Genomic DNA, 143,173 nt, shown 5'->3' on the forward strand with positions numbered 1-143,173 from the left:
TATTTAGTCATAATCACAGCGCCACCTACTGACAACAGGAAATCAGTCTTATGTAACAAACATCATCTGATTTACATGAAATTTACATGGTGTGGTCTACACATGATATACAGTAAAATGACGCATAATTAGTGGGTGTTCTCTAGTGCCACATAGTGGACACAGGAAGTGATGGTTATCTCCTACATGCAATGTCCAATATTCATGAGAATGTATATCTATGTCAGTTGCCCCCTGGTAAATGTATTGCTGTATTAATATTTCACTTATGTAGTATTGCCCACATGCAACAGGGATTAAGGCCTAAATGACACATAGTTCATCAAATGTATACACATTTTCTAATAATTCATATCCTGCACCATGTACTGCACACTAGAAATAATATTTTACCCATTCAAACAGTTTCCGATCATCCTGAAAATTAGGAGCTGTGTAAATAGTTCTACAGTAGCGATAACACAGCTGAGACGCACATGAGGTGCAAGGGCTCGTTCATCGCTGCTTGCAGATATAATTACCATTATTATTCCTCCACGCCATTGCTTTTTTGAAGGACTTAGGATGCTCGAAAACTCATGAAAATTGGCACACATGTCAGAACTGGTGAAAATTGCAAACTTCTGTGGTGATTGGGCTCGGGCGTTGCCAGTGTGCTCTATAGCACAGGGCCATTTTGGGACAAAGTTTCTTTGATGTGCATGAAATTCGGTGGGTTCATTGCTCTCATCATTATCAACATAATACATATTTTTTCAAATTTTTTCGCCCAACAGGATTTCATTTGTCAATTTTCATTTGACAAACACATGTTTGAGGCCTTTAGGATGCACAAAAACTCACAAAACTTTGCACCTATGTTCAAACTAGGATGTTTTTAGTAATGGAGTGAAATTGAGTTGGAATAATTCTGACAGTCTTGGGGATATTTTTATACCGAGATGTGTGTCTATAGTTATTTTAAAGGGTACCAACAAGTGTTGAGATGTAGATGTCCAGATGTAATGGCAACAGCTCACTTTTATGCAGATTTAATGTATAACCCAAGATCTCCCCAAACTGTTGCAACAGATTAAGGATTATGGGGATTGCTGTTTCAGTGTTAGATTATGTTTTGAGCTTGGAGAACAGAGCTGACCTGTGGTCGGACAGTATCTTGACTCAATCAGATTTGCTAACACAACGTCAGCTTCTGCTTTCAAACTCAATTTAGCAAGTTTGGGAGCCATTGACAATAATAAAAAGTATGGCAAAATATTATAAAAGTAATAAAGAGAGTCACCAATGGTTGTCCAGTTGTTGAATACAGGTGGGTTTATTTAAAGATGAATAAAGTGCCAAGTAAGCCAAGTTTAGTGGACGTGGACGAAGTATGTATCCCTTCTAAGACAGAGTCCCGAAGTGTTCAGTAGAGTATAGGCTAATGTTATTAACAAGTTCATAAATGTGGGATATCAATCCTTTGTGGTCTGATTTCAGTTAGAGGATATGACCCACATGTAAATCTGTGGGCTTATCTGGAAATGAATTAAAGTTTTGTGTAAAGCTCCCGATCTGCAAATAATGGAAAAAGCGGGTCCTAGGTAAGTTGTAGATTTAGGATAACTGGGAGAAAGATGCAAATGTATCTCTTATATATACGTTATGAATTGCTCTAACCCCTTCATTAAATCACAGCGTAAATGCAGGGTCTGTGCAGGAGGGAGTGAACATGTGGTTTGACTTAATGGGGGAGAGGATAGAGGTTCTCTGCAGCCCAAAATGTCTTTTAAACTGGGCCCATATTCTCATTGAGTGGTTGACTATAATATCTGAACTCAAAGATATACTCTTTATTTGACTAACTCAGACAACTGAATTCCATATTATCTTCAGATAAACTTTTAAATACATTTTTGCTCAAAACAAGGATTGTTGATTTTGGCCTCCATCACTTACATTCAAAACACATTTGGAAGGGATCCTCTAATGGTCAGTATGAACAGGAGGAATAATTACAGCAAGCAAAACCTGTTTCAGTGCTCATATGGACACCTGACAGTTATTTTAAAACAGATTTCAAAAATTGTGAACCTATCCTTTAATGACTTATCACACACAGGCAGTGAAACAGTGACTCACTGAGTCCATATTGTGTTTCAACAGGATTGTCGTGTACGGGAAAACGTTTGCCAGTGCAGTTGTGCCTTCTTCAGCCAAATCATTTAACTTCCAAGTGGAATACCGACTCACAGAGGAGCAGGTAACAAGCTGCGTGTATCTATGTATGAGTGCGTGTTGGTGTAAACATGCAAATGCAATGTGCAAAAAACACAAATTCTGTTCTATAGATGTGTGTTGAGGTTTGTTAAACTGTTCCATGGTGTTTCTGCTCAGGCGCTGGAAGTCAGTGACCATTACCCAGTGGAAGTCCTTCTGAGGGACACTGCATCCAAAGTCTCCTTCAGCCTTCTCCTCATCCTCCTCCCCTTTACATTCACCTGCAGCTGAGACAACATGCAGTGTGTGTATGTGTGTGTGGTGGTACATCCTTAACATTATCTGAAATTACCTTTTCTTTGTTTGTCCTCAGCCGTCTTGTCTTCCAAAGAGTAACACTGTAGCTTCATAATAAATGTGGATTTTTGTCATCTCACTCAGAGGACAATCTTAGGACAGCTTACCTCATGAACTGATGAGTTCAACTCACATGTTGGCGAGTTGGACGCCAACATGTGGCGTCCAAATATCACTGATAACACACCACAAACATGACTCTTCATGTTGGGTTCAGGGTCAGCAAAATAACAGAAAATGACGCACTTTATTCACCACACTGCACATTTATCTTCCTGCATATCTGTGTTGGTATCATGGAAATGCAGAGACTTGGCAGGCACAAGGAACTAAAGAATGTATTTATTCACTAAAACAGGAACAGGACACAGAAGTGCAGGCAGGCAACCAAACCAAACAATAATCCAACAACTGCGGAAGAGAAAACCAGGACTTAAAAACCAACTGAACTATCAAGGAGATGAGGTGCAGGTGGGGAGATGGGTGGAGAAACTCAGGAGAGGGGAGTGAGGTGACAAAACAGGAGAACAGACAGGGAGCCAATTGGCTGGAGGAAACACAGAGTGCAGGGCAGGGCTAACCCAGAAAATACAATACCACTTAATCACAACCCAGCATAAATCACACTGTCTCAAAATTACATAAACTAAAGTACTGAAAACAAGCTAACTAATAATGCAATACCAGACCCAAATGATTCATCAGGCTTAAACCAAAAACTATTCCAGAACAAGGAGGGGGACACGGGCTCTCTTTTATCTATTTTGATAGGTAGATTTCTCTCATGATTGCCATTGACATGTACAACATTCCCTCTGTCCGTTTGTTGACCTGTAAGTGTAATGCACACACGTTCTTTTCTTTCCTGCCATCTCCCTGTCTCATGCCCCTCCTCTGGAGTTCAGTCTGTTGTTGGGTGTTTGCAACACAGCCAAAAGGGTGACGCAGGGGGATCAGCAACACTATGCAGTATCATGATTGGTTAGCCACGGGCCACTGCAGCTCCAAGCACTCTTAGTATGGCAGCTATATGGAGACACGGACATGCCAAATAACAGAAATTAGACAGGAACATTTGAAAGTGTGATACAAACACATGAAATATATTACCATAAGATAGATGAAGTATTCCAATGTAATATTATGTTTAAAGGAAGATTTCTGTTGGAATATTGTATATATATATTATTCATGTTACAGCACACAAATTTTATCTATCTCTCAACTTTACCTCTGCTACACCTGCTAATTTAGCCAGCCAGGTGTTCAAGCTAAATGCTATCCTCAGTGTAAGTGATGTTGCATAAATTCTCTTTATTCATGATGCATAATTGATTCATATTATCCATAATTTCATACAATAAATAAATAATTTATTTGATATGAAGTTAAACTTTAAATCTGATGTGATTAAGTGTATAATCATTTGTCTCGTACAGTACAGGAATATACTGATGTATAACAGGTAGAAAATGAACACGGGTGACTGAAAGGGTTGTAATCACTACTGCATTAGTCCACTGTTTGTATTTCCACTATGCACTGTATTGTTGATGTTTTTTGTACTATGTTTGTTCTCAGTTCTCATGGCGTGACTAAGATGTGCATGCATCAGAGAAACAAAACCTGCCTGAGCAATAAACTCCCATTTCAAAGAACCGACCTGTGTGTGTGTCGTCATGAAGAGAGCTACACTCAGCATACTAACATGCTCACAATGACAATGAATGCTAACATGCTGATGTTTAGAAGGTACGATGCATTGGTTCCCAAAGTGGGTGCTGCAAAAAAATGTGTGTCATTCTACATTTATTTTGCATTTTTAACATTTTGCCATGTTCAATTGAGGTGACATTTAATTATGTTATGTTTATATGTAATCAAATATATATTAATGTTTTCAAATATATTATTATTATTTATTATGTATTTTCAGAAGTAAAAAAATTAAAATCACTGTATTTAAAAATGTAAAAAAAAAAATAAAAAAAATGCAGTAACACCTCAACTAATGACAACTCAGGGTTGCAGGTTGTCATAGTCAGTGGTGGAAAGTAGCTACTCAAGTATTGTACTTCAGTACAATTTTGAGCTACTTTATACTTCCACTCCACTACATTTCAGAGGGAAATATTGAACTTTCTACTCCACGACATTTATTTGACAGCTTTAGTTACTTTTCAGATGAGGATTTGACACAATGGATAATATAACAAGCTTTTAAAATAAAACACATTGTTAAAGATGAAACCAGTGGTTTCCAACCTTTTTGGCTTTTGACATCTTACAAAAAGCAGTGTGTAGTCGGGGTCACATTTCACATGTCTATGAGTTGTTAACAGCTCCACCAAATAGTGATTTTTTCCTCTAAACTTCTCACATGGTTTTATTTCAATAAATGTTCAAATAATCGAATATTTCATCAAAAATCAAATATTAGAGAAAAAGTCTAAAAACTGAAAACAGATTTGTGTATCAGAACTTTGTTTTTTCTTCTTTCCTCTCCCATTAATCATCTCATGACCTCTCAGATTTATCTGGTGACCCTTTGGAGGGGCCCGACCCCACAGGACTATCAGCTAACTGTATATAAAGTAGTTGAAACTAGCTCCACTTCCAGCAGCTACAACAGTAACATGCTGCTCTAACACTGATGCTTCACTATTAATAATCTAACAAGGTCATATATAATAATATATCAGTCAGAGAGACAAAACGAATACTTATACTTTAATACTTAAACTTCATTTGGCTTGTAGTACTTTTACAATTCAGGAATTTTGCTTGTAATGAAGTATTTTTATATTTCTGTACTAATACTTTTACTTGAGTAAAGGATCTGATTACGTCTTCCACCACAAGTCATAACACAACATGTTTTGTGGCTTGCAAGTTTTTCAGGTGCTCAGTAGAAAGAAGGAATTCCATAAGGAAACATGTCTTATGAAGAGGTTCTGTGGTTTATAAAAGTTTGAGAACCACTGGTGTAATGTATACGGTATAATTGGTTTAGCATATTAGCATGATAACATTTGATAATTAGCACTAAACACAAAGCGTTTCAGTAAATGTCATTAAGTTTGCAGGTATTTGGTCTCTCAAAGTACTGAACAAATGACAATTTTGACTGGATGGTGACGCTAGATGAGAAATCATGGAGTCACCAATGTTATTACAATTCATGCAGCTGAGTGACCATAACACATCATGTCTATTTTGTAAATGAAAGTACTGTAGTAAGTTTTCCTCAGGATGTACTGTGGACACTAAAGTCTGTTGTCAATAATTAGATCGATGGCAAAGAACTAACAGCAAGAACGCCAAAAGTAGTTACAAAAAATGACCAGCAGGTGTCGCACTGTGTGAATCTCCTCATCAATATGTTTTTACACTCAATGTCTCAACAAATAAATATTAATGTGGAGATGTTGACAGTTAGACAAAAACAAAACAAAACGCGTTTGTGCAGTGAATGATCTACAGAGACAGTGAACATCATATGAAGCCTCAACTACTGTGCAGTAAATCTGTCAAGTACAAAACGCAGCTAGAGTGGAGTTATTAGCGTCTCCAGATAGTGTTAAATGCGCGCACACAATCACTTCTCACTCACACTCTCTCTCTGTCTCTCTCTCTTCAAGCTTGTGAGGCTTGAATGATATTGATATTGAATGATATTAACGACGATATATACAGTCAGACATGGGGGGATATCAAGTGGGGTTGTGAGCTTATCTCAGATTTAAAAATAAAAATAACAGCGCTGATGGAGCTCAGGATTCATCCATCAGGGCTTCTTTATTACAGACATTCCCACCGTATGAACCTGGAATACATTCAGTGACACCTGAACGACATTATTGTAAGATTCAGACATCAATCTAACACGTCTTAGACCTGCCTGAGTCACATTAAGTTATATTTTGACATTTGAGTAGATTATATTATGCGAAATAATAGAGAAGTAGAAGATGCAAAATACATGAAAGCTGGTTTGTGATTGTGGAGAGCTCCGTGTGTGCGCACCTCTGCCTATTAAAGACATGCAGAGGTTTTTGAGCCCTCTGCAGTTTTTGTCATTATGAACCAATCTGTGTGCTGAAATGTGGAGAAAAGCCTGAAACATTGGAAACTGTGCTCACTCAATCAGACGCAAAACAAGGGCATATTGCACTCAGTGGCATCTTTTGTGAATAGGACCTTAAAACGGGGCAGATTGCAGGTGGAAATGTTGCGCAATTCACGATGCTATTAGCGGGAGCAATCCATTCTTTGTGGATTTGGCCCAAAATGTGTTATGGTCACTCAGCTGCACATGAACCTGCAGTACAATAAAACGCTGTTGCATTACTTTATGCACAAACTGAATATTTGAAAATGAAAGACAGCGTGTTCATTTGATATGAAAAACATTTTATTGTCATTGTGGGACATAATAAATTATTATTCAACTATAACCAATTATTAAAGGCTAAAGGTCTGTCTGTCTGTCTATATACAGTGCTGCTTGAAAGTTTCTGCATAAATATGACCTAAAACGTGACCAGATATTTACACAAGTCCCAAAACTAGATACTCTCACATACTTTTGCCATGCACAAATATGTAATATTGGATCATTTTCCTCAATAAATAAATGAAAAAAATGTTTTTTTGTGTCTCATTTGTTTAATTGGGTTCTCTTTATCTACTCGGAGGACTTGTGTAAATATCTGATCACGTTTTGGGTCATATTTATACAGATATACAGAACATTCTAAAGAGTTCACAAACTCTCAAGCAGCACTGTGTTTCGTGTTGACATTGCATTTTCTAAAGGCAAAGAAGTGGAACCTTTCTTTTGAAGAGTAGAGTGCAAACATAACTGATAGAGCACACTGGCCAATCAGAAACAAAGGGGCCCTGGAGGCCCACCCACCAATCAATACGAAACATTGAGTGGTAAATTAGTTCTGTCTGTAAGAACAGAAAAACAAGAAATCGAGCTGAATTTGTGTTTTTTGCTTTTTGATCAATATTAAAAAAACGAAAAAACGACCGTATTCTGGTTTCTGCCTGTGTCAACTGTACCGAAAAAAACAAACGGTTCAAACGTACCTTGGTCGCAGACAAATGAAGAGACAGAGTGCAAAGGTGAAAATACCTAAAAAAAATAAAAATAAAAATAAAAATAAAAAATACAGTGACCGAGAAAAGCAGTCCATGCTTTGAAAATGTTAAAGACACATCACAACAGATATAATTTTATTTAATAAAGAAAGGCTCAGCGTTCGTGGGAGATGGAAGCAAAATGTTTATGATTAATCTTTTTTATTATTAAGTTACATTTTACATATATGAAGGTAAATTTAGTAAATCTAGATTTCTGTTAATATATATTTATTTATGTTGCTCCTTTTGCTCTGTGTATGTTATGTTTTTTGCTTTAATGTTATTCTTGTCTGTGCCTCCTGTATAAGTTGTAAAAATTATGTTGTTTAGTAAAGTTGCAGAAAAAACCCCCACAACGAATAAACTGAACTTGACATGTAAAATTGCCGGAGTGACTCCCTTTAAACTTACAAATCACTTCATACATGCAATTTTTGGATGACAATACATTGTCACAAAACATGCAGATTGCAGAAGTCATGATGCAAAGTAGTTTTCTCATGTGTGAAATTTTCTATGACAACCACAGTAGCCCCATTACAGGCTAAAGTAGAAGCTGTAGATGAATGAATGAATGGCTCCCTGTTTTTATTCACAAATATACAACACACTGGCCTGAAGGTCTATTAAATATGCAAGGTGTATTGCATTTGTTTTATAACTCTGGGATTTTTCCTAAATTAATCAACCTTTTCTATCGCAAATCAATAAACGAATCTCATCCACATGCACATAGAGCTCACCTGAGCAATGCTTTCCAGGCTAACAGCCAACATCCACATCAGTATTTGGTTTGAAAAAGGTCAGTTCATCTATTTTAACATTGCCCTCTGCTATTCCTGCCCACTGTGTTCCTCAAAGATATCTGCTGCTTCTTTTAGAAATTAATGGAAGCCAGCAGTTCCCCCATCTCTCTGTGTCTGGTTTATTTCTACCTTTAAAGTAAGGTCACATCACACTTTCATCCTGGCAATACGTGCTCTGATTGCTCTGCTCAATATTTATTTATTATACACATCAGAGGAGTGACATCCCAACCTTCTATCGGGGTTGAGTGTAGGGCATTTTCATTGGATGGAAAGCTAATGTGATCATTCCTTTAGCGTGGAAACATACAGAATCCCCCATGCAGCCACCTGTGGGCAGATGTGTGCAGTTATGTTGATCCAAATGTCGGATGTAATTGGTTACTGTGCCACAATTTCCCAACCAGATAGGGAAAATGTTGTACTTGTTGAATAATTGCTGAAGTGACTCCACAGGCTCCAGTTGATGCTTACTTGAATATATGAAGTTTATTGAGAACAAATATCTGACATCAGAGAAGTCTTTGGTACAGTGTACACATGGATACAGTCATACCAAAAACTTAGCACAAACAGGAAAACAATCACTTCTTACAGAGTTGCTCAGGTCAGGTCACGCCACCAACAGGGGCACTTGGTGTCAGAATAAATTCTAATTGGAAAACAATGCGGGCAGCACCTTATCTCCCAGCCTGGCGCCATGAACCTAAAATATCTTTTGTATGAGACCTTGGAGGCCAGAGTCAGGCCCTGCAGGCCAAAGTGAGGCCCTGTAGATGAAAAGACTTAGCTCATAAGTTGAACATTTCCATAAATTGAACATTGAACATCTCTCCTTCACAAATGTGCATTTTTCTCTCACACACACCCTCCAGGTTATAGTTCTTTATTTGAACTTTGCCCTCCACACCCTCTGCCCATTTCTCACTGCTGGCTAACCAGTCATGCTTCTCATGAGGGATTTGTGACTTATACATATAAATAAATGGGTATTAATGGTTTTTGACCTAATGTTTGAAAAGGTGGAAGGAATAGAGCTTTTAAAATCATGTTGAAAAAGCTTGCCTGTGGCTCTCAAGTGAGGAGAGGGACGCTGGACAATACATTTATATATAAACAAACAAAAACAAAAATTATAAAGACTTTTGAACTTTCTCCATTTCCCAGCACTGAGGCACTACATCAACAGTCTATTTGATGCCTGCCACCATGTGAATCCACCAGTTGGCCTGTACAGTCCAGCCCAGCTGCTCACACGCAGAGATTTGCTGGAGGAAATGCTCCCTGGCCTCGTCCTCATTCTGTTCCTCCTGGAGCGCCTCTCGCAGGTAGCGCATGTCCTCTGCAGCACTCAGCTCGGGGATGCCCGTGAGCAGCATGAGGGAGAAAAGGGTGACCAGCAGGCGAGAGTGGGAACGCAGGGAGAGGTATGCTTGGGTGCAAGTGTCCTGAAAGAAAGCAAAGCAAGACGAGAGTATATACACTTGTTTTCCTGTACAACAAGTTATACAGTGGCCTTGGATTTTCTGGATACCTTATGACTATTACACAAGGTATACATGATTGATTAGTCTGTGAACTGGAGAAGAATTTCATTAACAGCAAGACACAGCAAGCAAGACACATGGCCTTCATTGGCACCAAAGAAAAATCACTCCAATACTCCGATATTGTCAGACTGTGTATTTACTGACATTTCAAAAAAGTTACAGTGGAGACACCTGGTGATTTTCTGTATTTTTCGTATTTAACAACAAATTCCACAAAGAGACCGAAACTAACAATGAATTCATCTACTAACAAGTATTGTGTGTGCATTCAAATCCTGATATATCTTATTCCTCTGTGCCATGGAGCTCCATTGTTGTTCAAAAACTTAAAAATACATCAATGAGCCCTACTGTTGCACTGGGTGATGTGTTTCTTCATTGCCATGAACACACACACTGCAGTTTATTTTGACTCAATCCAACACACACTGTCCTGCAGCTATAGTATAGTTTATAAATAGTTTCATAGTTTAACATATACTCAATTTTCTCCTGCTTGAGAAACATTTGCCAGCAGCTACTGAACCAATCTGTTTAAGGAAATGACTGATACCTTTGAAAAAACAAAAAAAACTACATATTTGTGAGCCCTTTTCAAAGATTTACATCTTGAGTAGGAACAAGCGGGCTTGGGCTGAGAGCGACAAACAGAAATGGACACACAACACATTGTTGCTTTTGGTCTTTTCATATGATTTGTTGACAATAAGAAAAATATAGAATGAGTCTGCATTATTTTTCAAAGGAAAGCACTGATATAGTTACAAACTATGACTACATCAACACAGTTACAGCTATGCAGATCTTCTCACCCTGAACCGTTGAAAGTAGAGGCTATTGCGGCCTTTGACTCTTCCCATGACATACAGGAAGTCAGGTGTGAGGACGAATGGTACGCGCTCCCTGCTCACACCAAGGAAGTGCTTCCTGTTACCCAGGATGTGACCAAAGTCAATGTGTAACAAGTTCCCTAAAACACCCAGGAAATACAAGAGCATCAGTTTCTATTATTCAGTCATTCTCTCCAGATTGAAGTTACAGTACTAGATTCCATTACATGACACATGATGACTGACAGATTGATGGTTTCATTTGTACAAATACAAGAACAAATGCAGTGTCTAAACAAGGATTTATGGTGCATACCTTGGTCTGTGATCATGATGTTGTCATTGTGACGGTCCCCTATACCCAGTACATAAGTGGCAACACAGTACCCGGCACAAGACTTCACAAACCGCTCCACACTATTGTAGTGCTGGAGAGCAAATGACAACATTTTAAATAAATAATAGAAAATAAAAAGGAATAAAGACTTTTCAAATGGTCTACACTATTTTCAGACAAAATATTTTTATAGGTGGGTGAAGGTTGAATTGTTTTTTGCTAACAAAAAAGTTTCACTGCCATCTGTGTATGAGGGAAGTCAAAAATATAAATGTTTCCAGTATTTGAAGGAATGACCATCTCTGCATGGCCCCCTGTGATCCAGTGTGTGATTCAGCCTTTTCATACATTTCTTAAATAAGAAGAGTTTTTATTACTTGTAATATAATATTAGACACCATTTACAGTCAATTGAAAAGAGTTTGGGTAAATCTTTTCCGTGTATTCCATATTACTTACAATTTCCTGGAGTGGACACTTGGATTTGAGCCATTCAAACAGAGCATCATTTGTGAAGGCTCCAGTTGTTCCTCCGTGGCTCCTCTGGACTGCAGCGATGGTCACTGCATTCCTCACAATCTCAATCATACCTGTTGAACAGAAATTTGATTAAATTCACATGGAATGTGAGATTAATTACAGATCTAAGATCCTGGGTTACTGGGGTATTCACAAAGTATTTCACAGTGCTTGTACATCAAGCATTGTCCACTTACTCCCTCTTAATCTCTTATGTTCCAACATCCCTTGCCATCCTGCATTTGACTCAGTTTAATTGGAATTGCAGCAGAAAGCTTGTGTTTCAAAAAGTTGTGAAGTTTGATAGATGTTGACTTTTATTAGGCAGGTGAAAGATGCTATCAAGTTGCATTATGGGAAGTTTAAGATCCATTGTTTTGGAGGTGTGACACAACCAAAAGACTAAGAGCCAGGTTATGTTTAGTAAGAAGTAGTTTGTACGACATGTTGTCTGACTTCAACCCGACGCGTCAGATGGCTTGTTACACAGAACCATCGGAGAAGTCGTCCTTGGAAACTGTTTGGAAATGGGTAGGCACTTTCAAAAAAACTACCTGGCAGGTGATTATCATCATGGAGAAGTGGAAGCCTATATTATTTCAGGTGAGATGATATCATTTAAATACAGGAATAATGGATACAGGAGCATTTTCAGACTGTTTCTCCTGGAAGGCATTCACAGTGTTGCACTTGGTTGTTTATGTGAAAAGTGACAGAAAAAGTTGTGTAAAGAATGAAAAAAAAAAAAGAATCCCTAGCTCCTTTCTCACCTCTGCACACTTAGCCAATTGTGGCATGAAGTTGGTGTGAATGATGGATTGATGGTTCCAGATAAACTTACAGAAATTGTCAGATGCAGCCCCCAGTCCAACATTGGGAAGGTGTGGGGGGGAGGGGGACAAGCAGTTCTGACTGAGTATACACCAGCTATAAATGTCTGGATAGCTCAGCCTCTGCTACTTTACTTTTGACCTTTCTGTTTTTTAAACTTTCATCTCAAACAAGCCCTCTCAACTTCATTGAAGTGTAATATTAAATGGCTGGAGTACCCCTTTAACTTCACAACATATTTCACTGAAATTTGCCAACGAGATTTTGAGATTTCCTCCAAACTGAAAACAAACAAAAAGGACGGGAAGCACTTCCTTATTGGCATAGGTGCAATATGTGCAAAGCCTACAATATGATGAAGGAATATAAATGGTTTAAATAAAACAAATAGCCTAAATCATTATAAACTATTTGTAGCCCACAAGACCCAAAATTGTTGGTTTCAAAAAGAAAAAAGAAAAAAAGTTTGTACCAGGGCCATAGCTACCATTACAGACACTTAGGTCGTGTCCACTGTATTTTTTCTGGGAATGTGGGGATTTGGGGGGTTCTGAGTCCCTTATTTTAGTTGGTTAGTTGTGTTGACTTTATAAGCTGTTACTCTTGTTCTTAACTCTTGGCTATAACCCTGGCTTGAACCACTTTACTGTTGATACCTATGTTGTGTCCTGTGGAGATGCAGCCATATGGAATAAGGTTAAGGTCCAGAGATTTCTCCTGCCAGATAGAGTCCATCAACACCAGTGTCTGAACAGAAAGAGACATAGACTCAGGTGTCACTTAACTCAAACATGAAATACATTCACCACTACAAATTTAGTAATTAAAGCAATAATTAAATAAATAAAAAAAATTCCCTCACTTGAATGACCAGCATGTCCTGTCTGAGATCGTCCCCTTCTTTGAAGATTATTCCAATAGGTGTAGCCGAGGTGGGTGACGGCATGGGAGAGAACTCCAGCCACAGAGGTTTCTTCTTTGAGGCCATCACCTTGCATTTGTCCAGCTTGGCGAGAGTGATATAAGGAGAACAGATTTGTTTGTGTTACTGAATTTTAAAAGGCCCTGAGAACGTTTTATCAATCAGCTTCTTACAACAAGTGATGAGGTAATACAGTAACACACCATGTTTTCTGCCAGAGTTTGAACACTGTTTTTTCTCGTGAGAGACTTCTGAGTTTTTGAGTGTTAAACTCTTATACCTAAAGATGTTTTTCCCCAACTTTAACATTAATTATTGCTTATATAGTCATGAATATTTATTTTAATAGAGGGCACATAACACAACAGGGATTGACTGGACTCATACAAAGAACATAGACTCTTTGTGCATCAAAAACACATACAAGATGTGTCTCTGTCCTCCTCAAAAGGGAGATCAAAATATAAAAAAGAATATTTGGTTGAAATAAACCATTACCAAATCTCAGTATTATTTATAAAACATTTTTTCTCTCTTTGGAAAAAATCTATTATTGAAATTCTGATTAAAATGCTTCAACAGCGACACCTGCAGGCAGGAGGAGAAAAGGCAGTGTGTGTGAAGTGGTGGTGGGAATAATAGATAAGAGTGTGTAAGTCATGTATTTGATACATGCATTAATACTTTCTGATGTGAACCTTCACTTTTAGATCTGTGAATGTTTTTAGTGTTCAATCTTTCAAGTATTCAGCACTGATCTGAACCTGTATCAGATTTAAGTTTTGTGGTACTTTCTATATTTCTGTATACTAAGAAAATACATAAGAAACACATGTAAATCATGTGATATCTTGTCTGTTTTTGATGAGAACATAAATCTGTTGTCACAATAGAACAATACTATAAATTTGAATTTAACTTTATTGGTAAAATGACACATTCTGAACCACTCCACGGCTAAAACGCGCACTTCTTCCTCTTATGTATATGCTAAATGTCTTTACACCACTCAAGGGTTTTTGTTTTTGAAAGCAAATTGTTTTATTGGCATATAAAATTGCCCCCCACCCCTCCGAATTCATCAGCAGCTGATGAATTTATGGTGGATATTTATTTCCTGTGCATTCCATGTAATAATGGATCATTTTAAGCTAGTAAAGGCTTATGAAATGCCAGTAATTAACTCAGTCATCATGAGCTTCAGGGGCATTTATATCAACATACAAAAAAGGGGGTGTTTTTAAAATAAGATGTGAAAAAGTCGACAAAAGAAAATAAAAATAACCTTTTCCCAAGTGCAGCCATTGAAAACATCCTCACCCTGCCCTCCCACACCTGAAGAGGGTGACACATGTGGAACACCTTAATATATTTATGAGAACAGTTTGGTTTTTTCCATCATGAGGCATTAGAGCACATACAATCCGTACGTGTTTCATATCCACTCTATATGCTATGTAGGGCCTAACATTGTTGACAATATAATCAGTATGGCTGATATAATTACATGATTAAATAGTTTTCACTGTTGATTTTTTCTAGTGGCATGGCTCTAGGGATGGCAACGTTGGTCTTTGAGTCCACTACTTTGAACCAGACTGAAACACAGTACTGTGCAAAAGTTTTAAGCACTTTAGATGTTTAGATTCTTATCCATTATCAATGCCATCAATGTGGCATCTGATTGGTCCCAAATTAATTCTGCAGCATGACAACGACCCAAACATATAGCCAGAGTCATAAAGACCTTTATTCAGTGTCAAGAACAACAAGGAGTCCTGCAACAGATGGTTTGGCCCCCACAGAGCCCTGATCTCAGTCTAGGGTTACATGAAGAGACAGACACAACTGAGAGGCCTAAATCCACAGAAGAAATGTGGCAACTTTTCCAAGATGCAGGAACAACTGACCTGCCTTTTCAGTACCTGAAAAACTGTGTACAGGTGTACCAAGAAGAACTGCTGCTGTTTTAAAGGCAAAGCGTGCTCACACCAAATATTGATTTCATTTCAATTTCTTTTGTTTACTGAACTTTCTATGTAAATTGTCTAATAAAACTATCCATGGCATTATTTTTGAAACCATCCTCGCTTTACTTTTAGTGCCTAAAACTTTTGCACAGTAATGTACCTCAATAACTATTAGACAATTTGCCATGGAATTGTGTGCAGACGTTAATCAACAAATATTAGCATGCTAACATGCTAAACTTATACGGTGAATATTGTAACAGCCTGGTCGCGGTGGCATTGTACGTTTCTGCAAACCACAGAAACATTGAATACATTTCAACACGTGTAATATGTAGAATATTAACATTTCAACAAAACGTATCATCTCAGCATTTCCAAAATATGTATCATCTCAACATTTCTAAAGTGACGTAGTTCACATGCGATCTATACGAGCTGACTTTCCTATTAGGAGGAGGAAGGGCAGGTAGTTGGTTAATAAGTTTCTTGGCAGCAAGTTGGAAATTGGTTCAAAACCACCTCGAAACCAATGCCTGCTTCCTGTTTCAACCGACAAAAGCAGGTGTTTTTAGTAAGACATCGGCCATTTTTATTTTATTTTAACCCAAACCATGATCTTTCCCTAACCAAATGGTCTTTGTGCTTAAACCTAACCAGACCTTAACCACAGCGTTGTCACACCATAAAACATTATTCAACAGGCAGAAATGTCAATATGCTACATCTGTAGAAATGTTGATATGATACATATTACACATGTTGAAACGTATATATTCAACGTTTCTGCGGTTTGAAGAAACGTTCAATGCCAACGTTTTGTTCTGGTGATTGTGAACATTATTATTATTATTTCTTCCTAGCCTCAGCATGGTAATATTGTCATTGGGAGCATGTTAGCATGCTTACATTAACATTTAGCTCAAAGCACCACTGCACCTATAAAGTACAACCTCACAGAGCTGCTAGCATAGCTGTAGATTATTTCTACTGCTTCTTTTTTTACATTCAAGTTGCGTAACTCCATTATGTATTATTTCTGCTGAGCTTAACAGTTCACTGTCATTTTTTGTTGTATTGCATGTGCACTTGTGAAACACTTAAACTGTGTTGTTTTTCCAAGCGCTGTACAGATAAAATTGATTTTACATAGTGGTACTTTTACTGCAGTATGAGCTGTTGTATCTTTAGTTCAATGATACAATAATTCATATAGTTAAAAATGCACAGTTAAAAGGGTTAAATATTACAAATGTGGAGGCATTTATGTTATTTGGAGTTAAAAATTGTAAACAGTGATAAATACAGACCACTAGGTGGCAGTAATGTTTATGATCAGAGTTACAAGCAGAAAAAAGGAAGTAAGCTTGAGAAACTTTTTGTTAGCACAAGATGTGTGTAAGTAGTGCAATGCCATGCGATATTTTGATGTAATAATGCGCACTTGTTCAGTAAAATGTTGAACACAGAAATGTGAGGTTCTGGTCATTTTTGTAGAAGTATCAGAAGCAGCACCAGTTGAGGACTTCAGTGCTGCCGCTGGGCCCAACAATCCTGACTTTACCAGCAATTCATTCCAGCTAGAACCCATTGCAAACCATTTACTTTGGTTTGTTTCTCCGTTTGTGTTGGGGTTAATCATTAACAGCTCTAAGTAAATGATTGTCAAAATTGTTTGGCTTTGATTATGTTCAGACATATTTGGGATGTGTTTAATATTTGACTCACACTCATTGCTGCTTCACACCATATTCAGATAGACTGCACTAAAGATCAGCGTAGACGTGTCCTTAAACCTCTCTGAAACAATGTCTGCAGTAAGTTAAACCTCACTTACAGTGACCTCCAATGGTTGTAGTGATTTTTACAGGACATTGCAGCTGGATTTAGACTAAGCTACAGTTGCAGTTTAAATCTCAGTCTCTGAGGGCACAGTAAGGGGAGACCATGTGATTTTGTTCCACACAACACAGGTTTAAATGCGTCAGAAACTTTAAACTGCAGCTAAGTGAATGACAGAGCAACAATTCCATACACTGTTTAAGCTTATAACTACACCGTCCCCAACTAGCCAAAAACAAACACTGTGTGGTCCAAAATGTTCTGAATGGGGCATCAGGACCACACACAAAAGACTAAACATGCCACACATCGATAACATAACGAAACAAGAATTGCATTTTTAATTCAACACACTTTCATTGAACGCTAACACACTCCCAGTCTGCACACACACACACACACAAATGGCAAGGCCTACCAAGATCCTTCCGACTTTGATGCGGGGGTCAAAGGGCAGCAAGAATTCATCTGGCAGATTACTGTTTCGAAGAAGCTCTTGAAGTTTGAGGGGAGCTGAAACAGTGGCAACACAGGAACACAAAGACACAATGAAGTGTTAATTAGTTTAGTGAACTTTTCAAGGATAGGTGTACCTGCCAAGGAACAAAAAATTTTTAAATATGAAGAAGCTCATGAAAAGGGAAAAGAAGCAACTCCCTGGAACAACTTACTTGCAAAAGTACTCAAAGAAGATGCATTTAAACATGATAACCCATTCTTCTATCGTTCACTGGCTGATGAGCAGCAGGTGTGCAGCACCACTTCATATACATGAAGAAACAAAAACCACATGTAGGACAGGTTGAAGTGGTGTTGTACACCTGCTGCTCAACAGCCAATTATTGATGGCTAGAGGAGTGCGTGTTTGTCTAACTAGTTTTTTTTTAATAACAAAACATAATTTTCTTTGCTTAAGATCATTATTTCAGCAGTATTATGTATTATTCAATTAACATTCACATACACACACACACACACACACACACTAATAATAAGTGCTTGAATAGACACATGGTCCATGGAAACAGGGTCAGATTACAATTACTAAACATTTTTAAAACAAATACACGTTTTTATGTCACCTGGGGAAAATAGAGAACTATCACCCCCTCTCTCCTCTTTTGTCTGTCTCTCTTTTATGTATGTGTGTGTGTGTGTGTGTGTGTGTGTGTAAGGTAATTACAACAATTAAGTTGTGTAAGGTAATGCAGGATACTGCTCCGTCCATGGATAACAGTGTTTCTGTTGCCAGTGTGGATCTTTGTTTTCTAAGTAAGAGACTTTCACCGTGACTGTGGGTCAGCCAGCCTGACCTCCTTTGAATATGTTCATGCTAACTAACTAACCAGCTATTTTGTGTAAAACAGTTTTTGGGAGATATGTGATATTGTCCAGACTTCATTTATTACCAGTGTAGAACAGATAAATGTTCATATTAAACATATCTGCAGTAGAGACTGTCTTTACCAGAAAAACAACAGCATTTGTTTAAATACTTTAAATACTCTGCTCATGTGCCCCTGACAAGCAAACTGTTGTTGTCTTGCAATCAATGACTAGCTGAACTCCAAGGACCAATTAACCTACTGTCTTTCTTTCTCTATTGATAAAGGCCTAATAGACAAACAATTTTAAATAATAGGCCTATATATTTTCTTCTCACATTATTATTGCATCCTAAAAGGGATGGCACAGCAGAGGAAACTTCATTAATGATTTAAATCTTCCAACATGGCGACAGGATCAGTCAGGATCTACGGTAATTCATGTTCTGCATTTTCTAAACATCAGACTGGAAAGCTGTTACTCACAGATTACAAGTTCAACAAGAAAATGATTTGAAGTAACGCGGCTGTCCTGCATCCTGAGCTCCATCAAGTCTGTCCAGACATTTTAAAAGTTCGAACTCAGGTTAGAGAATCGAAATATTTTTTTCAGTCATGTCATAAGAATCATCACAGTGAGTTTTCAGCTATGCCCCTTATAGTCAAATCTCAAAATATGTGCAGTAGTCAGTTCTGCGTGTAGACATGTATCCATATAATCAGCGTCTGACAACCGGATGTCCTACATGCCGTGAACAAATAAAACATGTTCGTGAAAACATTTAAAACAGGTTTAAACACAGCCATGCTCAGCACAACATGGATACCTTCATTCATCATTTAAATATTTCAACGAAACAGTGAGAACTTGCACTTTTCAAACACTAACCAGGACATTTCCAAACCTGATTTTGTAGGCTATCTATTTATTTAAGGATATTGAATGTACTTAAAAGCATAAAGGAGGACTTTCAAATATGCAGAGGAGGAGTAGAACTGCAGAATAAATGCATTAATCATCCTATATAATACAACAGGTAGTTCTGACCAAGCAATCTGATTGGTCAATTAGACATTTAGCACGTGTTCAAATCAGCATGACAGCACACGTAGCCGTGCTCAAATGAAAACCGCCTCATCACTAAAAATATCACTCTGCCATTCATTAGAACTATAGACGCTGAATATATATAGTTAAACATGGTGGATATTAATATTTGGGGTGTCCTGAATGTATATTTTGGAACTTCGGGGGCTTCACAGAGGTGAACTCATTTCTCTCTCTCACTCAGCCTCTCTCTCCCTTTTCACCTGTTGCTGCGTTTAAAGAAGATGAGAGGAGCTCATGTGATTAGTCATTATTGAAGCCCGCCCCGACTCCACTTGCGCATAATGCATTCCTCCGACTAATAATGTAATCAGTCTTTTCTCCACGTCGCGCCTGGCTGATGATCAGAAAAATTGCAAAAATGTGTTGACCACACCAACACATGCCATATGCCAGGAATTAAGACTTGGATCTGCACCAACACCCTATTTCAGGAAAATAGGACCCTCAATATCATAATGTACCCTTATTTTATTTAATAGAATTAATACAGGGTTATTTGTATTATTATATGTTATTTTAAAGCATGTTTTGGTTGCGTTTTCTGTATGTGCAGCACATTTTGTGTCCTTTTTGTGTCCTCACTTTGCAGCATTTGTCAAACTGATGATGTTTTTTTGCTTGTGTTTTGTCTTTTTGCGTGTGTGTGTGTGCGTTTCATTATGGGAAATCTAGAGTTTAGTGTTTTTGGAGCTTCACATGTATTAGCAGCTAAAAATCAGGATGTCTCAGCCTCTGATGCATCAATTTTAAATCTTTTAACCAACTGCAACACTAAATCGATGGAGCAGCCCTTTAATTATATTTTTTTGACTCCAGTTAAGTCCCTGGATGTGTCCCACCTGTAGTAGGGAGGTCGGTCTTGTCAGGGTAGAGTTTCTTAATGATTGTAACGACCTCCTGTAGAGCCTCCACAGCCTGGACCTGCTGGTTGAAGCTGTCGAGCATGGCCTGACCACAGCCCAGCAGGTAGGCCTCCAGAATCACAGCCATGCGTTGGCGGAAATACGGACACCCGGCCACCTCGCTGCGGACATACCAGAAGAAGAAGTGGCCAATTCTCTTGCTCTGCAGTGAAAGAGGATACAGTCAGCATGGACTGCATAAACAGAAGTGCCACAGTACACCCATAGAGTCACACAGCATTGGAGAAATTAAATTATAATGACAGGACTGTTGATATTTTTGTTTATCATATCATGAGGTTTAAGAGAAATAAATGGCAGTTTACGGCCCCCAAATTAGCAAATTTTAGGATCACTGTTGAATAACTGTGTTTATGTTTTAACTTCAAGTCCCCCTCCAGTCAAAAATTTGTTTTGCTTATTACTCCTTAAGTTGGATGTTTTAACGTCACCGTGCAGAATGATGTATGTGCAGAGTTTGACACTAGAAGGCTGTTTTCACATTTGTCTACTGAAAGTGGAAAGTTTTTCTGTGCTCAGCTTAAATCTGAGTTTAAGGGGCGTACCTACAAGCACCACAACAGGGCTAGTATACAATTTACACAAGTGTGATGTGGAAACTTGAAGCTTCCAGAGCAGAAACACTGAGAATGGACATTTCAGTGAAGTAAGAGACAGCTTGTGTCCAGTAGTTTTAACTTAGGAAATGGAAAATATTTGCATATTCATAGATTCTGGACTTTTCAATGAGGGAGAGGGAGTAGTTGTCATTTTAAGGATTTTTAAGGTAACTTAACATTTTTTGTGGCAAAACATGTCAGACAGAATTTATTATTCTATGCAGAGGATTTTTATATGTCCTAAAACATGTCTCCCTAAATTCCCTATCCATAAGAAAGAACCTTAGCATATATTATTTAAGTATTTTTCTCTTATTATGTCTTCAGTTACTGTAATTATTCTGTACACTTGCACACAGTGTGTGTATTAACCTGCAGAGTTAATACTGAAATTACATTTTTAGGAGGTATTTTAATACACTTGCAGAGCCTGCAGAGTTTTTGTTGTTGTTGTTTGTTTGTTTGCTTGCTTGATTGTTTTTTAATGATAAATGAAATTTTCCAGTAGTGCTCAATCTGTATTTGTAACCTACTTAGCTGTGCAAAACAGACAGTATCATCTTTAAACACAACACACTAGGCTGTGTGTAGAGGTTAGTTACATGCTTGTACACAGTGGACAAAACTCATTACTGAAACATGTCAATTGCCATTCACTTTAATGACAATAAATTATTAATGTACGCAATTTTAATCTTTCAGTAAAAATAAAATGTACTCAAAGCTTTTCAAAGACACAATGCATTAATTATCAGTTATTTTCAAAACAACAAAGCAACAGTGCACAACTGTAATGGGGGGAAATGTCAACAAAATCAGCAAAATGATATACTACTTACATCCTTGTATACTAATCCTAATATAGTATGATATGTGTTGCGAACACTGAGTATTAGGACTCACCTGCAGAGCTCTTTGGATGAGGTACCGAGCGAGGAAACTGTCATGATAAGGTTCCACTTTGAGGGTCTATGAATAAACAGGACAAGTCTGTAAGTAATGTCACCGGTCTGCAGTCTCAACCTCATAGAACATCTCCACAGAAACATGAGTCCTCTAGTAAATATAAATTTAAATATTCTTAGATGCCCTCTCATACAATATGCACAGTATTTGCTTTTAAAGTCAAATGGTAGAATGTATTCCCATACTATTGGATGTATTCACACCCACATAGAGAGAGAATGTATAAAGAGACTTCCTTCTTGCTCACAATGGACAAGAGTCATAATTCGTGTGACTGCTAGAAGGCTTTGTCACGTGAACATAAAGAAATGTCATTTTCAGGCATTTGCTGAGGTGACTGACACTGTCGTTTTTCTCGACAGTCTTGGAGTACTACATGGCACCAAGTTTTCCACATATCAAATGAGATCATTTGACTGCGTGAACCTTTTAAACACAATACAAAGTAAAATAATATAGGTCTTAAAACACAACTATATTTTAGCCCAGTTTGGGACCCACATTTATGCCAGCATTCATTGATTTTTTTTGGTCCATATAGGGGCAATGCAACAAGCTACAAACACAACATTGACATATTGGGCATTCTGGCTAGTTTGTAATCCAGCCTTACAATAAATATCTAAAATACCTAACAATCAAACCAAAAACATAACCTCAACAAAGTAAGGTAGCAGTAATAAGGTGGGTATTGGTGACAGCACAACCATGTCATTAAAATAATTATGAAATAAACAGCAAAGAGACAAGATTATATCAGGCCTATTCTGGCTTCTCTTCACTGGTTAACCATCAGTTTTAGTGTAGATTTAAAGATTTTGTTGATTACATTTAAAGCACTTCATCGGCTGGCTCCTAGTTATATTGCTGAACTGCTGCTCTCCTACGAGCCAGAAGGCAGCCTCAAATCATTAGGCAAGGGCTCTTCTGGCTGTTCAGGCCCAGGTCAAGACTGAGGGAGACAGTCAGGGCCCCTCAGCTCTGCCTGAAAGTCTCGGACTTGCATAATCTGTAGCATCTTTTAAATCACTTAGTAAATCTTGTCTTTAGTATATGTATTTTACTTTCATTTGCTGGATTTCATCATATTTTGGTGCTGAATTTTGTTTTTCCTTTGTAAAGCACTTTTGTAACAGGTGTAAAAGGTGCTATATACAGTAAATAAAGTTTATGATTTATATATTTTCTGCACACACAAACACACACACACACACCTTTACCGAGTCTCCCACTCCTATTTTGACAAATCATTCTGGCCAGATACAAACACATACCTGCACTAGCTGCAGCAAATACTTCAATACATCATCATTTGACAGACTCTCCAGTCTCTGGACCGCTAATCTCCTGACTGTCACATCTGCAAAGTCCATGCTCAACAGCTCCAGGGCCACTGTTAAGTCCAGATCACCAGGATCCCAGTTTCCCAGTAGCCAGTGGACATCTTCAACCACTCCGCGGTTCATCCAATCTACATTGCGCAGAAAGTGTGGCAGGCTGGAGGCATAGCGGACGCTCTCCTCCCGGAATCTTCTGAGGCAAGCCTTGTTTGTGTTGAACACTGGAGATGGGGATCTGAGGGTTACACTGTCCTTCGATTGGCCCTGGAAAGGTTTCACATGCAGGGAGGAAGGATCTGGGCTAGGAAAGGTAGATGGGGATGAGGAGGGTGAGGAGGAGGGTTCAGGACAAGATGCAGTAGATTTGGTTGGGGAAAGTTTGGAGGTGGGACTATCAGAACATTCAGAGGGGCTAAAGCTGTTTGGGAGAACTACAGGGAAGCTGTAGCGGTCCAGAAGGAAGCTGATAGCCATTGACTCAGATATGTCTGGGTTAGTAGCAGAGGACAGCTTGTCTGCCTGGTAGGTAATGGCCTCTTCCTCCAGGTCAAGGTAGGACCACATGTGCAGGGTGTAGGGGCCCTGGCTGAGGACGGACCTGCAGGGATGAACAAGATTGAATGTCATCCCTGAGATGACAATTATTCACAATGTAAAAATATTTGTTCTTAATTATTGATAGACCATGATTAACCCCACACAGCTTAATGATGCTTTGTCTGATATGGATCTTTCTGTATCAGTACCATTACAGTGACTGGGGATGTTACAAGAACATTACCTTTCTGTATCATTACCTTTGTTATTAATAACTCTATGCTAGTTTTTGGGTGATGGGGGGTGCATGAAATGTATTGTTAATAGTTTTGTGCTATTAACATGGAGAAAAAGGGTCTTCATCTCCGCCAGCTGGCAGAGCATTTAGAATAGAACAAAAAATATTATTTATATTTTTAAGAAGTAACTGACCTGTGATCTATGAGGAGAAGATTGACAAAGTAGAGCACCTTTCCCTTCCCTTTCTGCTGGTCTGGTGCTTTATTGACTGAAGACAATGGCGACTTTGGGTCTTTGGCTACAGGGGAGCTGTCATTACCACTAGCATTAATAGTGAAACCCAGCTTGGCTCCACGTGGCAGATCCCTGAGGAGAACGTCAAAGTCAAGCCACTCATTCCACAGTACTTCGTCTGCAAAGGCCTTGGAAATGGAAGACACTGAAGAGAGAACCTTGTTACCATAAAGAATAGAGGCTTCTACATAAACAGACTGAGGGCATTTGTTTGGAAGTTTTGGGATGTCAAAGCCAAGCAGTTTGACTCGGAATTTTCTGTTGCAGTCCCACAAGGATATCATGAAGATGTCCTCCACATCCTTCCCTTCAAGGCGGAGATCTTCGTGGGAGCTGAACTGGCCACTGAAACTGTCAACAAGCGGCCAGTCCACGAACCTGACAGTTTCCTCGACAAGCTGTGACACAGGGACCACAGACAGGTGGAGGTCCTGATTGGTTCTCAAGCACTGTCGAACCCAATGGAAATCACTGAGGGGGTAGTTTCCAGATAAATACTCCTCCCTCCCTGAGACTTTCAACGCCAGACTATCAGAAATGACATAATCACACCTCTGGTCTGCCATCACTCTTCTAAAAACCTTAAGAAGGACATTAGGTGTTGCATTAAAATCAACTTGAATGCTGAAGCTGATCTGGCTCATGTAATGGAGGGTGACAGGGAGCTTTCTGTTTAGCTTGTCTTGTAAGTCGTTTGGGACAGGGGTGCATGTTATCCAAGGCTCTGTGGCATATAACTTGTCATCCCGATTCCTTAGCTCTTGTCTTCTCGGAGATGCCAGTTTCCTGCGGGTGAATGTGAGCTCACCAAGTCTGTCAGATGCTTCTTTCTCTAGGTCATGTCCAATCAGGTAAGCCAGAAACTGCTGCTGTTTCTGCTTCTCCTCTGAATCAACTGCCACCAACGGTTTTACCACTATGTGTGCTGATAGACAGCCAGAGTCGTCACATGACCATGGAATGTCTAATGTCCTGATAACCTGACAGTCATCATAGGCCTCATACCAGTCTTCTCCCCTGGCATATAGAAGAGTGTATTTCTCTGGGTCCAATATTGCAAGTGGGTCTGGATGGCAATTCTGCTCCTGTGCCTGAAGGCATAGAAACAAATGTTTGAGAAATGTTGATCGTGGCAGCTTAATCATATGTTTAAACAAGACTAAGAGTCAACAGTCAAATTAGCAGGTCTGTGAGGCTCTACTAAATACTAAAATCAGCATGCCAACAGGTTCACAGTGACAATGCTTAAATGCAGAGTAAAAAATACATAATGGAACCACACAACTAGAATATAAAAAAGCAGTGGAAAAAGTTTACACAAGTTTGAGAGTCTGAATTAAATTAAAAAAGGCTCCAGGATCTACTGCTCGCATTGGTTCCAAGGCAAGAAGAAAACAGAGGGTAGAAAGTAGGTACCCTTGTCTTACATATTTTAAACATACCATAACAAACCCTTCAACACATTTAATTTACTGTTTAGCTGTAATTTGAGAAAGTTTGTGACACAGCTGCCACGTTGGAAATGGACATGGAGGGTTTCACACGCACTAACATGCACATGCAGCTATCAAAACACAGAACAGAGACACTCGGATAACAACACACACAGAGTGTGGCGCTAGATGAAAGGTCAGAGGATCACACATATCATTAGGAATCATCCTCTGGGGAATTGTTGTAATATTTCACTCTGGACAAAAGTAGTGGACTGAAGGATGATGTGCATATTGAAAAAAAAAAGATTCATAAAACCATCAGAAAGAGAGCAAAAAAAACCCCAATAAAATTATAAACACACTTTTGAACAACAGGCCACCCAATTTTCCCAGTGGTTTACCTACCTGCATGCAGATGCGTAGTCGTAGCTGGTGGACACTGCACTGTGCAGGGAGGATCACTGACACAGACCCAAAATCCATATTGACGATGTAATCCTCATCACCAGGCTTAAACTCACAGATAAACTTCAGGTTGTTCTCAGAACAGCTTTGAGTCAACGTCCTTGATAGACGGTTTCCAGCATGTGGTCTGACAGGCTGATTCAGGAGCAAATCAGGATCCATCGATACTTTTAAGAGAGCAAAACCTGAATTTAAATAAGTTTTTTAAAAACTCTATGCTTATGAATGTAACCCTGGAGAATGATTTACAGGATGGTAATATGACATTGCCGATATAGTATGGCAAAGCTCTAAAACTCTAAACAAATCTTACGATAGGTGCTGCTCTCTTAAGATCCTACGGTGGAGACTGCGTGGGTCTGTACCTGTTTGATTGTATGAGAATGTGTGTTCCCTTTTTGTGACTTCCTCATTCTTTTATACCAGTGTAGTGAATTATGAGCACAAAGATAAATACTAAGACAGCATTTACTGACATTGTAAATGATTTGACTTCCTTGTTCCCTTTTTGCACTTCAATAACAAATTATAGTAGCCTTTTCTGACATTTTTCCAGTTTCACACTTCACAAGAGGCCTGGGTAAAGAGTAATTAGACACTAGTTTACTTAACAATTAATGCAATACTCATTGAAATGTGGTTCTTCTGGTTCACTGGTCAACATTTGTATTTTTGTAAAAAACGGGGTGTCAAAAAAGAGGAAACTAGTGACTTTTGCATTGCAATTCATTATCAAACAGATCAAGCGGGAGCAGTGCCAACTGTCTTACTGTAATGTGCCAAACCTGTTTGAGTTGTTTGGCTTGTGATCAAATCAGAGAGCCAGCCTGTGAAGGCATTGTGAATGTGAATGCAACTTAAATTCTAAAAGCAGCAAAAACACCAGATTAAAAGTAAGAAAGGCAACTCCACCATATAACCTATTTAAAGTGGATTACCCCTATTACATGCCACTGTGATTAGGAACACCAGTGTCCAACATATAGTACAGTTTACTTTGTATGAATAAAACCCTAACCTTAACCACACGTGAGTGCCTAAACATAACTATAAAAATGTTTAATTATGCTTTAGTTGCTACGAGCAGATTCTGTATTACAAGAGCAATGATTGAAGGGAAAACAAGTAAAATATGTTCTTTGTGAACATTTAGCAGATACATTCAGTATCAACATTTTTTGACTTGGCGGGTCATTATGTTGACTAAAAGAACAGTCTGGTGCTTTAAATTTGTTCCACACTTTCAAGATCTTAGATTCAACACTGATCAGTGAATGGGTCAATGCTGCATTCACAATTACCTTTTTTGTGTGACAGGGAAGTGCAATGTTACTGAAGGCTTTGTAGTGTACAGTATATCTCATTGAAGTATTACTTAGAAGAGGAAGTACTATAGTTCTTCTTTGAATTCTTAACAATCTACAGGACTTAGTACATTATTTCCCCTTCAATAAGTCAGTTCCTTTCCATAATTCGACAGTTTTAGAAATTCCCGTGCGACTATACACCTGAACAATACAATTTAAAATAAAGTGACAACAAATACATGTTTGTTACTAGACCCTCACTTTCATTTAGACTAATGGCATGGACAAATTAATTAACAGTTAATCATGACATGCAGTCTTGAAGAAGTTAAACAAAATGAATTATGACTTTCTAGAGTTATAAGAATTTATTTGGTTCAAGAATAAATATATACAGAAGGTTGGATTACAAGTCATAGATTAACAGCTATCTGGAGGACAATTTAACATGGCAAACATGTAGCTTGATGTAGTGGGGTGACTGTGGATACTTCACAGGTGGTCTTCATCTGATGCAGGGACAAACCTCTGTCTGTGGCCTCTGGAAAAAATAGAATTAAAAATCTCAAGGAATCCACATATTTAATCCTTACATACCAAAAGAAAAAAAGGGAAAAGCAGTGGAGTCTGATGTGCATCTACAATGGCTCCTGAGTGGTGGAGGCTGGTGCAGCAGCCTCGACCTGCCTCAATCCTGATGTGGATCATCTGGTGACAAAAAATTTGAAGTGACTGTAAACCAAGTTGATGTAGATTATCTGGCCTTCTGGATCAAAGTTGTGGAATGCACGGCCCCGATAACACTCATTTTATTACCAGCTGTAGTCTTTGGCCTCCTTCAGTATCTGAAATATGAGAATGACAACTTATGTCTACTAGCAAATGGGTGTTATTATCAGGTCATACAAGTGATATGTCCGCTTTTACAGTGCTGCTTATCACGGATGCATTTAGCAACTACACACAAAGTGAATTATATACTTATTGGCACAAGGGAAAACTGGATATTACTCTTATTAGAAAGATGTTAGAAATAATGTTCAGCATCATCAATGGCAACACATAACAGTCATACAATAACATCAACTGCTGATCCATCTGGGGATACAACTTGCTCAGGGCAATTTTTCTCAGTGACATGTTTTAATGGTTAGCCTACCAATACTTACATTATTTAATCAAACATGCTAAAGCAGAGCAACAATATGTAACACGGCCAAGTGATTGGTTTTCCTTCAGCTTGAAAAGTTCCTTGCCAGCATTGATGTTGCTACTAACATCCTAAAGCTACATTACTATTTTATTCTGGGTACATAAAGCAGCTTTCCTGTACTTGATGTAGGAGTATTAATACTTTATTATTGAATTACCTCATTATTGGGGCACCACCTCCCTTCTGGTTAGGTTTTGTTCGTGCCAGGAGGGAGCACTAACCCTTGTTCAGTTTAATCAATGAATCAGTCTCATAATCATAAGTTCTTGTCCCAAACAGTTTCCTCAGTTTAATGCAGCTCAAAGAAATAACCAAACACTTTTAGGATAAATGAAGACATTTATTAATAGCTAAACATCTTGAGGATACATGATAAAGCATAAGATAATATACAGAAAATAATAAATAAAAGAAAGTAAAATAAATAAATAAGGTCTGTAAATGATAATACAAATAATAGAGAATTTGAAGTGTGTGACTCAAGGCTTAACGTATTGCACCGGGAAATGCTAAGGGAAAGCTAATTCAACATCTATAAATAAATAATTTTAATTTTCACATTATTCGACATCAACCCTTGATCACAAAGCCATGTTATGCCTTTCTGTTGAGGTGTTTTGTCGTGGTGGAGTTGGAGTCGTCATCTCCAGCAGTGTTTGTCATTAAGAGTCCAGATCAGGCCTCGGGCTGTGGCACGTCTTCGTAGGTGCAGAGGTGTTGATTGCCAGTAAAGAATCAAGCTGTTTCAGGCTGCTCTGAAAGAGTCTGTAGGCCGGATTCACTTCTAGTTTGTAGTGTTGCTCTCAGAGAGCAGGTAGAGGTTCAGCTTCGAGTGTTGTTTTCTTTTTTCTTCTTCAGGAGTTTAAGTTGAGGATTCAGGCTGTGGTTGGCTTATAGTGACTTGAGTTGAGTACTGAATAAAGTTTAGTCTGACTATGCTCAAATCTTCATCTTCATCATATCTTTACATTCCTGTTACTTCAGAAACTTCATTCTTTCAACACAACTACTCATCTAATATACCTACTAAAATATGATTGTCTCTGAGGTTAATAGATCAATAGATCAGAAAGTTAAACACTTGGATGATTTTAAAATACAAATACATGGCTATCAAACATTCACGAACTCTTTGCATAAGGGAATTTAATTCTTGTCAATAGAGGGCAGTATTGTTACCTGTAGTATAAAGTTAATAAAATCTAAGTCTTATATCTCTTTAGTAGATGGTCATAAAACTATGAAAGTTATACCATTCTTCTTGTATTTACATGACAAATAACATGATATAAGTTGCATAATGATTAGACATTTACATGAATTTCAGGTTTGCCTCAGATTTGCAAGGAGGCTTCACAAAGTCCTCAGGAATGTGGGTTAGTTTATGGCTTTGGTGATAAGAGGCTGTGTTCCAACTAAGGTGGGAGTTATTTTTCTCGGGTCCAAGTGGCCTTTAGGGTCAGTTCATGCCTTTAGCTCAGGCCGTAATTCAAATTGTTGGTCAGAAATCGTTACCTAGGAGGTCTTTCTGAGTCCATTGAGCGTCACTCATCAACCCCCACTTAGAGGGATGCAAAGGTCAGTTCTGCAGGCTGAGGGTCTGTTCTTACCAACTTTGGAATCCAGGCGAGTCTGTCTCTTTCTTATTAGGGAATCAAAGATTAGTTAACACAATTAATGAACAAGCGGTTGTCCTCCTACATTGAAAATATGCATTTGGACAACTGTGTTGCCTTACAATAACAGCAAACTAACTGCTTTGTCTACCATTATTATCTAAAGCATCCTCAAGTACAATTAAACCCACCTGGGTCGCGGGAGAGACCATACTGTCGTCCATCTTAAAAATCAGGACCTGCAGGGGGATGAATGCGATGGAACCATCTGCCCTCTGATTGGACAGATTAACTATGTGTTGACCAATTAGATTCAACTGTAAAAACAGGGTCAATATTCATATCTGTAACTTGTAGTTTGTAGCTTCAGTGTTGTATACACAGGTAGGAAATTTGTGTGTCTGTCTCTTAGAGACCTCACTGTTGAAAAAATTCCTGCACAAATTTTAATTACACATACACAATTTTTTTTTTGCCAGAGTGTGTAATTACTGCTGTGGGAAGGGTCATTGGAAGGACAAGTGTCCGCTGTTGAAGTTGATAGCTAAGCAACATTCACCTTCACTTCTGCATCATTCACCTTCTCCTTTGTATCGTTCAATGTTGCATGTTCCAGTTATGCTATGCTCTACAGTTTTGGAGCAGAGGCTGTTATGTGCTGATATAAATACTGACTCTGGTCTGATTCCCAAAACTGGTTCAGGTTTTGAGCAGTTCATCAATGACATTTTTATGTCCTAAGACAGAAACGGGGGTTTTTGTACTGATGAAGGGTATGGAGCTGGGCTCAATTCCTGTGCCACGCCATTATATTGTGCTGGATTGTGAGCTGGTGCAGGGCATCAATAGTACTAATACAGTAAGGACTTCAAGTTTGCAGCAATGTATATCTCTATTCATATTTAAAGTATAAAAAAGTAACCTTGGTGTGCTTTGATTAATCTGGCTGTTGCTCAAAGCAGATAAGCAAGGACAAATAAGAAGTGACAGGTCTTGCATAAGTCCTGAACAGGTGCAACATCAACAATTCATGCAGTTGCTGCCCCTCAGCAAACACACTTTCTCATCAGGCCTCCATCAGGAACTGGAGATGGGCTCTTACATGACAAATAAGAAGAAGAGCAACAGAATAAGACATCAGGCAAAGCTTGCGCAATACACGTCCAGTTTTTGAGCACATACCCCAAGCGAAACATAATTGTTTCAATGTTGAATTCCAATTCTAGCTGTCACTTTGGTTGAGGATCTGAATATCAAGCAGCTTACAACGGTGACTGAAAAATGTTGACAATGATCCATGAATGGCTTCCAGACTGGCAAGAGGATAAACTGTTGTTTTTGTAGGTATTCAACAAATGAGACACAGCATGGTAACTGGGGAGCTTTGGGGGTGTTTATAAGTGTCTTTTTGGCTTTTGGGCAGAACCAGGCGTGTCCTCCTGCTTCCAATCTTTATGCTAAGCTAAGCTAATCATCTTCCTGCTCTTGCTTTGTAGTTAACGCATGGACATCAGAGTAATATCAATTTATCTCATTCATCAATGAGATAATTCATCAATTTACTCATCTAACTCTCTTCAAGAAAGTGAATAATAATAAAATATAAAAACCATATTCCTTCAAATGTATCTTTAGATATCAGTTTGATTGAACAATGTCAGCGGTCATTCTTGGACTTCCATACACCTGTCTGTCTGTTTGTTGCTGAGTGCTGAGGAGATTTAAATGTCTGTGTTTCAAGGCACCAAGAAGATTGCAGGGTTGAGTTGGGAGAAGAAATAACAATCAGAAGAATTCATAATGGGTTCCCCTGCTTACAGCCTATTCTTAATGATACTTGTCTGATTTTAAACCATTATACTGTACATTGCACATTTAAGTCATAGAAGGTAAAATAATCAAAATACACAAATCTAACATGATAAAACAGTTCGATGTAAGACTTTTTGAATCAAAAATAAAAAAGGTTCAAGTTTAGCATATAATCCATTTAGAATCCCTTCAATGCTTTTAAAATAGAATCCAAAAGTACAGTGTTCTGACTCACATGCCAGTTTGAAGACCTATATATGCAGCATTACTGAGCCACACAAAAGGAGTCGTCTAGTGTTTAGAACAGAGCGTGGCACCCCTAATCTCAATACGTGTTTCTCCTGCGATTGGTCACAAAAATCAGAATTTGCTGCTCTTACTAGCTGACTGCTGACTGATCCCACCAGAGGCCAAGGCAAAGTGGCAAAGTGGAGGCACTCTGGCTAAACGTTTAAAATATTAATAAAATATAAATTTAGTATCTCCTGTTGCCCCTGCAGCATGTTGGTCCTGCTCAACGCAAGTCATCTTTAGTTTGAAATATAAATACATATATAATTAAATGACAAACTCAGGAAAGCACAAATAGCAACTTAAACATACGAAGAAGCCAATACAATTACAGCAGCATCGAGGATTTTCCACAGCATTCTTTTAAAATATTGCAGCAGTAGGCAACTTGACTGTCAAAACTGTAAACAGACATAATATGTAAACTGGCTTCCTCTTCTCCAGTTTCGCTGATTGCATCTTCTCTTGCGTTAGTGGATGATAAACGTAAATAGTATCAAAATAGAAAGAGTGCCAAGGAAAAAAAGTCTTCATTTTATGGTATGCAAATTCCAAAGTTTTGTACAATAGTAGTTTTTGTTGTGGATGTTCATTTTGTGTCTGGATCATAAAATCAGTTTGTCCCAGACGACTTGCATCACTGTAAATCTTCACATTAGCCAGCGCTCTCAGCCTACCCCGCCTGAGCGCGGTTTTGACGCACAATGTTTCCAACTCTTATCCACTCCACTCGGCGCACACCCTCGTCCCTCCTCTGCGTCCACCCCCGGAACAGGCTGAGTAGCGCCTGTCTCATCTCCACGTTCCTCAGCCCGTACACTAGCGGGTTGATACACGGTGGCACTATAAGCATTACCATCAGGGACATGTGGAGCACGGCCGCCTTGACCGAGGGGATCTGCTTCGCCTTGCGGACGCCTTGAGATTGAGAGGGTAGCGCCATCATAGCCACGGTCCCCTCGACCTCCCACAGCGCGTCTGTGGTTGCTTTGAGTAGCAGCGGCAGCAGCTGCAGGAACAGCATGCCACAGTAGAAAACCACAGTCTTGCGCGCTGTGGTGTTGACCGCGTTGAACGGTATCACTGCGTTGCGCGCGTCCTGGTACATCCTCGTGTAGGAGAACGCATAGACCAGCAGACACATTAGTAAAGTAAAGGAGCCCACAAGTTTCCGAAAGACAGCAGAGGCACGCGGGAAACCCATGTGCTGCTCCACTGTGTCTGGTTCGCACAGTAGCCCCCCGGTGACATACTCATTCTGGTCTCCTCTTCCCATGTGCAGCAACACCATGTTGACGATGCTGATGGAGATGGAGTAAACCCAAATGAGGCTCAAGACTAGCCGTAAGCGCACTTGAGTGAGGATGACCAAGTAGTGGATGGCGTGGCACACGTACAAGTAGCGCTCCAGCGCCATGCAGGTGATGGTGACAAGGCTGGAGAAAATACTGGCGGTCCCCACAAAGTACTGGACGTAACACCAAGTGCTGAACGTCATCGTCCGGCGTTGGACCAGTGAGTGGATGACAGCTGGACCGAAGGTGACGGACTGCATAAGGTCGCTCAACATTAGATTCTTAAGAAAAGCGAAGCGCGGCTCCCAGGAGAGATCCTCGGAACGTCCGAGCCCGAATAGGGTAAGTCCGTTAATCAGAAACGAAAAGAGAGTCAGCAACACAAAAACACATATTAGCGCTGGAGCTGCTTGTCCATAGGGCAGTATAGATAGAAAGAGGCAGCCGGCAGCGTCCAGACCCTCGCTTACGCGCGGCTCAGTTCGGGTCTCCTCACTGACCCAGTCGCACTGTCCGGTGAGGTTGTACGTTGTCATCACAGCTGCTGTTGGCATGTTGATCAGAACAGCCTGTGCTGTTGTAATCATCCTCTTCCTTGGCAGATATATATGTGCATGTCGCTGGTCTGGTCAACACACACATACACACACACACACACACACACACACACACACACACACACACACACACACACACGCACACACACACACACACACACACACATTCATCTAGATTGTCCTGCAGGTGTTTCATTGAGTGCAGATTTGGAAACAGGATAATGCATCTGGAGCGCTCCAAAATGCGCTTTTACGCACCTGCTGAACAACATCATAAGTTACTGTGGAGAATAAAATCATTACATAATATGAGGAGGGAAATGAGTTTATGAGAGACAGACAGATTCTCTGTAAAGTCAGATTAAAAATATTTCATCTGAATGCATAATTGATTTTAATTCATATTTCTTTTGACCAAAAAAAGTTTCATCATTAATCAGAAATGTTGTGGACAAGTTTAGGTCCAGATTTGAGAATTCTCATCAGCGTCTTGTAGACTTTCGTCATGATGGGCACCAGCTGTAGCTAATCAATAACATCAATAATGTCACACTTCAACCCATCGCCAGAACAAAACATTTCTGCAAACCACGGATACGTTGAATGTTTTCGTTCATACCTTGAATCTCTACGTTTCGATGTTGGCAATTATCAGTTGAAATAGGATGTTTTATGATGTGACAATGCTGTGGTTAAGGTCTGGTTCGGTTTAGGAACAAAAATCACTTGGTTAGGGTGAGGGAAAGATCATGGTTTGGGTTAAAATAAAAAATAAGAATAAAATGAAACCACTGCAAATGTCCCGACGTCTCGTTAAAAACGCCCGGTTTTGTCGGCTCGGTCTCGACAGTGCTCTCTGCTGATTTGGTGCTTTTCCAACTTTCTTCCATGTAAGTTTCTAGCCAACCACCCGACTCATGCGACTCCTGATTAGACAGTCATATAGATGTCATCTGAACTACGTCACTTTAGAAATGCTTATATGCTACGTATTAAACGTATTCAAACGTATTGGTGAAATATCTCCACACTTGAGGGTTCCCCACCTTGTATTAACCTCTTATGTGGTTTATGCCAAAATTTAAGTTTTCTGACTGAAACCAAAACCACCGAGTCAACTATAAGCAAGAGTTCAACTCTCACAACAGAAAAAATGTAGTTAAAAAAACAAACAAACAAAAACAACAACAAAAAGCTTCTTACTTGTCAAAGCAAATCATCCTTTGACAAGTGACCAAAAGGGGCAGACTGACCCCTGGTGTTAGAGACTGATAACTGCAGAGCAGAAGACAATTACTTCATAGATCTGAGGCAGGATTTATGTTTCTCCATTTTAAATAGGGGATGAATATATGATTTAATTTATTGTATTGACCTCCTGCAGAATATATATATTTTTTGTTCTCAACGATTCAACTAAAGATCTTTGACTTCTAGCGAGATATAATGTGATGTAGGGAATCCATACTTCAATGAAGGACATACAAATATGTTGTTAATCTTGATTTAGATAAGATAAGATACATTCAAAATATTTTGATTCAATTTTGAATAAAAGCTTAATTTTAATGGAGTTAACACTACAGCACAAATTCTTCCTGTACATGTACATCATACAAACCTCTGAAAAGCTATTTTTCTGTTGTACTTACCCTGGTTGGTAACCAGCACATCTCTGAACTTTCTGAAAACATTATACAGCCCTATTTTGTATAGAGTCTAGTTCAACATTTAACAATGTTTGAATGTATGAATGAGCCTCATTCACCATGTTTTTTACACTTTTTATGACAACATATCTAAAAGATAGCAAGTTTATTTGAGGAAGCTTAGCAAGAGCGTCAAGGAAGGCTTGTTGAATGACCAAAAAAAACAGTGATTTATTCCAACCAGTGTAACCAAAAAAACAGTACCTCCAATAAATGAAAACAAACAAATCAAACTTATCTTAACTGGCTTAACTCAGGAAAACTCTACACATCCTCCTTCTGTTCTGCTTTCCCCCAAACTAACAACTCTCCCTGTAAATAGACCCTCCAATCTATCAAAGAAGAACCGTATTTCTTGCAAGGGTGTTTAAGTCTTCCCCACCTATAACAGGTAAACAACAGTGTTATTTGTGGTGGTTAATATTGTTTATTTATTCCCCCTATACTTTGTCTAACCCATGACATCACTGGTGATGTCATCGAGAGCAGGAAGTGGTTGAGTAGCTCCCCATTTTGAAAAGTATAGTGGGTATGGTAAGTAACACAACAAGCTAATGTAATAATAAGAAGAAGAAGAGGAAGAATTATAATAGTAATAATTAATAATTATTATTATTATAATCTTTATTTATAGAACACTTTTCCTAATCCCACGTTACAAAGTGCTTCATGCAATTTCAAAACAAGTGCATCATAAAAACAATTTCTGACTCATTTTGATTAATGAGTAAATTTAAAAAAATTAGACCAATTGCAGTGTCGCCAGCAAAAGTGCAGTCAATAAAAACAAAAAAATCAGGAAAAACTTTCTGATAAAAGTATGTTTTAGGAAGAGATTTAAAAGTGTTGTAAATGTATAACTCAAGAAACTCAGACGAGTATTTAAGTTCACTTATTGAATTTAAGTCCTGTCTTGATTAAACCAGAAATGCAGATGTAGCTATAACAAAACAATGCTAAATACAAACAAACCTGGTATGTGAAAGCAATGCTACAGATTGATGTATTTCTTTCCATATTTGTCATTTGTTTGTTTTTGTGTAATGGGAATAAATGATGTGGTTTCACCCACAGTAGTCTCACAGTTTGTTTCAGGACAAATACAGATGTAGAAAAGGCCAACGCAGAGTAAAACGAATATTGATCAAGTGTTCAATAAACTGTCTCTTTTGATCCAAGTTTTATTGTATTCAGTTTAAAGGCTTATCCAGGATATGTTTTTCTCTAAGGCCTTATTCTCACACTTTTTTCCTTCATGACAATTTAAAATGCCATTGCTGATGTCACTGTAGAGCTTTAGTTTCAAGTATTTGGGAGCAAAGCCTTCTTAACACACTTGACTGCCTCCAAACGCAGCTTAAAAAACATCAAACATCAAGACGTCATGTGGGCAACACTTCAGAGATCTTTTAGCAAGAGAAGCACGAGGCCCAGGGGCTTGTGTCTGATTAAATGCTGTATAATAAATGCTAATTTGCTTAATTTGGATGAATGGGATGTTGTTGCATGCTATGATTGATATTTTTGCATGCAATGATTCTTTCCCATATGTCTTATTGCATCACGTGTTGGGGGCAGACTGGAGAAACAGCCATAAAACCTCTTGAGTCCTTATACAAACAAACTCTAAAATCTCTTGACAAAAAGCCAAGTAGGGTATTGGAGAAATACAATTTACTGAGCTTTGAGAATTTTAGATTATTCTCAAATTTGTGCCTAGTTTATAAAATGTTAAATGGTTTGGCCCCTCCTCCATTATGTGACTTTGTGTACACTCGCTCAGTAAGTAAAAAGCTAATATGTTTTAATTGTAAGGGACTGCAGATGAAAATTAGTTTTAAGCTAACTCTGGTGCAATACATCAAATGTTAACATTTATGTTTAAAACTGTGCATTGTGCCAATAAATATAGTACAACAACTTTGGCCATACAAAATTACATTATAATTCTGATGTCCATTATGATGCACTGTATATCTTGAATAGAGGTTTATCTTCATAATATAAGCTGAAGACTAGCCATATACATGCATCAATTTGATTGATAATTTGGTTTATAATCAGCCATAATGGGAGAAATAATAGTAAAAGTAAAAGTATTTAGATTGATCGTCATTTTGATTCTGCATATTCCTCCTTCTTGTCAAAACCTGGTACCCACATTACCCACAATGTAACTCAATCACTGACAGTTTGGTCAGTGATTTGGGTGTTATTTTAGTAGTGGCCCCACAACCCCACTCTCTGGTGCCCCCCTGTGGTGGCAGGGGTGCCTCACAGTCCAAAAGCTTCTGCCCTTGACTGTCAAACCAATGCCTGTTGTCACAAATATCAATATAAAAGGTGAAAATTAAATAAAACAAAATATGGAAATGCAGTTGTCTTTTTGTTCTGTCCACCGTTATTTGGACAAAATAACAGAGTCAAATAACAATATGATGCATTTTACTAACAATACTACACACAACAGCCTCAAAATTGATCATGGGTCTGACATAGTCTCAACACAAATTAAGAACTGCAGGCCTGATTAATTTTTTATTTTTTTATTTTTGTTTGTAAAAGTGTTCATATTTTTGTGTTTACCCCTATACATCACTGCATTAGGGAAGCAGGTCACTGAGGAGTATAATGGGTGTTGAAGATGCATAGAAGAGAGGGGGCAACCAAAAGGAACAGTGAGGAAAGGGACAGAAGAAGGGCAGATAAGAGAATATGAGAGATATAAGAGAAGCAAATGAGGGATCAAGAGGGTTCCAGAATGGAGGGATAGAGCGCTGGTGGGGGAGGAGTGATGGCATACCTCCAGCCTTATATAGGGTGTGTTTGTCTACAGGTTTCAGCTGCTCCCCCGGGGGAATGTCCAAGAATAGAAGGAGGAGAAGTGGAGGGAGAAGAAGGTGCACAGAGAAGGTAACAGGAAGAATGAGAAAAAGAAAAAAAATATTTTAAAAAGAAGACAAGTGATTTCCTCCCTCTGTCTTTTTTTCCATCTCTGCAAACCAACCTCGTCTCACCTTTCCACATCTTTGTCTTCCACCTGCTGAATGAAGGAGCACTGTGTGGAAAATCTTCTCCTGTGTATAGCATCAGCTGGTGCTGTCAGTCAGGCACCCAGTGAAGGCGGTGACATCATTTGGAAGCTGAACTCGCCCTGTGGCCCTTGGGGAAGGCAGGGGCGACGCCTGAGAAGGGTGAGAGGAGGTTATGATGGAAAGAGGAGACGGTGAAGATCAAAACATGGAGATCAGAGGGAGGGGGATAAAGAAGGAGTGTTGTCTATAGGAAAGAAGTGTAGAGTGTGATGGGTATAATGGGACAAAAGAAAGAGAAGGGAGCAGGGGGAAATGGACAGGTTGACTGGGAGACCACATATTGTAAGAAGGGGAATTGATCTAAACCTGCTAATACCTGAGAGCAGTGAAGCACACTGCTCACATTCTCACACTGACTGGAGTTTAATTTAATCCTAAAGTGGTTTTGGGTTTTGTGAGAGCAGGTGGCCAAACTGAAATTAATGGAGAAAGGGTATTCCTGCTCAAATGATTGTTCCACAGTACTGTTAATAAATGCATGTAATCTCTTGAATTACACAACAGCCCTCTGCTCTAGATATAGTCAAAGACATTCAAGATGATGATGTATGGATGATGTATTACTCCATCAAGACAAAAACACCTGAGCCAAAAAGCACAAAAAAAGAAAACTTAGGTCATTTCTTGCGTATTTAACCACCAAAAGACTAAAAGTCTTCAGCCACACTAGCAGCTCTGTGACATTGTACTTAGTCAAATGCTAAGATTACTATATGCAAACATGCTCAAAATGACAATGCTAATATGCTGATGCTAAGCAGGTATAAAGTTAACCGTGTTCACCATCTTATCTTAGCTTGTTAGCTTCTTAATATTTGCTAATTAGAACTAAACACAAAGTGCGACTGAGGCTGATGTTATTAACTTAGCAAGTATTTGCTCATGAACCAATTGCACAAATTGAAATTTAGCCTTGATGATGGTACTATATGCAAAGATAAGGGATCACAATCATAATTTCCATTCACCCTGAAGGGAACATGAATGTGTGTATCAAATTTCAATAGTTGTTGATATATTTCACTCAAAACTACAAACTAGTTTGACCTGCTGGTTGTGCAAGAGGAAAATTCAGATGATCACCAAAGTCATCAGGGTTCTTCCACCATGTCTGTACTACATTTGATGGAAATCCATCCAATAGCTGTTGGTATATTTCAGTCTGGACCAAAGCAGTGGACTGACCAATCAACCGACATAGCCATGCTTGTAGCATGGCTAAAAATACAGTATATGTACCACGTGTTACATATAAAGATGTACATACCTAATACACAAAACCATGCAACTCGTATAGATACATGCAAACACACACACACATACATACTACTCACAGTATACTACACATTCAGAATAACTGTAACTCCAAGTGCCCTAACTCCTAAATACTATTTATATTCTAATGAATAAATCACAGTCACATAAAATCCACTGACATGGTCACATGGTTTTTGGACCCTTTGTGTTATTGTTCTATTTGTTTCCTTTATTACACTTCTGTTGGCCAGTCCTTTTGATCATATGGTTTTGCTCGTTCATATGATTTGGGTTGTATCTTTAAAGGACTGTCTTGCATGATTATTTAGCTTACACTGTTGTGTGCTTAAGTTTATTGCTCAAGTGTTTGCTCAATATGACTTGTGCACTTTAAGGTTATGTAATCCTGAGACAGTTTGATTTATGTTTTTTTTATTATTTATATATTAAGAGGTTTGTGCATGATTATATTGTTTTTTCTGGGTTTTTGGTCTTCTGTTTGTGTTTTCCTTCTGTGTTCCTGCACTCCTCCCCAGCCTGTTTTTCCCTCCTCACCTGCCCTGCATCAAGCTCATTAGCCCTGCCCTGCTCTCAGTGTCTTTGCCCAGCCTGCCCTTCCCTTCACACCTGCCCCGTATCAGTCTCATCAGCCCTGCCCTGCTCCCTGTGTCTTCCCCAGCTAATCAGCTCCCAGCCTGCTCTTGTGTCTTTCCACCTGTTCCTTGTTGTTTGATTAGTTCAGTTTCTATTTTAGTCGTGGTTTTCAGTTCAGTTTTTTTGGATCCTCTGTTCTGTTCAGTTTGTTCTGCTCAGTTCAGTATTTTTCACTTTAACTCTGCCTGCACTGCCTGAATAAAGAAGTTAATCTTCAGCCTTGCCTGTAGTGGCCTGCATTTGGATTAATTCCTGCTACTCTCCATGACATCCACAATGAATCCATGGGTCAGAAGAGGAGAAACCAAAAATAAAATACATGTAGAAATGACTGAATTAAGTCATGATCACATATCACAACCCCAATCCAGCTCCAGCAAATCACTCCAATCCCCTGCAGACCCCAATGCATTATATCACCAGTGAGTTCCCATTCATCACAAAGTGTTGGTGCCAGCTGAATACATCTCAATGTTCTCTATTACTTGTGAACAGCAGGTTGTGATATGTATGTTTGCATGATTTACTCTGGCAGGAGATCTCAACAGATGAGCAGTAATTAACCATTCTTTCACCACAAGAGTTTATGGCAGCCTCCAACGGGCAAGGAATCATCCAAAAGTAAGATAATTCTCTAAACAAGCTGCTGTGCAGGCAAATGTTTGCCCCATACAAGCCCCATCCCAGCAAGAGAGGAGGAAAATTAGTGTAGTCAACACAAGAGGAGCGAGCAATATATACCTAAGTTGGTGAGCATTTTCTCACCAGTTCTGCCCTGATCTTGATGCTGACACATCGTGTGTGCATTTGAAGAAAACTTCTTATGATGTTGCTCAAAAGTAATTTTGGCCAGTCAAATGTTGTTACTTTATTTTACTTTTATAGTCCAGTCAAAAGTTTGGACACACCTACCCATTCCCTTGAATGAGAAAGTGTGTCCAAACTTTTCACTGGTACTGTATATATATGAGTGAAGCCATGGACACAGTATCAAGGCGTAATCACATTTTTTGAGCCCAGGTTTTGAGATATTCTTCTAAGAGAATCCTGCCACCAACCCAATACAAAGAAAGTGCCCACAGTGATGAAAAATGACATTTGAAGCTTTATCATGTCCCTAGGAATATCAATGTAGTGTGTCTAGATTGAAATACCTCAACAATTATTGATGGATTGCCCTGAAATTAAGTTCAGACATTCATGTTTCCAGCAGCATCCTTTAACTGGTAACACTTTACAATATGGTACAAAAAACTGTGCATAGTTATTAAGGAAGGAATGAGGAACGACCTAATATTTGATAATAATATTTAATAAATACTTCCAGAATAGCCCATAATTGAGGACTAAATAAAGAGAGAACAGACTGGGAGATACCATATTATTGAATCATTATGTAGCGCTTTTTCCAGCATTAACTACTGTGAGATACAGTGCCCTGGGTTCTTTAACCTAAACCACACCCTAATACCATAGAGTGAAGCCTAATACTAATCACTTGTATCACCCTTTCAATGGTTCTGTTGAACAGTTGAAATTTAAGTATGATAGTGTGACTGTGTAATTGTAATTATTTTCACTGTAAAACCTCAGCTTCTAAATGTTCCTATTTATTGAACTGACAAAGAGGAAATTTATAGGTAACTAAATTATTTTCTATCCAGGTAATGGAAATGAAATGACAGGCAAAATACCCTTTAAACCTGACTGATTGTAAACTTATAACATCTCTGCACCACAATATTTATGGTATTTAGCAGTTTTAACTGTGCAGAAAATAACCTGTAATTTTAAGCTAATATGAAATATCCAACAGCTATTACCACTGTTGACTCTAAATAAAACAGACTGGATGAAAAAAAACAACTGCAAGTTACTGTTGTGAGCCCACAAAAAAAAAACCCCACAACAGCCGGCAATAACATAAATAAAATAACCCCCATTGCAGGCCTGAGCATAGCTTGGGTGCAGTGTGTGTGTGTGTGTGTGTGTGTGTGTGTGTGTGTGTGTGTGTGTGTCAACTTAAAGCAGTACTAATGTACTGTTCCTGAGAACGGGCTTCAGAGTCCATACATCACATTAGCGTGCATGCTAACTAATAGCTAAGCAGAAGGAGCAGCCTATGGGGTTAAGATTAGACACAGTACCATCGGCAAAAACTCTTAGCCATATAATAAACTCCTTACAAATGAGTTAGGCTACTACTACTACTTAACTAACTTTTGTAGCTAGTCGCTACTTAGTAGAACACACACACTGACTGCTGTGTCGGAGGAGCGTACACTCCCATTTTCTTTTTCACCCCCGACCTGCTCTGCGTTACACCCTCCCCCTTCAAAATGTCTGGATGTCCCTATCAGGCAGTACTCTATCATCATGAGACATGATGGGCTGACCTGTCAGGTTCTTACTGCTAGTCCCCCTTTCACTGCACCTGGAACACTGTACCGCCAAGTTATAGGAAGATCTCCTGCATCACTGGTGAGGTACATTTTCATCCCTCAGCACACAGCGACAAGTAGCGTGTCAGTGGGTTCTCCTGGTTCATCATAACTCAAACAAATGACTGGCTTGACTGCTCATTTAGCAGCAGAGACACTGTTAGGGTCCACCCCATCATTGGGCTCACTAGTCGTTGGGACATCTCCCACTTCCAGTCTTGTGTCCACTACAGGGTCCTCTGATGGTACTATAACACCATTAGCTTCCCCTTCTGCAGAATGAGCAGGGTCAAGACTTCTGTCTTCACTGGGAGAAGTATCAGGGGCACTATTTCCATCCCCACAGACTACATCGGGCCTTTCATCAGCATGGTTCACTGACTGAAAGGGATGGGGCAAAATTGACCAGTCACCATTTGCGATACCTCCAGAAGAATAGTGAGGATCTTCCTCCTCAGTCTGAGAGACACTGTGCTCTAGTTCACCAGCTGTCTGTTCCTCATTCCATTGTGCTCTTTTCTGAGCAGAAGCACTTGAGGCTCTGGTGGATGGTCACTGAAATAAATATCCCTCCTCTCGAACTTCTGGCATCCTCACTAAGAACCCCATGGGGAGAAGATGGTTTCGGTCAAGCGTTTTTACTATTCCTCTTCCCCCTTCAGGCCTTACTCGATAAACAGGTAGTTTAGGAAGGTTTCCAATGACCACATTTATTTTAACTTGTGTTTTCCTGGAACTTCCAAGGCTCAAACGAGTACCCTGTCTCCTTCTTGCAGCTTGTGGACTCTGATTCGATTTTCGTAGCCTTGCTTGTTCTTCTGATGGTTCTTGTGGGAGGCCTCAGAAGCCATGATGTATGTTTCGGCATTTCCATCCGCGGAAATGCCGAAACATACATCAATAGGCAGACAAGCCTCTCTGCCAAACATTAGGTAATATGGCAAATATCCAGTCACCTCATTATGGGTGCAGTTATAAGCATGCACCATAAAGGACACATGCTGACTCCATCTCTGTTTGCGTTTTGGACTGAGAGTGCCCAGCATGGATAGAAGAGTACAATTGAACCACTCTGGCTGAGGGTCTCCCTGCAGATGATAAGTAGTGGTTCTTGATTTTCTGATCCCCAGCATGCTCAAGAGCTCTTTTATCAAGAGACACTCAAAGTCCTGCCTCTGGTTGGAATGGATGCAAGCTGGCGGACCATAACAGACAAAGAATTTCTCCAACAGTACTTTGGCTACTGTTGAAACTCTTTGATTGTTCATGGGGAATGCCTGGGCATAGAGAGTCCAGCGGACCACAACTTGTGATCTGATGCAATGGAATAGCCTTGTGAGGCAAGGTATTCTGAGCCACACACCTCCCACACATTGTGATATACTGGTCAATGTCAGCAGCCATTTTAGGCCAGTAGAATCTATCCCATACCAACTGGAGATGGAGGTATCCACCCCTCTCCTGTGCTCACATTCCTGGACAGGAGGTCTGCATCCATCCTCTGCCTGGCCTGTATTGTATGCCAAAGTCATATGTGGATAGGGCTGCCAGCCACCTATGGCCAGTGGCATTGAGTTTGGCTGTCATGAGAACATGAGAACAGGTCAGAGGATTGTTGACTCTCACAGTGAACTTTGCCCCATAGAGACCAAGAAACTCAAGTTGATGGACAGGGTGATTTCTTTCAGGGTTTCTCAACCTCCAACTGGCAAAGCCTACAGGACGCAATCCTTCCGGATATTCCTGGTTGAGCACCGCGCCCAAACCATCGAAGCTGACATGCAGTATATAGGGCTTTGTCGGGTTGGCAAAAGCCAAGACAGGAGCATGAGTGAGACAGTAAATTATCTCCAGAAAGGCAGCAGTGCAGGCTGGGGTCCACTGATCTCCAAAAGACCCTGATTTCTTAAAGTAGGTGGCCCCATGTGTCGTGGCTTTCTTTTCTCACTATGCTGGCAGGTGGCCTTTTGTTAGGTCTGTCAGGAGTCTCTTAAACAAACTATGAATAGGTTATCATCCTAAAATGACAGGGCCTAATATTGTAGCAACTATAAGGTTTCTACTGCTATGCCCATTTTACTCACGGAATTTACCCAGGGGTTACAATTAGATAATGTTTAGTTCATAAATATCTGTGAATTGATCATACTCACCACTTTCTTCATGAGTTGTTCCTGATTAACTTGGAACTGGCTAGCTCAAGCAGAGAACCCACAAGCAGCCAGTCCAAACGGTGTTTGTCAAAGACGTTCTTGTTCAGGTTTTGTTGTTTGTGTTTGGTCCAAAAAGAAAAAAAAATCTGGAGGCAGTCAGCTTGACTTTTCTTAGCAAACAACAAGCAGACAAAAGTTGACACTCCAGTGCTGCTACACATGAACACTTCATACACCTGCGCCTTTGAGTTAATTTATAAGCCCCAAACACCACCAGCCAGACAAAAAGAAAGAAGAAAAGTTGAATGTGAGCTTAATAATATGAGCCTACTACTCAACCTAACACTGTGCAATCTTGTAAGGTAAAACCCCTCTGCCTCAGCCATCTTTTGGAAGATAGGTGGAGTGTGGCCTTAGGTCAACTATTTTTGATAAATGTTTAATTGTTAAGACAGCTAAACATTACTTATTGTTATCTTAAAATGTGCTATTTTAAGATAACATTAAGTCATGGTCATGAGAACATTTGATACACTGAGATGGCAATACAATTCAATCACTGTTGTGTTAACAGTAAGACACTTTCTTCTTATCTATAAAGCACTGAATGACTGAATGGCCTAATTTCTCCACAAGACAGTGAGCCACCCAGACTCAGGGCATCTGGCACAAGTCCTCTTACTGTCTCTCTTCATTTTTTTCCCCCTAGCGCTGGAAAAGCCTCAATCTGTAATGTCTTCTGAAAGCAGCTCCAAGTGTTTTCTTTTTTCTGTTGCCTTTCAATAATGAGTATTGCTTCTTACTAATTGCGTAACTTGTGTTCAAGTTATGCAATTTTTGATCTGAAGATAAGAAGACAGAAATGATGAGCAACGACAGTTGCTCTTGTTTCAAAGCCAATGAGACAGGCATAAATAGATTTCCAGTGAAAGAACTGACACACTGCAGAGCTTTGCTTCTTAAAATTCCAGAGTGTAGACCAAGATCAGCAGAGACTCATCTGTTTCCATCAGCTGACCTGGTGGTCTGAAGTGGAAACTAACCCTTGAAGTACATTTGATAGTTTCTATGTTGATATGTGACTGCACCTATCTGACAAATAAAACTCTTCATTCTTTGTTCATGTTGATATTGTCTGTATGTTCACCACTTTGGTCCAGACTGAAATATTTCAACAACTAAACATAGCATAAAAAGTAAGGAAATTTGTGTTTGGTAGATTATTTCTTTGTTGTAACAATGCTTCTTGGCAATAAATCTTTCACCGTTGGAAAGCCTGTTTATTTCCCTTTTAAATGGTGCCACATTTGTAAGGACCATGCATTTGTGGGATGAGCAGCAGAGCTGAGTATGTGGGTTGCACCCATGAAAAATATGCCAAATCTTCTCTGCCAATGCCAAACAGCTTATTCTGCCATTGACTCTTGTTTGGTGTTTGGTGGATTAGATGAGAAGAAACAGGACTTATTGGCAACTTAACAATTTATTCATTTAACAAACAGGAGCCTCAGTAGCATGCGGAAGAACCATACACAGCCACAACAGCCTGCCACCTCCTCCTCATGCTGGTCACCAGCCTGGTCACACACTGCTGTGGGATGGAATCAGCATTTGTCATAAGTCAGCCACCGTGGTTGTGTTGGTCACTCTGGCACGAACAGCATGCCCAAGCTGATCCTACAAGTGTTCAATGGGGTTGAGGTCAGGACTGCTGGCAGGCCATTCCATTCTCTCCACTCCCAAATTCTTGAGGTAGTCTCTGATAAACCCCACAAACCAAGTGTGTGACCAGGCTGGTGACCAGCACGAGGAGGAGGTGCCAGGCTGTTGTGGCTGTGTATGGTTCTCCCACACACTACTGAGGCTCCTGTTTGTTAAACATATAAATTGTTAAATTGCCAATATGTCTTGTTTCTTCAAACTTCAATCATCCAATCCACCAAACACCAAACAAGAGTCAATGGCAGAATAAGCTGTTTGGCATTGGCAGAGAAGATTTGGCATATTTTTCATGGGTGCAACCCACACCATTTAAAAGGGAAATAAACAGGCTTTCCAACGGTATAAGTACAAGAAGCATTGTTACAACAAAGAAATAATCTACCAAACACAAATTTCCTTACTTTTTGTGCTATGTTTATTTGATGGATGACATTTTGTACATTCATGGTCCCCAGAGGATGAATCCCAATGGCTTTGGTGATCCTTTAACTTTTCATCAAGCACCATCTCATGTCAAAATTTCTGTTTGTCCAATACTTTGGTTTATGACCAAATACTTGCTAAACTAATGACTATCCCATCAGACTCAGCTGTACTTTCTGTGTCATGCTAATTAGCAAATTAACATAATTCCCAAACTAAATGAAGATGGTGATCATTAACAAATATCTGTTAAATATCAGCATATTAGCATTGTCATTTGTGACCATCTTAGCATGCTAATGTTAGCATTTAGCTAAGTACAGACTCACAGAGCTGCTACCATGGCTGAAGACTCATCTTCCCCTCCATGTTAGACAACTTAAGATTGGCAGTGGTGAGAGTTTTGCTGCAGTATATCAAGAGTTTTTAATTTGCCATTAAAAACATGCACTTTGTGCAATATGATTAAGCCTTGTGATTGATTGATGTACTAATTATGGGTTGCATAATCATGCTTGTGGCTATGTAATATGGTTTGTTTACTTGGTGAGGCAGTGAGAAACCAATAGCTAAGATGGTTAAAGATGAGGTACAGCTGTGTGAGATCAAAAGTCCATTTGCACGCCTCTTAAATTACAGATGTCACAAGTGCAAGGCCAAGTCAGAGGCTGTGAGGACAGGGAGACAGGCGGATAGATGGGTTAATGGACATTGCGAAAGGGGTAGAGAATTTGTGCATGCACGGACGTGTTAATCTTTGTGTGCGTGTTTGTCCATGTGATGTGTGTTAGTGTGCATGCATCCTGGTTCTTATAGTGTATGTGAAATCAAGTGTCCACTGAGATGCCCAGTTGATCCTCTGCCAAAATAACCTCCAGCTGCCCGATGCCTGCACTGTGTTTTCTTTTTTTTAAAATAAATGTCACTGGGCTTGTCTGTTATCTAAATATGGCGGATTTGAGAGTGCGCCACACAAGGGGATGTCCATCAGGAGTTTGTCAGAGGGCACAAACTAAAGTTGGATTTGATTGGCTGCCTCTTGTCTGAGGAGGGGGCCTCTTGCCCTATCCTGATCATTTTCAGTAAAAGTGTAGTGGGATGAGAGGGTACTTATGGAGGGGGGTGAAGCCACAGTGCTACCTGAACTGTGTAGAAGAGAGAGTTTCTTTCTCAGCCGTGTGTCGTTTTTACTGGTGTTCGTTGTGCAGCACAGCCGGCCACCATGGTAAGAAACCGAAAATTGAGATGGAGGTTAAAGGGAAACCACAAGGAGAAGGAAATTTAGTTTAAGTGAATCTTTAAGGATTTGGGTGTTTTTTTTTCACTTTCTGCTTTGAACTGGGAAAGCATGATGACAGAGGATGGAGATTATTATCTGAAGCGAAAAGAAACTTCTTCTGCTCATCCACAGTGACCCAGCAAGTCTTCACCTGCAGCACAGCTGGATTATCAGCTGGATGTCTACAAGTGGTGTTCTATCTCTTGGAATTCCTGAAAATAGAATTGAATTTGGGGCACATACAGTGCTTTGATTGTTTATACTTTTTTATGACGTTTGCTTTAGACAGGAAAATTAACTCTCCTGACTGATAACCTGCTGTTGAAAACTTCTGTTTACATGTTCAACTTCTGCAACTCCTCTTTGCTGTTTGTTGACAGACGGATGTGATTTTACTCTGCTTTTGTGTTCCATCATATTGTCATTTAACTCAATACGATTGATATTTGGATTGTAGGGAGCGATGCTAAAGATAGAAAGAACACAGCTGAGTAAAGTGAGAGGACATGCCATTTTTTCTGAGTGTCCTAACTTAGTACATTCACCTTGACAAAATCTCTCTCAAATCCTCTGTCAACTCTCACCTTAAAAATAGCTTTACAGTGAACGGATGACTAACCCCTGTGGGTTTGTGTGACCTTCCATATGTCAAGATTAATACGTACTTGTCAAGCAAACAGGGAGAGAGGGGAAGTGAAAATAATTTGCTGTCCTACTGAACTACTGAGGAACAGGGATCTATAGAACATCAATTTAAGTATTCTTTGTTATTTTTGCTGTGCTGTGATATTTCTCAACAAACCTGTTAGAAAACTGAAACAATGTTTGGGACAAGCACTAGTGGTGTTTGTTTATTTGTTCATTTGTTGTCTCTTTCCTTTTTTTTTGAAAACTGAACTTGAAGGCATTGTAAAGAAAATGAAAAAGGAGCCAGCATTTTCAAGATGGTTTGCTATTGGATGCATGACTTTCAGTCATCAGGCTTAAAGTCCGGACACAAGAACAAACTGAAAAGATGGCAGGACTGGGAGAACAAATTTGAGCGGGTGTCAGGGAATAAACTTTGTTGCTTCAGACTGGAACAACAGAGACTAAAACCAAGCAAATACTCACCGCTATCTCACACTGTTGCAGTCCAAAAATATTGACTTAACAGTCCTAAATCTGTGAATAATATGTCTCACATTGAGTGGTGTTCCCCTTTAAGAACCATCATTAACAGCTGCAGCCAGCTGACAGGGGATTAAACATGACGTCTTACCTGACATAAGACTATTTCCAGTTCTTGGCTGTCATTTTGTCAATGATAATTCTATCTCTGGCTTTAGGTTTCTGTTTTGGTTTCATCTGGCTCAACAGAGCAACAGGGCTTAACTATAAGGAGGTAGAGTGACCAGAGCGTACCACTGATGGATCATACCAATATGTGTCAACTAAAATGCACAAAAACACATTTTAGTGTGTTTTTACTGCAATTCAGACATACTTAGCATTAAAACTAACAATTTTCCGGAATCTGCTGTAAGATTTTAGATTTCACGTTTTTTTCTTACCTTTTAGGCAAGTGTTGATTTCCATTCATTTTACGCAGTATGAAAATAAATTTGTTAAAACTAGAAACTTCCTTGAAATAGGCAATCCATGCACAATAATACAATGATAAAATAATGTTACGAACTGTGTAATGCAACTTAAAAACAGATATGATGTTTAACTGTAATGGATTACCAGTGGCTGCTTGCAAGGCAGTAAAACACATTTAAAATCTAGGACGCCACTGTATGTCTTGAATAGTGCTCACCAGTAATCTGTGGTGTATGATTTGCAGTGAAATGTTGCATTTCTGCTGGAAACCACCAGCTTGTTGTGACACTTTTATAAAGCTGAGCAGAAAGACAGGTTGTCAGACTACAGGGGGCTGATAGACTTCAATACATAAAAAAGACAAATGTTTTGACAGCTTAGTGGTTCTGTAGAGAGTTGCTAAAGATACTGTTAACCTTGTTGACTCTACTATAATCACTCCTTATATCCTGTTCTGGTTCTGAACATGTTCAGTGTCCTCATCATGCAGCAGCGAATGGTGAATATGGCAGACATGAATGATAACTCATGTCCCTCTGTCTCCCTCTCCTTTCATTCATCCACCACTGCCCCTTCCTCCCTTTATTTTATCCACTTCTCTTAAGCCCACTGACGCCCAAAGTGATGCCCGCTCCTTCCTGACTGAGGAGATGATTGCAGGTCAGTCTGTGCTGTATGCGTCATTCAGTGCATTACACTTGATGAGGTTCCTCCACTGATTTTCTGCTGAATATCTTGTTGTTTGTAATGATTCTGATGATAAATGAATGGTTCTAAAAATGAGCTGGAAATGGTTTGGAAACTGATTTTTGTTCCCTGGGGCCTCTGGTATTGTCTAAGTCACGAATCACATATTACCACTCTTTTCAGAATGCATTAAATAAGTCATTCAGCTTTGTTGTAACCTTCCAAAATGTTAAATTCAAGCACAAAGTCTATAAATCATTTTCACCTTGTCCGAATTTTCAAACAATGTCCTTCTCTCGTCCAGAATTCAAGGCCGCCTTCGACATGTTCGACACCGACGGTGGCGGTGACATCAGCACCAAGGAGTTGGGCACCGTGATGAGGATGCTGGGACAAAACCCGTCAAGAGAGGAGTTGGATGCCATCATTGAGGAGGTTGATGAGGATGGTGAGATCACTGTGTGATCAAACAAATAGAAAAGGGACAAAGGATCTTACATCTAAATGCATAGACCACACGGGTGATTGATGAGATCGAGCTTTATGAAAAAACATTGTGTTCCCTGTCCCTGTTCTCAGTGCACAAGAGGCAAAATTATACATTATTATGAAATTATAAATTATGTATACTCAAAGTAGACAGTGGGCTATACTGTCTGGTTTGAGTGCTATTTTTGAATGTCCTGTTGATGCACACACTAATACAATGCACTAAGGAAATGGAGGATGTTCTCACAGCTGGAACATTGAAATACATTGTGTGTGGTGGTGAAACAACTCCAGTAAAATCTTGGAAAATAAAAAAAAATAAGTATTTAATGTCAGGAAAAAAACATTGTGCTGTCTATTTGTGAAGTTTAATTGGCAGTGACTAACTGCTAATGTAGTACACCATCACGTTTAGCTTGTGATGTATAGTATGTAGTATGGATTCGGGTCAAGAGGAGTTTGTGTTCTGTTGTGACTCTCATATATTAATAATTGGTTTTTAGAACCCTGCACTCATTTATTCCCCTCTCCTCTACTCAGGCAGCGGTACCATTGACTTCGAGGAGTTCTTGGTCATGATGGTGCAACAGTTAAAGGAGGACCAGGCCGGAAAGAGTGAAGAAGAGCTTTCAGAATGCTTCCGTATTTTTGACAAGTATGACACCCAATACTAACACAAAGCCAAATACAACTGTTTCAGCACTCTCAGCATTCTCTCCTCCAGCAGCAACAGGCTAACTGTTCACTTCCTGTCAAGCACAAAAGGGCACACAGACAAATTCACCAACTAGTTGATGAACATTTAGCAGCTAAAGAGCCAGATATTTCCCTCAGGAATTGGCAAAAACCAATATTGCCATGTACACTGGCTTATAATTAACAAAAAATCGAGATACAGAAAAGCCAAATATATGATTGAGGTCATTTAGAAACTGTGTTGCCGTTTTCTGAGAAGTTAATTTTTAACTGTAAAATCCATATCCATATGTAAATATATATGTATATGGATCCATAGTAAAACATTTCACCAAAAGAATACATTATATCCTCGGGTTGCCATAGATATCTGTATTAAATTTCATAGCAGTCCATCCAATAGTATTTCAGTCTGTCCTAAGTGGCGGACCAATCGACATTGCTATCCTTATATCTATGCCACTAGTATGGCTAAAATGTATACCTGCCAATATAATGTTACTGGATTTTTCAACCCTTAGTATTGCTTTCAGTATTGGCCTCATAATCCAGTATTGGTCTGCCTTTAATTATGACTCAAGCCACAGTTTGGTGGCTAGAATAAGTATTGATGATGAAAATTGGCCTGAACTTTAAAAATAAAGCTGACTTTTTAATGAACAGCAATGAGTGTCAGTGTGGTGATGTAAGACAGCAGTGATTAGTTTCCACTCTGTGACTTTGATGATGCTTTTTATTCACAGGAATGGAGATGGTTTCATCGACAGAGAGGAGTTCGGAGACATACTCCATCTCACTGGAGAACCAGTCGTAGAAGAAGATATTGATGAGATGTTTGGGGAATCTGACACAAACAAAGATGGAAAGATTGATTTTGATGGTAAAATTAAGCCACATGAGCCTCATTCCTGTGGTCCATGCAGCATTTTTCAAAGTTTATTATATTTGTCAGAGGGAGAGAAGAACATACATTTTCACTTGTACAGCCCAATTACAGCCGAAGGAATATAATATTTTTGAACACTTTTTAAAAATGACACTGTAAATTGGGAATAATTATGCTGTACAATCAGCAATGTAATGGTTGTAATCTAAGGCGTTATGTGTGTGTATATATATATATATATATATATATATATATATATATATATATATATATATATATATATATATATATATATATATATATGTATGTATGTATGTATGTATGTATGTATGTATATGTATATATACACACACACATATATATATATATATAAATATATATATAAAACTATTTTTTATGAGGAAAGGTGGTGTCAGCTTTATATTGAGCAGAAGTGTAAAATGCATCTCTAATTTGATCCTTAGATGCACGGTCCGCATTGATTTTAAACACATACAGTGTTTAAAATACACTTATTAGTTTTCTCGCCGACAGTTAGATGAGAAAATGAATACCACTCTGATATCTGAGAGTGGTATCAATCTTCTCATCGAACTCTCTGCAAGAAAGCAAATAAGCTTATATAAATAACTCCTTTCATTTACAGGCTCTTTTGTCCCTGTGAATGAAAATGATTTTTGGTTAATGTAAATACAACATGCCTGTAGTTTCAATAAGGCATGGAGTGGCGGGTAAACTCATCTAATCTCAATCTCCACACCATTCAAGCGCGACCTAAATCTTGTGTTATTAAAAGGTTGAATGATTGTGTCCTCGCTAAACTAGTTTATACTGTCACAAATCTGTACACATGGGTAAGGTCTTTATGTATATAAAAACATATGAGGCATTGAAACCTGTGGATGAATCTATGAGCACATACAGAGAGCAGACAACGATGTATTTAAAATTTTAGTTGAAATAAGTTGATGATTCTAGTGACTGGAATAAAAACTTGAGAGATGCATTGCAGTCACATCTTGTCAAGTGTCTTGACGTGACTTGAACTCAGTAATCTCACATAAAGAGTTTCTATACACTGACTGACTAATTCATTGATCTGTTGAATCATTCATCAGTCACTCTAATGGATCGGTGGTGGGTTGGTTGATCGGCTGTTGCTCTCTCTTTCTCGTTCCAGAGTTTCTGAAGATGATGGAGAACGTCCAGTAATGAGACCAGCTCTACATTCCTTGGTGACCCTTCCTCTGACTTCCTCACGGAGTTCAGAGAGAGAAAAAATATATATAAGGGTGATGGAAATCTGCTATAAATCCCTTACAATTATGAATATGATGTACTTTTTGAGATGGTAAAATGGATAGAAGTTGAAGAATGCCTTTACCCTTACCCCCCTTCCCCTTCTCATATGGTGAGGATATCTATAAATATCCGTTCAAACCTTTTAAGACGAAGGCACTTTCCCCCAGCCACCTCCTTACGTCGGCCACCCAGCTGTCCCTTGGCAGCTGCTGGTTCTCAAGAAACGTTACACCACCTACTAGCTTTACCCCCACCCTCCTCCTCCTCCTACTCCTCCTCCTCCTCCAAACTGGATCTCTACTCCACCCTGTTCTGTGATTTCTAAATAAATCAACTTTCTTCTTCCGCTCACTGTTCATCTTTGCAAATTATTCTGCGTTGCGTGCCTGACATGTCTTATCTACTCTGATTCCTGTCTCTTTTGCTCTTCTGTTTTTATCTGTCGATGGCCTTTGCGGGACTTCTAGATGACCAATATCTGCCTGGCATTACAATTTTTTTTTAGAAACACACACACACATAAACACACATGCACAGCCACACATTGAGTCATCACACACAACGACACGCAATCACATGCATGTATACTGAAGAGCTGCTGTGTGTAACCACCTTTTACACACACACACACACATTTGTTTAACTACAATTGGTCTTATCTCACTATTCCAGATCTCAACTTCAAATTGCCTCATCACTGGACTTCAGAAACACCTCTACTTGCATTCGTACAGTACCAGTCAAAAGTTTGGAGACACTTTCCCATTCCCTTGAATGAAACAGTGTGTCTAAACTTTTGACTAGTACTGTACATGATGCCTAATACCAAAATCTCTTTCATGTTCAACAATAGAAACCTCTCATATCTGAAGAAGAAATGTTCAATTATCTGGTTTAAATTGATCTTTTCCAATTTCTTCTCTACCTAAGTCTGTCATAACTCTGTCACTGATCTTCAGGCAGCGGTCTCCCAGCACAGAAATCAATGCCCCCCAGTGGCTCAGCTCCAGTGTAAGAAGTGAAGCCGAGCAAATTGTCGCCAGGCCCGAGATGTGCAGTCGGAGCAGATGAGCTAACTCTCCCTCTCTCGTTGGAAAACGCAGGTTTCCCTCTGAGTATAGCCTGCAGCCCCCTACCACTTTTAAAGAAAACAACATCCTTCCCATTTCTTCATGGCTGTTCTCTCCTCGGCATCACGCCCCTCCTGTCCCTTTCTCTCACCTCTCAGGCCCTCCCTCCAGGAACCGCCTGCCATATAAGGAGCACCAGGTTGTGTTTATCAGGCGACGTGGCACCGGCGTCGTGCCTGTGCCACTCAGCCTGAAATCTGCCTGCTATTCAGGGCACAGCTAAAGGGGAGGAGACAGAGGGTGGGGGTCTAATGGTTGGGTGAGATGGGGGCCAGTCCTGCAGCATTTTTCTCCTGGTTTTGAGTTTCACACTCAGATTGAAACACCATCATCACAAAACCCGTAACCTACTTTAAAATCTGTGGCTACCCCTCCTTATGTTTACAAGGTCTAAATAGTGTGCAGTGATGAGCCGCAAGATCTATAGTTTCAGTTTGTTTCTTTTTAGGAATTATTTTAGGAGATCACATCTGAGGGCTGAGTGGTCTGATGTGTTCTTTTGACTTAAGTGTATTCTGTTTTTCAGTATGAATTATTTTATAGTATGTCACAGTTCTTGTTCACATCCTACCTATGATAATCTCAGTTTTAACACACCAGGTGACAGACACATTAAAATACTCTCTGCATCTTTGCATTATTCCTTTTCTATCTCCACTCTTTTCATGTAGATGAATGATGTTTGTACCTTGACCTACATCACAAAAGTGCCCAAAACCCCAGCTTTACGTCTTTTACATTCTCAGCTCTGCAACTTCAAGAAACAAGAGCTTTACCCTCCAAAGTGTGATTGGCTTGCCTTGGCCCCAGAACCCTAAAAGTTCAGGATACTAAATCTGGAGGCCTGTGAGAGCCAGGGGGCGGGACCTGGCTGTCCCGTTTAAAGTGTGTCTCAACCTTCACTTGACGTCTAGTCTCTCTGTTGGGGTGCACACGGATTGACCACTCCTTTGGGCTTTTTTTTTCCTTGGATATTTAGGGGGGAAAAGCTAATCCACAAGCATGGTAAGACCAATCAATTGTACAAAATGACCCGTTGAAATATTCCAAGTTGATCAGTCTACCAGCCATTAGTTATTAAGCCATGCAGAGAAGTACAGTTTTAGTGATTTTTAAGTAATAAAAGCATGTGAAAGTCTGAATTGTTGAGAAGCATGTTTCCGTCTGTAGATGAGGTTTATATGTGTATCTGCTGGCTTCTCTTTAAATAGTTAAACTCCTTTTTTCTTTTTTAGTATATTTTTAGGTCAAATACTGACCGAATTTTAGTTGCATTTTATTGGAATTCTTACAAAATATATAAAAATGTATATCTTAACCATATATTGTATATCTTAACCGGATATAATTCATTCTTGTAGTTAGAATTTGGTCCTGATGGGGGAGCAGGGTGGGTCGCAGCTGGTAAGGTGCGAATTCTGCTTAGGCGACAAATTCCCAGGGATTGGATGTCTGCGGGCCATATACAGCAAGCCTTAATGTGTTGAGCCTGAAATAGTCGGGCTAATTTTCACCAAGCTCAACAATCCTTTTGAGACGCATCCACTATATATATAGCACAACTCACAGTAATTGAAAATATACAATATAATAGGTCTTTGTCTAGTGTATCCCCGTGCTGTTAGAAAAAAGCATCCTACTGTATTGTGCGTAAAGGCATTTTTTACTCTCCCGTTGTATCATTTTTTTTTTTTTTTTTTTGGTTTTTTTGTAATTTTTGTAAAATGAATCACAGGAGCAACCTGTGTATCTTGGAACTTGATGCCGTCTATCATGGCACAATTTGGCCCGAATACCATAGCCAATTAAACAAGCTGGCGAGGCTCAACCTACAGGGTTTTAATGTGAATAGTCAACAATGAGGCCTGCAGTGACTGATGAAGTGACAAAGTGGCCCCTGTTTTCTTCCAGACTGACGCGCAACAAGAGGCCCGCTCCTACCTGAGCGAGGATATGCTGGCTGGTGAGTACAGACTACAGTAACGCGTTACTATGTCGTTACTGTATCCAGGAACTAGTAATGTACAGTAGCTGGTTATAGTTACTAATCAGATCTTAGGGGATTTTGTTATTTGCAACCATCCCTCATCTAAATATAAATATAAAATGAGCATCCAATTCCACCTATATTTTCCTGTCAGAATGAACTGATTCGAAAAAACGCAGACTATTTGAGATTCTCTGGATGGAATCAGTCCCACTAATAGGCTTTTAAGGAGCAGAGGGATGATAAGCATACTACCGCAATGTGTTTCTTAAAATGATCCACACGAAGGCTTTTTCCCTGTTTTGTAACCTTTATATGACAGAATTTTTGGATGCAGCATAAAAGCCCTACTACAATGAATTACTATTCCTACAAAGACATACAAAGGCCAGCTTTCGAGTGACAGATCATGTTCTCTCTCTAGAGTTCAAGGCCGCCTTCGACATGTTCGACACCGACGGTGGCGGTGATATCAGCACCAAGGAGTTGGGTACCGTGATGAGGATGCTGGGTCAAAACCCGACAAGAGAGGAGTTGGATGAGATCATCGAGGAGGTCGATGAGGACGGTGAGCAATAGATAATACAATGTATTTCTGACATAAGCACAGCGTATTTTATAAGTATCATATCATAATCATCATCATCATCATCATATGGCACAAAGATCCTCTGTGAGGGACTATCAGGCATTGGTTAGGGGAGGTTTAGGCGCATAGATGCGCACAGAGATCATTGATCTTAAATGCCCCACCAGCATGAACCTGTTTCCCAAACAAGACATTATTGTCTTTATGGACAATTTTGCTTTAAATGTCAGAGGTCATTACATTTTATAGACCATTTCTAAACTGGGCCCAATTAACTCCAGTGTTTCATCTCAGTGCGGTTCATGCATAAAACTGTGCGCAAGCACGAGCCTCAATGTCATGTCCCACAAGGAGCGCAGGACTTTGGGCCTTTGGGAGGGCTGGTCATTGTTAATCAATAACATGGCTTCTTATCACTCTCAGGTAGCGGTACCATCGACTTCGAGGAGTTCTTGGTCATGATGGTGAGGCTGCTAAAGGAGGACCAGGCCGGCAAGAGCGAGGAAGAGTTGGCAGAGTGCTTCCGTGTTTTCGACAAGTATGTTCACACTGTTACTGCACACAGCGTGGGTCACTTACTGTGCCAAACTGATTACTACTGTTAGTTTTTCCATCTATACGCATGCGTTTATTATGAAATACCATATACTTCTCTATTTTGCGCAGGAACGGCGACGGCTACATCGACAGAGAGGAGTTCGCCCTCATCATCCGCAGCACCGGGGAGGCCATCTCAGAGGAAGAGATTGATGAGCTGTTGAAGGATGGAGACAAAAACGCCGACGGCATGCTGGACTTTGACGGTACGTGATGATAATGATGATGAACATCAGGATAACATAAAAATATAAATTAATATAAAAACATTGTTTTTCCAGTCAATAAATAACCCAATAAGGAACTTGGGGCCTAGAGAATTTGCAGTAACAATGAAAAAAAAACTTAAATAATAACACATTTCAAATCTTATAACAGCCATAGAATATTCCTGCATATCTCTAGTGTCTATATCATAAGTTGACTACTAATAGGTTTTGTTTTTATTTATTTTATAAGCGATTTAATTGATTTTAGCTTCTATGCTTCATCTTACTATCAAATGACACCTGATTTCTTTTTCAGGTGTCATTTGCATGCTTCAGTTGAACTACTCCTGTCAAAAACGCAGCTTCTAGGGTACAGATCATATTAGCTGCTGCTGCAGATGGTCACTGACATGTTGCATCTCAATGACACAGCCCCATCTTCCTTTTCTCTTCCAGAATTCCTCAAGATGATGGAGAATGTGCAGTAAAACCAGAAAGACTCATGGACATTCCTCCTCTCCCCTGTGAACCCCCATTCTGAATACATCTGATTCCCCCATTGACCCACTCAAATTCCCCCTCCTCCCTCCTGTCCACCTGCCTCTCTACTCCATCCTTATAGACATCCTCAACAGACAGCTAGGGCACCTGGTGATGGGGGGGGTCGCTGGCTGGGCTACACTCTTCCCAAGCTCGCTTGTGATTGCAGACAGCCCATGGATGCTGCGCTGAAACTGTACCCAGTGACAGGATGGCAAGGCTGCCATGGGGAATTTCACTGCACACATCTTTCGCGGTATACATGGCATAACATGTCATCAGCGACCCTCCTGCTGGTAAAAATCAGATCTAGACGTAGTCTAGACAGAACGGCAGCCTGTTACCTGCTGCTTAGACCAATTCATTCAACCACTCACTGTACAAAGAAGTAATTTGCTTGAACAGAATAAATGAACTAACACATGCTCACTTGTAGTCGGTCTGTCATATTTATGGTTGTGTAAAATTTTGTTTTGAGGAATATCAATAAAATGTTTGTTTCTTCTTTTTGTCCATTTTGTTTGAACCACAGCCATTTTTGTCTTTATCGCCAGCTCTTGTGCTGAGCATTCAGACTCTTCCACTATCTTAAAAACATGACAGAGGTCTACAGTTGAAGAGGCCTCACAATAATAATAATAATACCAGCAGAATTACATCCTTGTTACATCAGTGAACATTTTCAGGGGTCATGTATAATTTTAAGGGCTATGGTTTGACAAAGCGACTGAAAAGTGTGTTGGCTGTTCTGAAAACATTTTTAAAAAAGCAATATGATGGTGCCATTTTGATATGATGTCTCCTTTGGGAATTCTGGTGCTCCATTTAAATAATAAACCAGTATATTGGTAAAACAATTAGCAAATTACTTTATTTAAACGGTCTGAGACAGCAAGATATCAGGTCACTGTGTTGCGTCACTGCTCGTGGTAAAATAATGTGAATGACAAGTCTGCACAAACGTTTACAGAGTTTACACAGGTCAATGAACAATGGAATGCAGCAAATTAAAAGAAATAAACCGCCGAATTGGATGAGGACGTCTATATATTAGGTCAAAAAAGTGTTCCAGTGTGAGTTTATGAGCCGTAATTTGCCTCATCGAAAGCTTTCCGGGCTCTTTTCAGCTCCTCGTTCATGGTTAGCAGGTCTTTGACCCTGGCGAACTTCCTGGGGTCCTTGCGAATGAGGAAAACGATGTCCTCCACCTGGACACGGCCCTGGCGTCCGATGGACATCGCTTTGTGGGTCATTTCCGTGATAAACTCGATCACCAGGTCCTCCAGGATGTCCACAGACTCCGTATACGGGTTCTGGTCGTCTCCAAATCCGTACATCATACAGCGGAGCTCCTTGGAGAAAAGCCTCTTTCTTCTCCCGTGGCAGACATCAGTCCCGCCGGTGCCATCCTCCAGCTCCTGCTCGTCCAGCTCCTCGTCCTCATCCGCCATTCTGCGGGAAAACGTACGGACACGGCTTTAATTTACAAGGGGTGTTTCAACCAGCTTACCACTGTGCAGTAACACATGTGTTAACAGTACAATAGCTGTTTTACATTGTGTAGTTAAAGCATGTGAAACAAATAACATTACCTTGAAATTCAGCGTTGAATCACAACAAAACAGTCTTTCGTGTCTGTCAACCTCACCGGCGCTATTTCCTTTGACTGCGGAAGTGATATGCTTAGAACAAAACTACCGTATTTAAAAATACTGCCCCTGGTGGTTATTTTCCCCTCACTGGTCCCCGTTACACTACAAAGTTTGCAGTTGTTACTCATCCATTGTCAATATGCCAGACGGTAGGTTTCAATTCTCTTATTTGTTTCTGTTTTGTGAGCTGCTGGCAATTTTTGGAGACACAGTGAGGCCAAAATTCATTCAGAAACATAACAATATTGAAAATAATAGCGTCTGTGAGTTACTACCTAACTAGCTAAACTGTCATTTACGTTAACGGAGCTACGTCCGCGTGTGTGTAAACTAGTTAACCCATGTTTCCATTTGATTTTTTGGCGCTTTGTGCGTACTAATTAAGTGAAATAATCTATGAAGTTTGGTAGCGAGCAATGACAACCAGACAGAAAAGCCAAACATTTATGATATCATACTACTTCTCGGTGGTTTATGTGAATGCCGAATTAAAGAATGGTTCCCACTGACTCGACCGAGGTCTTCAATAATAATTCATTTGACTTGTAACAAACACTGCTACTGTTAATGGACGACAGACTGATAAATGGAGTTTAGTATATTGGTGTCGCCGTATGAAAATGACACGTCGCGGGTGGACATGTGTAGTCCGTCACCAGTTGCAGAGTGATGGTGTTTAAAGTTCAAGGAATGAGCTGTTGGTTTATTATCGCATATTATAGCTAATACGATAATTACGTCAACAATAATGTCAACTAGTTAATGGGGTTAGCCAAGATTGGATATATAACGTAGTTAGCCAAGATTGGAACTTACCCACACAACCATCTGGTGAGTGTCACCGTTTCCTCAGCTACCGTACTGGTGAGTTACTGATGTTAGCCCAGGCTTTCTACATAAATATATAAACAGTGAACTAACGGTTATTCAGTTCCTGTTTAATAATGTGTTGGCTAAGTATGGCTAACATAACATTAGGTTACGTCATCTTAACACTGGCTTAACCGCTAGCTGATAGTAGCAGTCATTCTTATTTTCAACTCTGATAACCAACTGTGTGCGTCATTTGTAGCATGATTAAACACAAATGCACCCAAATTCTAACCTGGTGTATCTCTCCCCACCTTCCCCCTTTTTTTCCATTTCCTCCTCTTTTTAAAGAAATCAGTTATGGGTGTTAGGAAGGAGTGCAGATTGAGTTTGGAGATGACCTTTCTACAGTAGCTGTCTGCACTGGACAGCTGATCCTGGCAGCCCTGTATGGCGTGCCCAGTCCAGTTCATCTGCAGGGCGTTTCGCACTGTTGGATTAGTTCTCCTCTACTATGTCTTCTCAATAGGCATCACCTTCTATAACAAATGGCTAATGAAGGTAATGGGTTTCAAGCAACAATACTGTTACCCTACACAGGAAATGTCTGCTTTTATTTTGGATCATTAATGAAAATCATCAAAGCTGCATTTCCGCTTTTGCTGTCTTGGGACACAGGTTACACCGTATATTTGTATCTCAGGGTCCTGGTCTCTGAGACACTGGGTGACGACCCACTTCCACTAGGATCTAGATGACAATGTCTGTTTCTTTCTCTCAGGGCTTCCACTATCCCCTCTTCATGACGTTAGTTCACCTCGCCCTCATATTTTGCCTGTCGGCCCTGACTCGATGGGCCATGCAGTGCTGGACAGGGAAACCCCGCATCATTCTGAGCTGGACAGATTGCTTCAGAAAAGTGGCTCCCACAGGTGAGATCTTGACTATTGAGAGTTTTAACTAACTGTTCGCATGGAAGCTCAAAGTATTCACAGCAGGACTGATAGTCAGCACTTATCACGTTCACTGATTGATTGAGCCGTCAGGGAAGAAAACATTGACTAAAGTCCACCTTGATAATTACATACATTACATCATACCTAAGTGGGAAGTTAAAGACTGTCCCATTTAGATGGGATAGTAATAAACAAATACACCAGTTAACTATCATGGATGAGCAAATTTTCCTTTTACATCACATCACATTTTTTAAATTGTGCAGACACTTTGGATTGGATTATTGTCTTGCTTCTTATTCACAATTAAAGTTACCACATAGTGTTACACAAACATTATTTATTACAAGGTGTTTGCCTCTAAAAGTCCTGCCTCTCTCACTCAGCCTTGGCAACAGCACTGGATATCGGTCTTTCCAACTGGAGTTTCCTCTTCATCACCATTAGCTTGTAAGTCTTTGTATATTTGGGTCCTGTTTAGTTTTGATTTCAAGTTGTTAGTATTGCATTTACTCATTATTGGCTTTTTCCGTCCTAATGTGTGGGTTTTGTATTGTGTCATCCAAGGTACACCATGACCAAATCTTCAGCAGTTCTCTTCATCCTCTTTTTCTCTCTGGTCTTTAAACTAGAGGAGCCGGTGAGTGACCATTTTTTCCAACTTTAGTGGGAATCATGTCAATCAAAAGACAATAAAGTGTTAGTTAATGCTATGTGCACTCAGGAGGAGATGTTTTTGCTGTGTTTACTGGATGTCACAGTCATGCAAAAGGGAGAGACAGGAAGTCCAGAAACCTTGAGGAAATAACAGGAAGTGAAAGTTTTAATCATTTTCGTTTGTTCACTTCACTTCACTTATCTCACTCACGATCTCACTAACCTTCATGTTATCACAAATTGCTACAGGAATCTCCTGGTGTGTATAAAATATATTTAATGCAGGGAAATATTTTCTCCATGCAGAAGTGATGTCATAGTGAGCGTATATCAGAAACTACAATCAGTGTTTTCAACTTAGTTTGTTGTCTTGCTTTGTTTCTATTGATCAGCCTTGCTCTTCTATTTATTTCTATTTTTCTCCCATCCCATGTCTTTCCCATTTCTTTTTCTCATTTTTCTAATGTTCCACTCTTTTTCTGCTGCTGTTTCTCAATCTCTCTCTCTCTCCTTCTTTCTCTCTCTCTCTCTCTCTCTCTCACTCTGACCAGAACCCATTCCTGATCCTGGTGGTCCTGCTGATCTCCTGCGGTCTCTTCATGTTTACATTCAAGTCGACTCAGTTCAACCTGGAGGGCTTCACCATGGTGCTCATGGCGTCATTTATAGGGGGGATCCGCTGGACCCTCACTCAGGTCCTCATGCAGAAAGCAGAGCTGGGTCAGTGTCGCTTAGAGCCCAACACACATGACCGTAGCGATGTGCGTAAAACGCAGGAAAATAAACTTGAAGAGTAAATGAACACTTCAGGTTGCGATGAAATGCTCATGAGATGTGAGCCTGCGTGGAGCCGGTGCAGACAGCTGCATAGATTAAAATGACAGCGTATATGTTGCGTGTGACATGCACATGAAAAATACATCTGACACACTTGCTGTGTAGACAAAGGGATAGCCTCCACACATTTTGCAACACACCATTTGAAAGAGGAAGTGTTGAATAGAAATGAACATCCCTGCATGCTTGAAGGAATTAGTAGACGAGTAGATGAGCTTTGAAAGAAGCCTCGCAGAGTACAAATGAAAAATTATGAATATGTTGTTTAATATGAAAACGGTGAAATCAACACACAGCTAAGAAACAATATAAAGTGATTATTCAGTACAAATTTGTATTTGTTTTTCCATATCTCTAAGAAATTGATTTTTAAAATGTCTTTCCCCAATTTTCCTCCTTCTGAAACTTGTTTTTCATGTTGCAACTTCCTCCAGGTCTTCAGAACCCAATAGATGCCATGTACCACCTACAACCTATCATGTTCCTTGGCCTCTTTCCCCTCTTCCTCTATAATGAAGGTGAGATGTAATGCTAGTAGTAGTTGTTGTTGTTGTCATCTTTGACTGTGGTTAGTTATCCTCATTCTGTTGTTTCTCATCCATTGTCAATGCAGTAAACGAAACCATATAGCTTTAATTAAGGCATTTCAGGGTTTTTCACTGAAAGATGTCATAGACCCCTCTTAACAGACTCAGCCCACCACCACAAGGACACCCTGTGACTCGTGCGTACACACGACTCAATCGTGCTGTGATGCTTTATTGGTTTAAATCCATTTTCACTTAAAGAACATCTAAATTGGATTAACCCTACAGCATTACAATTAAAACCAGATGAAACACACATTTATGAACTGAAGCAGTAATACAATGAGTACTATAATTAAAGCAATTAAGTAGAGCCATCTAGAAGCATGTGGTCCCACTGTGCATAAAAGACATAACAGCTTATTATTGTGACTGGTCTCAGTGGTTTAATGATCTATCTGCTAGTAGCATCACCTCTTTAACCTCTTTATACATGCTTTACAATGAATCAGCCTGGAAACACCTGGAATATTAATGACCTATAAGCATAATTGTAACTGCTTAATCTTAGTTGGAAGAAGAATGTGTGGAATAAAAAAAGATAACAGTGCTATAGGAGTGCAATGCTAAATCAGTACTTTTTAAACTAACATATATGTTTTTAATGTCATGTAAATATAACATCTGTCCTGATTCTCTCCCGTCTCTGTGTCTCCAGGGTTGAGCCTCTGTACCTCAGAGAAGTTGTTCCGGGTGACAGAGCTCTCTCCTCTCCTGTATTCACTCTTCTTACTGAGTATCGGTGGTGTGCTGGCCTTTGGTTTGGGCTTCTCAGAGTTCCTGCTAGTCTCCCGAACCTCCAGCCTCACTTTATCCATATCAGGGATTTTTAAGGTATTTTTTAAAATTCTGTCTGTAGTCAAACGAAGCCAAAAAGCTACAGAACCTGACTCAGCTGAGTTTAATATGTGTTTATTGTGTTTGCTTTGGCATTTAAAAGAGTATTTTATTTATTCATTTTAAAGGTTGAGCAGACTCTTCCGCCTTGTTTCAGTTTCTGGGTCAGCTGTAATCTAATTGAACATGCTGTTTTGTTTGTAGCTGACCTTTCAAAGTCTGAGCATTCCACCTACATGGAGCTACAATGCTTGAGTCTTGTTCAGACCCATCTGATACACCCTTTCTTACTTTCCTCTTATTACTTTGGTTTCTTGTAGGAGGTGTGTACTCTCATTCTGGCAGCAGCTCTGATGGGAGACAAAATGAGTGCTCTTAAGTGGCTGGGATTCGTCGTGTGTCTGTGTGGCATTTCATTGCACGTGGGACTCAAGACATATTATTCCAAAAGTAAGGGTACATTTTGTTGTTGTACATTAAAGTGTTACAATTTGTTTTTTGCAATGTCATGCTTTTCCTGTCTGCAGTCTAGCTCAGGGAAATCAAGTCTCTCTAAATTCCCTACTCAAATGAAGGTAACCAGGTTTTTCGTTTACATGACAGTGAAGAAATCATCTTATTGGAGAAAGCCAACTTTATGCATGTAAACACACTGAATGTACACCAGAGGCTTCAAGTTTCCACATTATATTTGTGTATAAGTTGCATACTGGACTATGATTGGCTTACAAACAAGTTGTGATGTCACAAATTTATTGTCGGGCCTTCTAGTGTCAAACTGCACATGATTCTGCACAGAAACTCAAAACATTCAAGAAGCAAAACACATTTCTGACTGGAGGAGGGGCTTTTAAGAAGTGATGATCGTTTTACAATATCGATTTTCTGTGATGTTTTTCAGATAAGGGCCCTTCTTTAAGGCAGCTCAACAGTAAGAGCCCAGAGCTTGAGTTGCCATTACTGCGGCAAAACGGAGACGAAAGAGAGGATTCAGCCGCCGATGAAGACGAGGAACAAGAGATTACTCTGCACTGACGTCACAGGATACGAGCCAGTGAGGTCCAGACTGTCTCATCCTACACTTCTTCAGACTGTTTCAACAGTGACATCAGAGATATGCTTCAGAGCTTCCAAAAAACAGTTTTATTTGCAACAAACTGCCACAAAAGAGGGAACAGCCTCTCTCTCTCTTCAGCTCTTTTCTTCCACAGATCATGTGTTTAGGCCAGGCCAGGTCTTCATTATGAGCTGTACTTTACCTGTGAACTTGACACAAGTTATGATCTTTTGCCTGAGGGGAACTCAAAAGATTTTTGCTAATACATGCAAGTGTCAACAAAGTATGATGTATGGAAAGAGAGTATTACAGCTTTAAAGGGATATTTCTGACACTTGAATCGTAGCGGGTCATTTTTCTTTGCTGTATACTTGTCACACTGCGGAAATGTTTTTCTTACTCTGTTATAGAGTATATACATACTGTATGTGTGTATCTGTAACAGTCCAGTGGTACACGTACCTACAGTATAAACTGTCAGGAGAGTGTCTGGTAGAGAAAAATCAACTAGATTGAAAGTGTCCTGGTATCTCTGTGATGCAGACTGAGAGCTGTGCTAATCCAACTTCACATTACATGATTTCTTTCCCTAAAGTATGAAGCCAATTCCCAAGAAAAGGACATCTTTAAATCATGTTTATGTATAAACCTGGATTAACAGTGGTTCTATGATACAGTTACTCACATTCCTGTTTTTGCAGATGTCTTTTTTGTGGGCAGATATTAAAGCTAACACACAATTTAATATGAATACATCAACATGATCTGCAGGGCTGCAACTAATATTGTCATTATTGATTAAACTGCATATTATTTTCTCAAATAATCATTTTATATATGAAATTCAGGAAAAAATTTAAAAAATGCCCACCACAATTTCCTAAAGTCACTTCTTCAAATTCCTCGTTTTGTCCAAAATCCAAAGATATTTAGTTGCTCTCACACAAAACAAAGAAAAGCATCACAACCTCACATTTAAGAAGCTGGACCTCGGTAATGTTTGGCATTTTTACTTGAAAAAATGATTAAATGATTGATAAATGATCAAAATGGTTGCAGATGGATAAATGTATTGACTGTTTCAGCTCTAGAGGTCTGTTTTATGTAATCATAAGTAAGTTGAGGCCCTTAGTGTGAAAAAAATAAGTGATATCAAGCTGTATGAGTAAGACTTCTAAATAGAGGTGAAGTCCTAAGAGTTAAATAGACATGTTGTATGTGTATTACAAAGGTTACCCGGTGACAGAAAGGCTCTGAATGTGACTTTATGGTGTACGTCCTAATATTGAGACATGTCAAACTATAGTCAGTTTTAATTAAATCTACTACTTCAAAAGCTAGCTCTGCTAACTGAAAATGAGGCTTCCAATGAATTTAAATAATGAGTGGCAGGGTCAGAGACTATTTATTGAAATTGTAGGATAACGGTCATTATTTGAAGTGATGTGAAATGACTACCTTAATGTGCCTTTTTAACACCACAGCAGTCAAGAAGACTATTTTAAACAGCTATTTTCAAAAGCCATTATGATTGAATCATTGATTCTGTAGCTGTCTATCAGTAATGATGTAGCTCTTGTTCTTGCGTTTAAAGCCATTTATGGAAGAAAACGTTTTTGAATTTTTTTTTTTTTTTGGTGATGTTTTGTAAAATGCAGCATTGTTGCGATACAGAGAAATAAAGTGGAAGAAGAAGGAAATTTCAAATGTTCATATGTGTAGCACACTTTATCATGTCATACCCATCTCCTCTTTCCTTATCTATTCAAGATTTTATTGCGTTCTTGGCCATTCATTGGATTACATTTACCCAGATACACTGCAAACATTGAGTTTATTTACACTTAACTAGATTAACTGTAGTCCTACAGGGAGCACAGGTCTGCTAAAGCCTGTTTCTAATCTAATCCACTGCTAATCGAGCACTCCTACTGTGCATTTATGGCTGGAAAAGGTACTTAAAGAGCAGTGAAATTTATACACTTACTCCTTGGTTTATCCTGCAAAATCCTTTAAATCTGAAATATTACTGCCTGTGATACTGCTTACAGCCATAAATTAAACACAAATGACTTGTGACTCATTGGCAGCCCTGCACCTGGTTGACCTGCCAGCCCAGACTCATGTGGTGTAGCCTCGGTCAGGTTCCAACACAGCTCTTTGGGAATTATTGAAGCCTACATGAATGCAGTCTTTATGGAAAAATAAGATAAAGAAGTGTTTTCTCAAAGACATTGCTGATGGAGTGTTGACAAAAAAAAAGCCTCTACAGCCACAAGTCTCACCTGGTTTTGAGATAGTTAAATCGTAAAATTATTGCGTCCTATAGATGGCACGAGACAAGTTCTCATAGGACGGTATTGTGCGGGATTAAAAAGCATATGCCTGCTTCTGTCTGTCTTGTTTGCTCCTCAAGAGATTTTATAGCTTTCTGCGGAGCACCACGCCCATGCTGGAGCAGCAGGAGGGCCTTGCTTCAGATAAGTCTCGGATTTCACACCGAGAAGTTCCGATACAACCTGGTGAAGGGAGCTGGCTGCACAGTTCATCGGAACTGGTGCGTGTTGACATCCCACCTCTGGAATGCTGTGAAGGGTTAACCTGGACCGACTCACCTAACAGCCAGGTAACACCTCACCTGGCGCCGCCGAGAGGGCGAGGAAACGTAGCTGTATCACTGAGGTTAAGCAGCGTTTTTGTTTGTGGTCTTCTCTTATGCAAGTCTAGACTTAAACAGGCTCCATCTAGAAACTGTTGTTGCCGTCCATTGTTCGGGAACTGTTGTAAAATACCTGAGGAAGGGACACTGACCACAGAAACATTACCTGGACAGGTAGGTTAACCAGACTACACCAGTTATAGCTTACAGCTTCTTATGTGTCGCTTGGCAACGGTTCATTTGCTACCTCTCAGGGAAATATGGTTATATAATTAAAAAATACTCGTCAGTGCTAAATTATTATCGATTAAAATCAACGTAAATTAAAATACCTCTCCTTTTAAGAATTGTCTTCTGCGTATACTTGTATGGTTCCATAAAAAAGGATTAAAAAAAAGATTCAAAAGCTCAGTGGTGGTTGGTAAAGGCAGTTAAATCCAAAAGTACCTACTGTTTCATTGCTTTCCTAACTTAATTGCAAACACCCAGAAATTGAAAAAAGGGGTCAGACAAAGAGGAAACTTTTCAATCCTCTGGGCAGGTATATCCACCGGCATTGCATAACAATACCTTTTTTTTCCCTGTGTGTGTGTGACAGGCAGGCAGGTATGCACAACATGTGACTCGAGAATAATTCAGTCATGGCAACATTCAGGCAAGCAGGCACATGTGAAGCATCGGAAAACATAGAAAGAAAGCAACATAGTCTCGTCACATACTGCACATGAGGCTGTATCCGTTGGCCTAACTAGCCTTCAGTATAATAGCTGCGCTACCGGACAATTAATTACAGCCTTGTTCAGCTTGCGTTTTGCTGAACAATGTTGTTATTCACAAGGACCAAATGTCAGCGTTTTTGCCGTTGTTCTCTAAAGATCACCTGCCCACACAACCTAACACCATTTTCCTGCAGATCTCCAGTGTATTTCAAAATGATAGAATCCAGTTAGCTTTTTTGTTGGAGTCAGACTTTTAAAATCCAATTGAAATACAATAATGAGCTGTTGTCCTTAAACTTTTTAACTCATGACCGCCAAATGCATATGAGTCATGATGTCTGTATGCAGATGTTTTGTAGCAGCTATTGACTATCTTCAATAAGTAAATAAGGATCAAAAGTCAAAAAGCATCAAAACATTCTAATTATGTAGATTAGATTTACACATTTTCCCACTCAAATGATTTAAACCTGCAGGTAGTGAGACAGTAGAAGTCAGTGGATTTGGTGTACACTGTTAAATGTTGTCCCCCTCAGACAGAGGCCTGTTAGTTTTATGACCTCTTTAAAGAACTGTGTGTTTGTTAATATTACAGACCTGTGTGTGTCATTAGCTGTGTGAAGTCTGCATAGGGATGAACACTGAAGCACCTGTAGTCTGAGTCAGCTATAAAAGAGTTCCCACGGGAAAGAGTGACAGGATAACTTTTTTGTTGGTGCCATAAAAAAAAACACATAATTCTACAAATAGTGTTGTTTTTCAATTATTACTCAATTATCAACCGATTCAATTCTTGTCAATCAACAACAGACACAAGGTTTTCACACACCAGTCAAGTCAATTGACTCTTTTTTACATAAATAATAATAATCATATTGAAATATTCATAACATTTTTTTCATCTTTCCAGGCTCCACTTGTCTCATGTCTCCTCACCTCCTAGCTTCATCATCATCATCATCATCATCATCATCATCATCTTTGCTAATGCTGTGTTTCCTGCTCAGTGTCCTGTTGCTGTCCTCTGGGGTCCGTGGCCAAGGTAAAGTGCCTTTTGATGACTATTGCTGGATTCATTTCAGAAGTGCAGGGGCCAGAAAGTTTCTGTGTGTGTGTGTGTGTGTGTGTGTGTGTGTGTGTGTGTGTGTGTGTGTGTGTGTGTGTGTGTGCGTGTGTATGTGTGTGTGTGTGCGTCTGTATGTGTAATAGTAGATAGACTCACTAAACTTTTGCGGAGTAACTGTAGCTTGCTTGCAAAGCTGACTAGTGCTTGTGGGATTAGATACAAGCTTTTTTGATCAATTAATCCAAATCTACAACTTTACAGGACAGTAACACTTCTGCAGCTGAGTTAGCAGGCAATAGGAATGTTAACATTGTCCTTGTGTTATAAGTAAGAGTGATTCACAACTCAAAAAGAATGGTGCCAATGGCCCCTTGGACCTCCTGCTTTTGGCGCTCCTGATTGATACCACCATGGTATTCCTGTAACATTAATTGTGAAGCAGAATTACCATAGCTTTGTTCTTTTTTGTTAAGGAGACAAACTGCTTACAATACTTGCTAGCTTGTTAGCTTGCTGCATCCCAAAGGATATAAAATGTTTTACCATTATCAGCAACATTAGCAAACACATTGTCAGAAAATCTGACAAATTCATTGTGAAATGTTAGGAAATTTAATTGTCATGTAGAATTGCCATAGTCTTATTCTTCTTTGTTAGGTGACAAAATGCTTGTTAGCTAATGTTACCTGGATCCCAAAATAAAATGTTTTACCTCATCATTAGCATACACAGTGCCATAGCATCTTACACAAGCCAATCATTTTATGTATTTTGACACATGGAACTCCATTCACTTCAGCCTAATACTTTTAATACCCTAATACAGCACCCTGATACCTTAAATATTTACTATGTTGTTTACAGTCGCTCATGACTTAGAGTTGCTTGTACTAGTTTGCCATAAAGCAGATTTTTCTTGTCCTTAATTCTAATTAACTTAGTAATTTCAAAGCCAAATGTGAGCTCAGCAAACTTGCACAATCTTAATGTTGTATATTTTATGCAAGGAAAATACAATGTGCAAAGCTTATTACTCTTATACATGACATTTAAATATTAATAAATTACTAATATTGATACCAATGCTGTATTACTTGGTAGTTAAATAACATTTCATTATCATGACAATGGGATTATTACTAATTAATAATAAATATGTAATTAAAATGCTCAGCATTTTTCTACAGCTGGTTTGTAAGAACAATCAATCAGTGCAGTGCTTTTCAATAATATAACCTGCTGTTGAGAATTTGGGGATTTCTTTTATTACAGTGGTTATTTTATGCCACATTTCATAAAAGCAACAATCAGAAAGAGTCAAAGGGCTTATTATTTCTGTGCTAAACTAAAACATGACAGTCACAACCAGCTGCTCATACCCCACAAATCAGGGAGCATAACACAGTCACTGTACTTGTCTGCGGATCTGCCCGCCTGTCTGGAAAAGTTGTTGTTGTTAGTGGGTCTGTTAGACCTTGACCCCAGTCTCTCTAAATCTCCATCAGACCCTATCTGATCCTCTGCCAGGCACCCCAAGAAGATGAGGACCCTCCAGAGGCTCTGACCTAAATACACAGACACACACACACATACATGCATACATACATGCATGCATGCTGTTGAGTGCTGAGGGTCATACGTCCACAAAAGCCATGAAGACAAAGTTCTGTGATTCATGCTGTTCATGTCTACACTCCTCTGTCTTCTTCGCTTCCGTTTCCCCCTTCCCCCTCTTCTTCCCCTCCATCTATTACCCTGCCACATAGTACATACAAAACCAACCACACTGTAACTCTGTGACGTCCCTCTGACATGACCTTTGACCCTGTAGCCCCAATCCAGCGTCCTGTTCCTGTTTCTATACCAGACGAGAGGACAGGGCATGCTTTGATGGATGAAGGGGCAGCTGGAGAGAGGGATGGATGGAGGGCGAGAGGATAGAAACATGAAAGACGCTTCTTGTTGGGAAACCCCTGCTGGAAATTATGGAGATGAAGTCGAAACAAGAGATGGATTTGATTTGGGGGAGAAGGAAATGAGAGGGGTTAGGCCATCTTGGACAACAGGAGAAATGGAGAAAGTATCACAGCTTGTCTCTTTGATCTTTGAAAAGCCAGAAACTGTCATGTTCTTCCCCTTTTCTCTTGACCCAAATTCTTGACTAGACAACATGCACTCACACACAAACCTGACATATTTTGTTTTCTCCCCTCTGTCACTGGGCATTTTCAGGTCGCCTTAAGCTGACAGTCCTGTCTGAGGATAGACTGCAGATGAAATGGAAGGAGGCTGATGGACCCGTTCAGGGATACAAGGTCCGAGTGAGACCCATCTCAGGTGAGACTCTCCTAGATGTACTTGTGGACAATGTGGTGAAAGTTCCCCTCCCATGATGGTCAGCCAGTCAAAGGTGTTTTTTTTGCCATTGACATAGAATCACTACTTGGAGTCACACTGAAAGTTTTACTGGGATTAAGTGGGCTCACGTTTGGCCACACTATCAAGTATCATGCATCCATAACCAGTTATCCATGTTGTACTATGTAATAAATGCATTAACAATGTGTCAATGACACTGACAAGTGCAAGAGAGCCAACAAAGTAAGTGAAAATATTATTTTTATCACATATTAAGGAAATTGTTGCATGGCATTGGAGTTCTGATTTGCAACAAATGTAATAACAGTTGTGCGGGACTCCAATTATTGCTATTGTAACTGTGTGTCTTTTCTGCCAATGAAGTATAAATTGCAAAAAAAAATGCTGTGAGCACAGATTTTTTAAATGAAACTGACTGTTTAATTTAATAAATATTGGTTAAAAACCTTTGATTCAGAATGTCATTGTTATTAAAAAAATAAAGCTTGACTTTACATATTTTCACAACTAGAGGAATATTTTGCTAATAGAATAAAGCAGCTTTCCTAGATCCTATTGGAGACAGGATTACTTTTCAAGGCTGAGACATTTGATAAAAATGTGTGTATTTATACTCCTAAAAACAGGTCACTCTAAGAGTTTTGGAAAGAGCAGAATATCCTACTTGGCAAGAATTGATATATATGGGTCCTGATGTGTCAAGTAAACATCTGAGATTCTTTGGCTTTGGAATCATGGATGTCATGATGAGCAGGAGCACCTGCTGGATGTTGCATTGCAACATCAGATAAAATACTGCTTGACTTATTTCCCTTCAAATGGCCTGATACCCTGTCATGTTCTGGAGAAACTGTCCTGGGCTGAAACAGATGTTGACTTCTGAGAAATTGTATGATAAGGTTGTTAAAACTCATTTTAAAAATGGCCAAAATAGGCTGCATTTTTGTATATGCGTCACAAGAAGTAAGTCATTGTAGTACTGTGTTTTTCCTCCATTTACAAAAGTAGAGTAAACATCTGATATTGAAAAATGGATCAGCCAAGCTTCATTCCCAGTCTGACCCCAAACTTTTTTTATCGGCATATGGAAGTTCAAGCCTTGATTCCCCTATCTCTTGATGGAAATGGCATATAAATGTGGTGTGAAAATGGCCGACTGCCTTTCATCTCACTGTAATCCAGACTGCCATCAATGTGTCAGCTCTCTTGCTTCACAGGCAATGCATCGGATAAGAACGCAGCTTCCTCTCCTCCCCGCCTCCCTCCACATCTATGATTCGTCATGCCCCTCTAACGTCTTCCTTCACATTGTTTTCTCCCTGTCACCCTCTTATCTCTCAACCCACTTTGTGCAGCTAAGCCCAGGCAGGTCTAAAAGACACACAGAGGGACTTAGATGAAGAATTCAGTCCAACACGAGACTTGCCGTGCCTCAAGGTGCAGGGTCTGGGAGGTGGAGCAGTAAGAGGATGAAAAAGTAGTGTATAGATATAGAGAGATATATAGATTAAAGGGGGAATGTAGTACAATTCTGAAAAATACATAAAAAAGAATTGCAGAAGGTTGCAACATCTGTGAGGGAGAGGACAGACGGGGAAGTGTTGTATCATTTGTATAGAAAAGAAAAGCTTGCTGAAGACCAGATGAGTTGCATAAAACTCCCTTGTTAAGATTTTGCTTCAGGGGAGCTAAGTAGAGAGTAATCTGTCCCACTGATGTTTTGGCTGTCGCTGCAAGAGCACACCAATGTGTGTGTGCATGTGTGTGTGTGTGTGTGTGTGTGTGTGTATGTGTGTGGAGTTGCTTTTTCTATCCTGCCCAGAAATGTGTATACATTTTGCATTTTAGGCTCAATTTACTAGAAGTTTACGTATACAGGTAGAAAGGATGCACTTCTTATATATTTGTCAGGAAAAGTGTCTTTAATCTAATGGGGTAGTTCTATGGCTCCAGTTAGACCTGCAGTATTTCTGCAGTATGAAGCTTGAACATTTTGACTTTTTTTCACTTATTTATTACTTACTGACTTCTGCACCCTTAACTCTTGGGAAAACATATTTGCAGTAGTGGTTCTGACCCAGACACTTAAGGGCAGTAGACTATGGAGAGGGAAAGCCATTAGTACCTCATTATTTATGGAAGCCCATTTCCGCCAGAAAAATAAAAAACTAGATGATAGAAATAAGAATACTAGACTTACTAATAGTAAGTCAAAATTACAAGATACTAAGTAAAACTTCTGATTCAGTCAGTCAAAACTATCTCATGATTTCAACATAGTATGTAATGATTTTGACTTAGGAAGTCATAACTTATATAACTTATTAATTTATTTAACTTCTCAAACGTTTGTCGTATTACTCATTGTTTTAGAAAGTCACAATTTTGACCGACTACCCAATAATTTAGAAAGTCAAAAGTTTGACTTAGTATATCATAATTTGTCTTATTATCTCAGAATTTTTACTGATTGTGCAGAAACTTTTAATAAAGTAAAGCAATTTTTTAAATAAAAAAATTGCAGCATTTAACATTTTTTGTGCATCATTTATATAAGTTTAGGATGAATCAACAACTTGTTTACAAGTCAGTATGTAAGTTAATGTGAATGCATTAACTTTTAGTTTGATCTGCGTGTTTGGGAATATATATTGTAAAGGATAATAACAAACTACAGTATTGGACAGATTTCACTAGAAAAGCTCTATAATAGAACCTCACTTTAAATAACATGCATGGCATCAAAAATAATTAAATTCATCCCCTTCACCAGAAGTTTGAGCTGAGCCATGGGGGTAGAACATTGCAATGAATGATCCTTATTCTGAATACTTTTGAGGGGCCTTGTCTGTCCCTTTAGATTAAAGCACCTATGCAGTCTTACTCAACCAAAATGCTTGTCTTTTCCAGAGGTGCCACAGCCGGAGCTGATGCTGACCACCACACGCGGACGGGCAACAGTGGCAGGACTGGACTCCAGTCAGGAATACACCCTCCAAGTCCTCATTCTCAACGGGACCACAGAGAAACTTCTCGCAAAACGACGGTTCACCAGTAAGAAACACAGCGAGGTGGATGGGACAAATGGAAGGGTTGGCTGAAACAAGAAAGGAGAGAACAGAGGACATAGTGAGATAGATGAGCAGAGAGGGAAAAAAAGGTTTTCTAGAGAGTGATAGCAGACTCAGCTGAGTCAGAAAATAATGGTAGATGTTAACAGTCCATTACGGGTTTGCAGGTTACTTGCCAAAATGGAAAATAGCTTCTCACATAGTTGTAAATTGCAACCAATGTATTTGTCTGTTGTCACAGGAAATATGCAATTTTAAGATATGCACCTTAGCTGGTTAATTATATGGAGAATAGTATTTTTCTGTTTTGAAAAAAAAATACATAAATCAATACAACAAGAAGTCAAGCTGTTTTTCTCAGTGGGCAGTAGAGCTTGATAGAGGTAGAGAAGATGAACTTGGAGGAACATGAGTAGGGTGTAGAATGATTAGGAGGTATGATGCAGGTTGTTCATGTGTATAAATGTATGAGCAAGAGGGAGCATGACTACATATCTATTTGGGCCATCTTATACAAGTTAGTGTATATATATTTTTTAAAATCTGCAATCTATAAATCTGATTAAGTGGGAAATATGTCAGAGGACGTAAATAATCCACCAGCATGATGTGATGTTCAGCTTTGACAAGAGATGAAAGGAAACACCAACAGCCCTGCTGTTGACTCAGTTGGTACTGTGAGATAACATTGGCAAGACATGACAGCCCAGTAGAGTCATATTATAGGAAGTGGTGCATTTTTGACATTCTTAATCTTTCATTTGAGTGTACAGTGGCTCCTCCAAATCTCCACCCACACAGTGGGTAAGTATAAATGCTACTCTAGCCGAATTACAGGCCAAAAGTGAGGCGTGTTTGAACGTACTATATACTTACATGAGTTAGGTGTGTTCCTGGGCTGTAAATCTACCCACCAACATTTGTTTTTCTATGGCTCACAAAGGCAACTATATATGTTAAATTACATAGCCAGTAATGGCTTTCTACTACATACTGTGTGACTGTGTGTAAGGATGTACAGAACAGGTAGTCTTAAAGTTCAGCCGAGGTAGGTCGGTAGGATGGGGACATTTTGGTGAAACGTCACCTGTATTTGGAGGATTCGTCTTTCTGTGGGAATAGGCAACACATTTCATCTCCCAGGATGCCTCAGATATCTCTGTCTCTGGCTCCAGCACGCTGCTATTTAACGGCAGTGACGGTGAATCCCAACATAGCTCTCTGTCTGACATTTTCCCCTTGATTTGTGAGCCCCTTTCACTTTTGACATTTTATTGTTTGACTGTGATTGATACTGTCCTGGGGTTCATATGGGTCGTGGATTTAGCCTGTGGTTGCTTGTGAACTGTGTTAATGATAGTAGGTTACTGTGTCGAGTCGAGCGTGTCTAGGCAGGCCAGAAAAACACGTCGACATGGAAAATCGTAACACAGGCTGACATGCTGGAATGATGGCAGTCTGGGAATTCCTTCCTGATGTGTCTTTCCCTTCCCCATTTGCTTTAAGCCCCCTCTGGGCCCTGTACTTATTCAAGCCTTGCCAGTCATAGCAGGTAACTGTGTCGAGGTACTTCTTTCTTCCTTGGAAATTTCACCCTCAATTTGCTGTTGTTGACCTTAACTCCAGGCAAGGATTTGCCAACAGGACCTGGTGAAGCAGGCAAGCCAGCGAAGTAATATACCCAACAGTGAACATGCTCTTATCTTTTAGCATGTTCAATTTTCACACCTGCCTGGTACTAAACTTCAAACTGCAAAAGATTATGATCAGTCCAGTCATGATGTTTCATTGCTGTTTTTTATGATTGGTTACGTGCATGGTTCAATACTGAGTCGACATCTTCAAAGCTCTTTACACAGTCAACTTTACACACACTGCTGGGCACAGCAGTTCATTTTATACACAAAAGTAAATCCTTACATCAGACATGATGCTTGAATTCAACTGACAACAGCTCATGTGTCAATCAGAACACGCTGAGATAAAAACACTAACAACAGGCAACACATGATCAATCTTTAAAGTAGAACATCACTTTGTGATCTCTAGTGGGTTTTTTTATTGTGTATATGTTCTTTTTTAATTGTTGGCAGTGTAAGAAATGTGTATATTGTGTAAACAAATTTTCATTACAAAATACAGTAAGATTTGTACCTTTCTATAGAATGTACTACAGTGTATTCAGTAATGAGTCATAGAAAGGCAGCAGGAAAGGTTTCAATAAGCTTTTTATTTGACAGTTTTTATTTTCTTGTCATGAAGTAAATACAAAATCCAGTAATTTATACTGCAATACTGTAATACAATATCAATACAGTAAATTAGAATATTGTTGTAAAGAAAACAAACAAATATAGCAAATTCTCTAATACAGCCAAAGTTTTGCAAAAAAAAAAGCTCTAACAAACAAAAACACACTTTACTCCATCCTCAACAACAGTGGTAAATTGATGTCCATATGAATACATGTTAGTTGTTCAACATAAACTGAAGAGTTTTTTAAGTGAGTATTGAAACATATGCACAGTTGGATGTTTTTTGTATGAAAGCAATGCAAATGTAGTCACAGTTTGGTCCATAATTATTGCTGTTGTGTTGACTGTGTGAAGAGTTTTGAAGATGCGTACTCAGTACTGAGCCATGCATGTAACCAATCATAAATAACTGTTAATGCATTCAGACAGCCCTGCAGTAAATTTTTAAAAAGCCTCCTTGTTGACAAAAACAAATGAGTGCAAACTGAACTTACTGATCATCAGTGCCCATCTACAGCTATGTTATAGAAAGTAATGGAAATGACAGCAGCAGTCCATGTACTGCTTTATTATCCTGGGTGGTACCTCAGCACAATGTTTCTACCCTTAGTGATGATGTCTTGTTGTGGTGTTGTGGCTAATGCATACACACAGCAGGTTGTGTGATTACATCTTAATCACAGTATGTGATGTGCACGTTCACTGTTCACCTTGGAATTACACATTTTCCTCATGCAGACATAATATTCAAATACAGATTTGGTTTTATTAGGCACAGCAATCGGTTGGTCCACCACTTTGGTCCAGACTAAAATATTTATACTAAACTAAACTATTGGATGGATTGCCATGAAATTTTGTGCAGACATTCATAGTCCATAGAGGATAAATCTTGATGACTTTGGTGAACCCCTGACTTTCACTCTAGAGCCACTAGCATTTCAAAGTTTTCACTTATTCAATGAAACAGTACGATACGGGTTGGCACAAAATCATCTGTTCTTTGTGTTTAGTGCTAATTAGCAAATATATGCATGCTAACACACTAAACTAAGGTGATGAACATGGTGAACACTATACCTGCTAAACATCAGTGTTGACCCTGATTGAGGGCCACTTTAATATGGTCTGATCAGTATGAAATCCTTGTGTGACGCTGGTGATAACAGTTCGACAGTTTTTTGATAACCATATTTGCTGTACATTGCTATATTTACAGTTGATTTTTAAATATGCATAAACGTTTGAATGTAGCTTCTATTTTTCAAGATTTGACTCTCTGGAAGGCATCACACTTCTACCCCACTGACAGTATTACATGATGTGTTACATGAATATTAATTTATTATTGGTATGTGATTCCCTTTGCTGTTTTTGCTTTTTCTCTCATCCAGTGGACAGTCTGCGGGAGGAGGAGATGATCCGCAGCGGCAGCCGAGAGCAGAAGAAGAAGACGTTGCCGGGCGGGTCAGGGTCAGGAGACCTGGATGATGCAACGGAGGCTCTGCTGGGCCTGCCAACAATTCTCTATCCTGACCCCATGACCACCACTACTGCTGCTGCCACAACTAATGCAGGTAGATAATAACACTGCATACCAAACACACTCACAGCGGTCATAACTACATAAAAATAGGGAAGCTTTGATACACGATTGATCATTTGTATTTACTGCACTGTAAGATGAAAACCTACAACAGAACTCTCTCAAGCACATTTCCAAATGTTGATCTCTCTGCTCTGATCTTCCATGGCCTCTGTCATCAGCGAGGGGGCAAAGTATGGAAATGTTGCCACCACACATATGCAAGCAAACAGAACACACATATACAGTGGGAACTGTATACTGTATTTATGCAGGCATACACAATAGAGCTTTGACACAAATACATGCATGACAATGACAGCCCAGCAACAGTGGGTGGTGTAAACATCTTTAGACAGCGAGCACAAGAGGGAACTCAGGAAATAAGAGACAAGATTGAAGGAGGACAAGTAAGGTGGGCCTGGGGATTTGTTAGCAACTGCTGATGCTTTATCTATCAAGCAAAGACTAAATATGTTACAGATTAAACATAAAAAAAGAATGTTTATGTGTTAACAGGGAAATAATGTTTCCCGCCACGTTTCCCTTTGATACTTTTGAAGTCAGATGATCTAATGTCAACAGTGGATTTCCTGTCACGTACAGCCTCAACTGGTCCCCTAAACAATCTTTGCTTATCTTGCTGTAACCCCACCCATGTGCTTGCTATTACCTCTCTCCTCCAGAGCCCCCAGCTACAGAAACCCCCCCTCAGCTCCCTGATGAGGCCCCAGAGAAAACCACCAAAGAGAAGAGGAAGAGGAAGAAAGAAAAAGAGCGGGATCGTTCCAAGGTGGAGAACAAGGAGGAGCAGGGGACGACACAGGGCAAGCCGGCTGAGGAGAAACCCCGGAAGACACCCCTCCCTACCCAGCCAGTTACAGGTAACGTCTGCTCCCCGGTGTTACAAAAATGTAATGCAAGCTCAGATCTGAAATATTTTTATTTTAACGAACCAAAACGTGATGGCAGTGATTAGAGCAACTCCCTTTAAGCAGGAAGTTATGCAGGTTTTCTTAAAGAACCTTCGGTCACCATCTTCTTCGGCTCTTCTTATGAGAATAAAGAACAAGAGGCTTGAAAGCACTAAGTGTTAGTTTGAAATGTGATGACAGTGTTTACACAAGGTAAGGACAGGTAAAGGAAAGGATAATGACAGGCCATCCTGTTCGGCTGCAGGGCAGATGTGTCCTCTCTCTCCCTCATAATCCAACACAGGAAAACACAGGGGAAATGCATGGAGAGTAACTCATGTTCATATGTTTCATGCTGACACATGTACACCTACTACACACACCCTTTGCCTGTGTAAGTACATAGAGCCATCTGTTTCCTCATTTAAAACCATGCATTCACCCATGTGATCACTAATATACAGATGAGTGACAAATGAAAGAAAAAAAAAATACGAAGTGTCTTAGTGAGGTGTTATTCCAGCATCCAGAACAGCTTCAGTGCTCCATGGTAATTATGATACAAGTGACTAAAACACTTCATGTGTTCCTTTATTAAAATCCATGTAAAGCAATAACAAACAAAATCATGGGAAAAATAAGTGGTATTCTCTGCTCTGAAATGATGGGGACATGTCCGCTGAAGGCTGAGTTAACACTCATACCAAACTCACATATAAAAATACACAATTAAAATTTGTTTGTAGGTTTAAGGCAAGCAATATGGATAATATTTTAAAAATAAAGTAACATTAGGAGCCACTTATTAATTTGGCACATATTTTGTAGGTAAATGTAGACAAGCCAAGTTTGATGAGTTGAGTTTGATGCACTCACCGTTACTCACTTCTCTGCTGAAAAGTGGTTTCGTTGTGGCCGTCACTCTTGGAGCAATTGCCTCTCATACTATGCTTTTTGGTAAAGCGCTGCCTGGCAAATGCTCTCCTTCTGCCAGGGACCTTCCAGCCACACAGCCGGTGCTAAAGCCGAGCTGCTGGCGGCTCCACCCGTCAATGGACGCTTCAGCTAATTCCTTGAGCGCTAATGTTGACCAAAAATGGCCTCATTCACTAGTAACAGCAAATTATCCGAAGTGACCTCCAATTGTGTCCAATGAAAGTTTGTAAAGCTACCCAGTGTAAGAACAGTAACAATTAGTACATGTGTGTTGATATAGTGGAGGAGAGGTCATCAGGTTAGTCACCCCTCTACATCATAGAGCCACCATTTCAGGCCTGCCCAAAAAATCCTGAACACAGAAATGGTGAAAAACAGTTCAACACTCTAACTTCAGCAATTATTTTCTGACATGTATAATGTGTTTGAAAAGAAATCTCTCATTTTCCTTTATATGTACTTTAAGGTATGTCTCCAAGGAGACCATTCGAGTGCGACAGTGATGCAGCAGCGGACATCATGTTGTTGGTGGACGGCTCCTGGAGCATCGGACGCACCAACTTCAGACGGGTTCGAGACTTCTTGGAGGGCCTGATAACACCCTTCCACATCGGGCCGAACCACATTCAGATTGGTGAGGATTGGTTGAGGGGCAGGGTGGGAGGAGGTGGAGATTCATGTGATCATTCACACTGCATGCTACTGAGGTGCAAAGCATTAAGCGGTGTAAGTGGTGACGTATGATGCGTAACTATGGGTATGACATTTGTATTGCTTAGCTACAGCTGAATTTGTTGACTAATATTTATTTCATTTCTGCTGACTGGTCATTCTGTGGTTACTGCACACATACGAGTCTGCTTACGCCCTGACAACCCCCGAGCAACCAAAGCCATAGCAACCAACTAGCATAAACTGTGTATATTTCAACTGGTCTCAAGGTTTACTGGGAATCCACATCAAAAGCGAGATGTGTGCAGTATTAAAGCATTCTGTCTGTTCAATCCACACCGTCTCCGACCTTCATTTGGTCATCACCAGACAAAGACCAGCTTTCTGTCCTCTCAGCTCCTGACAAGCTGAGAGGACAGAATCCAGCCAAACCGTCTTCACCAGCTGACTGACAACAGAAATTTATTGAACCAAAACAAAATAGTTTGCATGTAGGTTCCAGGGGAGGAAATCACAGTGTTTGTAATTATTGATTGATTGATTTTATTTTCCCACCTGCTCTGCCTACAGTGAAAACAGCAAGCTCATAGCCACACTGAGAACCTTGGTCAATCAATATAGATTCCATTAATAAATTCAGAATAAAAAATGTTTGAGACTCGGAGCATAAAAAAAAAAACATGGAGGGGACCCAGGGTGACATGCATCTCACACAGGTATCTCAGAGTCTCTGAGGATTGATACATGTGATTAAATGGAAGCGTATTCTGTCTGTGTGGATTGGCCATCAGACTGAAACTGATATTTCAGCTAAGAAACTTAAAGAGACACTTCAACCCTTTTCTGTATACTTAAGCTCAGTCCAGTGCTTGTATTCTGTTATTTCAACTCCTTTCATTCCTTACACTTGTTCATTTCTTTCATCCTTCAGCTCATTCCTATTATTTCTACTGTTCATACTCCTTCAACTGTTGCTTTATTTGCTACTTTTCCAGCTAGCGATAACACTGCATTGCCATTTTATAGGCTGTAATAGAAATAATCGACACTGTTTTCTTGTAAATAAATATTCATTGTGTTACTGTCAACAAGAAATATAATACAAACAATGTGTCATCTGTTAGCCAAAGCTTTTACAGTTACTGTCTACCAAGAAAAATCCCCTGTTCATGTTCCAGGCAGCCACCCCAGCTAGCCAATCTTTCTAAATCATGTGCTCTGTAGTCATGAGGGAAGAGCAATAAAAGATGAAGACAAAAAACAAGGATATTAATTTTTTTCTACTGAAGTTATGATGGGTTTCCATCCTGATGGCCTTTACTTCCAAAAAAACATCTTGTATAATGATGTGTTTTGGTCCCAGGCCTGACCCAGTACAGTGGAGACCCCCGGACAGAGTGGCAGCTCAACAACTTCACCACTAAAGACCAGCTGCTGGAGGCAGTCAGGAATTTCAGATATAAAGGAGGAAACACTTTCACAGGTAAACACACACTAAATATTTCACCTTTGATAGTGTTGTTTCTGTGTTTTAGCCCTAACAACAAATAACCATGTATTCATCTGCAGGCCAGGCACTGCTCCACATCATGGAGGAGAACATGAGGGCCGAGGCGGGCATGAGGTCGGACACACCGTTTTTCCTGGTGCTCTTGACAGATGGGAAATCTCAGGATGATGCCATCGCAGCAGCAAACCGGCTGAAGAATGCTGGAGTGGAGATCATCGCTGTAGGTGAGACTGAACCGAGGGAGGTGGTGTGGAGCCTAAATGTCTTTACCTTTCTGCAGTTTCTTAGGGCTCATGTTCTCTCTAATCTAGTCGCATCCATCCCACATTTCTTTGCACCATCGGACACTTGTTTTGTCTCTTCAGTCTCTGGAGATTAAGAGGGGTGTAGTCATTTTTAGCTTGATGTGGTTTTATGATCATTACGGTACTTATTGTGTTCTCGTTGTTAGGAGCTCAGAGGCATTTCCTTTATTTTTTTGTGCTATGTCGGTTAAGCTATTTTATAATTTTGTGAATGTTATTCAGGTGTGAAGAATGCTGATGAAGCAGAGTTGAGGCAAGTGGCTACGGAGCCAGTGGATCTGAACGTTTACAACGTGAATGACTTCCCTCTGCTCAGCAAACTGGTGGCACGACTGGTCCACATCCTGTGTGGGAGGATAGAGGATCGAGGCATCACAAAACGTAACCTACCCATCTAACCACTGCATCTGTCTGTCTGTATATCGGTCCACTGTCTTTCTTTCTTTTCTAGCTAACTCATTGCATCATGTTTTTCCAAAGATGAATGTCATGATGAGCTCTACTGTGCGAATCCTTTGTTGCTGTGTCTCCAGGAATGGAGCCTGGACCGACAGCTGACCCAGCCCTGTCCTACCCCAGTCCTGCTGACCTCCGGTTCTCTGACCTGGGCTCCAGAGAGGTGAAGCTACACTGGACCAATCCTGCTAAGCCGGTCCAACAGTACAGAGTGGTTTACCACAGCGCAGAGGGTCAGAGTCCACAGGAGGTCAGACACACTACCCTACCTCACCTGCAAATACATCAGTTTAGCCATGAATCCATTTAAAGTGCTGTATGAAGCATGTTCACATAAATTATTGCTACATTAGGTTTGAGATATAAGCGCACAGTTATATAAATAAAAAACGACAAAAAGACAAAAGTTAATTCAGAGCAGACAATGCTAAAGCTGTCAGTGAAGACAAAAGGATCAAAACATGTAGAACATGTTTACTATCATGTGTGTCCTCTTCAGTAAAGCACAAATAAACTAGGAAAGAAGAGGAGAGATGGCAGCAACATCCTGTTTGTCTCAAGAAGCAACAATAAAGACACAACAGCGTCACTGCTAATGCAAGACATTAAAATTACATTATCTTGCAATTTACTGTATGAAGTGTCCATCTCTGTCTCTGTGTGGGATGATAAAATGTCTTGTGCCTTGTTGGTTACATATTATTAGGATTTCATTCGGAGTTTTGTGCATGTCTCTAGGTGGTGGTGGCTGGCTCAGAGTCCACTGTGCTACTGGAAGGTCTGTCCTCTCAGACACTCTACCATGTGTCCATCTTCCCTGTGTATGAACACAATGTTGGCCTGGCACTCAGAGGAACTGTCACTACATGTGAGACTAACATCATGACTAAATAATATTTCATTAGATACAATGTGCAAGAGATGACTCCGTCGTTTATCCCTTGAAGTGCTGTATTTTAGGAATCAGTCTGTTAATTGGTTTGTTTGTTCTTTAGTCACACGTGTCTCATAACACTGATCAAATTTGGCTTCATTTGGAGAAATCATTCAACTCATCACATGCATTCAATTTTTTTTAGTTGTATGCTTGTAACACAATCAGTATGTTTTTGTTTGTCAGTGTATCACTCACAATATCTCAGTCACTTGAAATCAAATTTGAAATAACGCATCTCAGCTCCGTTTTTGAAAGGAAATGTTCCCAATAATTGCTCCATTTCCTCCTGTTTGAGTAATAACTAACTAACAAGTATTGAGAGATAACTAACATATTGCCGGTTTTGATCTTTTCATTGGATTTGTTGACAGTAACAAAAATGTAGGCCTATTTATCAAGTAGAAATACCAAACATTTGCTGGTTACAGTTTCACAGATGCAAGGAGTAGGTTGCATACTATTTACTTCTTTATACACTGTCACTATGTATCTATGACAGGCATTCTTATGTATGAACGATTAATGAAAAAAACTTTTACTATTTTAATACATGATGAAATTTGTGGGTTGCAGACCTGCTACAATTTTGTTTGAACAAAACACATTTTATTTTAATAAATCTTGAATTTCCACTGTTATACAGTGTTGCTATAGTGTGGTTTTGCCCTATTAGTGAACAAAAACATGACATTTTTTACAAGGTCACTGTATTTTAAAAAGATCATCTGCCACAAGGAATGTGTTTTGATTAATAGATAATGAGTGGACATGAGGCAAGTTGGGTTCCTGATTAGAAAGCTTGTGACTCACCAGGGAATGGATTAAGTCCCCACAACAGTCAATATTGTGTCTTTTTATAGATTTGTATATATCTTTTAGCACAACACTGAAGCCCTGCTCACTCACTATGACTACATGGCACTGACAACACCGAATTTTAACGATATTGACCATAAACCCCAGGATGAGGCTGGGGATGTGGAGGGATGTGGGGGGGGGGCAGTGTAACAGCAAGGGCAGAGCTCAGCATTGTTGAATGCAGACTACCTGTTGTGAGAGGTACTGTAGTTGTGGATATACATGATTGGAGGATGCCTGAACTACTGCAAGGCTCCATTCTTGCCATTTCCCAAAGTGACGTTTCTCTACTCACATCATCCTTCCTGTCTTTCTCCTCCTGCCTCCCATCCTCTCTCAGTGCCCCTCGCCATGCCTGCCAACCTGGAGGTGACTCCTTCCTCTTACAGCACGCTGCGAGTGAGTTGGGGTGCAGCACCGGGTGCAACACAGTATATGATCCTGTACTCAGCGCTCAGCCACGGAGAGCCTGATGATGCCAAAGAGGTGAGAGCTGGAACTCTCTCTCTCTCTTCCTGCGTTGTGTGTGGGCAGGGGAATGAAAGGCACTTGTGCAATGTTTTAAACATGTGCAATATCTAAATCTTATCTGTATAATGGCTCTTAAATTACAGATACGCTCCATTTGGTCACACATAGACACTGTGAAAAAGCCACTTTTGTTCTGTTAGCAGCATGGATATGTTGTTTATCACTAATGTTAAAAAAAGTTTAAGAAAGAAACAAAAAACCTGCACACTGCTGTCATATATCCACTTCTTTTTTATTTTATGATGAAAACATGAACACACCTGTATTTATACGATAAGTGATGAAATTTCATGTCATCATCCCTAAATTAGATACAGTAGATAGATACTGTATGAACAAGGATATAATATAAGTTGTATCCTAATATAAGGATATATATAAGTATGCCTGGTTATTAAGAGTGACCACATCATTCTTCCCATCTATCGTTATATCAACATAAAACATAAAAGACCAAATATGAAAAATTATTTGCAATGCTGGTTGTCCTCTATATTAGTAATCTAACAAATAAATCATCAAATCCAAAATGCATGAACGTTATAACTGTTTTATAAAAAATGAAATATTTTATGAAACACAGTGATAGCATGAGTATTTCACTCAATTCCTCTTGCATCACTTCCTGTCTTAGTTTCTCCCACTTAATAAGGAGGGAAAGACACAAGTGAAGGGAACTCGGAGACCCACTTTATCTTGACATTATGTCTTAACATAATATTAGTTTTTTATCATTAGAAACAAAATGCCTCTTTGTACAGTATGAATGTATCCTTGAATGTACGTAAGCGCTCATCTCCAATTATATACTGTGATGTAAATTTACAGCAGTAATTCTCACTAATATGTTTTCATAGAGCAGTTGGGTTCATAGGGAGAGATGATCCTAGCTCAGGATGAAATATTGTCCTTCATTTTGAGACATCTAACGCACTGCTAACTCCAGATTTCTCCTGTATCACTGCAGGAGAAATTCAGTGCAGACCAGACAGTGGTGGAGCTGGCAGGGTTACTGCCAGCGACAGACTACTCTGTCACTCTTTATGCCCTCTATGAGGAGGATCCCAGTGACCCTGTCACTGCTGTTGCCACCACACGTAAGGCACTCAGAAGTCCCGAAACTTTCCCATCCCTTATTTTCACTTATCCCTTTTCTATTCCCCCACTTTCTTACTTGCCCCTTTCTCATTTTTCTACCATTTTTTCTTCCATTCTCTCTTTCATTTCCCAAATTCACACACAAGTAACTCAATCTTCCTGCGTTTCCTCTTTCCACACCATATGTTAGCATGCTGACTTTAGCATTTAGCAAAAGCACCTCACGGAGTGGCTGGCTTGGTTGTCAATTCTTGTTTCCACCATTGCTCTGCCCAATAAATTCTTACAGAACTTCCTTGCTCACTATTCCATCTTCCCTCTTTATTATCAGCATCTGCAGTACAGCAACTTCTCACTGATTAAACAAATAGCCGCAGTTCACTTACTAATAATTTGCCCTTCATCTCTTCTTCTTCTTCATATTCCTCTTCCCTCCTTTCATATTTTGCTGTTCCTCTCCACAGTCCCTCTCCCATCGCCAGTGAGGCTTCAGTTCCCAGTGGTCACCCACAGTATGCTGAGGGTGAGCTGGGTGCCCGGAGCTGTGGATGTCCCCAGCCATCGAATCACCTACAGCACCAGCCACGGCAGTGACGTCAAACGGGTAACTATCTATCTTTTGTCACATGATATATATCGTCATATCGCACAGCCCCAGATTAACCTATATCATAGAAGTCTTCATAGCTTGCATCCTCATCGCTGTTCTCCTCAAAGTACGAGTATTCACCTCCAGAGACAGGAGCTCTGTCTCTCCTTCAGCCAGTCTCATGAGCTTTTTTGAATAATTGTAATGGACTGCTCCAAGGTCATAATCTTCATGTCTGGAGCTATAGGTGCCTGAGACTTCATCAGTTGAGGCAGTGATGGGGGTCATAACTGGAGCTGTCTTTCTCCTTAACCAAGCCTCCTGAGCTGGGTTTGAATAGTTATAACAGCCTCCTGCAGGGTCATCACCTTCATAGGTGGAGCTGTCAGTGTCTGACACCTCGTCACTTGAGTCAGCGATGGGCTCTGTGTTCTCTTCGATGTCTTTGAGAAAATCTTCTGATTCATCTGAATCATCAAGTGGAGAGATGGTCATGTGATCAATGGCAGCATCTGCATAGGAGCTGGTGTCCATGTCCATGTCAATGTCTGCCAGGTGAGCCATTGTAATAAAAGTGTGTTTTAGGGCTTGCCTAGGGAAGCTTAAGAATGCCATCCTGTCCTCAAACTCAAGACCATCCCCATTTTTTCTGGATCTCTTCACTGTATCTTCCAAATCTCTAGCTCTATCCAAACACCTTCTTGAAATTTGGGGCTTGACACCTGTTCATCTGGCGAGTTAAGTCTCCATCCTGAATTGATAGAGCTTTGCTGCCTCATGAAATACTGTCTATTGTTCTTGCCAGCACCTAGCAGGTGGTCTCCTGGTTAGCCAAGCAGCTGGGAAATAACTTTCATCTGGTGGTATTCGCTCTCTCCAGGGATGAGCTTGGTCCCAAAGTACAGGAATGCAATGACACATCCCCACACAGCGATGGCTTCAGATATAGGGAGACCCAAGGTCACCTCTGAGGCCCTGTATCCACAAAGTTGCACAGTCATTCTGACCTTTACTTTGGACACGGGAAGGGCCGAGCCAAAGTCAATCAACTTCACCCTGAAGGCCTGATCTTTGTGACTGACAAGCATAATGTTTTCAGGTTTTAAGTCTGTATGAAGAATGCTGATACCCTTCAAGGCAAGTAGCTGATGTGTGACGGGCAATTTCATGTCAATGGCATCCACTCTCTCTCCTTCATCAGGTCCCAAAGGCTCTTGTCCAGCATCTCAAAGGCAAAGTATGAAAGGCCTTGAGACTTGAAATTGTCCATTTCTTTTCAAGAGTCCTGATGGCCTGCAGCATGTCCACTTCACACTGAATGAAGGAATCTCTACTCCCTTTGTGGATCTTGATTGCCACTGGATGAGCAGTTTTTAAATCAACACACTTGGAAAATGCCAAATCATCTTTCTCCATTAGGCTGTATTCAGACTAAATGAGGCAGTTTAGTTCTTTCCATTCATTTGAATGGGGGTAGTGCATTTTGGCTGTGGGCGTTTTGGCATCGTACCATTATAACTGTGGAAAAAGGTATTAAATTGAATTCTATGTGGTATTAAAGAGGTCTTAAAAAGTCTTAAATTGAAAGACTTTTGTGAGACTCATCAATAAGATTGATTAAGTACCGTGTACTGTATCTGTAGCCACACTCATTCAGTCACACTGAACCTCTTTCCAGGTGGAGGTTACGGGACTTAACTCAGTGCTGGTGCAGAACCTGTCCTCTTTATCCAGATACCTGGTTTCAGTCCAGTCTCACTACCCACAAGGCCTGTCTGCAGCGCTCACCAGTAACGTCACCACACGTAAGATGCACACGTGCACACACACACACATTTTTTTGAGCTTGAAGGTATCATCTTATATATTGATGTGTCAAGGGAGTTGTCTTGTGTGACAACAACATTAAATGCTGATTTAAAAAGAATATTAAAGCAGACAATTTCTCTTTTTTCCTCTCCTTAAACATTTTCCATCTCTCCTAGTGAAGGTGCCCTCCCCATCAGACCTCAGGGTGACCAATTTCTCAGGCAGTGATATCACTGTACGCTGGGAGGCTGCAGCTGATGATGTTGTCTCCTACCTCATCAAGTGGATCTCCCTCAGCGGAGGAGACCTGAGACAGGTGGGTGTTGGATAATGGATGGATGGAGTATATAATATGTTAATCAAATTTAGTTAACGTTATCTCTGTCTGTGTATTTTAGTTAAGGGTGAGTGGTGACAGTGAAGGGGCGATCTTGGAGGGGGTAGAGGACGATAAGGAATACCAGATCTCTCTGTCTGCACTTTATGGAGATGGAGCTCAAAGTGAAGCTGTTGCCATACGTTACAGCACCTGTGAGTCACACACACCCACATGCTCATTTATATACCACCACACACAAATAAGATACTATCAGATGCACTGGAGTGAGAAGTGAGAGTGTTTTCTGTGTTCTAATAATAAACTTGCTATGTTTTTAAAATAATCAGATGATTGACAGGGAAAGATGAACTGGGTAGCATGTACATTATTAGATATTCTACATGGCTGAACAGACAAAGTGCACCACTTACTGAACATTTTAATTGAAAATCCAAGGAAAAAGACAATCCTAGTAGTGAGTTCACTGTCTAGTCCTGTGATGAATATCACAGTACATGATTCCAGTCACATGGTAACACCCCAGACACACAGTCCTCTTTGAGTCCTGAGCATAGACAATTAAAGCCCTAGATTTTGGGTTACAAACTGATAATCTTTTACATCTTAATTCCAATATTGTCAGATGTATTGTGGACTGAAACATTCCAGTGAATCGTACATTGTACAGTGGTGTGATGATGCTTGCTTTTTTGTATTCTGTATTGTGTGTGTGCAGTAGTACCAGCACTTTTAATGTCTTCTGTTGTCTTATTGGGTTTTTATTGTGTTTTTTTTTTGCTACCTTGGTGCAAAAAGAATTTCCTCTTGTGGGAAAATAAAGATGAAAACTGAACTGAACAATCCTTTTAGTGAGTCTTTATAGCTCTGCTTTTTGTGTTTTGTCCCTGCAGTGTCTGGTGGAGGCCCATCCAGCGTGTCAGTCTCAGAGGAGACTGCAGTCAGCCTCGTTATCAGCTGGGTTCCTCCCAATGCTCATGTCCTGCAGTATCGTGTGTCTTACACTGCGCTAACTGGAGCTGAAAACCAGGACAGCACTGTGAGTGGGCTGTAATTGTCGCTTATGCAGTTGCTGTGTCTGCCATCCTGCTGGACAGTAAATCATAGTGCTTCTCAAGGGTCACAGAGAATTCCCAAAACTGCAAATTAGCTCTTCCACCTGTGTCACCAGATGGACATTTTACTTGCCAGCTTGACTTTGAAAGGTGTGTTTGTTATCTACAGGTGTTGGTCTCAGGTGGTGAAAAGCGAGTGGTGCTAGAGTCATTACAGCCAGATACACGCTACAGCATCCTGGTCACCGCTGAGTACCGCAACAGAGAAGGAGGCAGCGGTTCAGCTCAGGGCAAAACCAGTGAGTCAAATACACAGACCTGCTGGAAAACATACTTATTAAGCGATGTAAACAGAGCAATGTTAGCTTTACATCCAAAGTGATCAAATTTCAACAAATTTGTCAGATCTAATGCTAAATGTTAGCATGCATGTATGTCTAATTTAAATGCAAAGATGACATAGCTTTGTCCTTGCAGCACTAACGTCCTTGTGGAAAGGTAAATGAACATCTGAAATATCACTTATTGTGGTTTGACAGACAGTAAAGATGGTGGGAAAACTAGTGTATCTGCAAGTCTTGGAAAATCTAAAAAAATAAAATCATTGCATTGTGTTACCTCAAAAAAGGTCTTAGAAGGTATTAAAAAGGTATTTTCATTCATTCATAATTTAATTTACAAAGTCTTGAATATTTTCTCTTGTGTGCCATATATTCTTTTTTTGTATGTGGTTGTGGGCTTTTGGGAGATGTTATGCTATAAACTACAAGTCAGACTGATGTGACAGTGGATTGTGCATACAGGAAGCTGTTAAATGGAGGGGTTTTTATGGAGTTTAAGTTAGCACCTTCATACCAGACACTGTTGCTACTGCTAGCTAGAGTAGCAGAAAATATGAATTCACTTAAATATATTAATTATTTTTTAATGGATTAATCCATGCAATAGTGTTCTGCGCCTCATCTGGGTTCAGTTCACGTCAATTGATTAATTATATTAGGAGGAATTGCTGGTACATACAGCTGGGAAGTACTGACAAAGATGTGATTTAAATGCCAATAAATTCATGTACTTATCAGCTATTAGTAAAGATGACTATTATGTACTTCTTAAACTAACCAAATGTAAAAATGTGGTTCTAATCTCAAATGCTCAATGCTCTTTGTTTACTCTTATTGAAGGTCCTTGTTTAAGTCAATGTTCATGCTTCTGTTTGCCTGTTCTTACTGACCACTGAACCGTTCACTTCCTTTCTGCTCATCGGTCTTCGTTTTTACCTTTCTGTGTGTCGCTCTCTGTCTGTCTGACCGCTCACACAGCACAGGGGGAAAAAACGCTGGGAGAGGTGTTTACATATTCAGAGGAATGTTGCTATGGTCAAGGGATTAGGGACTAGATTTTTCAACGGAGTTGTTTATTTTCCAACCTAAGCACAGTGCAAGCAATAGACTCCTCTATGTGCTGATAAACCTGCCGTCTGGGCTTGCAAAATTGTCAATATGGAAGACAAGAATAAACCAGATCAAGGGTCAGTGGCAGGTTAACTCCAGTTAATGTTGTTATAGGATCTTTCTTTTGCTGTGCTTGTGACCTTTTGTTGTTGTTTAATGTAGATAAATCATCTAGAAATAATAAAGGGGAGTTCTAAAATTCTCTCTTTCTCTCTCTCTCTATCTGCAGCCAGCCTGCGGGTAAGCAGTGTGAGTGTGGTCAGGTCTGACCACTCCAGTATTTGTGTGTCTTGGAGACCTGTTTCAGCTGTCGATGGATATCGTATTGTCATTAAAGCTGTCAAAGGTAATCTATAGTACAATCTATAGTAAGTGTGGGTACTTAAAGCTGTCTCAGAAACCACACTAACGCCCTGTCAATTTACCCTCTGGTGTGTACATGTGTATGTCCTGTCTAATGTGTGTACATGTGTATAGACAAGGACACAAAGGAAGAAACAGTGGATGAGTCCAGCAGCAGTCACTGCTTCACTGATCTGGAACCAGAGACCTTGTATCGCATTAGCGTGCACTCACTTCTGGGCTCAGCAGAGGGCGCCGCCGTATCCATTCTGCATCCAACAGGTCAGACATGATCACAGTAACACCAACAATATGTTAGATGTTGAAGTCAGCTGATTTGCTATAAACATTAAGACCTGGGACCTGGTATCACGAGGCAAATTCAAGTTAGTATTTGGCTTATCAGGCTTCACTGAGCTTAACATTGGTGCTTCTGGATGACTGGTATCATTAATCACATGGTCGTGTCATGTTACTCTGAGCTGCAGTGATGGAGTGTAAAAGCTATTTACACTGCAAGGAATCATGTTGGGAAATAAGAAAAACTTGCAGCTAAAATGCAGCAATAATCGTCTTTCATTATGTATTTAGTGTGGTATCCTCACTTCAAAAGCCTGGAGCAGCAAAGTGATTCTACTGATCTATAAAAATGTCTCTATTGCTTTTTATTACTCGTCACTTTATTGTAAACTCTGCAGTTTTTTTGTTAAGATCCTGTAAGAATGATGACTCAATTTTCCAGTCATCTGATTGGTCAGTAGTTGGGCTGTTGACAGATTTTGATCTGATCCTCTGACTGCTGTGCAGCAGGTCTGCCGTGCAGCATGGGTTACCATGGTGACTTACCCAGATTAAAAGTGAGCCAGCTTCATGATACCAGAAAACCTGAGTTAAGCCCAAAGATACCTGGATAACCAGCTATTCTCACCTCATGATACAGGCCCCTGCTTTTTATAAATTTCCTCATTAAATGAATAATTTACATATAAAATGTGTGAAATAAATAATTTTCTAGGTCACTGTTACCTGCAAAGTTAAATCAAATCACTCATTGGTAGTAATAGCAAGTGTATCTATAGATAGATAGATACAGTACATGATTTTTAAACAAAAATTTATAAAAATCATACCATTTTTCATTGGTTAAATGTGTCATGGTTGGTTATAACTGGTTCTTTTACAGCCACGGCTCCAGCCAGAATTCCTATCCATCCACGGATGTACCCTATCCACAACGAAGGTAAGTCATCATCATATCGCACTCATTGTCTTCTCGAGAATCAAGTCTGATTAGCACATGAATCATTTTTGCAAGCTTTTTGGGCTGTCATTTCAGTTCCAGTCATGCAAACATGTTATAGTCTAGAAATAGTCCAGAAATTTCGAAGGTTGGTTAGGTGATTCCAGCAGGTTCCCAGCAAAATGAGCAGCACATCAGTTTTTATGTTTCTCTCATCCTGTAGACATTAAGGCAATGTGTGAATGTGTAACAATTGTTTTTGTTGATTTGGATGAAAGTCATTTCATTGTAATCATGAGGACAGCCGTCATGCTTCATTTGTCACTTTAAATGAAATTTGCTCATTAACATCAATTTAGACTGCACAGATGTGTAACTGAACATTATTACTACAATATGATCCTACAGAAAGATGTTATATATAATATAGTATACTGTGACAGAGGTTTCTCTTAATGTTTTCTCCCCAGTGACACAGTTCTTTCATGCATCATATCTAATAACAACTTCCTTCAGTCTTATCAAATGGTCCTCAGTCATACTGCTCATTTGTTCTAATGTACATGAAGCACACAGTGAGACTTTTCTATTTGTGTCTGGGTGAAAAATGCTGAAAAAAAGTCATTTCAGCTGATGAGTTGTGTGCCTTGCTTCTAATGACTCAACACTGCCCTCTTGTGTCACAGTCTGTCCTGAAGTAACCATCAGAAACAGCATCGTTACAGGTGAGACAAGCAGTCCTCACACATCACTGCAAAGTCTCTCATGAAAGGCTTGAAAATATCAAATTCAATCAAATCCCATGTGATCTTAAATTATAAACCTTACTTTATCTCTGTCATGGGTGTGTTGTCTCAGGGTTTGACATGATGGAAGCATTTGGTCTGACTCAGAGAGCTCACTCGTCCGTGGAGGGCGTGGCAGCCGAGCCTTTTGTCTTCAACACCGTCCCCACCTACACTCTGTACAGAAACGTCCAACTGACGCAGAGCACTAAGTGAGACACTCTTTCACTGCTTTTAATTCATCCTCTGCTTCTGTTATTATGTTTGTTTGTATCTACACACTAATACAATCGCACCTACCTACATTTAAAAATAGATGTACTTGAAGAATTACTTATTAGCTGTCCACCATATAGCCTTTTATTTTTAGGAGGTCTATCATGCTATATGTGACTGCTGTTGACCAACCAGTCCAATGTAGTCACATGACCACCTCCAAATTTGGTCTGAGCAATCAAACCCCAGTGCATTTTTTGTATATTTGGTGTTTTAAGAGCTGCCTGCCTTTCAATATCATTTTTCTAGCCTAAAAACTGAGTTTCTCAAAACGGCCTCCATAGGGTGTAAATCTCTAAACACCAGCTTGGTGTGTGCTGGAAAACAGCTTTTGCAAAACAATGAGGTAAGCTGTCCAGTGAGGGTTAGGGCTGTGTGGCAGTAAAGTTAAGAAGAAAACCTTTAGTCACCTCCAACGTTCACTTGATCACTCATTTAAATGCCCATATTGTTCAGTTGTTTCAAGTTGTTTATACATGGAAACAGCATTTTAAAAGCTAGACAGACATAGTCTTAATCTCTGTCCAGAGGGGAGAAGCTCAAACTCTCCATACAGGGAAGGAAGCCTTTGAAATAGCTCTCTTTCACAATATGTTAGACAGGTAAGGCAGTTTAAAGCCAATGATTTTACTGGCCACTCAAACTATGTGATGCAACCTGTTCCTGTCACCCTACAAGAGAGCAAGAGTCATCTGCAGACTTTACAATTTATTCTCATGTTACCTTCTTTTCTCTAAGTTATTTTCAAATCCTCCAGTGGGGCATTTCCTCTAAAATATTTGTTTTATATTGCCCTTATACCTCAGATAAGTTCAACTAGGAAGTGAAAAAATCAAAGTTAAGAGCAAAACTGAAAAGCAAAACTGATAAAATCACTCCATCTTTCCCTCTCTCCCTCCAGGTTCATCCACCCAGCAGGTTTCTCTCCAGAGCACACCATCAGCATCGCCTTCCGCTTGTTGCAAGATACACCCAGGGAACCTTTCGCCCTCTGGCAGCTCACTGACAATGACTTCCAGCCCAAGATGGGAGTGGTGCTCGATCGTGAGTAATGTTTCTGCACCTCTACCTCACTGCAAGCGGCCTCATAATCTCCTCGGCCTCGTGTGCAGTCATAAGAGCTTATTTTGTCATTAAAGCCTCTACTGTAGATACTGGACTGACTCTCTTGAGGAGATAAGCTGAGAAGTCACATTTTAATATCGTTTTAAAGACTTTGAGAAAGTTTAAATGATTAGTGGATTAATTGATCAGCTGGATCAATTCATTGTTGGTTTTGGTCTTTTCATGGGATGTACTGACAAGAAAAATATAGTCTCACAAGACTTTAACAAGCAAATGTTTAGCTGAATTGTTTTTGGAATCATAAGATGCCATCAGTGACATCAGCTATCTCATACTCATGTAAGGATTTTAGAGTAATGGAGATTGGGTCTCTAACTGTGCTTGGAGATTATATTGGACACATTGGATTTTCAAGACTTAATTTATAAAAGAGCCGAGTATTAAAATGCCACCAGAGGCCATTCTAGATCAAACTGTGTAAAGCAACAGACCTTGCAGCCAACGTTGCCATCTGCAGAGCCCTGTGGTTTTTGCAAGACACAATCTGAGTTATAAGCTGACCACCGAATATCTTCTTCTGTTGTTTTTGCTTTCTGCAGCTACTACCAAGCATCTGGTGTACTTCAGTCTGGACTACCGAGGAGAGGTGCAGGAACTGACCTTTGACCAGTCGCAGGTCCGCAGGCTGTTCTACGGCAGTTTTCACAAGGTGAAATACTACACCACAAGCAAGTCCTAGAGAAGAATGAAAGCTTTTCTTTTACTTGGCAGAAAATGAAACATCAGTGCTATGTTTTTAATTCGTTTCCTCCTGTTTACCTTGTTACTCATTCACCCTTTTGTACTCTAATAAAACTCAATTGTCAAGAGACGTGTAATCTTGGGTCTGTAACAGCTGTCACAATGACATGATAAGGAAAATGCAAATAAGGAAGACAGAGATTTACAATAAGAGAAGGTAATATAATAGTTACATTGGATTAGATTCTAAATGTATAAAATAATTGTGATGAGTTGACTTGAGATGTAGCTTTTGTCTGAGATTTAGATAAGATGGTAGATACCAATCTCATGTCTCTGTGCCAAATATGAAATAAGAGGTAGGATTTGATTAGTTTAGCTTTGCATAAAGACTGGAGGCAGGGGGAAACAGCGAGCCTTGCTCTGTCCAAAGATCAAAAAAAATAATGCTGGAAGGCTGGTGAGCTTTAGATGTGCTGATGAAATGTTGAACTAATCCTATAAATACTGACACTTGCAATCAAACCACTTTTCCTAGTTTCCCTGACAACTTGATCTAATATGACAAAAAAAAAAAATCTGTTAATCTGTGGTTCCATTTGTGTCCTCTCTCTTCTGTGATTGGCAGGTTCACCTGTCTGTCAACCAGGTGAGCGTGTCCCTGTCTGTGGACTGCCAGCGTGTGGGTGAGAGGCCTGCTCGCCCTCTTGGCAACCTACCGACTGACGGCTTTGAGATGCTGGGGAAACTGGTGAAGACCAGAGGACCAAACAGTGGATCTGCTCCAGTACATTTTATTTTATTCTAGGCCCACTCTGCCCTGCCAATAAATTATACACCCTGGATATATCTAAATTATTGTGATCTCTTCCTGTGTCCTGTTGTCAACCTGTACCCTGTGTTCTTCATTGTATCCAGTTCCAGCTGCAGTCCTTTGAGATTGTCTGTAACACCACGTGGGCTTCAGAGGACACCTGCTGCGACCTGCCTGGAGTGGTCAGTCTACTATTACATACATTTACCCAAGTTCTACTCCACTTTGATGTAATCCTATTGTGTGTTTAAACCAGTATATGAAGCACAATGAGCTGAGTGCTTACTTTGACTGTTAACATGAAGGTTTCTGTTACTACAGTAGCTCTTGAAAGTCCGTTGTAGAGAAAAAGACTGTGACTTAACAGTAGACTTTCATTTTCTTGTGGATGCAGTAGTGAGAGATGCTTTATGAGAGAGCATTTAAGTGTATCCAAGGGCTGATTTAATGTCTTTCTTGTTAATGTCGGTCTGTCTGTCTGCCTCAGAGAGATGAGGAGAGCTGTCCTGCCCCGGTGTACACCTGTACCTGTTCCTCCGACATCCCCGGCGTTCCCGGTTTTCCCGGGCCAATTGTACGTCACCATGAGGCCTCAAATAAGCTCAGAGTACCTGTTAGATCATGTTTCATGTGACCAAGTGGTTTGTATAACATGTTGCCATTCAAGTCTTATTCATTTTCCCAGGGAAAGCCGGGTCCTCGTGGTGAGAAAGGCGAAAAAGGAGAGCAAGGGCATAAGGTGATATGAAAGTATTTATTCAGTCTTTTAAAAGACATAATCATGAATTTATTTAGTTAGATTTCATTTTATAGCAGTCTGACTTTGGTTATTCAACTCATTTAGTTTCTTTTTTTCTGAATATGTTTTTTCACATTTTCTTGATCCAAAGTTCACAGTATCTTTTGATATGATTTTCTAACAATTTCTACTGTCCATTTTGACACACCTGTTACTGATGTGAGTATTAGGCCTAATAGTCAATGAAGCAAAGCAGCACACTGTATTCAAATCACAACATCCCAATACCTGCAACCTAATGGCTTTTGGGCTTTCACACAACTTTTCCATAATTTTCTCCACTGTGGAAAAGGTTTGTATTGACCCTGCTCACACATGACAGGACTGTCACAGATAACACCTCAATGGTTGCATGATATTTGGTATCTGGCACGAAAGAATTAAGCAACACAGGAAGTTATATATCATTTGCAAGACTAGAGATTGTTTATTTCTTATCTCGACCTCATCTTGGAGGGAGGGCAGTTTTCTAATTTTGGTATTATGACAAATATCCAGGCAGTCTTTTCAAAGTTAAATCTGCTTTTTCAAAATGATCAAGATGCAACTTCGAGAGTACTCCACCGATGTAGCATTGCACTTCTATAACAGTGTTTGACTCATGATGGACATTCAAAAAGAAAAAGTATTGAAGTTGATGATTAGTCCACACGCACTTCTTCATGGTCAAATCCTGGCGCCTACATTCCCCACAATGCAACACTGTCAACAGTTTGGTCAGAGATTCAGATGTGTTATGCTAGTAGCAGCTAATTTAGCCTGAAGCTGCTAGCCTCAAGAAGAGATGAGGAGCAGGCTACAGAGGTCTGGTAGCCTCACTTCTCTCTGACTCCACACCCCATATTTTTTTCATTTTCAAACTCGTAATCTTCACTTGAGAAAACATATCAGCTCTCTCTGGAGCCACAAAAGCTTTTGTTTATTATTTTTTTTAACTTATGCAGTAGTACTCTCCAATACCTGAAACACACCTTGATGTGTTCCCTTTTAAAGCGCCATGCTATCCACAAAAACATCATCCATAGAGATATTGCAACAATGAGTGCCTCGTTACTGGCAACGTGACTGTTTTTATTCACACTTGTAGAAAATTTTACAGATATGTTACTAAATCCTGAATATCCAGATTATCAGAGTGATGTTTATGGAAAAATACTCCAGGATCTTTTACAGTGCATGTTTACTCAAAGAAAGCCTTTGGGCACTAAACTGATGTCCTGGTGTTCATTTTATCTGTGTTTCAGGGGGAGATGGGTCCTCCAGGAAAGCCTGGATTTGAAGGAGGTCTTGGACTCGTGGGCAACGCAGGACCTCGAGGGATGGCCATGCAGGGCAAAATGGTGAGTAACCTTAAATACTGTATGTACCTGTGTACAGCAGCAGTAACCATGGTACATACCTCAAAAATCTGTTTCCTAAGGAAATATGAATCTAGTACGTTGTATTTTAAAAATCACTTGCTGTCTGTTTTCATGTCTTTCCTTTCAGGGTCCACCCGGTGCAAGGGGGGAAAAGGGACTTCCTGGGCGACCTGGAGTCCAGGTGAGTTTCAACTCACTTCACCCAACTGTCTGCCACTTATTACTGTCCTTCCAACCCCCCTGTTCTGTGTCCCTGTAGGGTTTACCAGGACCTCCAGGCCCAAAAGGGGAGGAGGGGATCCCAGGCCCCAAGGTGAGCTGTTTGCTACCAGCCAATACAGAACAGTCAATGTTAGCAGTTCCTCACCCAGTTGTTCTGAAGTAGTGACACCCCTCCCTCCCTAACCCTCTGTATCTGTCCTTGTATGTGTTTTGCAGGGCATTAGGGGTGTCGAAGGTAACATCGGTGTACCCGGCATCACAGGACCCAGAGTAAGACTGAATTTTAATTTGTTTAAAGCCACTATGCAGAGGATTTGAACCTTTTTGACTTTGGTGCCCCCCAGAATTAGTGTCAAAAAAACACCTCGACCACACTTTTGTCCATGACAAAGAAAAACAACCTTATTGCTACAACAATTACTGTTTACTTATTTACAGACAGAATCTTAATGTTGGTTACCCATGACCTTTTGTCTAGTGCCACCATCAGGGCACAATTTACACTTGAACACACTAAATATTAAAATGCAATGGGCAGATTAACATTAAATTTAACAAGACAGTACCTTTTTCCAATTTGGACACATCAAGTACTTTCATCTATCACCACTCTCAGACCAAAATGTCAACTTGGTATACAATATTTCCAGAATACAATGCAAATGACCATGAAATAAACCCTTTTTATATCACCTAGTGTAGTGCCACACTCACAACAAACCACTGCTGGTAAGGCTCTAAGAATAGCCAGTACGTTGTGTATTTCATCTGTCACATTTTTATTGTAAGGTGTAATGACCGGCTAGTTTGGCTTTATATGTTTACTTTTTTTAGACGATAAATGTGTTCTGAGTTAATTATGGAAAGTCACATAAAGTGATTTTATGGACTCAGTGTGTGGTCTGTATTATGATTCCCAGTTGTAAAATGCTAATAATAGAAAAATATACTGTTAGATATTGCACTCATAAATATTCAGCTTTATCACTTCCTGACCTGCAGTGTATCTATATACTGTTTGTCTGTACATAATGAGGATACTGTTTGTATTGTACAGGGTTTCCAAGGAATGCCAGGACATCCAGGGCCTATAGGGGAGAGGGGCCCCTCAGGACCTGTGGGACCTATGGTAAGACCAGAAGGACAAATAGGGATCAGTCATATCTGTTTCCACATTTTTTCTTATTTATCTTTACACTCATATCTTATGCTTTACAGGGTCTGTCAGGGAGTAAAGGGGAACGAGGAGAGAAGGTGAGTTTCTAGCTTTTCAATCTTTTTCTTCTTGCAGCTGTAACAGCACTGAGATACTTTTAAAAATGACTCTTCTCATTTCATTGGAACCATGGTTGGTTAATCTGCTGATGTTACACAGGGGGAACCTCAGTCCATGACCATGATCTACCAGCTGGTCACACAGGCCTGTGAACAACTCGTGCATAGTACGTACTCTGTTAGCAAGCATGTAATGAACTTGAACTTCTCTTATTTCTCTCACTCATTCTAACTTTTAAAAAGCCCACAACAAATGCAAACACGTTCTCCTGCATATTCTTTACCCAGAGTTGTTTGTATTTTTCAGAGGAGGTGTTGAAGCTGGACAAGTTCATTAATGAAATAAGTCGTAAGCCAGCTCCTATTGAGGAGCCGGTGGGGCCCCCAGGGGAACCTGGTATACCAGGGCCCAAGGGTCCACCAGGCTCCAGGGGCACCCAGGGGAATGTCGGCCCAAGAGGGAGACCTGGCAGGTCTGGATATCCAGGAGAACAGGGTAAGACTCCGTCTGGTGGAAGTGTTTTTTCCAGCTAAAATGACAACAAACTGGTTTGTCTGACATCTACAAATTATGAATTTGTCACCTGTTCCTCATTTCTAGGGTCCATTGTGATTATATTATAAGATCTGATTTTGATGATTTGTGTCTTTTATCTCTGCAGGAAGGAGAGGGATGTTAGGGGAGAAAGGTGATGCAGGGACCAATATCCAGGGGCCCCCAGGGGTCAAAGGATTTGCAGGTACCTCTCTATGAGCCATCTGTTTCATATTGTGCACCTTAATATAGTAATATTGTAAAAATGATGCAAGAATTTCAACATGAACAGTGATTTCTGTGATGTAATACCTAAATCTGTCCAATAAATGATCAGTACACGACATTCTTTGATGTCTGGTCATGATGCATGTGTGTCATGCACTGTGTGTGTCTGCAGGTCTTCCAGGTGAGGCCAAGCTTGGAAGCCCAGGTTCCAAAGGAGAGGACGGTAAACCAGGACCACCAGGGATCCCTGGACCTCCTGGCCAGCCGGGTGAGATCGGACCCCCGGGTGTGTGCGAAGGCAGTGGAGGCTGTCAGAGAGTTACCCAGCAAACAGGTTAGCTGCAAGGAAAGAGCCACTGACTCAAATATACATACAGCCTGGGAATACTACAATCTGCAACTGGGGATCCTTTCCGCTCATGTTCATTTTGACATGTTTCACTAAGTAATTAAGTAAATAATTTTATTTATGTAGCACCTTTCAAGAGCAGAGATGTCACAAAGTCCTTCACTTTAGTAAATAAAGCATAAATTTACAGTTTTACAATTTTATTTAGCAGATGCTTCTATCCAAAGCGACATACATCTGAGAGTTGATACAACACAAACACTTTTTAAAGGTGTCACAGAGTCCACAGATTTTATGTTCAGACGGAGAGAGTTCCAAAGTTTAGGAGCCATAACCCCAAAAACACAGTTCAAGGAACAACCAGCAAACACTGATCAGAGGACCTTAGAGACCTGCTGGTGACATAAGGCTGCAGTAGATCTCTAATCTAGGCAGGTGCCTGACCATGCAAAGCTCTATAGGTGATCACAAGAACTTTGAATTGGATTCAAGCAGCATTTTGGACCACTTGTAAATGATCTAGTGAAAACAAACAAAGATTTATCATTGTTTTTATTTTCTATATTACAGACAGCCATTCTTCTCTCTTCTTCCTCTATTTAAACATGCTTTAGACAAGTCATCTATCACAGTGAACAGTAGGTAGTCAATCCGTTATGTTTGTTGGCTTTTCCAGGTACACTCACTCAGGTCAAACAAATGCTGATACATGCTCAGTGGTTTAAAAATGTTTGGAAATCACTGTTTTACTCTTTTCTTTGACTCTTAAGTGTTGACTCCTTTTTGTGTGTGCCCTCTTCACCCAGAAGAACCTTATTATGGCTACCAACCTTGAGTGGATATTGACAAGCAGGCAGTGGTGGTAATGTGATGACATCATGACTGACGACTGTCTGAAATGACCTTTGAAGCTGAATGATAAACTGGGAATGGAGCTGAAAAAAGCACCACTGAAGAGGTTTGGTGAGCTGAACCTGCCACTGATTCATGCAGGTCTGCACAAGCTTCATCATACGTGTGAACAGGAAACAGCACAAGAAGGATCTCTCTCTGTCTTCTTGATAAGGTGTATTTTGACATAAAAACAGCTGAGAGATGTACTGGTGTAACTACTAAGAATAAGTAGAAAGCTTTCTAATATAGAGTAGTGTTTTGATAAACAGATAGCATCATTAAGGAAAATATTTTCCCACTGGGATTAGATTATTATAAACCATATTCGCACTGAAACCTTTTGTTATTATGTTTATGTATTCATGCACTGTGTCAATGCCAAGTAGTTTAGCCATCTGTGTTACATTTCTGCCTATTTCATTTGCCTTTCTAACCTTAACTGCCTCAAGAATAATGAAAATACATAATCCATGGTGTAAAAGCTTCTTTTTGTTCCATGGTATAAATGATACTGTGAGAATGTCATGTGTATGATAATTTGTATATTTTATTATATTTACTGTATGCAGTTATTCATGTATATTTTGTATGTATTCCCATTGATAATTCATGTTTACATTTTCTGATTTCCTGGGGTTAGGGTGACAATCATTACATGGTGTGTGTGTGTGCGTGTGTGTGTGTGTGTGTGTGTGTGTGGTGTGTGTGTGTGTGTGTGTGTGTGCGTGCGCGTGTGTGTGTCAGAGAGGGGTTTTTAGGCATGTTTTTGATTTTGATAATAAAATAGCATTAATATGTGTCTAAGTGTCTAATAAAGTGTGACTGGTTTTTTTTTATCCTGGAAGACTATTCCAGCAAACTTGTCTCGTGCTGTAGTGTCCTTGAGCAAGACAATCTCCACAAATTCCAGACCTGTTGTTCTGATGGTGAACCTGACCTCCTCTGACATCCTAGTGGAGGTCAAGAGAAAATAACTAGCTACAGAAAGAATCAATAATGGTGATGATGATGAGGATTACTTGTGCAGTCTTTTGTCGGAACCATGTTGAATAGATAATTGTTTCAAGTGGTGTCTATTTTGAAGAGCACAGTGGAAATAGTCAGCTCGTCAAGGCAGCATCAGTGATCCGGTGTATTTCCGGTTTTGTCTCAAATGGGTGTTTATTTTTCATAATAAAGGTGAAGCGTATTTACTGAGTCGAGAAATGGATCGTCTAGGATTATTTTGGAGCATAATAATGAAAAAGAAATAATAGCAAGAGGCGCGCGAGGACATTACGGAGCGACATTTAATTTTGTTGAGATTGATATTAATGAATACGACAAATAGTCAGCCTGTATTGTGTTTTATATTTTCGCGAGGTTCCCTTGATGTGTCAATAAAGCTAACGTGAACAGACTGAAATTATAGTTTAAAATCTAAAGTAATGACATCTGCCTTCTTTGCCGTTATAATTACGAAGATAGTTTATTTTGTAAATGACAAACAGGATGTAATGTCTGTATGTCTTTCAACTTTACGCAGTGTGATTACGGTACAGTCACGTCACCATGGCAAGCCGAACAACTTCGCAAGCAAACCGGGACAATGGGGACAAATATTCTGTTTTACTACCTACCTACAACGAGAGGGAAAACTTACCTTTGATAGTTTGGCTTTTGGTGAAATATTTCGGTGAAAGGTGAGTTCTGGGGGACCAGCAAAGCCGCTCGGCTAACTGCTAGCTAACGTCACCGAGTCAGTGATGAGTTGTCACTAAACCAGATTCAGAAAGTTACAGCTGTGTGAATGTGTGTGTGTGAGAGAGAGACAGTTGCACATTTTGAATAAAACTAAAACAACGTTAATTTTAATTTGTTGGCTGTACAGTGGATACAAGTACGAGATTATTGTGATTGACGACGGAAGCCCAGATGGGACACTGGAAGTGGCAGAGCAGCTGCAGAACATTTATGGAGAGGACAAGATAGTAAGTTGAGAATTAATCATTTCCGCCCTCAAAGTTGGATAAGTAACAAATAATGCTTTTCTCATTGTGTCATTATTATTATTATTATATAACATAAGCGTGAGCGTTAATTAATATGCTGTAACATCCTCATAGAGGCAATAACTGGTTGTTTGAAAATGATTTACAATGTTAAACTATGTATCTATCATCCCCCTGTAACATGGAGATGAATGGTGCATGGTATTTTTAAGTTGACTCTGTGTTTTCTGTGTTTCAGCTCCTACGACCAAGGGCGAAAAAATTAGGCCTAGGTAAGTTCAAAACGAAAAATTGAAAAATGATATATATATATCATAGAAATAAATCTGCATAAGCTCCTGTTTCCTTTCAAAGGCACTGCCTACATCCATGGCATGAAACACGCTACTGGCAACTACATCATCATAATGGATGCTGATCTTTCTCATCATGTGAGTGGAGCTTGCTTCACTGTTTACCTGGCATGATAACAGTAGATTGCCACACAACACATGGAGCTGGTTCTGTCACTGGACCTTATCTACTCTCTTCTCTCTGTCATCCCTAAAATTTGAATTAGTCTTTTAAATAATTGCAGTGTTATGTTAGGTATATCAGATCCTGTCAGACGGCATGATATGTGATTCTTTGTCTTGTTTTTTTTTTCAGCCCAAATTCATCCCAGAATTTATTGAGTAAGTCTCTCTAAATGTCCATTTCCTGTCTTGTGGTTTTGTTTTCTGGACTACATTTCAGTTCATATACACAGTAAAAAATACATTTCTGAGTATTTCAACAAAAATATAAACTCACTATGCCTGTAATGATAGTTGAAAGTGAAATTGTACATATATCCTCGAGTTGAAAAAACGTTTTGTCTTGTTTGACAGAAAGCAAAAGGAAGGTAATTACGACCTGGTGTCTGGTACTCGTTACCAAGGGGACGGAGGCGTATACGGCTGGGACCTGCGCAGGAAACTCATCAGGTAACTGCTAGTCAACAACAGTGTACAGTCCTCAATTTCCTCTCATCCATCTTGCATTGACCCTGAACGCAAGAGGCTGAGGTTTCATTTTCTTTTCTTTCTTCTTTCTCCCTCTCTGGTTCAAAGTCGGGGGGCCAACTTCCTGACTCAAGTGTTGTTGAGACCGGGTGCATCAGACCTCACGGGCAGCTTCAGGTCAGTGACGCAAGGCGCTCCTGTGAAAAAGTACAACTGACATTTAGTAAACACTTGCACGTGCATGCGGCTGTGTTTTCTCACACTCCTGCTGTGTTTTTCTCACTCATATCAGGCTGTACAAGAAGAAGGTGTTGGAGAGTCTGGTGGAGCGGTGCGTGTCCAAAGGCTACGTGTTTCAGATGGAGATGATCGTCAGAGCCAGACAGCTCAACTACACAATCGGAGAAGTGAGGCGCTAATTCATTCCTTCACTCACTCATGTATAGATGTTTTTATTGGGGAGGAGGATTATTTACTCAATGCACATTAAGTTAAGGCTTCTGATTTGGAAATTAACTGCAAACTTAAATGATATATTACTCATGATATTTCTCAGCAGATTCTCTTGTTTTCACACCTTTCATCATTACAGTTGTTTAAAATATGGCGATTGGTGGAAAAAAGGGGCAATTTCACCATTAGGTCTCAATCAAAAACCAAGATTCATTTTTTGGTGTTTTTTCTTTATTGGATAGGTCATAATAGAGGGACATAATACAGGAAGGAAATGGTGAGGGAGAGAGAGGAGTGGATGAGTATGACATCAAAGGCCCCCAGCCAGAATCAAACCCGTATGTTGGGATCACAGTATGCAGTATTTGTCTTTACCACTAGGCCACCAGACCCTCAGTGTCAGATCTGTGGTGCCAGCTCTAGCTCAGAAAGAGCTTGTCTAATGTGGTGTGAATGGAGAAAAATCTGTGAAATCGCCCTTTTTTGTCCTTATAAATAAGAAAAAGCTTTCACAAATCTGAAAGTGGGTTTTAAACAGTGCTAAGGCTTTTACAATGACAACTCAAATTTATATGAAAAGGGAAAATCAAGGAGAAATATGATCATTTAAGTTTCCTAACTTTCCCCTTAATCTATGAATCTGAAGCCAACTTGGTTGTTCTGACCCTGCATCCATGGGTTTGGCTGTGAACTGCTTCTTCTTCTACTTCCAAACAACAGGTACCCATCTCCTTTGTGGATCGAGTTTATGGAGAATCCAAACTGGGAGGGAACGAGATCGTGTCATTCGTGAAAGGACTGCTCACTCTCTTCGCCACGACATGATCAGTGATGTACTCAGATGGGACATCTCTGTGGGTCATATAGTATTTTGTCACTGTTAAAGTTGCTGTCTTTAAAACAGTAGTTGTATCAGAATTGTAATGGAGGGACAGAGAGACGGTAACATGACGGCAAATGAAAAGGGAGACATCTCTCTCCCCCGTTAGCAGTAAATAGAAAATATTTCCCGATCAGTAGCCGTCCGCAGTACTGAAGGAACATAGTGCTTTACATTCCCGTCATCCTCCTTAATGAATCCTGAAGGAAGCACATCATTCCGAATCCAGACAGCTGATTAAACTCAGCATTAACACCATTGTCAGATGGGTTTAAGTACACATTTAACTGCTACATGTGATTGTTTGTATAAAATTAAAGAGTTTGCTGTCTTTGTTTTTCTGATGTTGTTTGATGATGTTATTGAAAGGATAAAGTCCTCATTTGAGAGACATGGTCCAGACAAAAAAAATGCTTCCAAAATACATATGTTACAAAATACACAGAGACCAACTTCTCTCATTGATAGTCATTGATCACGGTCAAACAGGTTTAACATAACAACAATAACAAAAATCAAGGTCCACTTAAAGGCTTTTCCTGGATGTGTTTACCCTGTCACAGTGGATGAATATATTCTCATGGTTGAGGATGAGGTGGAAGATTGATCCTACATTTGAAAAAGTCTAATATGAAAGTGTCATGTTCAAGTCTGGATTACTAACAGAGTGAAAGAGGCGACTGCCTCAAAGCCCTGAAAGCTCCAGGCATTATGTTTTGAACTGTTAAGTGGCTTTATAAGGGTCTTAATTTGAGTCCTTTAATAGCTCATCTGTCTTGAGGAGGGACCCTGTGTCAAAATCAGCATTGGAAAGTAACTTTATACTTCCACTCTACTACATTTAAGAGGAAAATATTGTACTTTCTGCTCCACTACATTTATTTGATGGCTTTAGCGGCTTACTAGTTACTTTTCAGATTAATATTATACATAAAAAACACTTGATAAGCTTATAAAATACAATTCATTGTTATGAATGAATGATGAAACCAATGGTTTCAAGCCATTTTATCTTGTGAATTCTATAAAATCATGTGGTTGTGTCTTGTGTATGAGTGGTTAGCAGTTCCACCGAAGAGACATTTGCCCTCTAAACTTCTCATGTGGTTTCATTTCAATAAATTTTCAACTGATCCAACATTTCACAAAAAAATCAAGATTAGAGAAAAATTACCAAAACTGAAAACAGATTTGTGTATCAGAATTAATCATCTAACGAACACTCAGATTTATCTGGTGACACTTTGGAGGGGCCTGACCCCTAGGTTGGGGACCAATGGACTAAACTACCTAACTGCATGTAAAGTAGTTCAAACTCCACCTCGAGCAGCTACTGATTTCACATAGATCTACCAGCATAATGCATTTTATTAATAATATATACCATATATCATTGTTACTTTGATGAATGATGATGATGGTAGGTAGGAGGAGGACATTAACCCCGTTTTATGGAGAACTTTTACCATCACTTTAACCATTTAAATTTGGTGTCACCCTGGATGAAGAGCCCCCATTCAGCAGCCTACTGTTTCCCGGGGGTTGCCACTCACTAGGCACCATGTAGGAAAGTAGTCCCGGTCGGTTGTGGTAGGATTCAGCCGTTAGAAAGCAGCACAGCAGATTACAGCGCCACCTGTCGTTGGCTCCGCCGTTAATACATCTCCAGCTGAGTGCTAAGGCAGTGTGTACATCCGAGCATCCGCAGGACGCCCGCTGCCGGCCAAACCCCGCAATTACTGCGCCGGGTTGTTTACCCCGCAGAACCAAGGGCCCACCGCGAGCTTTAAAGGACAGGGCTGCTATTTTTAAATGCGCGTTTTGCTTAATTGGCCAAATTGATTGGCAGACCAATCAGGAGTTTTAATGAGCTGGCCTCGCGATGAGATTATTTATGCTAATCAAGTATATGTCACTTCCGCCCCTTTTATTTGCGCCATTTTGGATAGGGCAGTTTCTCTGCTGGATGTGTATTGTCTGTCAGAGAGGAGAATGGGGCAAAATGTTAACGGCTGCCCAGCAACTATAAACGCACTTTAGGTGATTTATCTGAAAGCGGGGGAACGCCGGTAGTTGACCGCAACAACAGGACATGTGTGTGCCCTCAGCACTCCGGGGAATGGAGGATTTAACTGTCTAATGAGGCTCGGAGGCTTTCTGTTGCCGACCAGAGGGAAGAGGATAGCCCGTGTCGGCGAGGGGGAGTCGGGGTTAGGAGAGTCGACCGACGGCCGGGTGGCTGGTTCTCCCCTCACAGAGCTAAGTGCTCACCTGAAAGGATATTACCGAGAAAGCTGAAGTGAAAGTGTCTTTACATCACCTCAGTCACACTCTGAGGTGACACATCTCACTCAGACGCGAGCAGTGGATGTGAAAGCAGGTAAACTTGCGTGTCATAATGTTGGGCAGTAACATTAGATAGTTTGCTGTTAGCCGTGATGGTGAACTACAGCTAACGTTGTGTTTCTATGAGTGTTGGGGGGAGAAGGGGGGTTCAACGTAATCCCGAGTTGAATGACTTCTCTGGCAGGTTTTATTTAAACCCGCCCGAGTAAAACACACTCCAGGGGAATGTCCTGTGTGTAAAATGATGTACAGAAACCCCAGCATTAGTTTGGATAAGCCTGTGTTGTTGGTGCGAGTTGGCTAGCTTAGCATGCTAACTTAGCGCGGTGTGTCCCCATTCTTTGTCAGTGGCAGCAGCTCCCTGCCAAAGCTATTGATCTGGATACTGCCAGATGTGGATCAAAGATTAGATTCAGTCACTAGCACGCCACAGGAGTCTGCTGTTAAACACTGTGTCCACGGCTGAAAGCTACCACGACATATCTACGTCTTCATTGCGAAGAAAATGTCTGTGAATGTGAAGAAAGTACATTACTGCACAGAGAGTTGTTGTCTTGGGGGACACACACGGACGGCTACACATTCACAACCACAGGCAGATCGTGCCTTAGCTGTATTTTAAATGAGAAGTCAAATGTGATCATGACACGATCAGGGTTCAGCCAGGTGACACTGGGCTGGTGATGCACTCATACCTCGTGTTTGATCCAGGAGGAGAGAGGAGGGCTGTCAAGTAGGTCAGTGCAAGTGCCAGATAATGATTATGGTCACTGCCATCAACCACACATACAGACAGCCTTCCACCTCCTTATTCCTAAAGGTTACATACAGGTGTTTGGACTGGTGACACAACTAACCCCAATGTGAAAAGACACGCAGGCCACCCCAAACTTTTCTGGCATCAGTCTTAATATTAATGTCACCTGATTCCCCTTTCCCCTCAAGCTGACATCTCCACATTGACAGAGAGAGGTGTAATCAGCAGTAGTAGGTTATCATGTCCCAGTGGAGGACTTGCTTGAGGAAATATCTAGTGGAAGGTTTGTAGGCCTCTTGTTTTCTCTCAGTAGAAGGGGGAAACCTGTTTTCTGCCAGCAGCCTCCTATTGCCTTTCCTCCATCTCCTCTTCCTTCTCTCCCTCCCTCCCCTCCTACTCAGCCTCTCCTTGGCTTTTTTTTCTCTCCCTTTCTTCCTCCCTCCCCCATCCCCTCTGCGCCTATCCATCGCCCCCTCTTTCTCTCACCCTCTTCCATTTTCTCCCCCCCCCCAGCCCACCACCACCCCGCCCTGTCCCTCACCCTCCCTCTCTCTCTCTCCCTCCTCTGAGCCTGTCTGTCCGACCTCCCTGCCTCCCCTCCCCCTCCCCCTCCACTTCCGTCGCTCACTCTCTGTCCTCTCTCCTTTCCTCTCATCTCTCCCCCTCCCCTCCCTCACCCTCCTCTTTCCTCCCAGCTCCCTCCCTTACACCCCACCCCACCTCATCCTCTCCCACACTCACCCTCCCCCTTTCAATCTCTCTCTCTCACTCCTTCTGTCCCTCCCCTTCCTCCCTTACAACATCCCTCCCTCCTCTCCTCCCCCTCCACTGCAGACATATTGTAGAGGCTGCTGCTGACTCAATAGGAGGCGCCATTCTGTGATGGTATTGCGAGGCAGGGAGGAAAAAGGGGGCAGGCAGAGTATAGGGAGGCTTACATAATGGAGCCCCTCTCTAGCGCCATCTACCACTAATGGGAGAAAGCAGGAAAGGGAGACAGAGAGGGGAAGTGGGTGAGGGTGTGTTTCTCTTTCACTCATTCCAGCACTTGCACATTTACCCATTCTGCTTGTCTGAATGTGAGACAGACAGTGAGGCAGACAGACAACAGACAGATTGACAGAAATATCTCTGGTTCTCTCAGGTCTTCACTGGGCCAACAGTTGGTGGAACCACACACACACACACACACACACACACATACAGTTGCCCCTCTCTCTTTTTTGTGTTTTCTAGAAGGGAAACAAGCTGAGGTTTTCACAGGAATTGTTTGGGACCGTGCTGTTTGTTGCCATCGAGCTGCCTTTATGTCATCGCGCATCAGTGACCTTTGACCTTACTACAGGGAGCTTTGATTTGAATAGAGACACTCGACCAGCAACTTTGGGCTGTAAACAGAAGTAAAGCAGTTTGAACTTCTCCTGTGTATAAGTGGCTTCACTGATTGCTGGTGGAAATGTTGTGAATAGGAGGATGGTTGATTGTATGGAAGTGATTTCTATTAGCAATCTCTCTGCTTTTTCTTTCAACTTGAACAGGCTGTGACAGCTGTCAAGTCAACAGCTTTGTTATTCTGATATAATACACAGCTGTGCACAATGCAAAAATTAAATTGTTAGTTTTTTCTAAATGGCAAACCATTGAGCACTGACTTGCAAATTTGTAGCTTAAGTTTCATTATTGTGCACTCTTAAAGGTTATTTGGATACATGTTGCTAGCTTAAAGTGTCACGATTCAAACTCAGACACTTAAACGACAATTAAACATCATTCATGTTATCAGTAACACCTCTGCCTTTTCAAAATAAAATATGTCTGCTGTGAAAAAGGCCTACTGTGTATTTGTGGTCTTTGGTTTGAGGAATAACCTCAAGACAATAACAAGTTGTCCCATCAGTCATCATGTCTGAATAAAGCTAGAACAGATGTTGTAATCATGACAGTTATGTCTGTTACTTTGACAGATGTTGAAGTTTTGTCTGAAAGGCATTTTTGATCACAGCTTCCTCTTTAGGTGTTATAATAAGTCATGTAAACAGTCCTTTCCAGCTAACTGTTATTTCCTGACTTTGGGATTAGCTAACAGACAACCATCCGAATTCTCCCCTACACTTGTTGATAACATGCTTTATGTGTCTTTTCTATCCAGGCTGGCAGAATGTTCCAGCTCCCTGTCAATAACCTGGGCAGTCTGCGGAAAGCTAGGAAAAATGTCAAGAAGGTCCTGGGAGACATCGGCTTGGAGTTCTGTAGAGATCACCTAGAGGTGAGCGTGCCTAGACTTTGGTCTTTCTATAATGATGCTGTATGTTTGGGTTGATATCTGTACCTAAAGAGGAATAAACAGTGCGCGCGTTCTCCAGAGAGATGCATCACCAGTATCATTTTAATTTCCTGTTAAGGTTTGAGAATGGTTCTTTTCTTGGATGCATGTTTTGGGTAAATAATGAGGTCAGCTGAGGAGTTGAGTTGCTCTTCCATTTGGCTCGCTGCAGGAAGTGAGGGTGCAGCAGTGGAGAATGTAGAGAATGTACGATGGGAGGGTTTGAAATAGATTCATATAACATAATGCATGCAGTATTATGTGATTGCCCTCATTGACACCATGTCCTTATTCTGTTATATCTCATTTAATGTTGGAGAAAGATGCTTCTCAAGCTTTAACAGCAGACTTTACATAATGAAGCATCCAGTTGTGTGGATGCCTGGACACAAATATAAAGAATTCTACAGATTTGGGGGGGTTTGTTGGGGTTTTAGACTCTCTAGAACTATGTCACAATTCCTAATCCAGATTTAGACATGAGAATTACAAACCAGTTTGTTTGGTTTTTTTAATGAGATCGTATGGAGAGACCATGAGTGATAATATTGACTTATTTTACAGCCCCAATATAAAGTAAACATGTGTCCAAGAGGGTAGTAGACAGCTGGGGACAGAGGTACAATTTTGGAATAATAGAACAAATTGAAGAGGTAATCTGTCTGCACCTTTCTTGCATGCTCATCCATTAAGCTTTTGATTGACACTCCGGAAGCAGACAGAAATGTTTGGAGTCGTGCACATCAGTGAATCTGTTGCATACAGTTACCAAGAACCCTACATAGACATATGACAGAATCATGTCTTTTTACTGTGATTAGTTTCATCATTACCGACACATTCATCTTACTGTCCTTGTTGTTCAGTCAGTGTGTTTTCATGTAAAGCGCCTTCAGTAAATAATATTGCCAGAAGATCTTCTGTTTTTTTTTGTTTTTGATAGTGGTGCCATGTTGGTGAACAGCCTTCTGTTACACATCCAGTTTTTAAAAACAAGAAAGGCTTATAGAAGTTAGCTCATTCTGCTTCTTGTTTAATTTTGGGTGATGTCATTTAGGAAGTTTTATGTTGTCTTGTGTTTTGTCTTTTCAACATCTTGGTACCATGTTGGAAATGAGTGTTTTCACTTTAAGATGTTCACCATTGGGTTCTTTTATTTCTGCAGTCCTTAAATAAATCATATGATAAATGATGTTCTCTTGATTGCGTGTGGCTTTGTTTTATCATTACATGCTTATTAATCTTAATTTCCTTGTTTTCAACAGGACTATAAAGACTATACTCCACCAGAGGTGTATATAAAGCACACTACCTGGGACGATGTGTGCATGTGGGAACCATCACATACCAAAGTCCAGGTGTGTGTCTTTTTTTTTTTTTTTTTTAAATTAATAGTTTAGTTCACATCACAAACACAGAAAGAATGATTAAAGTACAATAAAAATGTTTTAATATTGTTCTGGTATATTTGAATATCTCTGATGTCTAAGCATGTTCTCCACCTCTGTGTCTCCAGGACTACAGATCCAAACCTTTCTGCTGCTCCGGCTGCCTCTTCTCATCCAAGTACTTCTCTGCATACAAGAGCCACTTCCGCAATGTCCACAGCGAGGACTTTGAGAACAACATCCTGCTCAACTGCCCCTACTGCACTTACAATGGTAACAAAAAGACGCTGGAGACGCACATCAAACTTTTCCATATGCCTAACAGCACTGTACGGCAGGGCCCGGGTGGAATGGTGGCGGGAGCTGGTGGGATCATGATGAAGGACGGGGTGCTGAAGAGGACTGGGGACAGTGTGGAACAGGCAGTGTACTACTGCAAGAAGTGCACCTACAGGGACCCTTTGTACAATGTAGTGCGAAAGCACATCTACCGGGAACATTTCCAGCAAGTGGCCCAGCCCTATATTGTGAAACCAGGAGAGAAGACAAACACTCAGAATGGTGGCACTGCAGGAGCCACAGGGAATACAGAGAGTAATAATACAAACAATATTAACAGTAACCAGATTCACTGCAAGAAGTGTCTTTTTGTTCCAAGGACCTATGAGGCACTTGTTCAACACGTCATTGAGGACCACGAGAGGATCGGCTATCAGGTGACCGCCATGATTGGACATACCAGTGTGATAGTCCCCCGTCCCAAACCCATCATCATGATCCCCCCGAAAACCCAAGGAGACAAGACCATCATTGGGATGGGCCCGAAAGGTGCAGTCATGGCTACTACCAGGTCTCCTGCCTCACAGCAGCTGGGGCGAGTTGTCATGGCATCAAAGACGGGCTTCAGCTCTCAAAGTCTTCTATCTGGGTTAAAGCATGATGCAATAGGGTTAAAGGCTGGGAGCACCCAGCCGTTTTCTCTCGGCAGCCAACAGGTTAGGGTCACTTTACCAGGGAACGCCCAGGTGTCTGTGCCCCAGCAGTCACACGCAGCAAAGCAGCTTATTTCTGGTGGCAGCTTGCGGAGTCCAATCGTGGCAAGTGCTTCTTCCTCACTCAAATCCAACCCCCTTGGTTCTAGGGTCCAGGCGGCGGCCACTACTGTAGCCTCCGTCACAGCTAAGAAAAGTGGCTCCTCAGTCCTCGGCACATCCTACACCCAGAAATGGAAAATCTGCACTATCTGCAATGAGCTCTTCCCAGAGAACGTGTACAGTTCTCATTTTGAGAAAGAACACAAAGCAGAGAAGGTGCCCGCTGTGGCCAACTACATCATGAAGATCCACAACTTCACCAGTAAGTGTCTCTACTGCAACCGCTATCTCCCCAGTGACACATTGTTAAATCACATGCTGATCCATGGTCTGTCTTGCCCGTACTGCCGTGCCACCTTCAACGATGTGGAGAAGATGGTGGCCCACATGCGTTTGTCGCACCCAGATGAGAGCGTCGGCCCGCGCACAGACTCTCCCTTGACCTTTGACCTCACTCTGCAGCAGGGCAACCCCAAGAACGTTCAATTGATTGTCACTACCTACAACATGAGAGATGCCCCGGAGGAGTCGGTGGCATTTCACGCCCAAAACAACAACACCTCTGTGTCATCAGCCCTGTCTGCCTCCCTATTATCAGGCAAGAGGTTAATGCCTCAGCACCCGCCCAAAACACCTTCAGGGGCTGCTGACAGTGCCCCAACCAAGAGTGCCCCACAGGCATCTGTGCCCTACAAGAGGGATGTGGGTAAGACACTGTGTCCTCTCTGCTTCTCTATCCTCAAGGGCCCAATCTCAGACTCACTGTCCCACCACCTGAGAGAGAGGCACCAGGTGATTCAAACGGTCCACCCTGTAGAAAAGAAACTGACATACAAGTGTATTCACTGCTTGGGAGTTTATACCAGTAACATGACTGCCTCCACCATCACTCTACACTTGGTTCACTGCCGAGGTGTAGGGAAATCCCAGAACGGGCAGGACAGCAGGGCAGCCCATTCCTCTCGGGTCAGCCAGGCCCAGAGCAGTGCTCTCAAACGGGCCAGCTTTGATAGCTCTGACACTAGCGCACCAAAACGAAGGAGGCCGGGACCTCCAGGGGAAAGAGCTCATCCACGGGATAGCAACGGTCCATCTACATTTGTAGAAAACCCAGATGAACCTGTAGTTCTGGCTCTTGACCCCAAAGGACATGAAAACGAGTCATATGAATCAAGGAAGGCATTTCTAACACAGTATTTCAACCGAGCGCCGTATCCCACACGACGAGAGGTGGAGAAGCTAGCAGCCAGTCTGTGGCTGTGGAAGTCAGACATCTCCAGCCACTTTGTCAACAGAAGGAGGAAATGCGTACAGGAATGCGAAACCCAGAATGCCAGCGTGCTGCTTGGGTTCAGTATGCACGAGGTCAGCAAAGTGAGTCATGAGCTGGCGTTCGTCCAGGACAGTGTGTGTGAGGGCAGACATAGCAAAAGGCGAACGTCTAGGACATGTATGGGGGTGTCTGAGCAGGCTCGCAGGAGACACAGGGAGTCTGTAGCTGCTAACGGTGGTGTGGTGCCACCACCAAAGGGAAAACCAACCAGGACTGTGGAAGGTTCTAAAGCAACCTTGTCTATCCCCAAACCCAACAGTGCCAGTAGAGACCAAACCAAGACAATCAACAGCACCTTACCACAGAAAATGCCTCTAGACCTCTCTGAGCCCATTGCCATTGACTCTGACAGTGATGAGGAAGAGCAGCAGAAGGATATAAAGGAACAAGAGGGAGAGGTACATCTCCATGGTAACGCACAGCTTACTGGAGCTAAGGAGAGAATGGAGCCGAGGACGGGGGCCAAGATTGTTTCAGATCTGGATGATATGTCAGACGACGACGACGATGAGGACGACGACGACGAGGACGACGAGGACGAGGACGAAGAGGCACACGTAGAGAACGGCTTCGGGCCCACAGAGCGCTCAGGAAGACAGGCTGCTAAAGGAAGAGACGCGCTACCTATCATTATTCCCAAGTTTGTACCTTCATCTGCAAGAGGCGGGAGAGACGGAGCGCAGCTGGGCAAACAGCAGGTCTGACTGATAAAAATCAAAAAAAGACTCACACAGTCAGAGAAAACACTTTCGATTTGATCCATGCCAACAAATCTGCCTCGCCTGAACCGAAGGACACTGCCCAGTTACGTTAGGCATCTGTGAAAGAGAGAGCGATAAGGAGAGAAGTCTCCTTCAGTAAAAACTCACAACAAGCCATCCAGTGACATTTAAAGGCAGGACTCAACGAGCAGCTAGGATTGATGTAAAGATCGGTGAACAAAGTTTAATGTTTCCTCCCCAAGTGGGAGGAAGTGCAAACAAATTGAAAGTTGTTGTTTTTTTTGCCTTCTGTATACTTTACTACATTGAGATAAGGAGTGATTAATGTTCAGTTAGCCACTGGACTCGTAAACGTGGCTTAAAATATTGAGTTGTTGTATGGTGAAGCTTTTAATCTGACCAGATAATCCATCATTTTTCATGTGGTCATACTGAGAATAGGTAGTGTAAATTTGTACAGTCTTTTAGACATGTTTGGACAGATGTTGCCGTACATGTACCCTTAAATATTTGCTATTACCTGTGTGTAAGGTAGCCTCATATGTTCTACATTGGTATGCTTAACGATAGGTGTCGCTTTGGTGGCTGGTATTTTCTTGTATGTTTAAGTTTATTTTTTAACAAAAACCTAGTTTTTTTGGCAAAATAATATATCTATATATAAATGAAATAACAATTGATTTGTTTTTTTTGCTGTTAACTTGATTAGATTTTATTTTTTTATTTTTATCCTTTTTATTTTTAGTTCATGATTTCCTTTCTGAATGAATAGTGGTGCCAAGCTATTCTCATTCTTTTACAGTATAAAGGAGTATTTCACCCACTTTCTGCAGCCCTGTGCTCACCATCCTTGACTGTACTGTAACTGCTCTCTGTTTTCACAGTTTTAACTTGATGTTTCTTTTCTTTGACCCACAAGACTGGACAGTAACCACCATACTGACATCCACAAAAGTGAAAGCTTTTTTTTAAAAAGAGTTGTGTTTAATGTTTTTTTTTTTTTTTTTTTTTTTGAATTGTGTGTATTTGTTTTATGTTTTCATTTTTCACTTAAGCATTTATGAACAATAAAGTGCTGTAATTGTGCTTCTCACAGAAACGATGGCCATGTCAGTTTCCTTGTTTACAGAAAGGAACAGCACACAGGTGTCACAGCTAACATTAAGCATGGCTCCGTTCTGTTCAAGCATCCCAGTGAGCCATCCCAGTAAGCCATCCCAGTGAGCCATCCCAGTAAGCTGTCCCAGTGAGCCAGCATGCACATTAGCAGGGGTGCTTCCCATTTGGATAACGTGCCTTCTCGCTTCCTTCACTCTTGTCTCTTCTCGCATCTTTGCTCCTCCCGGTGAGGGTGTGAGGAAGACGCACAAGGATCATGGAATTTTATTCACCATAAGGGACACTCACTCCAGCATCATTTGTTAGGAGACCGCAAAGCACCTCAGCTATCAAGTGTGTAAAAATAATGAAAGCATACATACAGTAAGTAGTAGTAAGTAAAAGTAAAGGCAGGATGCTTTCAAAAATAATGCCATTAATAGTTTTTATTATCAATTAGCTTCATCCAAAGTGCAGTAAAGAGAATAAATTTCAATCAAATCAATATTTAGTGTGAGCAGCTTTGCCTTTAAAACAGCAGCAGTCCTCCTCAGTTCACCTACACACAGTTTTTCAGGTACTTGGCAGGTTTGTTGTTCCTGCATCTCAGAGAAGTTATCACAGTTCTGTGGATTCAGGCGTCTCAGCTGCTCTCGTCTCTTCATGTGATACCAGATTGACTCCATGATGTTGAGATCAGGGCTCTGTGGGGGTCAAACCATCTGTTGCAGGACTCTTTGTTCTTCTTGTCACTGAAGAATATGATTCTGGCTGGATGTTTGGGATCGTTGTCATGCTGCAGAAAAAAATAGTGATTGATCAGATGAGTCCCAGATAAGAATAAGATAAGATAAGAATCATATGCCTGCTGCCTGCTGCTCTGATACTGATTAAAGATTTATTGCAGTGTCAGAGCATCACTGATAGAAACAACATAAATAGACAATTAAAATATTTGAATCACTGAAAGAACGGAGTGGAGCAATAAAAACAACTATAAACAATCTGGATAAAATCTCTAGACTTGTCAGTATGTGAGGTACAGTAATTATATTTACTGTCCCATCAGATCAGTTGACCAATCAAACAGGTTTGCGTTGAAAAAGTGATTCCTTGCTCCAAACTCCTCTGAGAGCCTCCTCTCTCTTACATCGAAGGGATTGGAACATGATGGCGGACCTCGGTCGATTTCTGGGTCACAGGCCTGAGGATGAGCGGAAGCATCATAATCAGAAAGGAAAGCACCCCTGAACCCTGAAACTGAAGCAGCTAAATGGAATTCAGCCATTATTAAAGTCGCCCTCCGGGTCAAAAATGTGTTTAGCTTCTTGTTCCGTCAGTCGGATGATTGAGCTTTACTGTGCAGAGTTTGTTTTCACATTTATCTACTAAAGGGGGAACATTTCTTTGTGCTCACTTTAAGTCTGTGTGTAAGATGGGTTTGTACAAGCATGATTTGTGACATCACAAATAGTTTGGAGCCAGTCCTGGTCCGGGATGCAGTTTACACAAGTGTGACATATCCAGCAGGTAAACTTTTGACATGAACCATATTTGCATATTCATTCATTTCATTCAATTCATTTACAACTTTTAACAATTTAATCAAACTGTTTTTTGCAGGAAAAAAAAACATCAGACACAAATGAATCATTAATCCAAGCAGTGTTTATAGTCTTAAAACATGTCTGGAGAGGATCTTTGAATGGATTATCTACACCCATGCTTTTCCTACTGACATGCAAAAATATCTTCTGTATTTTGCACATAAATGATTCTCATGCTTGTGAATGTACTGTAATGTTGTGCTAATTAGAAAGGAAAAGATTTCCTTTCTTTCAGACTGCAACTTCTGTAAACATGCCCCAGTTATCTACACACAAAGTTTGTCCTTAAACTTCCTGCTTAAACAGTTTCAAATCCAAAACTCCAGGGATTAAATGTTTGTACTAGTCCTATTTGAGTACTCAGTGGAAGCTAAAGGTTGTATGGTTAGTAGTGCAAAATGCACAGATGGCTGTAGTGCAGTGGTTCTTAATCTGGGGGGTTGGGTCACCAGATAATTCAAGACATAGAAAAATCTGTGACAGAAAATTGATCTTTTTTTTTTTGTCAAATACCGGATTCTTTCACCTCTTCAGGTCTCTAAATATCCTTAAGATGAGACAAATCAGAGAAGTAAAAATCACTGCACACAACCCATGAACACACTAACCTGTGTGTGTGAGATTTTGCTTCATTTTTAAAGGGTCAAAAGCCAACAAGGAGCGAGAGCCGCTACTGTAGTGCAACACCGCTCTGTTGCCTTTTCAACAACAATGTCTCGGCTTTAATATTCAAGACACCAACCAGCTGTTAACAAATATCTCTCTTGCAAAACATTGTTCACTGTTGAAATATATTACCCAACCAGAAAAACACTGCAAGCCAGTGATCCTCCAAAAGTAGAAAGCAGCTTTGTGTCATATATATTATAAATACAATACTTTATTTTTTAATTTTTTTTATGTGTGCCTACTGGTACACAATTACTGTCAACTTCCCTGTGAAGAAAAGCAAAGATTTATACATAAACAGAAGAATTAAATGGCATTTGAAGGTAAATAAGGCAGTTATTAGATGATTAGAAGGCTGTAGTGTTGCAAGTTTCTACGGAAATGTTTGTCTTCATCGGGAAAAATAATGAATATGAGATATTCTGCGCCACAAAAATCCCTGTCGTTTGCTTTTCTGCTTTAAGTCAACGTCTTTGTAGGTTATAATCATCTACAGAGAGTCTACAAGTGACACCAAAGCATCCAATCTCCAGGTATGAAAATAATCCTTAGTTAGAGTTAATTGAATTGTAATTTATTTGAATATTTAATTGACCAATCAATTCTGAAATATCTTGACGAATCCATCAGCAAAGTGTTAATGAGATTTTGCACTTCTTTGTAGATTGAGGATGCAGTGATGGGATTTTATTCCCATGTGTTCATATTTCTGAAGAAAGAAATGATCTCCCTCCGTGCTCGTGCACATTGATGCATCACAGTAACAATATGAAGTTTAAACTGGCAGGAGCTGTTTAAGTGGCCACGAATATCCAGCATTGCTTGGTAACCAAAATGAAGTTGCCCAACAGAATTAGAAGGAAGGTTGACCAGTATTAACTGTTAACAGCAGAGCGATGGTCTCGCTGCTTGATGAAGCCTCAGTGGTATATTTTTGAACATGTAAACTGAAGGTTAAAGATTCAATGAGTTTGAGATGAAAACTTGAATGGTGGCGGGGTTACACCTTTGGATCTTTAATGTGACTGTTCAGTATTAGTTCCTTCTTTTCCATGAGCACAATGAGAGGATTTAGGAGAACATGAAAGAGAATATATGATGTGCTACAATATGTCCTCCTCTGGCCCGGTTATACAGCTGCACCAAATGGACCCTGTCTGCATCTTACCAATGATCAGATGTGGGAAAGCCTTGGGTAGAAATAGAACACTACATTATTAACCTTTTGCTGAGGTGTGCCATTGGATGAAAGCTTCTCTCCCAGAGAAGGGATGAATCAGATCTGAGTTAAATCAAATGAGTCTACCAACCCAGGTAAATTGGGTGAGATTAGATGCGTACGCTCACTATATATATTTTACCTCCAAGTGTTTCATTCCAATCCCATCCTTTGCCACCCTGGGATGAGGAATCTAAAATGGAGGGAAATTACCCCAGTGCAAGAGGGAGAGAGAGAGAGAGAGAGAGAGAGAGAGAGAGGAAAGAGTCTCCTTGGCTGGCTAGTCAGTCAGTGTTGCTATGCTGTTGTAAGGAGCGAGAGAGGGAGGAAGGGAAGGATGGAGGGAGGGAGGGAAGGAGTGGTGGGGGACGCTGAAGGAGAGAGAGAGAGAGAGAGAGAGAGGCCTGGCAGACTGTGGGGGAGGCGGAGGCCTCATCTGCAGTGCTGTGTGCAGAAGGAGCGCTTAACAGCCTTTCAAAGGGGGGAGGGGAGGGGAGGCGAGAGAGAGAGAAAGAGAAAGAGAGAGAGAGAGAGAGTGGGAGACGAAGGGAAGGGAAGGGGTTGGGGAAAGGAGCTGGGGGGAGGGGAGGAGAGGAAAAAGGGAGTCAGAGAGGGACAGGAGCGCGGGCGAGGGAGGAGATATGGCAAGAGGAGAGGAACGGGGGGGGTGGAGGGTGGAGAAGCAGAGCTGAGGGAGAGGAGAGGAAGGGAGAGAGGGTGGAGGAGAAGAGAGTGGCAAGGTAGAAAGCGGGGAGGAAGTGGTGGGGCACATGGGGTGGTGGGGTGGTGGTGGGGGGGGGGGTGTCTGTAGGAGGTAGGAGGAGAGGCAGAAGGAGAAGAGCGCAAGAGGGAGAGGGAGGGGGAGAGGGAGAGGGAGGGGGAGGTGCTGGTGGTGGTGTAGAGACTGGCGCCCCCTGTAGCTGGAGGAGAGAAAGAGAGGCCCTAGTGTGTGTGTGTGTGTGTGTGTGTGTGTGTGTGTGCTGTCAGACACAAAGAGGTACAGGCTGCCGAGACAAAACAGCCCTTGTACTTAACGCGAGGAAGGCTAATTAGTTGAACTGGCCACAGGTCAGTTTAGCATTCACCCCTACCTGACCTGCAGCCTGCATCCACCTGAGCGGTGATAGCATGATGATCAGGGCTCCCAACAAACCTCAGGACACAATGCCATCTGCAGGGAGAGGGGGAGAGAAAGGGAGACGTGAGAGGAAGAGGAGGTGAGGTGAAGAGGACGGGATGTGTAGAGGGGGTCGTGAGCAGGTTGTAATGTAATAACGGCTGCAGTGGAGTCACTGATGGTGCCCCCTGTAGGAAACTTGAAGGAGCCAGCATGAGATTCCTTTCGGCCAACGGAGAGAAAAGATAAATTAACGGCAAATTTGCTCCAGTGTGTGCCAGTGGAAGGGACGCTCAAGAACAGTGATGTTGTTGGTACACAATTTCATTGTGTAATGCACATTCACTGAATACTGCAAGTCGCTAGAGGTCATCTAGATCAGGGTGCCACACAAAGTGGGACAATAACACCAGCACAGAGACACACAGAGAGAGAGCGAGAGAGAGAGAGAGAGAGAGAGAGAGAGAGAGAGAGAGAGGGGAAGGGAGAGGGAGCGAGGGGAGGACTAGGTGGTGGAGGTGGGGGGAAGCTTAAGAAAGGCCTTGCAGACTGCGGGGGAGACAAGAGGCCTCCTCTGCAGAGCAGGGTAATGGAGTAGGGGGGAAATGGAGGGGGAGGAGTGGGTGCACAGACACAGCAGAGGGGGAGGATTGAGGGGGGAGGGGGGGGTGGAGAGAGAGGGGGAGAGACAGAGAGAGATGGTAGAAGAGCAATCCTACTGCTAGCGCCTCCTGCAGTTAGAGTGGGCTTTCTGCACACACACACACACAGAGTGCAAATGATTCATGGAAAGATTATGGTGAAATCGAATCATTCAGTAGGCAGAGAAAAAACAAGATACGAAAAGAAAGAAAGAAGAGAGTGAGACGCGAGTGACTAAAAGGGAAAAATCAGTTGCGATGGCGGTGAAACAGGGAGGACAGTAAGACTGAAACAAGGAGAAAATGCGAGGCGACAGAATAAGCATAAAGGAGGGGAGGAAGCCACAAGGCAAAAAAAGAGGTGATGAGAACTCAACCGACCCAGCATTTTACAGTTCCATGAGTGCACAGTGGCAACATCCACTCACAGTGTCAGTGAGGTGCAGGAGCAGCTGCAGAGCTGGACGGGGTCAATACAGAGAGGAAGAGCCAGTCTGGAATGATTACTCTCAGCCCTTAAACTCAAAGAGAGAGAGAGAGAGAGAGAGAGAGAGAGAGAGAGGACTTCTGACTAAAGTCATGAAAAACCTTTTTCAACCTTTTTGCCCTCATTTTAAGGACATTTAGAGGCCACATTTCACTTATTTAAACAATGTTTAGAGGCCTGGGGAGGTGAATATTTACAGTATTTCATTTATTTTAAGGATTTTGAAGCCTGATGAGGTGAAAGACTCTAGTATTTAGCCTATTTTAAGGAGTTTATGAGCCCTCAAAAGGTGAATGAATCCTATATCTCACCTAGAAGCCTAAGGAGGTGAAAATATAAGGTGTTTGATTTATCTTTGGGATTTTTATAGGCCTGAGGAGGGGAAAGATTGAGCATTTAACTTGGTGTAACAATTTTTAGAGGCTTGAGGAGAATGCAGGATGAGAGAAAAATACATATTTTTATTCAACCTATGTTTTCTAAAAACATCTTAAGATTTATCTTTGATGAAAGATGAAATCATGCAGTTTACGATGCAAAAACTGTTAAAAATGATGATCCTTTTTTGCTCAGATTGCCGGATGTCAGATCCATCTCAATCTTCCAACTTTATCCTTTAAGGGTAACAAAACAGCTGCAGTAAAAGTTACAATCACACACATATCTTATATCAGGAATGCAGACAAATTTGCAGGTATGACTTTCAGCCACCTGGCTATATAGCACACAGTAATAGAGTGACTGAGTGACTTACCTATCTTTTGTAGAGAAAGGAGAAAGTCTTCAATGACCAGTATTTATACAATACATAAGAATTGAATATCTGCTGTTCCTATGGGTCCTGCTGTATGGTATAGAGATACAGAATGATTGTGCAGTGCAGTGCATTTTTTCACCTTAACAAAGTGACAGCCAAAACATGTTGCAAATAGCCTCCAATTTGCTTGTCAAAATGTGAATCAAACTTTCCAGGATGTTGCATGAATAGAGCTGCAGACACTCAGCTGATGACATCATGATCTCACAGAGAGACAGAGAGAGAGACCCAGTAGACAGAGGGCCTCTGCAGTCCTGTGTGCACCGAAGGTAGGAGGGAAGGAACCGGGAGTGAGGGGGAGTATGTGTGTGTGTGTGTGTGTATGTGGCAGTGGGGGCCTAATACTTCCATGGAAAGGACGAGGAGCAGAGAAAAGCTTTGCATGATGACAATGAGGTAGCTACTGGCGCCCCTTGTAGGTGGAAAGAGGATGTCTGCTGCATCGCATTGCACATATTGCAGAGGGGAGGTGGGAGGGGTGAGGTGCAGGGGGAGGGAGGAAGTCTGCTGGGAGGTCAGACACTTTATCTACAGTGCTGTGTGCAGGCGGGGAAGAGGCAGATCAAAGAGGGGGGGCAGTGACCGAGGAGGGCAACAAACTGCTGGTAAGTGTCTGGGGAACGGCGTGTCTGTCAGTTTGATGTCTTTCTGCTCCACAAGCCAATCAGAGAACATATTTACTGTATAAAAATACATTAACTTCTCTTAAGGAAATTATCCTTTACAGAGGTCTGCAGCTCCAGCAGTGAGTCTTCTTCAAGAATATTTCAGGTGGACAGATGCTTGCCAACATTGTACTTGAGCCTACCTGTTCTGTGTCCGTAGTCACCATATGACCCTGCCATTCCAAATAGCGGGCTCATTTCATTCCTTTGTCCAAAAGGAATGACTTTATTCTTTGCCCTGGGAGTTGCTCTCTGTGCTCTTTCACTAGAAGGTAACTGGGATTCTCCATCACAAAGACCCAAACTCTGGTACAGCCTGTATGTACTTGATGATTCCATTTTGATATGTGCTGCCTAAATAAGTTATTATTAGTGATTTTGATTATTTTTAAAAGTCTGCCAAGTCCATAAGATTCTGCAAGTCATAAAAGACTTGAAGCTTGAAGTCTTGGTTTGATTGACATAGTGTATGTAATATTTATGGAAAACAATGGCTGTCTAGGAGGAAAACAAAAACAATCTAAATTCAATGTTCAAGACTCAAAATAGGCTGTCTGGTGTGCTTTAGAAAGTGGTTGACAGTGATCTGACAGTGGCTGACAGCAGATCATTACTGATGATTAAGGGAATTAATAAAGATGTGTTACAGAAAAATGTTAATTTTCTCTTATTTTTCTCTCATTTTTGTTTGTTTGCTTGGGAACCTCTAATCTAATGTATACATTATTTGTGGTAAAGAGCAAAAAACACTGGGCCAGTACTTGCAATGACAGGTAATGTACCACTGTTTTAAGCATTTTTACTATGTGATGATATATATAGATACACAGTGACTCATAGAAAAGGATGTTGTGTAGCCCAGGTTCCATGAGCATGTAAGTACAGTATGATGTACAGAGGACAGCTATCAGTCATTTCAACCTACTGACATACCTGAGCCAAATACCATTCACCTGCACCTGCGTCACAAAGCTCGCTGCAACATCAACAACAATCATGTTAGTTAGTTAGAGGTGCTGGGAGGCAGATTTTGTTACTTTGGACAGAGTCGGGCTAGCTGTTCCCAGTCTTTATGCTAAGCTAAGCTAACCAAGCTGCTAGATGTAGCTTCATATTTAGCAAACAGGTGAGATCTTCTCATCTAACTCTCAGCAAGAAAAGGAATAATTGTATTTAACAAAATGTCAAACTATTCCTTTAAGAAGATCATGTCTATCACTTCCAACAACTGCTGTTAAGTTTGGTACATGGTGGTGATGGGTCAGCAGTCACAACTGGAAATATAAAAGAATCTCAATTTCCTCCCAATGTAAAATTATTTTTGCTTTAAGGCAAGACTATGTAACTGAAAGAAGCAGGAGCATCACAATTTCCCTCATAAAAATGATATTATTATATGAATTCCTAAACAATAGAACACACATATGCCCATTTGGTTACACTCAGGATGTTTGCTGCTACAGTCTTACTTGGTCTGGTATAACCAGTAGCTCATGGTGGCTAATCTTAGCAAACTTTTGATAGATGCTTTGTAAATAACATTAATGAGTATTTTCTCTTACTTTATGACTCTTTTTCTCTACTTGTGTGCCTGTTAAATTACGTTTTCAAATGTCACTTATAAAGTAGGGGTAAGAAACACTGCACAAGGGTGCAAACCCTTTTTTTTCTTTGGACTGGTCAAAGTCCAAAGAAAAAAAAGGGTTTGCACCCAAATCAATTAGACATTTATTTTGTTTAACTTGTCCAATACAAGCACAGACGTTTCAGCTATGCCTTCCTTGCACACAGAGAATAAAACGAAAATATCTGATTGATTTGGGTGTTCAAACCCAGTGGTCGAACACGATGATGTCTTAAAAGCAGCTGATTCAAGAGTCTCCATGTCATATAGCAAGAGTGAATCTTGGGAAATGAAGGCAATTTTAATGTGACATTATTCAACCACTTGTGGCCACAGCCTTTCAAAAGTGATATGATCTCGGTTTAATGGAGACAGTATGTTTGAGTGTTTCTATCATTACTCTCAAACGTTAGTGGATTTAAATGTCTTCCATAGCTGCCTCTGACCATACAACTTGATGTTTACTTCAACATAGGGTCATTTATTTTTCATTTCATTTCTTTTTTTATGCCCACATTGGAGGTACTGTGGTGTAATAAACAAATATAAATCTTTATATTTTATATAGCTCTATATTTCTTTTTTCCATTTCATTTTAATGATCTATCTAATGATATTATTCATTGTATGTATTGTATTGAGTTATACTGTATTTTTGATTTGACTGATAGCCTTTTACGTTTGGCCTGTCTCAGGGCTCCATAGTGTGGCAGTCATATATACGCAGCAAATGATGTGTCTGATTGTTCTGACAATATGTTTGGGCTGTCAGGTGTGGTGGAAGTCTATGACTCAGCCACCCACGACGGACTCTTGCTGGACAACTTAGTCTGCCTTCTGGCATGGCAGAGCCAGCTCTACACGTGTGACTGAAGTCTGGAGAGGATTAAGAATTTGAAGAATCATATGACCTTGAAATCGGTGCTTTCCTCGTTCTGCTCCTCTTACAGGGGAACCTCAATCCACTCTAACACTATTCCTGAGTTCCAAATGGATGTGATTAAATATGCATCACTTGGTTTTATAATGATATTACATACTTGGCATTTCATTGCCCTAATAAAAAGCTTTCCTAGACGGACTCAGACTGTGGCACTTAATAATGAATTATTGGGTCCCTTTTGTGCTTTAACTTCTCAACCTTTGCTGTGATATTTGTAAAATACCTTAAGTAAGTGTGTCATGGTTATTGTGGTTTTCTTTCAGCTTGATGAGAAGGATGGTGGGCCACAAGTGGGGAAAAAACTACTGGGCCTTGTGATGGTTGGCCTTTCTATAGTATGTAAATCTCTCCTGGCTGGTTGCTCCTTGCCTGTGTACATACAGTTTATGATATAAATCAAAATCAATGTGCCCTTCATTCTCACAGTGTTCTACATAGTTTAAAAAAAAAAAAAAAAACTTTAAATATGCTGCCCTTTCCTCCTAGAACAATCAACAAAAGGATTTGATATTTTCAGAGCTGATAGCTTTTGGTGAATTCAGTCAGTTTTTAAAAGATCTGGAAAACTTTACTCTTCATAAATGTTTTTGCTTCTAAATGTATTGCTTTTATTTTGATCATTTTGGAAATTCATAACTGTTTGTCCATCTTACCTTGTCTATACTCTTTAGCAGCATTTGACAGTTGTCTTAACCTGTGTATGTTGTCTAGTTATTTTTGTAGTTTGTGGTGAAAGAAGTATTCAGATCTTTTACTTTAGTAAAAGTACCAATACAGCAGCAATGTAAAAATACTCCATTATAAGTAAAAGTCCTGCATGAAAAATTCTACTTAAGTAAAAGTACATAATTATTAGCAGTAAATATTGTTAAAGTATTGCAGTAAAAGTAGTGGTTTATATTATTATATATGACATCATTAGATTATTAATAGTGAAGCATCAGTGTTAGAGCAGCATGTTACTGTTGTAGCTGCTGGAGGTGGAGCTAGTTTACACTACTTTATATACAGTTAGCTAGTTTAGTCCAGTGGTTCCCAACCTAGGGGTCGGGCCCCTCCAAAGGGTCAGCAGATAAATCTGAGGGGTGGTGAGATGATTAATGGGAGAGGAAAGAAGAAAAAACAAAATTACACAAATCTTTTCAGTTTTTAGACTTTTTCTCTAATATTTGATTTTTGCTGAAATATTGGATCATTTGAACATTTATTGAAATGAAAGCATGTGAGAAGTTTGGAGGGAAAAATCACTATTTGGTGATTAGACATGTGAAATGTGACCCCGACTACACACTGCTTTTTGTAAGACGTCAAAAGCCAAAAAGGTTGGAAACCACTGGATTCATCTTTAACAATGTGTATTTTAAAAGCTTGTTATATTATCCATTGTGTCAAATCTTCATCTGAAAATGAATTAAAGCTGTCAAATGAATGTAGTGGAGCAGAAAGTACAATATTTCCCTCTGAAATATAGTGGAAGTATAAAGAAGCATCAAATGTAAATACTCAAGTAAAGTACAAGTAAGTCAAAACTGTACTTAAGTACAGTACTCGAGTAAATGCACAATGTTTTTATGCTGCCTCTATAGGCCAGCAGGGTAGAAATAGACCGTTTTCACATCAGACATTCTGACCTGTCATAGAAGGAAAAGCACAGGTGTTAATAATGTTTAACAATGTCTCTGTTCTATTCAAATGTCCCCTTAAGTCATGACAGTGTGACAATGAGCCAGCATGCACAACACCAGGACCTTCAAACTGAAGGTGAATGGAATTCAGCCATCATTAATTGTATTAGTTACACCTGTGACATGTCAAAATGCCTTCTATGATTCCTGTAGATAATGCCGGCCCTGTGCAATCAAATCTGACTCACGCTGCTGTGTGTTACTCTCCTTTCCTTATTCACTAACACCTTCTTTTGCAAACTCTCAGCGGTGATTCCCATACTGGTGTCCAGGGACCAACAGGGGTCTGGGCGTTCTGTGTCCCGAACAAAATAAGGAATATTTTAAATATACTACACACCCTCACAGGTGTTTCTACTCTTATTCTGGATTATTGGATTTTTAGGTTTTCAGGTTAAAGCTTGGAAGAGCCATGCTGGGATGATGTCATCAATCTCCATACACTAATAACAATGATATAAGATTAACTACATGTTTAAGATAAACTGGCACAAGAAATATCTGGCCAATCCTGATCCTATCTGGAACTTAATAGCTTCACATATTTTCAACAAATTTGGAGGTTTTAGTTTTGTTCCCAAGTAAATTACCTGTTATTAAGTCACTATTTTATCAACAAGCTCTGTTAGCTTGCAACATCTGCCATGTTATATGCCATTAAAATGTATTGATCACATATTTTGTTATGTTATGGTTCAGATTTGATTTGATTTGAATTCAGATTTGAATTACCCACTCCTTTTAGATCATTTAATTCAGTCAATAAAGTCATTTCAGGTTTGTTAAACACTGTCAAATCCCATTTTAAATCATAGTATTAATCTGTCATTAACTTATTATTTACTCCTGTGCATGTCAGTGAAAAACATCTGTCAACAGAAAGAGTTCAGCTTTTTTTTCTTCCTTTTTTCACTATTTTTCACTGTAATGTTTTGTCTACCCACATTCTTAGTTTGATTAATGTGTTGGATACTGTTTGTTTGACATAACTGTATTTCTGACACGGGAATAATACATCTCAGCACATTGTCAGTTGGAACACAGTGAAAGTTTTATACTCACAAATGCTGTGTTTTCTTTCAGAAATACAATGTCGCTTGTTGTTTTGTTGTAATTCCTGAATTTTTTTGATTTTTTTTTTTTACTGTATTTAATATTTTGTTTTTTGTTGTTTTGTTTTGTTTTGTTTTATTTTGAAAATTTCAAGTTTTAAAAATGATGGAGTGAAGAATGATGCTGTCCCACCAGACAGTTTGAGTTAAAACACCTGTGTGGGTACACTTTAAATTCACTGATATTTCAGTCTCCAGGCTGCTGGTAAATGAAACAAGAACCACTTTTAATCATATATTTCTGTCACACAAAAATACAATGATATCAAATGAGGTTCTGTGGTCTCGTTAGTATCAATTTAGTGACCCGTACATGAAAAAGTTTCAGATCATTTGCCCGATATGAAATGGTTAATATAACCTTCAGTTTATTTACCTACTTCTGCCTGACTGCCATAAGTCTAATTCATTGTATAACATGAGATAACACTGATCTCATTTGCGATGATATTTTATTCAAGAAAAAGATAACATTAATCCACTGAACTAATTTTCATTAGTGCCTTATAATGACCACTGACTGACTGTAGGGCATAGTTCAAATTTAATTTCATCTTCCACTAGATCACTGCACATACTGTATTAATACTGTCCTTTATGTACTAATACATCACAGTGTGTGCCACCATATGCACTCTACAGGCTTTATGTATTTGAAGTGTGCACATACTCTGAGCAAGCAGCAGTAGGCCGATATGTCATTTGGCCAGAAGATGTCACTATACAACAAGAAACAAGGTACAACCATCTATAACGTTTCACAGTTACTACCCACATACATTTTATATCTACATTTGACATCTAAATAGTGAATTTAAGGTAGAATGCTTTCTACATACCATAAACACTTACCCTGAATAACATGTAAACAATATGCAATTGATATCATACATTGTAAAATATAACCAAGTGTATTTTTGTTAGATTTTGGCACACAATTAGGATATTTACAGTCATGGAAAATAACTTATGAGGTTTCTGGTGGGCTACAAAGTGGGAGTCTATGATGGAAGTGTGAGTCACATATAAATGATGCATATCTTTTCGGTATTTCTTATTTAGTAATACTATCAACTGTTAAGGGAATAATTCCTAAAGGAGACCTTGAAAGGGCTTATAATAATTTCACTGATGGTGGTGCATTTATTTAACAAATTATGGAAATGGCCCACTGAGATGAGATATTAGATTAATTATCTCACATGTTCCCTGTTCTAGTATTGACCCATCAATTTGGAGCGAAGTTGTTAGCTCCTGTCAGGGCACAGAATTACGGGATTAGATTTGTGTCATAATAATTGAACAAAATCTCAAAAGAATCAAACAAAACCAATTTAATTGAAACTGAATAAAAATAAACTGAAACAAAAGAAACAACCTCAAAAAACTCAAGAAACTCAAAAACAACATTTTCAGTTCTAAATTTTTCAGTTCTGACACAATGCTCTCATGAGGACAGGTGTTACGTCTGCATTGGCCAATTACTTTTGGGGGAACAGGTCAATGGTCCAAATTGGAACCAGTGGTACAACTTATGACTCATGACTGTATTATTTCCTCCCACCAATTGGTTACAGAAAAATTCAGAACTGAAACTCAAAAATTCAGCAGTGAAATTGAAAAAAAGTGACTGCAAAAGAGAAATCCAGATCAGTGAAAGAAAAAGTATATTGTAATCAAATGTTTTACTCTTGTATAATTTTATTGTAAGTTTTGCCTTTTTTGTTTCACTTTATTTTTTATTCACTTTCAATTCAATTTGTTTTTTTTTATTCTCAAATTATTTCACGTCAAGGACCCCTAAACTGACACAAATTAGACTATGGACCCCCATCTGATAATATTTTTGCTTTTGTTTTTTATTTACTTTTATTACACAAAGTGTATGAAACCCATGACCAAAACAGTCACACATGCTGTCATTGTGTTACTTATGGATGGAATTATAGTGAAAATAAATTATTCCCCTTTTTGCTGGGAACCCCCTGGAATCCCCTCAAGGACTCTGGACCCCACTTTGAGAACCACTGACATACAGAATCTGATGGGACTGGAAAATAGAGGGCTCTTATTTTGAAGTCAAGGGTGAGGGAAAACCAGAGACTGAGACTTTTATTATGAAATGTCGCGTCGCCAGGCAGCTCTACAGGCGCAGAGAGAGAAGAAGAAGAAGAGGAAGAAGAAGAAGAAGAAGAAGAAGAAGCAGAAGCAGAAGAAGCGGTGGAGAGTCCGACACACAGCGGCAAGTATGACAGGAGACAAGTTTACAGGCTGAGCTAGGCTGGTTGGCAGCCGTTGTCGTACTTGGAGAGACAACGCAGAACGCTGGACGTCGAGAAATCCCTGTGCAGCCTGTTTTACTTCCAAAGTAACATTACCTGGTGGACACGTACAGTTTGGATACAGAGCGGCGGCGGCGGCAGGAGCAGCAGGGCGAGTGTGTGAGTGCTTTGGCGGCGAAACATGAACAAAAACCACCGAGTGCCGAGCAACCGTTCTCTGAGTGCCGTGGAGGTGAAGAGCAAGGTGCATATGACAACTTTTTGTCCTGTTTACTTGCTATATTTGTAGTCTCACCTCTCCGTGTGATGGCCACTCTGGCTAATTTAGCCTGTTAAGTGGCTTGGTAGCAAGTTACGATGTCGCACAAATTAGCTAGCCTACATAGATACAAACAGATAAAACTCATTTGGTCAACATATGTTTTGTTGCTGTGACTCGCTGTCTGGCGGCTCTCCGTGTTTAAAACAGTGATGTTTACCGTGAATTTGGTAAGTTTGACAGCTAGCTCGTTAGTTTGAAGGTGGAGGTTATTATCAGCTGACGCCGCAGTGAGCCAGTGTCACCTGTGACAGCCTCCTCCCCCTGCTCAGTCCCAAATATTGACTCAAGGTTTGAGTCTGAGGGATGGATCTTCAGGGCGCTTATTGCTGCTCAAAACTAGTTTTTTTTTTAGACCTGCACATGTTGACACTCTTAACATACTGTATGTGTTGATGCCATAACCTTTCAAGAAAACATTATAACATTATATGACTGCAATAACATGATTATTTCTATTTTCGATTAATCTGTCGATTAACTTCTCGATTAAACGATTAGTTGTTTGGTCTATAAAATGTCAGAAAATGGTGAAAAATGTAGACCAAAGCCCGAGGTGACGCCCTCAAATGTCTTATTTTGTCCTGACCAACAGTCCACAACCCAAAGATTAAGTTTATTGTCATAGAGGACTAAATAAACCAGAAAATATTCACATATAATAAGCTGGAACTTTTTTTCCTTAAAAAAATTACTCAAAACAATTAATTGAGTATTAGAATAGTTGGCGGTTAATTTAATTATCAGTAACTAATCTAATCACTGCAGCTCTATAAGTTTTTCCCACCACTTTACCTAAAATAAGCATATGATCATTATTTGACTTTGTTCAGCTCTGTCCCAAACTGAGCAGTCTGGGGTCATTTTAAATGTTTTGTCCACTCATGTTCTAATGTATACCAGAAACAGACTGTCTGTTTTGTTTCCCAGCTTATAATTAATATAATTCAGCTTTTCACCAGTGTTTAAGATGGTTTGTGTCCAGGTTGGCAGTGGATTGTAGATCATCTTTTGTCAGTGCTGGGCAACAGTAACCACAACACTTTGTACTCCTCATCAACACCACCAATGGGACATTGTGCTCAGTCTCGGCTACACGGTTACCTACAGATTAGGCATGCGCAGCCATTGATCCAGTCAGACCACAGTGATTACTACGTTACTCATAGGCCAACAATGTGTTTTGTGGAAATGCATTTGTGCTGAAGACACATAGTCTTTACTACAACAACTGCATACCAAACATTCTGTCAGGCAGCGGGAGTAGACAACACTGTTCAGTCTTGAACATACTGCATCCACAAACTCAGAAACTTAGAGATACACAGGCATCTCAAAGTCTTCATTAATAATTCATCACATGTGGTGTGTTAGCTTGGTTGACAGATACATACAGCCTACAGTGGTTTTGGATCCATCTAGGCTACCGTACCAGTGTATGCTTATTAATCACAGCCCCAAATCTCAGACCCTTTAAGGAGATGTTGCTTTATATTGTGTGCATGCATTGCAGGTGTAAGCTTTTTACTGCATCTCAGTTATCTGATGGTTTCTTTGTCTCTTAAATCAGTTTCCCCATCTCCCTCAAACAAGTGCTCACATGTGTATTTCTGTCTATGACTGTGCCACACCACCAGTTTGGTGCAGAGTTTCGTCGGTTCTCTCTGGATCGTTCGAAGCCAGGTCGCTTCGATGAGTTCTACGGCCTCCTACAGCACGTGCATCGCATCCCCAACGTGGAGTTGTTGGTGGGCTATGCTGACGTGCACGGCGACCTGCTGCCCATCAACAACGATGACAACTACCACAAGGCCATCTCCACTGCCAGCCCTCTACTCAGGCTGTTCCTGCAGAGGAAAGGTAAGTGCAGAGAACATGTGTTTGAACAATGCATTCTAGTTTCCACCAGTTTGTTAGCTGAGAATAGTACAGCTTAGACATACGGGATAGGCTGTTGAACAGGAGGATATGCTGTTAAATGTTGTCTACATAATCCAAAAAGTCCAACAAGCTTTTATGTTAAATATTGTTATGAAACTTTAGCCTGCATGTTGCTTATGTATTTGCAAGGAAACTACTGAGCCACGTCCTTTGGTGTCCTACTTCTGACTGGTATATCTAAAGATCAGTGACCTTGCTGGGAAGTAGTGTGTGTTTTATAAAGATTATCTCACTGCAAGAGCTAGACAAAACAAAAAAGTAAGGATAATGAGCTGTAAAGAACTGACATATTTTTGCTGTTTTGCTCCTCTCAAATTATGTTCCATAAAAAAAAGACAGTCAGTATAACACCATGGCCAAACATGGTCAGATTCCTCAGCAGATTGATAAACACTCAGTACTTATCACTGTTTTTTTGGCACGGCAGGCTGATGGGAGGTTGGTTCTGACTGCTGACGGTCAGTTTTAGGAAATAAGGGTTTCGAGTTCAACACATTCACTACTTGTGTGTCTTCTTTACTTCCTCACTGCTGTTACCAGTAATCATTATCTATTACATGCTATCACTTATCTTTTCAGGGTTGGGGGATGATGTTAGTCGTAGCACTAAGACATTTTGGTCATCATTTGTTCATGTTTAGGGATTAGCATTAGTCCTTTTCTGTCAGGCTGCATATATAAAAAATGTTTCTGTAGGTTTTGAAGGGAATCTTAACTAATGAGTTGCTGAGTCTGACCTGTTGAATGCAGGGGGGGGGGGGACCTGGGGTCTGCTGGCCGGGGCAGTTCAGGCCGCGCGCTCTGTTGTGTTTAAGCTGTCTCGCTGTGCCATATGACCCTATAGAAGCTAAGCCACTTTGTCAGGAGGAGATTAGTGGGGTCACTGTGTTGCGCTGCATGGGACCGTGTTTCAATTACACGCTCCAGACACTAGCCCCACGCTGTGCTCACTGCTGCTCACGCACACGCACACACACACACACACACACACACACACACACGAAAACACAGGCAAGCAGGCATCACACATCAGTCACAGATAAGCACTACCTCAACTCAGAAGACACACACACTTACGCAGCTACAACCCCCTACACACCCCATCACCCCTCCTGATTTATTTACCCGCGTACCTCACTGCTAAGCGTGGGGAGCAGTTGGTCCAAGCTTAAAAAGCTCTGCGGTGTGCAGATGCAGCAAATCGGCAGCTTATACACCATTATGTATCTGCAGACAGCAGTAATAGTGATGACTCTGTAGCAAGGTAATGGCTTCTCTATGTTGGGGTCAAGCGAGGTATGTCACGCCAACTCCGAGTCTTTTGAACACTGAATGCTCGGGGCTGTTTGTTTAAAAGTATTGGAATGTATAGTAAATGATAAAGTGATCATATCTTTGAAATGATAATGAGTCATTCATGACCTTGTTTGTTGTTATGGTGATATCTGCACTAATGACCCTACACCTGGCCGTTTCCTTTGTTAAAACCCTCTTTTGACAAGGCGAGTTAAGTCCCAACTCTTCCATGTTATCAGCAGCACAGGAGGAAGGTTACAGTGGAAGGTTACAGTGGGAGGTTATAGTGGGAGGGTCACACCTGTGCTACACAACCACAAATTTCTTGACTGCTGATCACTAAACCAGTTTGTGGTTAGAGCACTAAAGCGTATCAGTGCATAGTTTGTAGTGTCGTCACAAGCTGGCTTCTAATGGTACGAGGCTGCTTTGAGACCGGAACTGAGCGATTATGTAAATGTCTGAGATGGTCAGTGGTTAGATGTGATGTGAATGGTTGTTATTGCATAAGAGCAGGACTTCAGACATGGTGGCAGTGTGGGCCAATGTTTGTTCTTCCTCAGCCTGCAGGAATGATTCAGTGAAACTGTAATACATGTATATCTGGGAAATGTGTCTGGACACTCAATCTTCAGCCTCCAGTAAAGGTTTACAAAAGACAATTTCACTTGACTTGATATGTGTGTGTGTGTGTGTGTTAGAAGAAAGAGTGTCTAGTGTCATGTGAGGTTATTTTTAGCACTGCATTTTATATGTCTGGAAGACTAAATATAGGCTATTTTTATTTCAGGCTCAGTGCTCTGTGGGTTTGCTTCATTCACAGTGTTGTGCAGATGGTTGGACTTTGATTAGATTTATTTGACCTATCGAAACAAATATATATAAAAATGTCAAACACTGCAACAAATATATATTCATTTAAAATGTTGAGGACACAATACAGTTAAAAGATATTTTATTTCCATTGTGGTGACCTGTCCTGGCAGACAAAGATAGTAAGACAAGCCACAGATGACTAAGGTACCGTGTACCATCACATATGGATGGATGTGAGGCTGTGAGTGTCTGTCGCTGTATTGTTGTGGTCTGGTTGTTGAATAAGGCCCACATTGTTGTTGTCTCTGCATCAACGCTACATCGCTGACCAGTCACTGCAGAAAAACGGGGTGTTTGTGTTTGAGTGTTTGGACGCGCGTCAGATAGCGACTACCGGAAAACTGCTTCAAAACACACCAATAGCACTGTGCACCGGGCATCCCCTTCACCCCCGCCCCCACATCTGTGAACAATGTGTCGATGACTATCGAGCTGGCAGCGAGGTGTCCACTGTTTACTTGTTGTCACGGCAACACTGAAGAGAGGCCAGCTTATAGGTGGATTAACAGCACTGGAGTCTCTTTTAAGGCTGATGGGAGCTGCAAAGCATGCTGGGAGCAGTGCTGCTAGCACTTAAAACTACAACTTCATCTGACATGTGGATGTGTCTGATATTCTCATGCATACTTTGAGCAGTGTATGTGTCAGACACACTAGAAAAATCAATAAGTTGTGAATGATATCCAATCCAGGAAGTACATTAGCGTTCACTGACAGATGAAAGATGTTAGGAGCCGTTTCCTGGGCCACACTTTGCTAAGCTCAGTGTAAACAGAGAACAACAATCAGCTGTTGATGACAAAACTGTCTGTTGATTTATGTTGACATTAGATTGTCTGTAAAATCTTTTTTCTCATCATCCTCATATTAGCGATCAGCTGTTTTAGATGCTCTCCCCGTGCGGTGTTTGATTTGGGTGCTTCATAAATCATGTTATATTTGTATATGACATCGTACATGGCAACAGATTTTTATTGGATTACAAGAACTCAGCAGGGTTGTGTTGTTGCTCATAAAAACAATGTGATATAATCAGTCATGAATGTGGACTTTGATTGGAGAGAAAATGATGATTATTGCAACTCAGGTGTGGTTTGTGATTCACACCCAGGTTTATGTTTGATTGGCTGTAAACATGGCTGTCAGAAGAGATTCTCCTGGGTTTGAAAGTCACCATGTTCGCCTGTATCAGTCATCCAGAACATTCTTTGCAATTGTACACACACACACATACACAGTGTTTCCAGGTTGTCATGCATGCGGTGGTGGTAGGTAGCTTGTCATTCTCTCTCAGGGCGTGGGTTTGTTTGGTGATGTTGTGTACGCAGTTTCAGTCACCAGTAAGGTAGATGGAGAGGGACAGGAATGCTTGTATTTGCATATCCCAACAGGGACTGCCTTTAGAAATTAGTAACCAGCGCATGAGTCATCCAGTCAGAGAAAAGGAAATGTGCAGTGTGAAAGTACAACACAGACAAAGTCTACCCACCCTGCAAAGTAAGCACAGGATAACCGCAGCGGTGGTAAGACTGAGCAATGTAACGAAAGGGAGAGACAGTGTAGGTGAGAATGTGAGCGTGATGACTTGTCTGACAGATACAGAGAGGCAGATGAAAAGAGGAAGAAAAAAAAAAGGTTTGAATTAAAGAGACAAAGAATAAAAAGTTAGAATATGTGAAGAAGACACAACATGTAAGAAAAGAGAGATTTATATGTTGGGCGTGAGATGAAAGGATTTAGAGGGAGTAGTGCTGGCAGGTGTTATGGATGTCATTTTCCCCAAGAGAGAAGATAAGGAGCGTGATCAGTGAAAACAATAGAAATCAGCCTCCCCTCCTCTGATTCTCAAGTTTTCCACAGAGCATGAATTATTCCCTGGGATGCTGAATGTAATGAGTGAGGGAGCGATTCCACCGGAGGAGGAATGCATTGAGGATGAACATATCTTAGGCCTAATAAGAGAGATGGAAGGATGAGAGAGGGAGAGAGAGAGTAAACAGTATTAAAGAGGGAGTAATGTATAAGGCATTGTTTAGGCAAGGCATGTAATTAGAGATGCGGGGAAAGGAGAGGGAGTCATGTAAGTGTGATAGGAATGCAACAAGAGGGAGAGAGAGAGAGAGAGAGAGAGAGAGAGAGAGAGGAGGATAGTGGGAATAGTATTAGTGAGGGAGGAATGCAGAGTGAGGCCCTAGCTGGGGAGGGTGGGAGAGAGAGAGAAAGAAATGAAGAGAGAGTGAAAGAGAGGGAGAGAGAGATGGGGGGGGGGGGCATTTTGCATGGAATGTGGCCAGCCTCTGATCACGTCTGCTAGATAGATTAGACAAGACAGCAGCTCAGACCGGACCCTCCGCTACAGAGCCCAGCTCGATCAACAACGGGGATAGACGGACAAGAGGAAGAGAGAGTGAACGGCAGAGAAAGATGGAAAGAAAGCACAGAACATTTTTAAAATAAGAGAGAGCGCACAGCCTGGCAAGCTGAAACATCACTCGTTACCCCTCCAAACCTGGCTGGACTTGCTGCAAGAAGATGTAGGGAGGGTGGCTCGGATAGAAGGGTGGAGGGGGGGAGATGGTAGGAGTCCAGGCTCTCTGTTATAAAGTCTGTCAGAATTTCTCAGCTCAGAGTCGGTTAGGAAAGATGAATGGATAGAGGGAGGGAAGAAAACAGGAGGAGATCTGGAAAAAAAAAAAAGAAAAACAGAGACTGGATGAGAAAGAAACAACACTTTTGGACAGACAGAGAGAAAGGGAGAGGTGAAAGAGAGGGTGCAAACTGGCAAAGTGAGTGGGAGGAAAAAAGAAAGTGGACTCTTGACCACTACAGACTATAACGGTTGAACGGTTAAACTGAAAAAGAAGAAGGATGGTGGGTGGGATGGAGAGAGGGAACGGTAGAGAGCGAGCTGTACTTTGGACAAC

General features: G+C 40.4%; 10 protein-coding genes and 1 long non-coding RNA gene across 19 annotated transcripts in view; 7 read left to right on the forward strand and 4 right to left on the reverse strand.

The window, feature by feature from the left end:
- The window catches only part of dnase1l1 (deoxyribonuclease I-like 1), a 12,705-nt gene extending 8,491 nt beyond the window's left edge, over positions 1-4,214 (forward strand). The window contains exons 8-9 of the mRNA XM_067591296.1: positions 2,146-2,242; positions 2,377-4,214. Coding sequence (XP_067447397.1) covers positions 2,146-2,242; positions 2,377-2,490 — 211 coding nt within the window. The 3' untranslated portion in view covers positions 2,491-4,214. The remainder of the gene's footprint in view (positions 1-2,145; positions 2,243-2,376) is intronic.
- A 4,769-nt stretch (positions 4,215-8,983) lies between these two features.
- si:rp71-17i16.5 (phosphatidylinositol 4,5-bisphosphate 3-kinase catalytic subunit gamma isoform) lies at positions 8,984-25,932 on the reverse strand. The gene is made up of 11 exons (XM_067591297.1): positions 24,548-25,932; positions 23,513-24,176; positions 22,176-22,241; positions 20,590-20,815; positions 17,733-17,827; positions 13,443-13,586; positions 13,237-13,327; positions 11,690-11,820; positions 11,210-11,321; positions 10,876-11,033; positions 8,984-9,961 (listed from the first exon to the last, which is right to left on the reverse strand). The coding sequence occupies exons 1-11, from the start codon at positions 25,792-25,794 to the stop codon at positions 9,704-9,706; spliced, it is 3,192 nt and encodes a 1,063-aa protein (XP_067447398.1). The 5' UTR covers positions 25,795-25,932; the 3' UTR covers positions 8,984-9,703.
- A 7,530-nt stretch (positions 25,933-33,462) lies between these two features.
- Positions 33,463-34,638, reverse strand: LOC137185244 (olfactory receptor 14A16). The gene has a single exon (XM_067593592.1). It carries the CDS (start codon positions 34,636-34,638, stop codon positions 33,463-33,465), a length of 1,176 nt encoding a protein of 391 aa, XP_067449693.1.
- Positions 34,639-38,865: 4,227 nt separating this feature from the next.
- LOC137184026 (uncharacterized) lies at positions 38,866-52,008 on the reverse strand. Of its 2 annotated transcripts, none has more exons than XR_010928598.1 (3): positions 51,911-52,008; positions 39,368-39,535; positions 38,866-39,193 (listed from the first exon to the last, which is right to left on the reverse strand). It is a non-coding gene; the product is annotated as an uncharacterized lncRNA (long non-coding RNA). The 2 variants fall into 2 exon arrangements; XR_010928599.1 differs by lacking the exon at positions 51,911-52,008 and adding an exon at positions 45,951-46,295.
- On the forward strand, positions 39,195-55,374 carry LOC137184020 (troponin C, skeletal muscle). Of its 2 annotated transcripts, XM_067591313.1 has the most exons (7): positions 39,195-39,263; positions 39,404-39,544; positions 51,564-51,618; positions 51,950-52,093; positions 52,675-52,789; positions 53,574-53,710; positions 54,897-55,374. In XM_067591313.1, the coding sequence occupies exons 1-7, from the start codon at positions 39,210-39,212 to the stop codon at positions 54,926-54,928; spliced, it is 678 nt and encodes a 225-aa protein (XP_067447414.1). In that variant the 5' UTR covers positions 39,195-39,209; the 3' UTR covers positions 54,929-55,374. The 2 variants fall into 2 exon arrangements, with proteins under 2 accessions (XP_067447414.1, XP_067447415.1); XM_067591314.1 differs by lacking the exons at positions 39,195-39,263; positions 39,404-39,544 and adding an exon at positions 49,171-49,320.
- A 1,623-nt stretch (positions 55,375-56,997) lies between these two features.
- On the forward strand, positions 56,998-60,499 carry tnnc2.2 (troponin C2, fast skeletal type, tandem duplicate 2). Its single transcript, XM_067591319.1, has 6 exons — positions 56,998-57,153; positions 58,060-58,111; positions 58,560-58,703; positions 59,148-59,262; positions 59,391-59,527; positions 59,987-60,499. The coding sequence occupies exons 1-6, from the start codon at positions 57,151-57,153 to the stop codon at positions 60,016-60,018; spliced, it is 483 nt and encodes a 160-aa protein (XP_067447420.1). The 5' UTR covers positions 56,998-57,150; the 3' UTR covers positions 60,019-60,499.
- Positions 60,500-60,913: 414 nt separating this feature from the next.
- Positions 60,914-62,670, reverse strand: taf13 (TATA-box binding protein associated factor 13). 2 transcript variants are annotated; one of them, XM_067591321.1, is made up of 2 exons: positions 62,539-62,670; positions 60,914-61,522 (listed from the first exon to the last, which is right to left on the reverse strand). In XM_067591321.1, the coding sequence occupies exon 2, from the start codon at positions 61,519-61,521 to the stop codon at positions 61,150-61,152; it is 372 nt and encodes a 123-aa protein (XP_067447422.1). In that variant the 5' UTR covers position 61,522; positions 62,539-62,670; the 3' UTR covers positions 60,914-61,149. The 2 variants fall into 2 exon arrangements, with proteins under 2 accessions (XP_067447422.1, XP_067447421.1); XM_067591320.1 differs by lacking the exon at positions 62,539-62,670 and adding an exon at positions 61,663-61,752.
- Positions 61,759-106,416, forward strand: LOC137184014 (solute carrier family 35 member C2-like). Of its 6 annotated transcripts, XM_067591305.1 has the most exons (50): positions 61,759-61,871; positions 62,884-63,093; positions 63,314-63,464; positions 63,875-63,938; positions 64,056-64,128; positions 64,697-64,865; positions 65,417-65,500; positions 66,228-66,403; positions 66,727-66,874; positions 71,785-71,883; positions 74,140-74,244; positions 77,197-77,340; positions 81,007-81,189; positions 81,884-82,081; positions 83,514-83,681; positions 85,083-85,202; positions 85,289-85,453; positions 85,757-85,915; positions 86,068-86,240; positions 86,729-86,858; positions 88,126-88,271; positions 89,284-89,413; positions 89,879-90,018; positions 91,682-91,808; positions 91,989-92,128; positions 92,211-92,343; positions 93,043-93,188; positions 93,374-93,503; positions 94,885-95,001; positions 95,133-95,279; positions 96,181-96,237; positions 96,924-96,962; positions 97,096-97,234; positions 98,200-98,342; positions 98,963-99,072; positions 99,733-99,891; positions 100,023-100,100; positions 100,406-100,492; positions 100,604-100,657; positions 101,962-102,057; positions 102,206-102,259; positions 102,338-102,391; positions 102,517-102,570; positions 103,358-103,429; positions 103,519-103,554; positions 103,676-103,742; positions 103,883-104,071; positions 104,238-104,315; positions 104,511-104,672; positions 105,494-106,391. In XM_067591305.1, the coding sequence occupies exons 2-50, from the start codon at positions 62,983-62,985 to the stop codon at positions 105,520-105,522; spliced, it is 5,733 nt and encodes a 1,910-aa protein (XP_067447406.1). In that variant the 5' UTR covers positions 61,759-61,871; positions 62,884-62,982; the 3' UTR covers positions 105,523-106,391. The 6 variants fall into 6 exon arrangements, with proteins under 6 accessions (XP_067447406.1, XP_067447403.1, XP_067447405.1 ...); XM_067591301.1 differs by lacking the exons at positions 61,759-61,871; positions 62,884-63,093; positions 63,314-63,464; ... (4 more) ...; positions 66,228-66,403; positions 66,727-66,874 and adding an exon at positions 69,945-70,089 and having other exon boundaries at positions 71,752-71,883; positions 105,497-106,416; XM_067591299.1 differs by lacking the exons at positions 61,759-61,871; positions 62,884-63,093; positions 63,314-63,464; ... (4 more) ...; positions 66,228-66,403; positions 66,727-66,874 and adding an exon at positions 69,945-70,089 and having other exon boundaries at positions 71,752-71,883; positions 105,494-106,415.
- Positions 106,417-107,085: 669 nt separating this feature from the next.
- Positions 107,086-110,225, forward strand: dpm1 (dolichyl-phosphate mannosyltransferase subunit 1, catalytic). The gene is made up of 9 exons (XM_067591315.1): positions 107,086-107,263; positions 107,452-107,551; positions 107,811-107,844; positions 107,927-108,003; positions 108,221-108,246; positions 108,442-108,537; positions 108,664-108,732; positions 108,848-108,962; positions 109,729-110,225. The coding sequence occupies exons 1-9, from the start codon at positions 107,133-107,135 to the stop codon at positions 109,831-109,833; spliced, it is 753 nt and encodes a 250-aa protein (XP_067447416.1). The 5' UTR covers positions 107,086-107,132; the 3' UTR covers positions 109,834-110,225.
- A 1,362-nt stretch (positions 110,226-111,587) lies between these two features.
- adnpb (activity-dependent neuroprotector homeobox b) lies at positions 111,588-120,662 on the forward strand. The gene is made up of 4 exons (XM_067591306.1): positions 111,588-112,268; positions 115,141-115,257; positions 116,580-116,672; positions 116,831-120,662. Exons 2-4 carry the CDS (start codon positions 115,150-115,152, stop codon positions 119,831-119,833), a joined length of 3,204 nt encoding a protein of 1,067 aa, XP_067447407.1. The 5' UTR covers positions 111,588-112,268; positions 115,141-115,149; the 3' UTR covers positions 119,834-120,662.
- A 15,011-nt stretch (positions 120,663-135,673) lies between these two features.
- Positions 135,674-143,173, forward strand: part of pard6b (par-6 partitioning defective 6 homolog beta (C. elegans)) — a 21,292-nt gene continuing 13,792 nt past the window's right edge. The window contains exons 1-2 of the mRNA XM_067591312.1: positions 135,674-136,061; positions 137,774-137,996. Coding sequence (XP_067447413.1) covers positions 135,999-136,061; positions 137,774-137,996 — 286 coding nt within the window. The 5' untranslated portion in view covers positions 135,674-135,998. The remainder of the gene's footprint in view (positions 136,062-137,773; positions 137,997-143,173) is intronic.

This window comes from Thunnus thynnus, chromosome 6 (genome assembly GCF_963924715.1).
Source record: "Thunnus thynnus chromosome 6, fThuThy2.1, whole genome shotgun sequence".
NCBI classification, from domain to species: Eukaryota; Metazoa; Chordata; class Actinopteri; order Scombriformes; family Scombridae; genus Thunnus; species Thunnus thynnus.

Coding starts and splice junctions, on each gene's coding strand:
- si:rp71-17i16.5 (XM_067591297.1), bottom strand. CDS start 25,794: ATGATTAAGCTGCCACGATCAACATTTCTCAAACATTTGTTTCTATGC. Junction 11,821..13,236: donor CTCCACAGGACACAACATAG/GTATCAACAGTA, acceptor TCTGTTCAACAG/GTATGATTGAGATTGTGAGG. Junction 11,322..11,689: donor AGTGTCCACTCCAGGAAATT/GTAAGTAATATG, acceptor TTTGCTCTCCAG/CACTACAATAGTGTGGAGCG.
- LOC137185244 (XM_067593592.1), bottom strand. CDS start 34,638: ATGCCAACAGCAGCTGTGATGACAACGTACAACCTCACCGGACAGTGC.
- LOC137184020 (XM_067591313.1), top strand. CDS start 39,210: ATGTCCAAGAATAGAAGGAGGAGAAGTGGAGGGAGAAGAAGGTGCACA. Junction 39,545..51,563: donor AGGGGCGACGCCTGAGAAGG/GTGAGAGGAGGT, acceptor ACTTCTCTTAAG/CCCACTGACGCCCAAAGTGA. Junction 52,790..53,573: donor TGCTTCCGTATTTTTGACAA/GTATGACACCCA, acceptor TTTTATTCACAG/GAATGGAGATGGTTTCATCG.
- tnnc2.2 (XM_067591319.1), top strand. Junction 58,704..59,147: donor CGAGGAGGTCGATGAGGACG/GTGAGCAATAGA, acceptor TATCACTCTCAG/GTAGCGGTACCATCGACTTC. Junction 59,263..59,390: donor TGCTTCCGTGTTTTCGACAA/GTATGTTCACAC, acceptor TATTTTGCGCAG/GAACGGCGACGGCTACATCG.
- taf13 (XM_067591321.1), bottom strand. CDS start 61,521: ATGGCGGATGAGGACGAGGAGCTGGACGAGCAGGAGCTGGAGGATGGC.
- LOC137184014 (XM_067591305.1), top strand. CDS start 62,983: ATGGCGTGCCCAGTCCAGTTCATCTGCAGGGCGTTTCGCACTGTTGGA. Junction 99,892..100,022: donor CAAACAGTGGATCTGCTCCA/GTACATTTTATT, acceptor CATTGTATCCAG/TTCCAGCTGCAGTCCTTTGA. Junction 103,430..103,518: donor CAGGACCTGTGGGACCTATG/GTAAGACCAGAA, acceptor TATGCTTTACAG/GGTCTGTCAGGGAGTAAAGG.
- dpm1 (XM_067591315.1), top strand. CDS start 107,133: ATGGCAAGCCGAACAACTTCGCAAGCAAACCGGGACAATGGGGACAAA. Junction 107,552..107,810: donor TTTATGGAGAGGACAAGATA/GTAAGTTGAGAA, acceptor TCTGTGTTTCAG/CTCCTACGACCAAGGGCGAA. Junction 108,538..108,663: donor CTGCGCAGGAAACTCATCAG/GTAACTGCTAGT, acceptor TCTGGTTCAAAG/TCGGGGGGCCAACTTCCTGA.
- adnpb (XM_067591306.1), top strand. CDS start 115,150: ATGTTCCAGCTCCCTGTCAATAACCTGGGCAGTCTGCGGAAAGCTAGG. Junction 115,258..116,579: donor TCTGTAGAGATCACCTAGAG/GTGAGCGTGCCT, acceptor TGTTTTCAACAG/GACTATAAAGACTATACTCC. Junction 116,673..116,830: donor CATCACATACCAAAGTCCAG/GTGTGTGTCTTT, acceptor CTGTGTCTCCAG/GACTACAGATCCAAACCTTT.